The 121,896-nt window shown below is 42.3% G+C and overlaps 4 protein-coding genes and 1 long non-coding RNA gene across 9 annotated transcripts; all 5 read left to right on the forward strand.

The window, feature by feature from the left end:
* The first annotated feature begins 54,192 nt into the window (after positions 1-54,192).
* Positions 54,193-55,668, forward strand: LOC309712374. The gene is made up of 2 exons (XR_014278279.1): positions 54,193-54,261; positions 54,670-55,668. It is a non-coding gene; the product is annotated as an uncharacterized lncRNA (long non-coding RNA).
* Positions 55,669-57,134: 1,466 nt separating this feature from the next.
* On the forward strand, positions 57,135-63,403 carry ghdc (GH3 domain containing). Its single transcript, XM_082543158.1, has 11 exons — positions 57,135-57,358; positions 57,539-57,814; positions 59,097-59,293; positions 59,387-59,581; positions 59,656-59,775; positions 60,165-60,462; positions 60,583-60,772; positions 62,265-62,336; positions 62,444-62,577; positions 62,689-62,777; positions 62,886-63,403. The coding sequence occupies exons 1-11, from the start codon at positions 57,265-57,267 to the stop codon at positions 63,105-63,107; spliced, it is 1,887 nt and encodes a 628-aa protein (XP_082399284.1). The 5' UTR covers positions 57,135-57,264; the 3' UTR covers positions 63,108-63,403.
* A 56-nt stretch (positions 63,404-63,459) lies between these two features.
* kcnh4b (potassium voltage-gated channel, subfamily H (eag-related), member 4b) lies at positions 63,460-105,928 on the forward strand. 3 transcript variants are annotated; one of them, XM_082543152.1, is made up of 17 exons: positions 63,460-63,843; positions 66,953-67,696; positions 77,704-77,937; positions 80,205-80,336; positions 80,817-80,950; positions 90,060-90,300; positions 91,841-91,998; positions 92,257-92,458; positions 93,117-93,311; positions 94,167-94,366; positions 94,656-94,905; positions 95,014-95,228; positions 98,506-98,544; positions 99,869-100,251; positions 100,893-100,987; positions 102,586-102,662; positions 103,544-105,928. In XM_082543152.1, exons 2-17 carry the CDS (start codon positions 67,621-67,623, stop codon positions 104,579-104,581), a joined length of 3,669 nt encoding a protein of 1,222 aa, XP_082399278.1. In that variant the 5' UTR covers positions 63,460-63,843; positions 66,953-67,620; the 3' UTR covers positions 104,582-105,928. The 3 variants fall into 3 exon arrangements, with proteins under 3 accessions (XP_082399278.1, XP_082399279.1, XP_082399280.1); XM_082543153.1 differs by lacking the exon at positions 103,544-105,928 and adding an exon at positions 103,259-103,300; XM_082543154.1 differs by lacking the exon at positions 102,586-102,662 and having other exon boundaries at positions 103,544-103,666.
* Positions 105,929-110,839: 4,911 nt separating this feature from the next.
* Positions 110,840-111,529, forward strand: LOC309713200 (uncharacterized protein). Its single transcript, XM_082544606.1, has 4 exons — positions 110,840-110,855; positions 110,943-111,025; positions 111,186-111,296; positions 111,404-111,529. The coding sequence occupies exons 2-4, from the start codon at positions 110,977-110,979 to the stop codon at positions 111,508-111,510; spliced, it is 267 nt and encodes an 88-aa protein (XP_082400732.1). The 5' UTR covers positions 110,840-110,855; positions 110,943-110,976; the 3' UTR covers positions 111,511-111,529.
* Positions 111,530-112,566: 1,037 nt separating this feature from the next.
* On the forward strand, positions 112,567-121,438 carry LOC309712947 (ras-related protein Rab-5C-like). 3 transcript variants are annotated; one of them, XM_082544169.1, is made up of 6 exons: positions 112,567-112,723; positions 113,536-113,836; positions 114,650-114,801; positions 119,387-119,509; positions 119,614-119,707; positions 119,880-121,438. In XM_082544169.1, exons 2-6 carry the CDS (start codon positions 113,665-113,667, stop codon positions 120,005-120,007), a joined length of 669 nt encoding a protein of 222 aa, XP_082400295.1. In that variant the 5' UTR covers positions 112,567-112,723; positions 113,536-113,664; the 3' UTR covers positions 120,008-121,438. The 3 variants fall into 3 exon arrangements, with proteins under 3 accessions (XP_082400295.1, XP_082400297.1, XP_082400296.1); XM_082544171.1 differs by having other exon boundaries at positions 113,641-113,836; XM_082544170.1 differs by having other exon boundaries at positions 112,572-112,694.
* The last annotated feature ends 458 nt before the right edge of the window (positions 121,439-121,896 follow it).

Here is a 121,896-nt window from a genome sequence, read left to right on the forward strand (position 1 = left end):
CTTCTGATTGTAGGAATCAGGCCTGAATTAGCTCCATGGGGAAACCTACGCTGAATAATTGCTGAAAAATGATTGAACAATGAGGTAAATGGTGCTCCACAAATATTAAGGATGTGCCTGGTGACAAAAATGACTCCTTGGTAGAGCAGGGCGATATGGCCAAAAATATTTATCACGATATATATTTGAAAATTTGCGATAACGATATAACCGACGATATAATTGATGTGAGACAAAATACAACTCCACAACATTACTAGCGCAAAAAGACAACCTTCCATTTATTTTCACTTAAACAAGAAGCTGGTTTTTATGTACATTAAAGCTTTATAAAAATGTAACAGTGCAAATGCAAATTCCTTGCTGAAAGTTTAACCAAAAGGCATTTCCAGTAGAAATGGGCTGACATATCCTGAGCATAACCATGTATAATATCCACTGAAGTTAAAAAGAGGTGCTTTGCAACATTAAACTGCAGTGTGCAGTACGCATTTTTCGGACCATAAGGTGCACCGGATTATAAGGCACATTAAGCGAAACAAAGCAGTCAGATAAATCAAACTTTATTAAACTCATTCTTCTTGCTTCCTCCACTTCTGTACCATTGATTCATTAATGTTGAATTCTCTGGCAGCTGCTCTATTCCCATGTTGTTGCAGTATACTAATGACTAACCTTGTATTGTGGATGGATTATCTCAGTTGTTCTCCTGACTGAAGTTTGGTCCGTTTACAGCATCCTGCCATGCGATTGCATTTGTCTCTAACCATGAAGAACCTTCACGTTAACTTTTATAAGTGGAAAAGTGTTAGTGTTCGTCCTCCAGCTTCACTGTTTATGTTATGCTAACATAGCTGTGTCGCTAGCGATCACGTAGCACATCATTATATACCAGCTAGCCAAACTTCAGTAACCCTACAAACGTCACTGCTGTTTAGTTTCCTGTCTTCATTTATGTTGGAAGTGATAGCAGAGCTGTACGTTTGAATTTTTTCAGAAATCTCTTAGTCAGAACATGCAATATCATGCTTAGGTAACTAGCGAAACTAGCGAGCTAACTTCCGCTAGCTTCCTGCTAACTTCTAACTCCGTTAAATGTAATACATTTTGTTTTCATGGATGCCTGGAAGTTAAACTTCATAGTTACACCTGGTAAAGCAGCAATGCTGATCGTTTTATTAAAGATGAAAGAATTTAGACAGTTTTTAACTCTTAGTGATGCTGCAGTGTTGTTTGACCTGAAGCGTACGGAGTTTAGGACCCAGATTACTCCCAGATTTAAGAGCATCTTAGAACGGCCGCTTGCATGTTCTGCAAAAAAATGTGCTTTGTTGTGTATCTGACGGACAAACACCAAACCAGTTCCACATCACGGAAGTTGCACCATTTTTACAAACCAATTCTGGTTCATCTGTTTCACTCAACAATCGGCCATGTGCGTATGAAAACAAAGGCACTGCGCATGCGCGTTTTACTCATATTCTATCGCGATATTTCATTTTCCTATCGTTGCCTAACATTATACCGGTATTACCGTGAACGGTATAATATGGCCCAGCCCTACTCCTTGGCCCGCAAGCACAACTGGAGCTGTAATAAGGGAATTAAAACCTGGAAGATTTCTGTGAAGTCTAGAAACAGCAGAGTCTCTGCCCTCTCTTTGAAGAGTTCCTTGGACAATATTTGGTTCATTCTCTTCAGATCTGTTATCTGAAGCCGCAGGGAGACCAACATTGAATAAATCAATGCTGTAACTCTCACTGGTGGGAGAATCTTCATGTCCAAAGTTGTTTATAGAAACAGTGGTTTTAGGAACCTTAGCTGTTTCAGAGGTCTCACTAGTGGGTGTGGTAACTGAGGTAAATGGTGCTCGACCAATATTAAGCAGGTGCCTAGAGATAAAAGCTTCTCTAAGGCCCACAGGCACATCTGGAACTCTACAAGAGGAATAGAGATTTGGAATATTTGAGGTAAATGGTGCTCGACCAATATTAAGGAGGTGCCTAGAGATAAAAGCTTCTCTAAGGCCCACAGGCACATCTGGAACTCTACAAGAGGAATAGAGATTTGGAATAATTGAGGTAAATGGTGCTCGACCAATATTAAGGAGGTGCCTGGTGATGAAATCTTCTCTAAGGCCCACAGGCACATCTGGAACTCTACAAGAGGAATAGAGATTTGGAGCATTTGTTTGAAGTCTGGAAGAAATGGTTTCTTCTTCCTTTGTTTGAAGACTGCCTGGGACAACATTTTGTTCATTATCTTCGGGTCCGTTATCTGAAGGTTCAGGAAGAATGGCATTTAATAAATCAGTGTTGTAACTCTCGCTGGCTGAAGACTTTTCATCTTCAGCGTTGTTCATATTAACACTGGTTGTAGGAATCTTAGTTGTTTCACTGGAGGGTGACTGTTAGGGTTGCAAAATTCCCGGAATTTTCAAAGATGGAATCTTTCCATGGGAATTAACGGGAATTTATGGGAATTAATGGGAATTAACGGGAATTTATGGGAATAAAGTGGGAATTTTCAAAATTGAAGGTTGGCTCTTCTTAGGGAACTTAAATATAGTTGAGGAAAGTATATTTTAGCATAATATTGACAAAAACAAACAAATGCAATTCAAATACACTTGAATATCCATGCCATTCCTTAATCACATGTACAGAGCACAAGCTTGCTGCATGGCTATTGAGACCACCTACTGGCACTGTGCATGCCTCCATCACATGTACACATGGACCACACTTTTGAGCCTGAAGGACAAAGAGTATTAAAGGCACACATTTGAGCCTGTGGACTTAACAAGTGAGGTAAGTTTTGATGATATTATGGGAAAATATATTCATTAAATGTTTAAATTGTGAATATCACATAAAATGTATTAATCTGGTAGATAGCAATCTGATAAGATGCTAAATAAAATGCTAGCATCTGATAAGATGCTAAATAAAATGCTAGCATCTAATAAGATGCTAAATAAAATGCTAGCATCTGTTAGATGCTAAATAAAATGCTAGCATCTGTTAGATGCTAAATAAAATGCTAGCATCTGTTAGATGCTAAATAAGCCATAGCTAGTATAACATAAAGAAGATGCTAGCTTCCTCATTTGGTTGTTTTGTTTTGAAGATCATTCCAGTTGTTTAGCTAGCCTTACTATTTATATCTGTTTATTATCATATTGCAATTGTATTATTATGATCTCTTGCATTGCATTAGCATTTTTACAAGCTCTTGTTTTATTTTACAGAAAAATGCCACGTGCGCTATCTGATGTGTGGAGACATTTTACACCAGCTAATGTACAAGGGAAATCTGTATATATGTGTAAGTATTGTGATAAGACGTACGTGAAGAATGCCACAAAAATGCAGCAGCACATTGCAAAGTGCAAAAAAATTCCTCAAGGCCCAACACATGCAGCAGCCAGGAGTTCCACTCAAGGGGAAAATGAATCTGTTTCAGCTGTATCAGAGTCAGATACCCACTCATCAGCTCCTGGTCCCTCTGGCATCAGAGGATTCTTTGATTTTATGGATGACACTAGCCAGAAAAACGCAGATGAGTGTTTCGCTCGTGCAATCTATGCAGCTGGCTCACCCCTGATGCTGACATCCAATGTGTACTGGAAGAGATTTTTGAATGTTCTCCGACCAGCATACATTCCCCCAACCAGACATGCATTGTCTACTCATCTACTGGATGAAGAGTTCAGTCGAGTTCAAGCAAAGGTGAAACAGACCATTGACCAAGGTGACTGTATTTCAGTCATCACTGATGGATGGTCCAATATCAGGGGACAAGGAATTATTAACTACATAATCACCACTCCTCAGCCTGTGTTCTACTAGAGTGTAGACACAAAGGAAAACAGACACACAGGCCAATACATTGCAGATGAGCTAAAAGTGATCATCAATGACCTTGGACCAGATAAGGTTTTTGCACTGGTCACTGACAATGCAGCCAACATGAAGGTTGCCTGGGCACATGTGGAGGAGACCTACCCTCATATAACTACTATTGGCTGTGCAGCCCATACACTAAACCTTCTCCTAAAAGACATAATGGCACTAAAAACAATGGACACTCTGAATAAGAGAGTGAAGCAAGTTCTGAAATATGTTAAAGGCAAACAAGTAACTTCCGCTACATTTCTGTCAAAGCAAAAGTTAAAGAACAAGAGTACTACACTGAAGCTTCCCAGCATAACGCGATGGGGTGGTGGTGTTATCATGTTTGACAGCCTTCTGAAGGGAAAGGAGTCTCTGCAAGAGATGGCCATATCCCAGTCTGTAGGCATCGACAGTGACATCAAGAAGGTCATCTTGGATGATGTGTTCTGGGTATCTAGAGTATCTAGCAGTCAGAAAATCCTCAAACCTATTGCAGCAGCAATAGCGAAGATAGAGGGGGATGGTGCCATCTTGTCAGATGTCCAGTGCCTTTTTGCAGAACTCAAAGAAGAAATCCAGACAATTCTGCCCACTTCCCTACTACTGAAAGCAGAGGAAACGGCTGTGGTCAAGTCATTGGAACAGCGGAGGGAGTTCTGCATGAAGCCAGTGCATGCAGCAGCATACATGCTGGACCCCAAATATGACAAGGGCATACTTTCTGGGGAAGAGATCAACGGTGCCTATGCGGTCATTACAGCCATGTCTGACCACCTGGGTCTCGAGAAAGGCAAAGTTCTAGGCAGTTTGGCAAAGTATCGAACAAAGCAAGGCCTTTGGAAAGGGGATGGAATATGGCAGTCATGCCAGCACATATCTGCAGCCACCTGGTGGAAGGGACTATGTGAATCTGAGGCCCTTGCACCTGTAGCCTCCATTCTCCTCCAAATCCCACCATCATCAGCTGCCTCCGAGCACAACTGGTCACTGTTTGGGAACACCCACACAAAGGTTCGCAACAGGCTCACAAATGTGAGAGTGGAAAAGCTGGTCGGCATTCGGGCAAACCTACGGCTCTTTGAGCCTGACACAGAGCCATCCTCAACAAGGCTGGAAAGTGACACTGAAGAGGAAGACTCAGAGTTGGATGCTGAGGAAGTGGACATGTTGTTGGATGATGATGAGGTCCAGGAAGAGTCTATTGACTGAGCAAAAATGAGAAAAGAGGATTGCTTGAAGGAAGATTTGCATGTTTAATGGGACGTTTTGGAGGATAAGTGGCATTTTTCATTTAACCTTTTGAATGGGACTTTGTGGAGATTTTTGGACAGTGGGCATTTTTGAATGAGCGGGGTTAGGGGATGGTAATATTGAACTCAACATTTCTGTTTTTATTCATCCATGAAACAAGTTATTGAAACGTGTTCTATTCTACTGTACTTACAAATAAATCTGTTTAAATATCTGTTGAAAACATTTTGCATGGAGGTTTTCTTATGATTTCTGTTTATATTTATGCTTGGAAATAATATATTCCCAGTTAGTTCTCCTAAATTCCCATTAATTTCCATAATTCCCATTATTTCCATGGACAGTTTCCAATATGGAATATTTCCAAAATTCCCAAGCTTAACTTACCATGGAAATTTACCGGAAACTTTTCGGAAATTTTCCGCCCCTTTGCAACCCTAGTGACTGTTCGTATTCAAAGTTGTTTACAGAAACACTCGGTGAAGGAACCTCAGTTGTTTCAGAGGTGGGTGACTTTTCCGTTTCACTAGTGGGTGAGGTAAATGGAGCTCGACCAATATTAAAAATGTGCCTGGTGACAAAAATGACTCCTCGCCCAACCGACTCAACTGGAGCTGTAATAATGGAAGACAGAGCTGAAATATTTGTTTGAACTCTGGAAAAAAAAGTTTCTTTCTCCTCTCTTTGAAAACTTCCTTGGTCAGCGTTTTGTTCATTCTCTTCAGATTTGTTCATATCTGAAGGTTTGGGGAGGACGCCATTGAATAAATCAGTGCTGTAATTCTCACTGGTGGGAGACTCTTCATGTTCAAAGTTGTTTATACTGGTTTTAGGAGCCTCATCTATTTCAGAGGTGGTTGCCTGTTCATTTTCATAGGCGTTTACAGAAACACTGGTTTTAGGAACCTCAGACTGTTCATCTCTAGAAATAGATATCGGTAAGAAGAACCCATCAGACTCTAAATAATATCTGTCAAGCTCCTCAAAGCCATCTCTGTCTGAAGAATTTTTATGACTGAACACTGAGCGCCACATATTTGCAGACGACTATCGATTCAGCGTTAAAACACTAGGTGCAGTAAAGTAGAGTGCCTTACCTTGGGGGTATTTATGAGCTCGCGTTCTAAGATGAGTATTTATGAGCTCGCGTTGTAATGTGATGTCAAGGCACACGTGCCGTGACGTCACAGTACACTTACTCTTTGAAATTCATTCGGTCACAAAACGTTTTGAACCTCCACCTCCCTGAACGTTAGTATCAACCATTAAGCTAACCTTAATATTAACCTGCTGTTATCGAGGAATTGCGACCCAGACAGGAAAAAACCCGGGGTGCATCCGCCCTTCGGATACGGCCCTGCTGTCTCACCGGCGGGCACCAGTGGGCCTGCGACGATTAACAAACAACACACTCTCCTTTTGTTATTATTTACTTTTTGTTTTCAAGTTTTACGGCTTGCTCTCACATAGAAAGCTCCTGACTGAACAGCAGTGCTTCTCTAAAGAACAATGCTGTTAACGTGGAGTGAAATTATACTGGTCGAAGGTATTAAAGGTAACTTCTTGGTGTTTTTATTTACAAATGTTAGATTGTGGGAAGCCGAGTTAGCTTAAAGCACATTGACTATTAGGATATTAGCTAAATAAATAACGGTGGCTTGTATTTTTTGTATATATTTATATGGTGCTGTAACCAGTGAGTGTGCCAAAGCACTCACAGGCGGCGGTCCTAACGCAGCAGTTGCCCCCAGCTGCTGTCAGAGCAGGAGATGTTTACACCTACGCGTCCAAACTGCAAATTAATTGCGCATGAGCGAAGCCGCTGCTCCTGCACTGACTATAACGCAGGTCGGGAGAAGCGGTAGTTGTACATTGCTTTGTTTAAAATAAATCAATGCACTAAAATACACCATTCCAATCATCTGTTCAACCTGAGCCTGTCGCTGGGGAAAGTTCCACAGCTCTGGAAGACCTCCTGTGTGGTACTGGTACCAAAGACCTCCCATCCCAAGGACCTCAGCAGCTTCAGGTAGGTAGCCCTGACATCACATCTGATGAAGACCCTCCAGAGGCTGCTTCTAAGCCATCTGCACCCCCTGGTGAGGTCTTCATTGGATCCGCTGCAGTTTGCTTACCAGCCTGGCATTGGGGTGGAGGACGCCATCATCTACCTCCTGCACCGAGCTCTGACTTACCTGGAGAAGTCAGTCCTCTACTCCCTTGACTGCAGACGGTTCCAACACCATCATTAAGTTTGCAGATGACACCACGGTGATTGGCCTCATCAGTGACAACGATGAGGCCGCCTACAGGGAGGAGGTGGATCGTCTGGCTGAGTGGTGCGACAGAAACAACCTGCTGCTTAACACCGAGAAGACCAAGGAGCTCATCGTGGACTACAGGAGGAATGCTGACCCACATCCACATTAAGGGGACAGCTTGGAGCGTGTGAGCAGCTTCAAGTTCCTGGGAGTCCACATCTCCGAGGATCTCACCTGGACGACCAACTGCTCCAAGCTGGTCAAGAAGGCTCACCAGTGCCTCTTCTTCTTGAGGACTCTGAGGAAGAACCACCTGTCATCAGACATCCTGGTGAACTTCTATCGAGCATCCTGACCAACTGTATAACAGTCTGGTACGGGAACTGCTCTGCCTCAGACAGGAAGGCGTTGCAGACATCGCCGGAGCACCACTTCCTGCACTACAGCACCCCCGACACTAACTAAACCAGATTTCAAGTTCATAACTTATCAAAGCAGTTGCCATTTGGTGGCAACTCCTTTATTGACAGAAGACATCACATGTCAGTCTTACGGTTAATGAGCAAGGAATGTCAGGAGTGGGATTTGAACCCACGCCTCCAGGAGAGACTGCGACCTGAACGCAGCGCCTTAGACCGCTCGGCCATCCTGACACATTTGCACTTGTTGATACAGAATCCACATGACAGGCTAGCAGATCAAGACACCTTTACAACTGATCAGATTGGCAGACTATTACACCTCTTCTTTACCAACACATATTCAGCTGAGATTCAAGAAGTCACTTTGATGAGTGGTGAGACTTTTCTTCAACTATCTGATAAATGAACGTGACCAAGTTGCAGTACAGAAAGGAACTGACTTCTACTTCACATCTAAAGCACATTTGTGAGATTTGAGGTTTAGAGCTATGTATTTTTGCAGGCTGAGATCCAGTTGGTGAAGGAACTTGTAATGGATGTCTGTGAAGGTTCTGTCATCCAGGTCATTGTAGTCTAAGGAGCTTGGAAACTTCTTTAAACTTCTTTAAGTTGCTTGAAGACGTTTCACCTCTCATCCGAGAAATTTCTTCAGTTCTAGGGTCAAATGGTGGAGTGTCTCAGATTTAAGGCCTGTGGGAGTGTCTGCCCAAGAGGGACTATGGACCCTCTAATGATCCTCTCCCTAATGACACGAGCCAAAGTGTGAAAACGGGTGTAGGTCACAAGCAACCAAGGATTCGGGTGAGCTCATTGTGAAACCTAGCCCCAACCTATCATGTGATTTCCTGAGGTCAAATGGCCCAGGATGTGAGTGGGCGTTAAGGCTTCTGGGAAGGTATCTCAACACTGGATTATAGATGTCAGACAGTTGGTGCCCTATGCCACCACCTCTGTTCAAAGATGGTCATTCACAGTGGACATAGATGTAACGGAGCAGTCTGTATCTGCAGTGAATTTGGCTGTGTGGAACAATTGATTTTGCAAAACATTCGAACTCCGGTAGACGCATGAGAGAGGAACTTGAGGTCAGTATCTTGCACAAGGATATTTGGCATGTAGATTAAAGCATCCCATCACCAACCTGGTAGGTGACCTGCACTACAGAAACCCTGACACTAACTAAATCAGATTTCAAGTTCATAACTTATCAAAGCAGTTGCCATTTGGTGGCAACTCCTTTATTGACAGAAGACATGACAGTCTTACAGTTAATGAGCAAGGAATGTCAGGAGTGGGATTTGAACCCACGCCTCCAGGAGAGACTGCGACCTGAACGCAGCGCCTTAGACCGCTCGGCCATCCTGACACATTTGCACTTGTTGATACAGAATCCACATGACAGGCTAGCAGATCAAGACACCTTTACAACTGATCAGATTGGCAGACTATTACACCTCTTCTTTACCAACACATATTCAGCTGAGATTCAAGAAGTCACTTTGATGAGTGGTGAGACTTTTCTTCAAATATCTGATAAATGAACGTGACCAAGTTGCAGTACAGAAAGGAACTGACTTCTACTTCACATCTAAAGCACATTTGTGAGATTTGAGGTTTAGAGCTATGTATTTTTGCAGGCTGAGATCCAGTTGGTGAAGGAACTTGTAATGGATGTCTGTGAAGGTTCTGTCATCCAGGTCATTGTAGTCTAAGGAGCTTGGAAACTTCTTTAAACTTCTTTAAGTTGCTTGAAGACGTTTCACCTCTCATCCGAGAAATTTCTTCAGTTCTAGGGTCAAATGGTGAAGTGTCTCAGATTTAAGGCCTGTGGGAGTGTCTGCCCAAGAGGGACTATGGACCCTCTAATGATCCTCTCCCTAATGACACGAGCCAAAGTGTGAAAACGGGTGTAGGTCACAAGCAACCAAGGATTCGGGTGAGCTCATTGTGAAACCTAGCCCCAACCTATCATGTGATTTCCTGAGGTCAAATGGCCCAGGATGTGAGTGGGCGTTAAGGCTTCTGGGAAGGTATCTCAACACTGGATTATAGATGTCAGACAGTTGGTGCCCTATGCCACCACCTCTGTTCAAAGATGGTCATTCACAGTGGACATAGATGTAACGGAGCAGTCTGTATCTGCAGTGAATTTGGCTGTGTGGAACAATTGATTTTGCAAAACATTCGAACTCCGGTAGACGCATGAGAGAGGAACTTGAGGTCAGTATCTTGCACAAGGATATTTGGCATGTAGATTAAAGCATCCCCATCACCAACCTGGTAGGTGACCTGCACTACAGAAACCCTGACACTAACTAAACCAGATTTCAAGTTCATAACTTATCAAAGCAGTTGCCATTTGGTGGCAACTCCTTTATTGACAGAAGACATGACATATCATGTCAGTCTTACGGTTAATGAGCAAAGAATGTCAGGAGGGGGATTTGAACCCACGCCTCCAGGAGAGACTGCGACCTGAACGCAGCGCCTTAGACCGCTCGGCCATCCTGACACATTTGCACTTGTTGATACAGAATCCACATGACAGGCTAGCAGATCAAGACACCTTTACAACTGATCAGATTGGCAGACTATTACACCTCTTCTTTACCAACACATATTCAGCTGAGATTCAAGAAGTCACTTTGATGAGTGGTGAGACTTTTCTTCAACTATCTGATAAATGAACGTGACCAAGTTGCAGTACAGAAAGGAACTGACTTCTACTTCACATCTAAAGCACATTTGTGAGATTTGAGGTTTAGAGCTATGTATTTTTGCAGGCTGAGATCCAGTTGGTGAAGGAACTTGTAATGGATGTCTGTGAAGGTTCTGTCATCCAGGTCATTGTAGTCTAAGGAGCTTGGAAACTTCTTTAAACTTCTTTAAGTTGCTTGAAGACGTTTCACCTCTCATCCGAGAAATTTCTTCAGTTCTAGGGTCAAATGGTGGAGTGTCTCAGATTTAAGGCCTGTGGGAGTGTCTGCCCAAGAGGGACTATGGACCCTCTAATGATCCTCTCCCTAATGACACGAGCCAAAGTGTGAAAACGGGTGTAGGTCACAAGCAACCAAGGATTCGGGTGAGCTCATTGTGAAACCTAGCCCCAACCTATCATGTGATTTCCTGAGGTCAAATGGCCCAGGATGTGAGTGGGCGTTAAGGCTTCTGGGAAGGTATCTCAACACTGGATTATAGATGTCAGACAGTTGGTGCCCTATGCCACCACCTCTGTTCAAAGATGGTCATTCACAGTGGACATAGATGTAACGGAGCAGTCTGTATCTGCAGTGAATTTGGCTGTGTGGAACAATTGATTTTGCAAAACATTCGAACTCCGGTAGACGCATGAGAGAGGAACTTGAGGTCAGTATCTTGCACAAGGATATTTGGCATGTAGATTAAAGCATCCCATCACCAACCTGGTAGGTGACCTGCACTACAGAAACCCTGACACTAACTAAATCAGATTTCAAGTTCATAACTTATCAAAGCAGTTGCCATTTGGTGGCAACTCCTTTATTGACAGAAGACATGACAGTCTTACAGTTAATGAGCAAGGAATGTCAGGAGTGGGATTTGAACCCACGCCTCCAGGAGAGACTGCGACCTGAACGCAGCGCCTTAGACCGCTCGGCCATCCTGACACATTTGCACTTGTTGATACAGAATCCACATGACAGGCTAGCAGATCAAGACACCTTTACAACTGATCAGATTGGCAGACTATTACACCTCTTCTTTACCAACACATATTCAGCTGAGATTCAAGAAGTCACTTTGATGAGTGGTGAGACTTTTCTTCAAATATCTGATAAATGAACGTGACCAAGTTGCAGTACAGAAAGGAACTGACTTCTACTTCACATCTAAAGCACATTTGTGAGATTTGAGGTTTAGAGCTATGTATTTTTGCAGGCTGAGATCCAGTTGGTGAAGGAACTTGTAATGGATGTCTGTGAAGGTTCTGTCATCCAGGTCATTGTAGTCTAAGGAGCTTGGAAACTTCTTTAAACTTCTTTAAGTTGCTTGAAGACGTTTCACCTCTCATCCGAGAAATTTCTTCAGTTCTAGGGTCAAATGGTGGAGTGTCCCAGATTTAAGGCCTGTGGGAGTGTCTGCCCAAGAGGGACTATGGACCCTCTAATGATCCTCTCCCTAATGACACGAGCCAAAGTGTGAAAACGGGTGTAGGTCACAAGCAACCAAGGATTCGGGTGAGCTCATTGTGAAACCTAGCCCCAACCTATCATGTGATTTCCTGAGGTCAAATGGCCCAGGATGTGAGTGGGCGTTAAGGCTTCTGGGAAGGTATCTCAACACTGGATTATAGACGTCACACAGTTGGTGCCCTATGTCACCACCTCTGTTCAAAGATGGTCATTCACAGTGGACATAGATGTAACGGAGCAGTCTGTATCTGCAGTGAATTTGGCTGTGTGGAACAATTGATTTTGCAAAACATTCGGACTCCGGTAGACGCATGAGAGAGGTACTTGAGGTCAGTATCTTGCACAAGGATATTTGGCATGTAGATTAAAGCATCCCCATCACCAACCTGGTAGGTGACCTGCACTACAGAAACCCTGACACTAACTAAATCAGATAACTTATCAAAGCAGTTGCCATTTGGTGGCAACTCCTTTATTGACAGAAGACATGACATATCATGTCAGTCTTACGGTTAATGAGCAAGGAATGTCAGGAGTGGGATTTGAACCCACGCCTCCAGGAGAGACTGCGACCTGAACGCAGCGCCTTAGACCGCTCGGCCATCCTGACACATTTGCACTTGTTGATACAGAATCCACATGACAGGCTAGCAGATCAAGACACCTTTACAACTGATCAGATTGGCAGACTATTACACCTCTTCTTTACCAACACATATTCAGCTGAGATTCAAGAAGTCACTTTGATGAGTGGTGAGACTTTTCTTCAAATATCTGATAAATGAACGTGACCAAGTTGCAGTACAGAAAGGAACTGACTTCTACTTCACATCTAAAGCACATTTGTGAGATTTGAGGTTTAGAGCTATGTATTTTTGCAGGCTGAGATCCAGTTGGTGAAGGAACTTGTAATGGATGTCTGTGAAGGTTCTGTCATCCAGGTCATTGTAGTCTAAGGAGCTTGGAAACTTCTTTAAACTTCTTTAAGTTGCTTGAAGACGTTTCACCTCTCATCCGAGAAATTTCTTCAGTTCTAGGGTCAAATGGTGGAGTGTCTCAGATTTAAGGCCTGTGGGAGTGTCTGCCCAAGAGGGACTATGGACCCTCTAATGATCCTCTCCCTAATGACACGAGCCAAAGTGTGAAAACGGGTGTAGGTCACAAGCAACCAAGGATTCGGGTGAGCTCATTGTGAAACCTAGCCCCAACCTATCATGTGATTTCCTGAGGTCAAATGGCCCAGGATGTGAGTGGGCGTTAAGGCTTCTGGGAAGGTATCTCAACACTGGATTATAGACGTCACACAGTTGGTGCCCTATGTCACCACCTCTGTTCAAAGATGGTCATTCACAGTGGACATAGATGTAACGGAGCAGTCTGTATCTGCAGTGAATTTGGCTGTGTGGAACAATTGATTTTGCAAAACATTCGGACTCCGGTAGACGCATGAGAGAGGTACTTGAGGTCAGTATCTTGCACAAGGATATTTGGCATGTAGATTAAAGCATCCCCATCACCAACCTGGTAGGTGACCTGCACTACAGAAACCCTGACACTAACTAAATCAGATAACTTATCAAAGCAGTTGCCATTTGGTGGCAACTCCTTTATTGACAGAAGACATGACATATCATGTCAGTCTTACGGTTAATGAGCAAGGAATGTCAGGAGTGGGATTTGAACCCACGCCTCCAGGAGAGACTGCGACCTGAACGCAGCGCCTTAGACCGCTCGGCCATCCTGACACATTTGCACTTGTTGATACAGAATCCACATGACAGGCTAGCAGATCAAGACACCTTTACAACTGATCAGATTGGCAGACTATTACACCTCTTCTTTACCAACACATATTCAGCTGAGATTCAAGAAGTCACTTTGATGAGTGGTGAGACTTTTCTTCAAATATCTGATAAATGAACGTGACCAAGTTGCAGTACAGAAAGGAACTGACTTCTACTTCACATCTAAAGCACATTTGTGAGATTTGAGGTTTAGAGCTATGTATTTTTGCAGGCTGAGATCCAGTTGGTGAAGGAACTTGTAATGGATGTCTGTGAAGGTTCTGTCATCCAGGTCATTGTAGTCTAAGGAGCTTGGAAACTTCTTTAAACTTCTTTAAGTTGCTTGAAGACGTTTCACCTCTCATCCGAGAAATTTCTTCAGTTCTAGGGTCAAATGGTGGAGTGTCTCAGATTTAAGGCCTGTGGGAGTGTCTGCCCAAGAGGGACTATGGACCCTCTAATGATCCTCTCCCTAATGACACGAGCCAAAGTGTGAAAACGGGTGTAGGTCACAAGCAACCAAGGATTCGGGTGAGCTCATTGTGAAACCTAGCCCCAACCTATCATGTGATTTCCTGAGGTCAAATGGCCCAGGATGTGAGTGGGCGTTAAGGCTTCTGGGAAGGTATCTCAACACTGGATTATAGATGTCAGACAGTTGGTGCCCTATGCCACCACCTCTGTTCAAAGATGGTCATTCACAGTGGACATAGATGTAACGGAGCAGTCTGTATCTGCAGTGAATTTGGCTGTGTGGAACAATTGATTTTGCAAAACATTCGAACTCCGGTAGACGCATGAGAGAGGAACTTGAGGTCAGTATCTTGCACAAGGATATTTGGCATGTAGATTAAAGCATCCCATCACCAACCTGGTAGGTGACCTGCACTACAGAAACCCTGACACTAACTAAATCAGATTTCAAGTTCATAACTTATCAAAGCAGTTGCCATTTGGTGGCAACTCCTTTATTGACAGAAGACATGACATGTCAGTCTTACAGTTAATGAGCAAGGAATGTCAGGAGTGGGATTTGAACCCACGCCTCCAGGAGAGACTGCGACCTGAACGCAGCGCCTTAGACCGCTCGGCCATCCTGACACATTTGCACTTGTTGATACAGAATCCACATGACAGGCTAGCAGATCAAGACACCTTTACAACTGATCAGATTGGCAGACTATTACACCTCTTCTTTACCAACACATATTCAGCTGAGATTCAAGAAGTCACTTTGATGAGTGGTGAGACTTTTCTTCAACTATCTGATAAATGAACGTGACCAAGTTGCAGTACAGAAAGGAACTGACTTCTACTTCACATCTAAAGCACATTTGTGAGATTTGAGGTTTAGAGCTATGTATTTTTGCAGGCTGAGATCCAGTTGGTGAAGGAACTTGTAATGGATGTCTGTGAAGGTTCTGTCATCCAGGTCATTGTAGTCTAAGGAGCTTGGAAACTTCTTTAAACTTCTTTAAGTTGCTTGAAGACGTTTCACCTCTCATCCGAGAAATTTCTTCAGTTCTAGGGTCAAATGGTGGAGTGTCTCAGATTTAAGGCCTGTGGGAGTGTCTGCCCAAGAGGGACTATGGACCCTCTAATGATCCTCTCCCTAATGACACGAGCCAAAGTGTGAAAACGGGTGTAGGTCACAAGCAACCAAGGATTCGGGTGAGCTCATTGTGAAACCTAGCCCCAACCTATCATGTGATTTCCTGAGGTCAAATGGCCCAGGATGTGAGTGGGCGTTAAGGCTTCTGGGAAGGTATCTCAACACTGGATTATAGATGTCAGACAGTTGGTGCCCTATGCCACCACCTCTGTTCAAAGATGGTCATTCACAGTGGACATAGATGTAACGGAGCAGTCTGTATCTGCAGTGAATTTGGCTGTGTGGAACAATTGATTTTGCAAAACATTCGAACTCCGGTAGACGCATGAGAGAGGAACTTGAGGTCAGTATCTTGCACAAGGATATTTGGCATGTAGATTAAAGCATCCCATCACCAACCTGGTAGGTGACCTGCACTACAGAAACCCTGACACTAACTAAATCAGATTTCAAGTTCATAACTTATCAAAGCAGTTGCCATTTGGTGGCAACTCCTTTATTGACAGAAGACATGACAGTCTTACAGTTAATGAGCAAGGAATGTCAGGAGTGGGATTTGAACCCACGCCTCCAGGAGAGACTGCGACCTGAACGCAGCGCCTTAGACCGCTCGGCCATCCTGACACATTTGCACTTGTTGATACAGAATCCACATGACAGGCTAGCAGATCAAGACACCTTTACAACTGATCAGATTGGCAGACTATTACACCTCTTCTTTACCAACACATATTCAGCTGAGATTCAAGAAGTCACTTTGATGAGTGGTGAGACTTTTCTTCAAATATCTGATAAATGAACGTGACCAAGTTGCAGTACAGAAAGGAACTGACTTCTACTTCACATCTAAAGCACATTTGTGAGATTTGAGGTTTAGAGCTATGTATTTTTGCAGGCTGAGATCCAGTTGGTGAAGGAACTTGTAATGGATGTCTGTGAAGGTTCTGTCATCCAGGTCATTGTAGTCTAAGGAGCTTGGAAACTTCTTTAAACTTCTTTAAGTTGCTTGAAGACGTTTCACCTCTCATCCGAGAAATTTCTTCAGTTCTAGGGTCAAATGGTGGAGTGTCCCAGATTTAAGGCCTGTGGGAGTGTCTGCCCAAGAGGGACTATGGACCCTCTAATGATCCTCTCCCTAATGACACGAGCCAAAGTGTGAAAACGGGTGTAGGTCACAAGCAACCAAGGATTCGGGTGAGCTCATTGTGAAACCTAGCCCCAACCTATCATGTGATTTCCTGAGGTCAAATGGCCCAGGATGTGAGTGGGCGTTAAGGCTTCTGGGAAGGTATCTCAACACTGGATTATAGACGTCACACAGTTGGTGCCCTATGTCACCACCTCTGTTCAAAGATGGTCATTCACAGTGGACATAGATGTAACGGAGCAGTCTGTATCTGCAGTGAATTTGGCTGTGTGGAACAATTGATTTTGCAAAACATTCGGACTCCGGTAGACGCATGAGAGAGGTACTTGAGGTCAGTATCTTGCACAAGGATATTTGGCATGTAGATTAAAGCATCCCCATCACCAACCTGGTAGGTGACCTGCACTACAGAAACCCTGACACTAACTAAATCAGATAACTTATCAAAGCAGTTGCCATTTGGTGGCAACTCCTTTATTGACAGAAGACATGACATATCATGTCAGTCTTACGGTTAATGAGCAAGGAATGTCAGGAGTGGGATTTGAACCCACGCCTCCAGGAGAGACTGCGACCTGAACGCAGCGCCTTAGACCGCTCGGCCATCCTGACACATTTGCACTTGTTGATACAGAATCCACATGACAGGCTAGCAGATCAAGACACCTTTACAACTGATCAGATTGGCAGACTATTACACCTCTTCTTTACCAACACATATTCAGCTGAGATTCAAGAAGTCACTTTGATGAGTGGTGAGACTTTTCTTCAAATATCTGATAAATGAACGTGACCAAGTTGCAGTACAGAAAGGAACTGACTTCTACTTCACATCTAAAGCACATTTGTGAGATTTGAGGTTTAGAGCTATGTATTTTTGCAGGCTGAGATCCAGTTGGTGAAGGAACTTGTAATGGATGTCTGTGAAGGTTCTGTCATCCAGGTCATTGTAGTCTAAGGAGCTTGGAAACTTCTTTAAACTTCTTTAAGTTGCTTGAAGACGTTTCACCTCTCATCCGAGAAATTTCTTCAGTTCTAGGGTCAAATGGTGGAGTGTCTCAGATTTAAGGCCTGTGGGAGTGTCTGCCCAAGAGGGACTATGGACCCTCTAATGATCCTCTCCCTAATGACACGAGCCAAAGTGTGAAAACGGGTGTAGGTCACAAGCAACCAAGGATTCGGGTGAGCTCATTGTGAAACCTAGCCCCAACCTATCATGTGATTTCCTGAGGTCAAATGGCCCAGGATGTGAGTGGGCGTTAAGGCTTCTGGGAAGGTATCTCAACACTGGATTATAGATGTCAGACAGTTGGTGCCCTATGCCACCACCTCTGTTCAAAGATGGTCATTCACAGTGGACATAGATGTAACGGAGCAGTCTGTATCTGCAGTGAATTTGGCTGTGTGGAACAATTGATTTTGCAAAACATTCGAACTCCGGTAGACGCATGAGAGAGGAACTTGAGGTCAGTATCTTGCACAAGGATATTTGGCATGTAGATTAAAGCATCCCATCACCAACCTGGTAGGTGACCTGCACTACAGAAACCCTGACACTAACTAAATCAGATTTCAAGTTCATAACTTATCAAAGCAGTTGCCATTTGGTGGCAACTCCTTTATTGACAGAAGACATGACATGTCAGTCTTACAGTTAATGAGCAAGGAATGTCAGGAGTGGGATTTGAACCCACGCCTCCAGGAGAGACTGCGACCTGAACGCAGCGCCTTAGACCGCTCGGCCATCCTGACACATTTGCACTTGTTGATACAGAATCCACATGACAGGCTAGCAGATCAAGACACCTTTACAACTGATCAGATTGGCAGACTATTACACCTCTTCTTTACCAACACATATTCAGCTGAGATTCAAGAAGTCACTTTGATGAGTGGTGAGACTTTTCTTCAAATATCTGATAAATGAACGTGACCAAGTTGCAGTACAGAAAGGAACTGACTTCTACTTCACATCTAAAGCACATTTGTGAGATTTGAGGTTTAGAGCTATGTATTTTTGCAGGCTGAGATCCAGTTGGTGAAGGAACTTGTAATGGATGTCTGTGAAGGTTCTGTCATCCAGGTCATTGTAGTCTAAGGAGCTTGGAAACTTCTTTAAACTTCTTTAAGTTGCTTGAAGACGTTTCACCTCTCATCCGAGAAATTTCTTCAGTTCTAGGGTCAAATGGTGGAGTGTCCCAGATTTAAGGCCTGTGGGAGTGTCTGCCCAAGAGGGACTATGGACCCTCTAATGATCCTCTCCCTAATGACACGAGCCAAAGTGTGAAAACGGGTGTAGGTCACAAGCAACCAAGGATTCGGGTGAGCTCATTGTGAAACCTAGCCCCAACCTATCATGTGATTTCCTGAGGTCAAATGGCCCAGGATGTGAGTGGGCGTTAAGGCTTCTGGGAAGGTATCTCAACACTGGATTATAGACGTCACACAGTTGGTGCCCTATGTCACCACCTCTGTTCAAAGATGGTCATTCACAGTGGACATAGATGTAACGGAGCAGTCTGTATCTGCAGTGAATTTGGCTGTGTGGAACAATTGATTTTGCAAAACATTCGAACTCCGGTAGACGCATGAGAGAGGAACTTGAGGTCAGTATCTTGCACAAGGATATTTGGCATGTAGATTAAAGCATCCCATCACCAACCTGGTAGGTGACCTGCACTACAGAAACCCTGACACTAACTAAATCAGATTTCAAGTTCATAACTTATCAAAGCAGTTGCCATTTGGTGGCAACTCCTTTATTGACAGAAGACATGACATGTCAGTCTTACAGTTAATGAGCAAGGAATGTCAGGAGTGGGATTTGAACCCACGCCTCCAGGAGAGACTGCGACCTGAACGCAGCGCCTTAGACCGCTCGGCCATCCTGACACATTTGCACTTGTTGATACAGAATCCACATGACAGGCTAGCAGATCAAGACACCTTTACAACTGATCAGATTGGCAGACTATTACACCTCTTCTTTACCAACACATATTCAGCTGAGATTCAAGAAGTCACTTTGATGAGTGGTGAGACTTTTCTTCAAATATCTGATAAATGAACGTGACCAAGTTGCAGTACAGAAAGGAACTGACTTCTACTTCACATCTAAAGCACATTTGTGAGATTTGAGGTTTAGAGCTATGTATTTTTGCAGGCTGAGATCCAGTTGGTGAAGGAACTTGTAATGGATGTCTGTGAAGGTTCTGTCATCCAGGTCATTGTAGTCTAAGGAGCTTGGAAACTTCTTTAAACTTCTTTAAGTTGCTTGAAGACGTTTCACCTCTCATCCGAGAAATTTCTTCAGTTCTAGGGTCAAATGGTGGAGTGTCCCAGATTTAAGGCCTGTGGGAGTGTCTGCCCAAGAGGGACTATGGACCCTCTAATGATCCTCTCCCTAATGACACGAGCCAAAGTGTGAAAACGGGTGTAGGTCACAAGCAACCAAGGATTCGGGTGAGCTCATTGTGAAACCTAGCCCCAACCTATCATGTGATTTCCTGAGGTCAAATGGCCCAGGATGTGAGTGGGCGTTAAGGCTTCTGGGAAGGTATCTCAACACTGGATTATAGACGTCACACAGTTGGTGCCCTATGTCACCACCTCTGTTCAAAGATGGTCATTCACAGTGGACATAGATGTAACGGAGCAGTCTGTATCTGCAGTGAATTTGGCTGTGTGGAACAATTGATTTTGCAAAACATTCGGACTCCGGTAGACGCATGAGAGAGGTACTTGAGGTCAGTATCTTGCACAAGGATATTTGGCATGTAGATTAAAGCATCCCCATCACCAACCTGGTAGGTGACCTGCACTACAGAAACCCTGACACTAACTAAATCAGATAACTTATCAAAGCAGTTGCCATTTGGTGGCAACTCCTTTATTGACAGAAGACATGACATATCATGTCAGTCTTACGGTTAATGAGCAAGGAATGTCAGGAGTGGGATTTGAACCCACGCCTCCAGGAGAGACTGCGACCTGAACGCAGCGCCTTAGACCGCTCGGCCATCCTGACACATTTGCACTTGTTGATACAGAATCCACATGACAGGCTAGCAGATCAAGACACCTTTACAACTGATCAGATTGGCAGACTATTACACCTCTTCTTTACCAACACATATTCAGCTGAGATTCAAGAAGTCACTTTGATGAGTGGTGAGACTTTTCTTCAAATATCTGATAAATGAACGTGACCAAGTTGCAGTACAGAAAGGAACTGACTTCTACTTCACATCTAAAGCACATTTGTGAGATTTGAGGTTTAGAGCTATGTATTTTTGCAGGCTGAGATCCAGTTGGTGAAGGAACTTGTAATGGATGTCTGTGAAGGTTCTGTCATCCAGGTCATTGTAGTCTAAGGAGCTTGGAAACTTCTTTAAACTTCTTTAAGTTGCTTGAAGACGTTTCACCTCTCATCCGAGAAATTTCTTCAGTTCTAGGGTCAAATGGTGGAGTGTCTCAGATTTAAGGCCTGTGGGAGTGTCTGCCCAAGAGGGACTATGGACCCTCTAATGATCCTCTCCCTAATGACACGAGCCAAAGTGTGAAAACGGGTGTAGGTCACAAGCAACCAAGGATTCGGGTGAGCTCATTGTGAAACCTAGCCCCAACCTATCATGTGATTTCCTGAGGTCAAATGGCCCAGGATGTGAGTGGGCGTTAAGGCTTCTGGGAAGGTATCTCAACACTGGATTATAGATGTCAGACAGTTGGTGCCCTATGCCACCACCTCTGTTCAAAGATGGTCATTCACAGTGGACATAGATGTAACGGAGCAGTCTGTATCTGCAGTGAATTTGGCTGTGTGGAACAATTGATTTTGCAAAACATTCGAACTCCGGTAGACGCATGAGAGAGGAACTTGAGGTCAGTATCTTGCACAAGGATATTTGGCATGTAGATTAAAGCATCCCATCACCAACCTGGTAGGTGACCTGCACTACAGAAACCCTGACACTAACTAAATCAGATTTCAAGTTCATAACTTATCAAAGCAGTTGCCATTTGGTGGCAACTCCTTTATTGACAGAAGACATGACATGTCAGTCTTACAGTTAATGAGCAAGGAATGTCAGGAGTGGGATTTGAACCCACGCCTCCAGGAGAGACTGCGACCTGAACGCAGCGCCTTAGACCGCTCGGCCATCCTGACACATTTGCACTTGTTGATACAGAATCCACATGACAGGCTAGCAGATCAAGACACCTTTACAACTGATCAGATTGGCAGACTATTACACCTCTTCTTTACCAACACATATTCAGCTGAGATTCAAGAAGTCACTTTGATGAGTGGTGAGACTTTTCTTCAAATATCTGATAAATGAACGTGACCAAGTTGCAGTACAGAAAGGAACTGACTTCTACTTCACATCTAAAGCACATTTGTGAGATTTGAGGTTTAGAGCTATGTATTTTTGCAGGCTGAGATCCAGTTGGTGAAGGAACTTGTAATGGATGTCTGTGAAGGTTCTGTCATCCAGGTCATTGTAGTCTAAGGAGCTTGGAAACTTCTTTAAACTTCTTTAAGTTGCTTGAAGACGTTTCACCTCTCATCCGAGAAATTTCTTCAGTTCTAGGGTCAAATGGTGGAGTGTCCCAGATTTAAGGCCTGTGGGAGTGTCTGCCCAAGAGGGACTATGGACCCTCTAATGATCCTCTCCCTAATGACACGAGCCAAAGTGTGAAAACGGGTGTAGGTCACAAGCAACCAAGGATTCGGGTGAGCTCATTGTGAAACCTAGCCCCAACCTATCATGTGATTTCCTGAGGTCAAATGGCCCAGGATGTGAGTGGGCGTTAAGGCTTCTGGGAAGGTATCTCAACACTGGATTATAGACGTCACACAGTTGGTGCCCTATGTCACCACCTCTGTTCAAAGATGGTCATTCACAGTGGACATAGATGTAACGGAGCAGTCTGTATCTGCAGTGAATTTGGCTGTGTGGAACAATTGATTTTGCAAAACATTCGAACTCCGGTAGACGCATGAGAGAGGAACTTGAGGTCAGTATCTTGCACAAGGATATTTGGCATGTAGATTAAAGCATCCCATCACCAACCTGGTAGGTGACCTGCACTACAGAAACCCTGACACTAACTAAATCAGATTTCAAGTTCATAACTTATCAAAGCAGTTGCCATTTGGTGGCAACTCCTTTATTGACAGAAGACATGACATGTCAGTCTTACAGTTAATGAGCAAGGAATGTCAGGAGTGGGATTTGAACCCACGCCTCCAGGAGAGACTGCGACCTGAACGCAGCGCCTTAGACCGCTCGGCCATCCTGACACATTTACACTTGTTGATACAGAATCCACATGACAGGCTAGCAGATCAAGACACCTTTACAACTGATCAGATTGGCAGACTATTACACCTCTTCTTTACCAACACATATTCAGCTGAGATTCAAGAAGTCACTTTGATGAGTGGTGAGACTTTTCTTCAAATATCTGATAAATGAACGTGACCAAGTTGCAGTACAGAAAGGAACTGACTTCTACTTCACATCTAAAGCACATTTGTGAGATTTGAGGTTTAGAGCTATGTATTTTTGCAGGCTGAGATCCAGTTGGTGAAGGAACTTGTAATGGATGTCTGTGAAGGTTCTGTCATCCAGGTCATTGTAGTCTAAGGAGCTTGGAAACTTCTTTAAACTTCTTTAAGTTGCTTGAAGACGTTTCACCTCTCATCCGAGAAATTTCTTCAGTTCTAGGGTCAAATGGTGGAGTGTCCCAGATTTAAGGCCTGTGGGAGTGTCTGCCCAAGAGGGACTATGGACCCTCTAATGATCCTCTCCCTAATGACACGAGCCAAAGTGTGAAAACGGGTGTAGGTCACAAGCAACCAAGGATTCGGGTGAGCTCATTGTGAAACCTAGCCCCAACCTATCATGTGATTTCCTGAGGTCAAATGGCCCAGGATGTGAGTGGGCGTTAAGGCTTCTGGGAAGGTATCTCAACACTGGATTATAGACGTCACACAGTTGGTGCCCTATGTCACCACCTCTGTTCAAAGATGGTCATTCACAGTGGACATAGATGTAACGGAGCAGTCTGTATCTGCAGTGAATTTGGCTGTGTGGAACAATTGATTTTGCAAAACATTCGAACTCCGGTAGACGCATGAGAGAGGAACTTGAGGTCAGTATCTTGCACAAGGATATTTGGCATGTAGATTAAAGCATCCCCATCACCAACCTGGTAGGTGACCTGCACTACAGAAACCCTGACACTAACTAAATCAGATAACTTATCAAAGCAGTTGCCATTTGGTGGCAACTCCTTTATTGACAGAAGACATGACATATCATGTCAGTCTTACGGTTAATGAGCAAGGAATGTCAGGAGTGGGATTTGAACCCACGCCTCCAGGAGAGACTGCGACCTGAACGCAGCGCCTTAGACCGCTCGGCCATCCTGACACATTTGCACTTGTTGATACAGAATCCACATGACAGGCTAGCAGATCAAGACACCTTTACAACTGATCAGATTGGCAGACTATTACACCTCTTCTTTACCAACACATATTCAGCTGAGATTCAAGAAGTCACTTTGATGAGTGGTGAGACTTTTCTTCAAATATCTGATAAATGAACGTGACCAAGTTGCAGTACAGAAAGGAACTGACTTCTACTTCACATCTAAAGCACATTTGTGAGATTTGAGGTTTAGAGCTATGTATTTTTGCAGGCTGAGATCCAGTTGGTGAAGGAACTTGTAATGGATGTCTGTGAAGGTTCTGTCATCCAGGTCATTGTAGTCTAAGGAGCTTGGAAACTTCTTTAAACTTCTTTAAGTTGCTTGAAGACGTTTCACCTCTCATCCGAGAAATTTCTTCAGTTCTAGGGTCAAATGGTGGAGTGTCTCAGATTTAAGGCCTGTGGGAGTGTCTGCCCAAGAGGGACTATGGACCCTCTAATGATCCTCTCCCTAATGACACGAGCCAAAGTGTGAAAACGGGTGTAGGTCACAAGCAACCAAGGATTCGGGTGAGCTCATTGTGAAACCTAGCCCCAACCTATCATGTGATTTCCTGAGGTCAAATGGCCCAGGATGTGAGTGGGCGTTAAGGCTTCTGGGAAGGTATCTCAACACTGGATTATAGATGTCAGACAGTTGGTGCCCTATGCCACCACCTCTGTTCAAAGATGGTCATTCACAGTGGACATAGATGTAACGGAGCAGTCTGTATCTGCAGTGAATTTGGCTGTGTGGAACAATTGATTTTGCAAAACATTCGAACTCCGGTAGACGCATGAGAGAGGAACTTGAGGTCAGTATCTTGCACAAGGATATTTGGCATGTAGATTAAAGCATCCCATCACCAACCTGGTAGGTGACCTGCACTACAGAAACCCTGACACTAACTAAATCAGATTTCAAGTTCATAACTTATCAAAGCAGTTGCCATTTGGTGGCAACTCCTTTATTGACAGAAGACATGACATGTCAGTCTTACAGTTAATGAGCAAGGAATGTCAGGAGTGGGATTTGAACCCACGCCTCCAGGAGAGACTGCGACCTGAACGCAGCGCCTTAGACCGCTCGGCCATCCTGACACATTTGCACTTGTTGATACAGAATCCACATGACAGGCTAGCAGATCAAGACACCTTTACAACTGATCAGATTGGCAGACTATTACACCTCTTCTTTACCAACACATATTCAGCTGAGATTCAAGAAGTCACTTTGATGAGTGGTGAGACTTTTCTTCAAATATCTGATAAATGAACGTGACCAAGTTGCAGTACAGAAAGGAACTGACTTCTACTTCACATCTAAAGCACATTTGTGAGATTTGAGGTTTAGAGCTATGTATTTTTGCAGGCTGAGATCCAGTTGGTGAAGGAACTTGTAATGGATGTCTGTGAAGGTTCTGTCATCCAGGTCATTGTAGTCTAAGGAGCTTGGAAACTTCTTTAAACTTCTTTAAGTTGCTTGAAGACGTTTCACCTCTCATCCGAGAAATTTCTTCAGTTCTAGGGTCAAATGGTGGAGTGTCCCAGATTTAAGGCCTGTGGGAGTGTCTGCCCAAGAGGGACTATGGACCCTCTAATGATCCTCTCCCTAATGACACGAGCCAAAGTGTGAAAACGGGTGTAGGTCACAAGCAACCAAGGATTCGGGTGAGCTCATTGTGAAACCTAGCCCCAACCTATCATGTGATTTCCTGAGGTCAAATGGCCCAGGATGTGAGTGGGCGTTAAGGCTTCTGGGAAGGTATCTCAACACTGGATTATAGACGTCACACAGTTGGTGCCCTATGTCACCACCTCTGTTCAAAGATGGTCATTCACAGTGGACATAGATGTAACGGAGCAGTCTGTATCTGCAGTGAATTTGGCTGTGTGGAACAATTGATTTTGCAAAACATTCGAACTCCGGTAGACGCATGAGAGAGGAACTTGAGGTCAGTATCTTGCACAAGGATATTTGGCATGTAGATTAAAGCATCCCATCACCAACCTGGTAGGTGACCTGCACTACAGAAACCCTGACACTAACTAAATCAGATTTCAAGTTCATAACTTATCAAAGCAGTTGCCATTTGGTGGCAACTCCTTTATTGACAGAAGACATGACATGTCAGTCTTACAGTTAATGAGCAAGGAATGTCAGGAGTGGGATTTGAACCCACGCCTCCAGGAGAGACTGCGACCTGAACGCAGCGCCTTAGACCGCTCGGCCATCCTGACACATTTACACTTGTTGATACAGAATCCACATGACAGGCTAGCAGATCAAGACACCTTTACAACTGATCAGATTGGCAGACTATTACACCTCTTCTTTACCAACACATATTCAGCTGAGATTCAAGAAGTCACTTTGATGAGTGGTGAGACTTTTCTTCAAATATCTGATAAATGAACGTGACCAAGTTGCAGTACAGAAAGGAACTGACTTCTACTTCACATCTAAAGCACATTTGTGAGATTTGAGGTTTAGAGCTATGTATTTTTGCAGGCTGAGATCCAGTTGGTGAAGGAACTTGTAATGGATGTCTGTGAAGGTTCTGTCATCCAGGTCATTGTAGTCTAAGGAGCTTGGAAACTTCTTTAAACTTCTTTAAGTTGCTTGAAGACGTTTCACCTCTCATCCGAGAAATTTCTTCAGTTCTAGGGTCAAATGGTGGAGTGTCTCAGATTTAAGGCCTGTGGGAGTGTCTGCCCAAGAGGGACTATGGACCCTCTAATGATCCTCTCCCTAATGACACGAGCCAAAGTGTGAAAACGGGTGTAGGTCACAAGCAACCAAGGATTCGGGTGAGCTCATTGTGAAACCTAGCCCCAACCTATCATGTGATTTCCTGAGGTCAAATGGCCCAGGATGTGAGTGGGCGTTAAGGCTTCTGGGAAGGTATCTCAACACTGGATTATAGATGTCAGACAGTTGGTGCCCTATGCCACCACCTCTGTTCAAAGATGGTCATTCACAGTGGACATAGATGTAACGGAGCAGTCTGTATCTGCAGTGAATTTGGCTGTGTGGAACAATTGATTTTGCAAAACATTCGAACTCCGGTAGACGCATGAGAGAGGAACTTGAGGTCAGTATCTTGCACAAGGATATTTGGCATGTAGATTAAAGCTCCCCATCACCAACCTGGTAGGTGACCTGCACTACAGAAACCCTGACACTAACTAAATCAGATTTCAAGTTCATAACTTATCAAAGCAGTTGCCATTTGGTGGCAACTCCTTTATTGACAGAAGACATGACATGTCAGTCTTACAGTTAATGAGCAAGGAATGTCAGGAGTGGGATTTGAACCCACGCCTCCAGGAGAGACTGCGACCTGAACGCAGCGCCTTAGACCGCTCGGCCATCCTGACACATTTGCACTTATTGATACAGAATCCACATGACAGGCTAGCAGATCAAGACACCTTTACAACTGATCAGATTGGCAGACTATTACACCTCTTCTTTACCAACACATATTCAGCTGAGATTCAAGAAGTCACTTTGATGAGTGGTGAGACTTTTCTTCAAATATCTGATAAATGAACGTGACCAAGTTGCAGTACAGAAAGGAACTGACTTCTACTTCACATCTAAAGCACATTTGTGAGATTTGAGGTTTAGAGCTATGTATTTTTGCAGGCTGAGATCCAGTTGGTGAAGGAACTTGTAATGGATGTCTGTGAAGGTTCTGTCATCCAGGTCATTGTAGTCTAAGGAGCTTGGAAACTTCTTTAAACTTCTTTAAGTTGCTTGAAGACGTTTCACCTCTCATCCGAGAAATTTCTTCAGTTCTAGGGTCAAATGGTGGAGTGTCCCAGATTTAAGGCCTGTGGGAGTGTCTGCCCAAGAGGGACTATGGACCCTCTAATGATCCTCTCCCTAATGACACGAGCCAAAGTGTGAAAACGGGTGTAGGTCACAAGCAACCAAGGATTCGGGTGAGCTCATTGTGAAACCTAGCCCCAACCTATCATGTGATTTCCTGAGGTCAAATGGCCCAGGATGTGAGTGGGCGTTAAGGCTTCTGGGAAGGTATCTCAACACTGGATTATAGACGTCACACAGTTGGTGCCCTATGTCACCACCTCTGTTCAAAGATGGTCATTCACAGTGGACATAGATGTAACGGAGCAGTCTGTATCTGCAGTGAATTTGGCTGTGTGGAACAATTGATTTTGCAAAACATTCGAACTCCGGTAGACGCATGAGAGAGGAACTTGAGGTCAGTATCTTGCACAAGGATATTTGGCATGTAGATTAAAGCATCCCCATCACCAACCTGGTAGGTGACCTGCACTACAGAAACCCTGACACTAACTAAATCAGATTTCAAGTTCATAACTTATCAAAGCAGTTGCCATTTGGTGGCAACTCCTTTATTGACAGAAGACATGACATATCATGTCAGTCTTACGGTTAATGAGCAAGGAATGTCAGGAGTGGGATTTGAACCCACGCCTCCAGGAGAGACTGCGACCTGAACGCAGCGCCTTAGACCGCTCGGCCATCCTGACACATTTACACTTATTGATACAGAATCCACATGACAGGCTAGCAGATCAAGACACCTTTACAACTGATCAGATTGGCAGACTATTACACCTCTTCTTTACCAACACATATTCAGCTGAGATTCAAGAAGTCACTTTGATGAGTGGTGAGACTTTTCTTCAAATATCTGATAAATGAACGTGACCAAGTTGCAGTACAGAAAGGAACTGACTTCTACTTCACATCTAAAGCACATTTGTGAGATTTGAGGTTTAGAGCTATGTATTTTTGCAGGCTGAGATCCAGTTGGTGAAGGAACTTGTAATGGATGTCTGTGAAGGTTCTGTCATCCAGGTCATTGTAGTCTAAGGAGCTTGGAAACTTCTTTAAACTTCTTTAAGTTGCTTGAAGACGTTTCACCTCTCATCCGAGAAATTTCTTCAGTTCTAGGGTCAAATGGTGGAGTGTCTCAGATTTAAGGCCTGTGGGAGTGTCTGCCCAAGAGGGACTATGGACCCTCTAATGATCCTCTCCCTAATGACACGAGCCAAAGTGTGAAAACGGGTGTAGGTCACAAGCAACCAAGGATTCGGGTGAGCTCATTGTGAAACCTAGCCCCAACCTATCATGTGATTTCCTGAGGTCAAATGGCCCAGGATGTGAGTGGGCGTTAAGGCTTCTGGGAAGGTATCTCAACACTGGATTATAGATGTCAGACAGTTGGTGCCCTATGCCACCACCTCTGTTCAAAGATGGTCATTCACAGTGGACATAGATGTAACGGAGCAGTCTGTATCTGCAGTGAATTTGGCTGTGTGGAACAATTGATTTTGCAAAACATTCGAACTCCGGTAGACGCATGAGAGAGGAACTTGAGGTCAGTATCTTGCACAAGGATATTTGGCATGTAGATTAAAGCTCCCCATCACCAACCTGGTAGGTGACCTGCACTACAGAAACCCTGACACTAACTAAATCAGATTTCAAGTTCATAACTTATCAAAGCAGTTGCCATTTGGTGGCAACTCCTTTATTGACAGAAGACATGACATGTCAGTCTTACAGTTAATGAGCAAGGAATGTCAGGAGTGGGATTTGAACCCACGCCTCCAGGAGAGACTGCGACCTGAACGCAGCGCCTTAGACCGCTCGGCCATCCTGACACATTTGCACTTATTGATACAGAATCCACATGACAGGCTAGCAGATCAAGACACCTTTACAACTGATCAGATTGGCAGACTATTACACCTCTTCTTTACCAACACATATTCAGCTGAGATTCAAGAAGTCACTTTGATGAGTGGTGAGACTTTTCTTCAAATATCTGATAAATGAACGTGACCAAGTTGCAGTACAGAAAGGAACTGACTTCTACTTCACATCTAAAGCACATTTGTGAGATTTGAGGTTTAGAGCTATGTATTTTTGCAGGCTGAGATCCAGTTGGTGAAGGAACTTGTAATGGATGTCTGTGAAGGTTCTGTCATCCAGGTCATTGTAGTCTAAGGAGCTTGGAAACTTCTTTAAACTTCTTTAAGTTGCTTGAAGACGTTTCACCTCTCATCCGAGAAATTTCTTCAGTTCTAGGGTCAAATGGTGGAGTGTCCCAGATTTAAGGCCTGTGGGAGTGTCTGCCCAAGAGGGACTATGGACCCTCTAATGATCCTCTCCCTAATGACACGAGCCAAAGTGTGAAAACGGGTGTAGGTCACAAGCAACCAAGGATTCGGGTGAGCTCATTGTGAAACCTAGCCCCAACCTATCATGTGATTTCCTGAGGTCAAATGGCCCAGGATGTGAGTGGGCGTTAAGGCTTCTGGGAAGGTATCTCAACACTGGATTATAGACGTCACACAGTTGGTGCCCTATGTCACCACCTCTGTTCAAAGATGGTCATTCACAGTGGACATAGATGTAACGGAGCAGTCTGTATCTGCAGTGAATTTGGCTGTGTGGAACAATTGATTTTGCAAAACATTCGAACTCCGGTAGACGCATGAGAGAGGAACTTGAGGTCAGTATCTTGCACAAGGATATTTGGCATGTAGATTAAAGCATCCCCATCACCAACCTGGTAGGTGACCTGCACTACAGAAACCCTGACACTAACTAAATCAGATTTCAAGTTCATAACTTATCAAAGCAGTTGCCATTTGGTGGCAACTCCTTTATTGACAGAAGACATGACATATCATGTCAGTCTTACGGTTAATGAGCAAGGAATGTCAGGAGTGGGATTTGAACCCACGCCTCCAGGAGAGACTGCGACCTGAACGCAGCGCCTTAGACCGCTCGGCCATCCTGACACATTTACACTTATTGATACAGAATCCACATGACAGGCTAGCAGATCAAGACACCTTTACAACTGATCAGATTGGCAGACTATTACACCTCTTCTTTACCAACACATATTCAGCTGAGATTCAAGAAGTCACTTTGATGAGTGGTGAGACTTTTCTTCAAATATCTGATAAATGAACGTGACCAAGTTGCAGTACAGAAAGGAACTGACTTCTACTTCACATCTAAAGCACATTTGTGAGATTTGAGGTTTAGAGCTATGTATTTTTGCAGGCTGAGATCCAGTTGGTGAAGGAACTTGTAATGGATGTCTGTGAAGGTTCTGTCATCCAGGTCATTGTAGTCTAAGGAGCTTGGAAACTTCTTTAAACTTCTTTAAGTTGCTTGAAGACGTTTCACCTCTCATCCGAGAAATTTCTTCAGTTCTAGGGTCAAATGGTGGAGTGTCTCAGATTTAAGGCCTGTGGGAGTGTCTGCCCAAGAGGGACTATGGACCCTCTAATGATCCTCTCCCTAATGACACGAGCCAAAGTGTGAAAACGGGTGTAGGTCACAAGCAACCAAGGATTCGGGTGAGCTCATTGTGAAACCTAGCCCCAACCTATCATGTGATTTCCTGAGGTCAAATGGCCCAGGATGTGAGTGGGCGTTAAGGCTTCTGGGAAGGTATCTCAACACTGGATTATAGATGTCAGACAGTTGGTGCCCTATGCCACCACCTCTGTTCAAAGATGGTCATTCACAGTGGACATAGATGTAACGGAGCAGTCTGTATCTGCAGTGAATTTGGCTGTGTGGAACAATTGATTTTGCAAAACATTCGAACTCCGGTAGACGCATGAGAGAGGAACTTGAGGTCAGTATCTTGCACAAGGATATTTGGCATGTAGATTAAAGCTCCCCATCACCAACCTGGTAGGTGACCTGCACTACAGAAACCCTGACACTAACTAAATCAGATTTCAAGTTCATAACTTATCAAAGCAGTTGCCATTTGGTGGCAACTCCTTTATTGACAGAAGACATGACATGTCAGTCTTACAGTTAATGAGCAAGGAATGTCAGGAGTGGGATTTGAACCCACGCCTCCAGGAGAGACTGCGACCTGAACGCAGCGCCTTAGACCGCTCGGCCATCCTGACACATTTGCACTTATTGATACAGAATCCACATGACAGGCTAGCAGATCAAGACACCTTTACAACTGATCAGATTGGCAGACTATTACACCTCTTCTTTACCAACACATATTCAGCTGAGATTCAAGAAGTCACTTTGATGAGTGGTGAGACTTTTCTTCAAATATCTGATAAATGAACGTGACCAAGTTGCAGTACAGAAAGGAACTGACTTCTACTTCACATCTAAAGCACATTTGTGAGATTTGAGGTTTAGAGCTATGTATTTTTGCAGGCTGAGATCCAGTTGGTGAAGGAACTTGTAATGGATGTCTGTGAAGGTTCTGTCATCCAGGTCATTGTAGTCTAAGGAGCTTGGAAACTTCTTTAAACTTCTTTAAGTTGCTTGAAGACGTTTCACCTCTCATCCGAGAAATTTCTTCAGTTCTAGGGTCAAATGGTGGAGTGTCCCAGATTTAAGGCCTGTGGGAGTGTCTGCCCAAGAGGGACTATGGACCCTCTAATGATCCTCTCCCTAATGACACGAGCCAAAGTGTGAAAACGGGTGTAGGTCACAAGCAACCAAGGATTCGGGTGAGCTCATTGTGAAACCTAGCCCCAACCTATCATGTGATTTCCTGAGGTCAAATGGCCCAGGATGTGAGTGGGCGTTAAGGCTTCTGGGAAGGTATCTCAACACTGGATTATAGACGTCACACAGTTGGTGCCCTATGTCACCACCTCTGTTCAAAGATGGTCATTCACAGTGGACATAGATGTAACGGAGCAGTCTGTATCTGCAGTGAATTTGGCTGTGTGGAACAATTGATTTTGCAAAACATTCGAACTCCGGTAGACGCATGAGAGAGGAACTTGAGGTCAGTATCTTGCACAAGGATATTTGGCATGTAGATTAAAGCATCCCCATCACCAACCTGGTAGGTGACCTGCACTACAGAAACCCTGACACTAACTAAATCAGATTTCAAGTTCATAACTTATCAAAGCAGTTGCCATTTGGTGGCAACTCCTTTATTGACAGAAGACATGACATATCATGTCAGTCTTACGGTTAATGAGCAAGGAATGTCAGGAGTGGGATTTGAACCCACGCCTCCAGGAGAGACTGCGACCTGAACGCAGCGCCTTAGACCGCTCGGCCATCCTGACACATTTACACTTATTGATACAGAATCCACATGACAGGCTAGCAGATCAAGACACCTTTACAACTGATCAGATTGGCAGACTATTACACCTCTTCTTTACCAACACATATTCAGCTGAGATTCAAGAAGTCACTTTGATGAGTGGTGAGACTTTTCTTCAAATATCTGATAAATGAACGTGACCAAGTTGCAGTACAGAAAGGAACTGACTTCTACTTCACATCTAAAGCACATTTGTGAGATTTGAGGTTTAGAGCTATGTATTTTTGCAGGCTGAGATCCAGTTGGTGAAGGAACTTGTAATGGATGTCTGTGAAGGTTCTGTCATCCAGGTCATTGTAGTCTAAGGAGCTTGGAAACTTCTTTAAACTTCTTTAAGTTGCTTGAAGACGTTTCACCTCTCATCCGAGAAATTTCTTCAGTTCTAGGGTCAAATGGTGGAGTGTCTCAGATTTAAGGCCTGTGGGAGTGTCTGCCCAAGAGGGACTATGGACCCTCTAATGATCCTCTCCCTAATGACACGAGCCAAAGTGTGAAAACGGGTGTAGGTCACAAGCAACCAAGGATTCGGGTGAGCTCATTGTGAAACCTAGCCCCAACCTATCATGTGATTTCCTGAGGTCAAATGGCCCAGGATGTGAGTGGGCGTTAAGGCTTCTGGGAAGGTATCTCAACACTGGATTATAGATGTCAGACAGTTGGTGCCCTATGCCACCACCTCTGTTCAAAGATGGTCATTCACAGTGGACATAGATGTAACGGAGCAGTCTGTATCTGCAGTGAATTTGGCTGTGTGGAACAATTGATTTTGCAAAACATTCGAACTCCGGTAGACGCATGAGAGAGGAACTTGAGGTCAGTATCTTGCACAAGGATATTTGGCATGTAGATTAAAGCTCCCCATCACCAACCTGGTAGGTGACCTGCACTACAGAAACCCTGACACTAACTAAATCAGATTTCAAGTTCATAACTTATCAAAGCAGTTGCCATTTGGTGGCAACTCCTTTATTGACAGAAGACATGACATGTCAGTCTTACAGTTAATGAGCAAGGAATGTCAGGAGTGGGATTTGAACCCACGCCTCCAGGAGAGACTGCGACCTGAACGCAGCGCCTTAGACCGCTCGGCCATCCTGACACATTTGCACTTATTGATACAGAATCCACATGACAGGCTAGCAGATCAAGACACCTTTACAACTGATCAGATTGGCAGACTATTACACCTCTTCTTTACCAACACATATTCAGCTGAGATTCAAGAAGTCACTTTGATGAGTGGTGAGACTTTTCTTCAAATATCTGATAAATGAACGTGACCAAGTTGCAGTACAGAAAGGAACTGACTTCTACTTCACATCTAAAGCACATTTGTGAGATTTGAGGTTTAGAGCTATGTATTTTTGCAGGCTGAGATCCAGTTGGTGAAGGAACTTGTAATGGATGTCTGTGAAGGTTCTGTCATCCAGGTCATTGTAGTCTAAGGAGCTTGGAAACTTCTTTAAACTTCTTTAAGTTGCTTGAAGACGTTTCACCTCTCATCCGAGAAATTTCTTCAGTTCTAGGGTCAAATGGTGGAGTGTCCCAGATTTAAGGCCTGTGGGAGTGTCTGCCCAAGAGGGACTATGGACCCTCTAATGATCCTCTCCCTAATGACACGAGCCAAAGTGTGAAAACGGGTGTAGGTCACAAGCAACCAAGGATTCGGGTGAGCTCATTGTGAAACCTAGCCCCAACCTATCATGTGATTTCCTGAGGTCAAATGGCCCAGGATGTGAGTGGGCGTTAAGGCTTCTGGGAAGGTATCTCAACACTGGATTATAGACGTCACACAGTTGGTGCCCTATGTCACCACCTCTGTTCAAAGATGGTCATTCACAGTGGACATAGATGTAACGGAGCAGTCTGTATCTGCAGTGAATTTGGCTGTGTGGAACAATTGATTTTGCAAAACATTCGAACTCCGGTAGACGCATGAGAGAGGAACTTGAGGTCAGTATCTTGCACAAGGATATTTGGCATGTAGATTAAAGCATCCCCATCACCAACCTGGTAGGTGACCTGCACTACAGAAACCCTGACACTAACTAAATCAGATTTCAAGTTCATAACTTATCAAAGCAGTTGCCATTTGGTGGCAACTCCTTTATTGACAGAAGACATGACATATCATGTCAGTCTTACGGTTAATGAGCAAGGAATGTCAGGAGTGGGATTTGAACCCACGCCTCCAGGAGAGACTGCGACCTGAACGCAGCGCCTTAGACCGCTCGGCCATCCTGACACATTTACACTTATTGATACAGAATCCACATGACAGGCTAGCAGATCAAGACACCTTTACAACTGATCAGATTGGCAGACTATTACACCTCTTCTTTACCAACACATATTCAGCTGAGATTCAAGAAGTCACTTTGATGAGTGGTGAGACTTTTCTTCAAATATCTGATAAATGAACGTGACCAAGTTGCAGTACAGAAAGGAACTGACTTCTACTTCACATCTAAAGCACATTTGTGAGATTTGAGGTTTAGAGCTATGTATTTTTGCAGGCTGAGATCCAGTTGGTGAAGGAACTTGTAATGGATGTCTGTGAAGGTTCTGTCATCCAGGTCATTGTAGTCTAAGGAGCTTGGAAACTTCTTTAAACTTCTTTAAGTTGCTTGAAGACGTTTCACCTCTCATCCGAGAAATTTCTTCAGTTCTAGGGTCAAATGGTGGAGTGTCTCAGATTTAAGGCCTGTGGGAGTGTCTGCCCAAGAGGGACTATGGACCCTCTAATGATCCTCTCCCTAATGACACGAGCCAAAGTGTGAAAACGGGTGTAGGTCACAAGCAACCAAGGATTCGGGTGAGCTCATTGTGAAACCTAGCCCCAACCTATCATGTGATTTCCTGAGGTCAAATGGCCCAGGATGTGAGTGGGCGTTAAGGCTTCTGGGAAGGTATCTCAACACTGGATTATAGATGTCAGACAGTTGGTGCCCTATGCCACCACCTCTGTTCAAAGATGGTCATTCACAGTGGACATAGATGTAACGGAGCAGTCTGTATCTGCAGTGAATTTGGCTGTGTGGAACAATTGATTTTGCAAAACATTCGAACTCCGGTAGACGCATGAGAGAGGAACTTGAGGTCAGTATCTTGCACAAGGATATTTGGCATGTAGATTAAAGCATCCCATCACCAACCTGGTAGGTGACCTGCACTACAGAAACCCTGACACTAACGAAATCAGATTTCAAGTTCATAACTTATCAAAGAAGTTGCCATTTGGTGGCAACTCCTTTATTGACAGAAGACATGACATATCATGTCAGTCTTACGGTTAATGAGCAAGGAATGTCAGGAGTGGGATTTGAACCCACGCCTCCAGGAGAGACTGCGACCTGAACGCAGCGCCTTAGACCGCTCGGCCATCCTGACACATTTACACTTGTTGATACAGAATCCACATGACAGGCTAGCAGATCAAGACACCTTTACAACTGATCAGATTGGCAGACTATTACACCTCTTCTTTACCAACACATATTCAGCTGAGATTCAAGAAGTCACTTTGATGAGTGGTGAGACTTTTCTTCAAATATCTGATAAATGAACGTGACCAAGTTGCAGTACAGAAAGGAACTGACTTCTACTTCACATCTAAAGCACATTTGTGAGATTTGAGGTTTAGAGCTATGTATTTTTGCAGGCTGAGATCCAGTTGGTGAAGGAACTTGTAATGGATGTCTGTGAAGGTTCTGTCATCCAGGTCATTGTAGTCTAAGGAGCTTGGAAACTTCTTTAAACTTCTTTAAGTTGCTTGAAGACGTTTCACCTCTCATCCGAGAAATTTCTTCAGTTCTAGGGTCAAATGGTGGAGTGTCTCAGATTTAAGGCCTGTGGGAGTGTCTGCCCAAGAGGGACTATGGACCCTCTAATGATCCTCTCCCTAATGACACGAGCCAAAGTGTGAAAACGGGTGTAGGTCACAAGCAACCAAGGATTCGGGTGAGCTCATTGTGAAACCTAGCCCCAACCTATCATGTGATTTCCTGAGGTCAAATGGCCCAGGATGTGAGTGGGCGTTAAGGCTTCTGGGAAGGTATCTCAACACTGGATTATAGATGTCAGACAGTTGGTGCCCTATGCCACCACCTCTGTTCAAAGATGGTCATTCACAGTGGACATAGATGTAACGGAGCAGTCTGTATCTGCAGTGAATTTGGCTGTGTGGAACAATTGATTTTGCAAAACATTCGAACTCCGGTAGACGCATGAGAGAGGAACTTGAGGTCAGTATCTTGCACAAGGATATTTGGCATGTAGATTAAAGCTCCCCATCACCAACCTGGTAGGTGACCTGCACTACAGAAACCCTGACACTAACTAAATCAGATTTCAAGTTCATAACTTATCAAAGCAGTTGCCATTTGGTGGCAACTCCTTTATTGACAGAAGACATGACATGTCAGTCTTACAGTTAATGAGCAAGGAATGTCAGGAGTGGGATTTGAACCCACGCCTCTAGGAGAGACTGCGACCTGAACGCAGCGCCTTAGACCGCTCGGCCATCCTGACACATTTGCACTTGTTGATACAGAATCCACATGACAGGCTAGCAGATCAAGACACCTTTACAACTGATCAGATTGGCAGACTATTACACCTCTTCTTTACCAACACATATTCAGCTGAGATTCAAGAAGTCACTTTGATGAGTGGTGAGACTTTTCTTCAACTATCTGATAAATGAACGTGACCAAGTTGCAGTACAGAAAGGAACTGACTTCTACTTCACATCTAAAGCACTGTTGTGAGATTTGAGGTTTAGAGCTATGTATTTTTGCAGGCTGAGATCCAGTTGGTGAAGGAACTTGTAATGGATGTCTGTGAAGGTTCTGTCATCCAGGTCATTGTAGTCTAAGGAGCTTGGAAACTTCTTTAAACTTCTTTAAGTTGCTTGAAGACGTTTCACCTCTCATCCGAGAAATTTTTTCAGTTCTAGGGTCAAATGGTGGAGTGTCCCAGATTTAAGGCCTGTGGGAGTGTCTGCCCAAGAGGGACTATGGACCCTCTAATGATCCTCTCCCTAATGACACGAGCCAAAGTGTGAAAACGGGTGTAGGTCACAAGCAACCAAGGATTCGGGTGAGCTCATTGTGAAACCTAGCCCCAACCTATCATGTGATTTCCTGAGGTCAAATGGCCCAGGATGTGAGTGGGCGTTAAGGCTTCTGGGAAGGTATCTCAACACTGGATTATAGATGTCAGACAGTTGGTGCCCTATGCCACCACCTCTGTTCAAAGATGGTCATTCACAGTGGACATAGATGTAACGGAGCAGTCTGTATCTGCAGTGAATTTGGCTGTGTGGAACAATTGATTTTGCAAAACATTCGGACTGCGGTAGACGCATGAGAGAGGTACTTGAGGTCAGTATCTTGCACAAGGATATTTGGCATGTAGATTAAAGCATCCCCATCACCAACCTGGTAGGTGACCTGCACTACAGAAACCCTGACACTAACTAAATCAGATTTCAAGTTCATAACTTATCAAAGAAGTTGCCATTTGGTGGCAACTCCTTTATTGACAGAAGACATGACATGTCAGTCTTACAGTTAATGAGCAAGGAATGTCAGGAGTGGGATTTGAACCCACGCCTCCAGGAGAGACTGCGACCTGAACGCAGCGCCTTAGACCGCTCGGCCATCCTGACACATTTGCACTTGTTGATACAGAATCCACATGACAGGCTAGCAGATCAAGACACCATTACAACTGATCAGATTGGCAGACTATTACACCTCTTCTTTACCAACACATATTCAGCTGAGATTCAAGAAGTCACTTTGATGAGTGGTGAGACTTTTCTTCAACTATCTGATAAATGAACGTGACCAAGTTGCAGTACAGAAAGGAACTGACTTCTACTTCACATCTAAAGCACATTTGTGAGATTTGAGGTTTAGAGCTATGTATTTTTGCAGGCTGAGATCCAGTTGGTGAAGGAACTTGTAATGGATGTCTGTGAAGGTTCTGTCATCCAGGTCATTGTAGTCTAAGGAGCTTGGAAACTTCTTTAAACTTCTTTAAGTTGCTTGAAGACGTTTCACCTCTCATCCGAGAAATTTCTTCAGTTCTAGGGTCAAATGGTGGAGTGTCCCAGATTTAAGGCCTGTGGGAGTGTCTGCCCAAGAGGGACTATGGACCCTCTAATGATCCTCTCCCTAATGACACGAGCCAAAGTGTGAAAACGGGTGTAGGTCACAAGCAACCAAGGATTCGGGTGAGCTCATTGTGAAACCTAGCCCCAACCTATCATGTGATTTCCTGAGGTCAAATGGCCCAGGATGTGAGTGGGCGTTAAGGCTTCTGGGAAGGTATCTCAACACTGGATTATAGACGTCACACAGTTGGTGCCCTATGTCACCACCTCTGTTCAAAGATGGTCATTCACAGTGGACATAGATGTAACGGAGCAGTCTGTATCTGCAGTGAATTTGGCTGTGTGGAACAATTGATTTTGCAAAACATTCGGACTCCGGTAGACGCATGAGAGAGAGGTACTTGAGGTCAGTATCTTGCACAAGGATATTTGGCATGTAGATTAAAGCATCCCCATCACCAACCTGGTAGGTGACCTGCACTACAGAAACCCTGACACTAACTAAACCAGATTTCAAGTTCATAACTTATCAAAGCAGTTGCCATTTGGTGGCAACTCCTTTATTGACAGAAGACATGACATATCATGTCAGTCTTACGGTTAATGAGCAAAGAATGTCAGGAGTGGGATTTGAACCCACGCCTCCAGGAGAGACTGCGACCTGAACGCAGCGCCTTAGACCGCTCGGCCATCCTGACACATTTGCACTTGTTGATACAGAATCCACATGACAGGCTAGCAGATCAAGACACCTTTACAACTGATCAGATTGGCAGACTATTACACCTCTTCTTTACCAACACATATTCAGCTGAGATTCAAGAAGTCACTTTGATGAGTGGTGAGACTTTTCTTCAACTATCTGATAAATGAACGTGACCAAGTTGCAGTACAGAAAGGAACTGACTTCTACTTCACATCTAAAGCACTGTTGTGAGATTTGAGGTTTAGAGCTATGTATTTTTGCAGGCTGAGATCCAGTTGGTGAAGGAACTTGTAATGGATGTCTGTGAAGGTTCTGTCATCCAGGTCATTGTAGTCTAAGGAGCTTGGAAACTTCTTTAAACTTCTTTAAGTTGCTTGAAGATGTTTCACCTCTCATCCGAGAAATTTCTTCAGTTCTAGGGTCAAATGGTGGAGTGTCCCAGATTTAAGGCCTGTGGGAGTGTCTGCCCAAGAGGGACTATGGACCCTCTAATGATCCTCTCCCTAATGACACGAGCCAAAGTGTGAAAACGGGTGTAGGTCACAAGCAACCAAGGATTCGGGTGAGCTCATTGTGAAACCTAGCCCCAACCTATCATGTGATTTCCTGAGGTCAAATGGCCCAAGATGTGAGTGGGCGTTAAGGCTTCTGGGAAGGTATCTCAACACTGGATTATAGATGTCACACAGTTGGTGCCCTATGCCACCACCTCTGTTCAAAGATGGTCATTCACAGTGGACATAGATGTAACGGAGCAGTCTGTATCTGCAGTGAATTTGGCTGTGTGGAACAATTGATTTTGCAAAACATTCGGACTGCGGTAGACGCATGAGAGAGGTACTTGAGGTCAGTATCTTGCACAAGGATATTTGGCATGTAGATTAAAGCATCCCATCACCAACCTGGTAGGTGACCTGCACTACAGAAACCCTGACACTAACTAAACCAGATTTCAAGTTCATAACTTATCAAAGCAGTTGCCATTTGGGGTAATTGAGGTAAATGGTGCTCGACCAATATTAAGGAGGTGCCTGGTGATGAAATCTTCTCTAAGGCCCACAGGCACATCTGGAACTCTACAAGAGGAATAGAGATTTGGAATAATTGAGGTAAATGGTCGTCGACCAATATTAAGGAGGTGCCTGGAGATAAAAGCTTCTCTAAGGCCCACTGGCACATCTGGAACTCTACAAGAGGAATAGAGATTTGAAACATTTGTTTGAACTCTGGAAGAAATAGTTTCTTCTTCCTTTGTTTGAAGACTGCCTGGGACAACATTTTGTTCATTATCTTCGGGTCCGTTATCTGAAGGTTCAGGAAGAATGGCATTTAATAAATCAGTGTTGTAACTCTCGCTGGCTGAAGACTTTTCATCTTCAGCGTTGTTCATATTAACACTGGTTGTAGGAATCTTAGTTGTTTCACTGGAGGGTGACTGTTCGTATTCAAAGTTGTTTACAGAAACACTCGGTGAAGGAACCTCAGTTGTTTCAGAGGTGGGTGACTTTTCCGTTTCACTAGTGGGTGAGGTAAATGGTGCTCGACCAATATTAAAAATGTGCCTGGTGACAAAAATGACTCCTCGCCCAACCGACTCAACTGGAGCTGTAATAATGGAAGACAGAGCTGAAAGATTTGTTTGAACTCTGGAAAAAAAAGTTTCTTTGTCTTCTCTTTGAAAACTTCCTTGGTCAGCGTTTTGTTCATTCTCTTCAGATTTGTTCATATCTGAAGGTTTGGGGAGGACGCCATTGAATAAATCAGTGCTGTAATTCTCACTGGTGGGAGACTCTTCATGTTCAAAGTTGTTTATACTGGTTTTAGGAGCCTCATCTATTTCAGAGGTGGTTGCCTGTTCATTTTCATAGGCATTTACAGAAACACTGGTTTTAGGAACCTCAGACTGTTCATCTCTGGAAATAGATATCGGTAAGAAGAACCCATCAGGCTCTAAATAATATCTGTCAAGCTCCTCAAAGCCATCAGTGTCTGAAGAATTTGTATGACTGAAGACTGAGCGCCATATATTTGCAGACGACTATCGATTCAACGTTAAAACACTAGGTGCAGTAAAGTAGAGTGCCTTACCTTGGGGGTATTTATGAGCTCACGTTCTAAGACTTCAAAGGCACACCGGCCGTGACATCACAAAACGTCTTGAACCTTCACCTCCCTGAACGTTAGTATTAACCATTAAGCTAACCTTAATATTAACCTGCTGTTATCGAGGAATGGCAACCCAGACAGGAAAAAACTCGGGGTGCAACCGCACTTGGGATACAGCCCCGCTGTCTCACCGTCGGGCACCGGCGGGCCCGCGACAATTAACAAACAACACACTCTCCTTTTTTTTATTATTTACTTTTTGTTTTCAAGTTTTACGGCTTGCTCTTACATAGAAAGCTCCGGACTGAACAACAGCGCTTGTCTAAAGAGCCATCCTGTTAACGTGGAGTGAAATTATACTAGTCGAAGGTATTAAAGGTAACTTCTTTGTATTTTTATTTACAAATGTAAGATGGTGGGAAGCCGAGTTAGCTTAAAGCACATTGGCTACTAGCATATTAGCTAAATAAATAACGGAGGCTTGTATTTTTTGTATATACTTCTATGGTGCTGTAACCAATGACTGTATACAGTCATTGGCTGTAACCCAGTGTTAAGTTACTTGTTTAGCTAAACAAATAACGGAGGACTTAACGGCAGCGACTTTGTCGCTACATCTAGCGAGTTTTCAGACCCCCTTATTGACTTTTTTCTCTAAAAAGCAACAAATCTGGTGACTTTTTCTGGTGTTATTGGAGTCTTATTACGACTTTTTTGACGTGAAAGCACGTATCGCTCTTACAAGCAGCGGGAGCTGCCGTGGGCACCTCGCCCGTGCCAAAGCACTCACAGGCGGCGGTCCTAACGCAGCACTTGCCCCCAGCTGCTGTCAGAGCAGGTGTTTACACCTACGCGTCCAAACTGCAAATTAATTGCGCATGAGCGAAGCCGCTGCTCCCGCACTGACTATAACGCAGGTCGGGAGAAGCGGTAGTTGTACATTGCTTTGTTTAAAATAAATCAATGCACTAAAATACACCATTCCAATCATCTGTTCAACCTGAGCCTGTCGCTGGGGAAAAATCCACAGCTGTGGAAGACCTCCTGTGTGGTACTGGTACCAAAGACCTCCCATCCTAAGGACCTCAGCAGCTTCAGGTAGGTAGCCCTGACATCACATCTGATGAAGACCCTCCAGAGGCTGCTTCTAAGCCATCTGCACCCCCTGGTGAGGTCTTCATTGGATCCGCTGCAGTTTTCTTACCAGCTTGGCATTGGGGTGGAGGACGCCATCATCTACCTCCTGCACCGAGCTCTGACTTACCTGGAGAAGCCTGGAAGCACTGTAAGGATCATGTTCTTTGATTTCTCCAGTGCTTTCAACACCAGCCAGCCACGACTTCTGAGGGACAAGCTGGAGCTATCGGGAGTGGACCACCACATGTCCCAGTGGATACTGGACTACCTCACAGAACACCCACAGTATGTGAGGACACAGGGCTGTGTCTCTGATACGCTGGTCTGCAGTATGAAGGCCCCACAGGGAACTGTGCTAGCCACTTACAGAAGTTCTCTGACGACTGCCATAGCTGGCCTCATCACAGGTGAGGACGACTCAGAGTACAGACAGTACACTCTGGACTTTGCGGACTGGTGCCAGCAGAACCACCTGCTGATCAATGCCGGGAAAACCAAGGAGTTGGTGGTGGACTTCCGGAGACGCAGACCCACCACACTGACACCGGTGAACATCCAGGGAGTGGACATTGAGATAGTGGACTCTTATAGTGTTAAAAGTCTGCTTGTTTACTGTAGCTGTTTTATACTACGTTACCCATGATGCACCTCGGTATCTGTACTTCCGGTTGGGAACGTGTTCAGCGCAGTTCTGCACAGATGAGAGGGGTGTCGGAGGAGTAACGTATTTACTTGCATTCCCGTGTGAGTTAATACTGTGTGCGTGCTTACCATGTGAGTATTGTAAGATGAGAGTGATGCTTGTTTGACTTTATTTGTGTAATTTGCTACGTAAGAAGCTAGTCCCGTTGCTATCGCTAAGATGTGTTTTTTTGGCCTACTACAGGCAGCCTTGTGTTCAGCCCATATTTCATTCCATATACGACTTACTGTCAAGCATTGTGGTTGTAGGTGGATGTAACTATTTACTATGTTTATTCTCTGAATCGTTGTAATCTGCAGAGGTCTGGTTTGCCAATGTATATACGAGCCAGAAATTCATTTATGGTCTTAGGGTGCCATCTAGTGGCCATGAGGTTATGGCAGATTGTATAACATTACACTGGAAACCCACAGTACTGTATAAGGGGTACACTGCTATCCATAGTGGTTAATACAAATGTTTGTTCTTTCTGTTTACAGATGACCACACACACCCATATACATACTCACACCCCCTTTACCTGCATGTGAATACTGTGATGCAATTGCCTCCCTACCAACGCTGTACATCCTGTTGATGTCATCTGCCACCTCCTTATTAAAGTTATTTGAACTACATCACTGTGGAGTACCATTCCTTCTGACCGAGGAGGACTCAGTTGAAGCGTGATCGGCAATCAGTGCAAACATACATTACAATTGGTCCTTCGAGCCGGATTCGCCTTGGCTGAGTTAATGAGATGGCAAACCCTCAGGATAGAGGTGCATCGAGTAGCCCCCGTCCAACGCGGGAGAAGAAACTTCCAGGACATCTGGTGGACTATGAGCACAACCTAACTGAGCCACCCGAGCCATCTAGAGCTCCAAGTAGTTCAAGCAGCTCCGACTATGAAGAGGATGAGAGATTGCAGAAGATGGAATCAGTTTGGAGCAGTGTCCTCCAACACATGACTCAACTGCAAGTGTCTGTGGAGGAAACTCGTGGGTCATTACTAAAGCGGGTGGAGCGTTTGGAGCAAGCTTCTAAACCTGGCAGTCCTCTTCCCCCAGAAACAGGAGCGTTAGAACAACCCCAACATATTTCCTCCATAACAGAAGTTGCACCACTACAACCTAGCAGTGAGGTGTTACATGATACCACAGAGCCACTAACTGTGCCAGTAATACCCTCAGAGCAGGGCACCACAACACCTGCGAACATGCCAACGCCAGTGGAAACATCTGCTCCATCACCTCCCCGTAAAGTGAGCCTTCACATTCAGCCAGTGCTGCACCCTGCCACTTATGTAGCCGCATCGACGCCACTCAGGAGACCTGGACGATGCACTGCTGAACCCTTCTCATATCAGCGATCGGAACATCAGCTCCTGATAAACAGGCCAGGCCAGGTGCAGCTATTACATCCTGCATCCCTAGCTGATCAGCCACTACAACATGCTCATCTTTCAGTGCACCAGCTATCACAGGCTGTGGACCCAATGAGTCTGCAGCAGATGTCACCTCCCGCTGCTCCTGTCTTCCAAGTCAGACATCCAGCTAATCCTGTGTACTTGCAGCAACCTTCACGTCCACCAGCGCCTGTGACCCAGCCATCACAGTGGGCAGAAGCTCATCGCCCTGTGCCCACCATACTGCATCCAGAAGCTTTGCCTGATCCAGCTGGCAAGTACTATGTTCCTTATCCCTCAGGAAGTAACTATTCATCATCTTCTTCTGCTGAACACCATAATCCACAGGTTGCCACAACTTACCCAGCAGGAACGCCTCTACCAAACCTGATAGAGATGATGGTGGCGTCTTCATATGGCATCCGAAAGCCTAAGCTGGTGATCTTATGGTCGGGGAGAGAGAGTGACTTCGCCTTATTAAAGAAAGGGCTGGACAGCACCTTAGGGCCACATTCTCATCTGGGAGAAGATTACAAGTATCAGGTCCTACTAGATCATCTAGAGCATCCCAGCGCCTTACAGGTAGCCAAGCGCTACATTCACGACCACACTCCCTACACTAGTGCGATGAGGGCGCTAGAGCAGAGGTATGGACAGCCAAGGCAGTTAGTCCAAAGTGAGCTTAGCACTATATTAAACTGCCCCCCTATTAGAGCCGGAGACTCTCAAGCTATTGAAGACCTCTCCCTGTCGGTGTCCAGCCTGGTCGGGGTTCTCAGTACCATGGATGAAGTAGCAGCCAGTGAGCTTCATTGTGGTTCATATGTGGACAGACTGATTACCAAGCTCCCTCTGAACTACAGGGACAACTTCATCGAGTACTGTATCACCCGGGGAATCATCCGCAGTGGCAGCAGCCGAACATGCAATATGTACGACTTCTCAGAATCGCTCGAACGGAAATCCCAAGTCTTTCAGCTATCCAGACAAGCCTCTCAAATTCCCCCGGACAAGCCACGTCCAGAGAAGAACCTACTCAAAGCCTCAGCAGGGCTCAAGCCACACAACAGATCTGCTTCCATCTACTACCGCCCAAATCCAGCTAAAGCCAAGCTAAAACAGGAGGGAGAATCTACAGCTCCAGATCCGACAGTCCAACCTAAGAAGAAACAGAAGTTCAAACCTTATTGTCCATACTGCGAAGGGACAGAGCATTAACTGAATGGCTGTGATGGATTCAAAAGGCTAGACCTCAAAGCTATGGCTACCTGGATTACCGAGAAGGCCAAATGCTGGCGCTGTGGCCGTAAACATTCTCCAGAGCAGTGTACTCTGAAGAAGCCGTGCAGCACCTGTGGTGACCAGCATTTGTCGGTGCTCCATGACCTGGTTGAGGCCAAGAAGCGGGACCCTAACATACTAACTGTGAGTACTAGTATGGTCTACCTAGACTATTCAAGTCACTCAGGTCGTGTTATGCTTAAGGTAGTACCAATCCAACTACATCATGGAGGCAAATCACTGGATACATTTGCTGTGCTCGATGACGGCTCAGAGAAGACTGTTGTGCTTCCAGCGGCAGTTAAATCTCTAGGTTTGGAACAGGAGGAAGCAACACTCTCACTGAGAACTATCCGTCGAGATGTAATCCAGATGAAGGGAGGCTTTGTCTCATTTCAGGTGTCACCAAGGGCTAAGCCCAAAGTGAGGTACAAAGTAACACATGCCTTCACAGCCCAACAACTGAGCCTAGCTACACAATCATGTCCAGCTGAACAGCTAAAGAAGAAGTATCTTCACTTACAGAAAGTCCAGATTGAGGGATTTAATCAGATCCAACCTTTGGTGCTGATTGGCTCACATAACGCTCATCTCATCACCCCTGTCCGCCCTGTCCTTCGGGGGTCGTCCAAAGGGCCAGTAGCTATCTGCACCAAGCTCGGATGGGCCATCCAGGGGCCGGCCAGTAGTATGCCTACATCTGAGGGGGACCTGCAGTGCCTGAACATGTGCCTTTCTCCTGCAGAGGCCCTGCATCAAGATGTGAAGCGTTTGTGGCAACTAGATGCTCCCCCCTACAGGACAGAGAAGGAGGTCACACGGTCAAAGGAGGACAGAGAGGCGGTAGCTATGTTGGAAACAAAGACCATCAGAGTCCCAGTAGACGGTGTCGAGAGATACGCCTCTCCGCTGCTGAGAAGGGACTTTCCGCGGATGTGTCTCTCCTGAAGCAGTAAAAGGCCTCCTCAGATCTACCGAACGTAAGCTGGCCAAGAATCCTGATCTGACCCTCACGTACAGCCAGGAGATCCACAGGTTAGTAGATTCTGGTTATGTTGTTAAGCTGAGCCCAGATGAGATACATAGCTCTTCCGAGTCATGGTATGTACCCCACCACATGGTACATCACAATAATAAGGCTAGGGTGGTCTTCAACTGTTCGTTTGAGTTTCAGGGGGCCGTCCTGAACCACTACCTCTTACCAGGACCTCCCTTGGGGCCCACTCTGCTGGGGCTATTACTCCGCTTCCGCCAACACCCTGTAGCAGTGAGTGGAGATATCAAAGCCATGTTTCACCACATTCGGCTGCTCCCAGAGGATTGTCCTCTGCTACGGTTTCTGTGGAGGGATTGTGAAACTGACCGGCCACCAGACGTATATGAGTGGAGAGTTTTGCCCTTCGGAACAACATATAGCCCCTGTTGTGCTATTTTCGCCCTACAGAGACATGCAAGGGAGCACGAAGACACCCACAAGGACATCTGTGACTCTGTCCACACAGCCTTCTATGTGGATAACTGTTTACAGTCCCTGTCCAACCCAGAAGAGGCAAAGCAGCTCATTGACCGAATAAGAGATTTACTCATTCAAGGAGGATTCGAGATACGTCAGTGGGCGAGCAACGTGCCCGAAGTAGTTGCTCACCTGCCCGCTTCAGCTAGATCAGAGAGCTGCGAGCTTTGGCTGAACTTCAAATGTCTCGACCCACAAGAGTCAATATTAGGACTCAGCTGGCAGTGCCCGACAGATGTCCTGGGATATAAGCACCGCCCTATAACCTACTCCACGGTCATGCTGCGCAACGTGTACAAGGTACTAGCTACCCAGTATGACCCCCTAGGTTATATTTGTCCCTACACTACAAGGGCCAAGCTGATTGTACAGGCCCTGTGGAGCACAGAGAGAGGATGGGATGAACCCATCGAAGGGAATCTACTTCAGTCCTGGCTTGAGTGGGAAGGTGAACTGTCACACCTTCAGCATGTCACCATTCCCCGCTGCTACGCTCCTCCTCACAACTCCAGCAATGTGACATATGAGGCTCACATATTCTGTGACGCATCAGAAAAGGCGTATGGGGCTGTGGCTTATGTCCGAGTAATCGAGCAGCAACTGCCCATCGCCACATCATTCCTGATGGCTTGCTCCAGAGTGGCCCCACGCAAACAGGTGTCAATGCCCCGGCTGGAGCTTTGCGCAGCACTCACAGGAGCCCAATTGGCCAAATTACTCCAGACAGCGCTCACCATTCTCCTGCAATCGATCTACCTGTGGACAGACTCTACAACGGTGCTGCAGTGGATCCAGTCTAGTTCCTGTCGCTATAAGGTATTTGTGGGGACTAGAATCTGTGAAATACAGGACCTGACATCTCCTGAACAGTGGCGGTATGTGACCTCTGACCTCAATCCCGCTGATGACATCACCAGAGGGAAACATCTCGCTGACCTAACTGTCCGCAATCGTTGGTCACATGGTCCACCCTTTCTGTCACAAACTGCTGACACTTGGCCTAAGTTGCCAACAGAGTTCTCGGCATGCAGTGAGGCAGAGCTCAGGAAGACTGCATTCTGTGGGTACGCTTCTGCATCCCCGACCTTACTGGATCCAACACAGTATGCCACGCTAGATGAGCTGATTGCTGCTACATACCAGACCCAACACGGGCCGGCTGACGCTCCTATTACAGCAGCGGAGCAACTAGAAACCAAGACCATGCTGCTTCGCTCGGCTCAGACTGACAGCTTCCCAGAGGAGGCCCGAGCCCTCCAGATTGGTCACCCAGTCCGCTCAGACAGCCGTCTTAGCGTGCTGTCCCCTGAATATGACAGTCTTACCGGTCTCATCAGAGTCGGAGGCCGCCTCCGTCGAGCCGCCGACTTAGATCCAGACAGTATTCATCCCATCGTATTAGCAGCTGAACATCCCCTGACCAAGCTCATCATAAAAACTTATGATGACCAGCTCCTTCATCCAGGTGCAGAGAGGCTGTTTGCGGAAATACGGCGCACCTATTGGATTCTCAGAGGACGTCAAGCCATTAAGAAGCATCAGCACCAGTGTGTGGACTGTAGGAGATGGCGCGCCTCACCTTCTACACCCAAAATGGCTCACTTACCTTCATCACGGCTGAGACTCTATAAGCCGCTGTTCTGGTCAACGGGCGTAGACTGTTTTGGGCCATACACGATAAAGATAGGTCGTAGAAGAGAGAAACACTGGGGAATTATCTACAAGTGTCTTACAACCAGATGCGTGCACCTTGATCTCCTCCCTAGTCTTGACACCGATTCCTTCCTTATGTCATTACGCAGATTTATTGCACGCCGAGGAAAGCCATACGAGATGTGGTCTGATCGAGGGACCAATTTCAGAGGTGGGCACAGAGAACTCCAAACAGCGTTTGAAAACATGGAGCCGGACCTCAAGCAGCAACTGGCCAAGCAGACTATCAATTTCTGCTTCAATCCCCCACACTCTCCTCATTTCGGAGGAGCCTGGGAAAGGGAAATCAGAGCAGTGAAGTCAGCTCTGCAAGTAGTCCTGAAGGACCAAGTTGTGGCGGAAGAAGTCCTACTCACTGCCCTCATAGAGGTTGAGGGCATTTTGAACTCAAAGCCGCTCGGCTATGCATCGGCTGACATAGCTGACCCAGATCCCATCACACCAAATCTTCTCTTGATGGGGCGGCATGATTCGGCACTACCCCAGGCAGTTTACGGCCCCTCAGGCACTCTTTCAAACAGAAGATGGAGGCACAGTCAGGTCATCAGCGACCACTTCTGGAAGTGGTTCATATAGAACTACCTCCCAGGACTGCAACTCCGACAGAAATGGAGGAAGTCCACTGACAACATGGCTGTGGGACGGGCTGTTATGATTGTGGACTGTAACTTGCCTAGAGGCCTTTGGCCTGTGGGTACCATTGCCAAAGTTTTCCCAGGGATTGATGGCATTGTTCGAGCTGCCGAGGTCAAAGTTAAAGACAGTACCTATGTTCGCCCGGTAACTAAGCTAGTGGAACTTCCCAAAGTTCCTGAGGACTCAAATGACACTGTTTCAAAATAGACGGACTTTAGCGGGAGTGTATTTGCCTACAAATGCAGGGGTGGCTGTTAAAAGTCCGCTTGTTCACTGTAGCTGTTTTATACTACGTTACCCATGATGCACCTCGGTATATGTACTTCCGGTTGGGAACGTGTTCAGCGCAGTTCTGCACAGATGAGAGGTGTCAAATCAAATCAAATCAAATCACTTTTATTGTCACATCACATGTGCAGGTACATTGGTACAGCACATGTGAGTGAAATTCTTGTGTGCGAGCTTCACAAGCAACAGAGTTGTGCAAAATACAATAATGTAAACAAAAAATACAAGAATGGCTACATCTGAAACTAATAAATATATGTACAATATATAATAGTATATGCATTTCTGGATGTGTATACTAAATATTTTTCTACGTGTGTGTGTGTGTGTGTGTGTGTGTGTGTGTGTGTGTGTGTACACATATTTTACAAATTAAATAGAGTAAACAATAAATAAAATATATAAAATAAAATATACAGAGTGAGACATGTGCAAAACAGTGGCATTACTGTACAGTATGGAGTGCATAATGTTAAAGTTCCAGTAGTGAAGCTGAGGTGTCTATGACGTGTTCAGCAGTCTGATGGCCTGATGGAAGAAGCTGTCTCTCAGTCTGCTGGTACGGGACCGGATGCTGCAGAACCTCCTTCCTGATGGAAGTAGTCTGAACAGTTTATGGCTGGGGTGACTGGAGTCCTTGATGATCCTCCCCGCTTTCCTCAGGCACCGCTTCCTGTAGATGTCTTGGAGGGAGGGAAGCTCACCTCCAATTATCCGTTCAGAGCACCGCACTACTCGCTGGAGAGCTTTGCAGTTGTAGGCGGTGCTGTTGCCATACCAGGTGGTGATGCATCCAGTGAGGATGCTCTCAATGGCACAGTGATAGAAGGTCCTGAGGATGCGGGGGCTCATGCCGAATCTTTTCAGTCTCCTGAGAAAGAAGAGGCGCTGCTGCGCCTTCTTCACTGTTTTGTTTGTGTGTACTGACCACGTAAGATCCTCAGCCAGATGTACACCAAGGAACCGGAAGCTGCTCACTCTCTCCACAGCAGCGCCGTTGATGGTGATGGGGGTGTGTACTTCTCTGCACCTCCGGAAGTCCACTATCAACTCCTTTGTCTTTGCAACGTTGAGGGTGAGATGGTTGTCTTGACACCAGTGGGTCAGGGTGCTGACCTCCTCCCTGTAAGCTGTCTCATCACTGTTGGTGATAAGACCCACCACTGTAGTGTCGTCCGCAAACTTCACAATGATGTTGGAGTTGTTAGTGGCCGTGCAGTCGTAGGTGTAGAGTGAGTACAGGAGAGGGCTCAGTACACACCCCTGTGGAGCGCCAGTGTTCAGTGTGACGGGGGATGAGGTGATGCTGCCCAGTCTGACCACTTGGCGTCTGTCAGACAGGAAGCTAAGGATCCAGCTGCAGAGGGAGCTGCTCAGTCCTAGATCCTGCAGTTTCCTGTCCAGCTTCGAGGGAACGATGGTATTGAATGCTGAGCTGTAATCTACAAACAGCATTTTCACATACGTGTCTCTCTTCTCCAGGTGTGACAGGGCAGTGTGTAGTGTCAGGGCTATGGCATCATCAGTGGACCTGTTGTGGCGGTATGCGAACTGTAGAGGGTCCAGTGAGTCGGGTAGTGCAGAGTAGATGAAGTCCCTGACCAGCTTCTCGAAGCATTTGCTTACGATGGTGGTCAGGGCTACAGGTCGCCAGTCGTTCAATGAGGAGATGGTGGAGGATTTGGGTACAGGGACGATGGTGGCCATTTTGAAGCAGGCTGGGACTACAGACAGAGAGAGGGAAAGGTTGAAGATGTGCGTGAACACTCCAGCCAGCTGAGCCGCGCATGACTTGAGGACGCGGCCGGGAATCCCGTCCGGACCAGTAGCTTTGCGTGCGTTCACCTTCCTGAAGCACTTCCGCACATCCTCCTCAGACACAGTGTGCGCACTGACGTCATCCGCGGTGCGCACACTGTCCGGTCTCATGGTGTTCGCTGTGTCGAATCTAGCGTAGAATACGTTTAGATCCTCACACAGAGAGGCCGTGGTCTGCGGTGTGCTGGTTTTCCCTCTAAAGTCTGTGATCGTGTTTAGTCCCTGCCACATACTCCGAGGGTTGTCAAACTGTTGCTCCACCCTGTCCCTGTACTCACGTTTGGCTGCTTTGATCGGCTTCCGGAGTTGGTAATGTGCGTGTTTGTAGTCCGATGTGTTCGCGGAGGCAAAGGCGGTGCTCCGTGCCGCCAGTGCCGCGCGAACATCTCCGTTAATCCAGGGTTTTTGATTTGGGAAGGATTTAACTGTTCTGGATGGGACGACATCTTCCACGCATTTCCTGATAAATCCGCAGACTGAGTCTGTGTATTCATCAATGTCCCTAGCAGCCACGTGAAACATTTCCCAGTCCGCGTGATCAAAACAGTTCCGCAGCGCAGACTCCGAATGGTCCGTCCAACAGTGCACCGCCCTCCGGGTTGGAGCTTCCTGTTTCAGCTTCTGCCGGTAGGCGGGCAGGAGCAGGATGGAGCGGTGATCTGATTGGCCGAATGGGGTGCAGGGGAGGGCTTTGTAAAGAGGTGTAGCAGTGGTCGAGTAGCCGATCTCCACGAGTGTTAAAATGGATGTGTTGGTGGAGTTTGGGTGAGACTTTCTTCAGGTTTCCCTTATTAAAGTCTCCGGCTGTGATAAACGCCGCCTCTGGGTGTGCGGTTTCCTCGCTGCTGATCGCGCTGTACAGTTCCCTGAGTGCTCGGTCAGTGTCGGCTTGTGGGGGAATGTAAACAGCCGTAATAATCACTGCTGTAAATTCCCTCGGTAGCCAGAATGGCCGGCACTTAATCATCAGGTACTCCAGGTCCGGTGAGCAGAAGGATTTGACCGGGTGCACGTTCGCATAATCACACCAGCTGTTGTTGATCATGAAACACACACCACCGCCTCTGCTTTTCCCAGTAAGATCCTGTGACCTGTCTGCGCGATGCATGGAGAACCCCGGTAGTTGTATTGCGGAGTCCGGTACCTTGTCCGATAGCCAGGTTTCTGTGAGGCAGATCACGCAGCAGTCCTGCATCTCTCGCTGGAATGAGATCCGTGCCCGAAGCTCGCACAGCTTGTTCTCCAGAGACTGCACATTAGCCAGTAATAAACTGGGTAACGGTGGTCTGTTAGTGCGCCGTCTCAGTCGAACCAGAACGCCAGATCTTCTCCCTCTGCGTCGGCGTTTGCGGCCTCCAGGGCCAGAGAACAAAGGCGTCTCAGGTGAGATGAATGGGGGGTCTGCAAACGGAGCGTCCGTGTTGCAAAACTTGAACTCCGGAAAGTTATAAGAAAGACCGTCTTTTATGTCCAGTAAGGTTTGTCGGTCGTACACAAGGAGACATGTGCTACTCGCGAAAAAATGAAGGAAAAGTAAAATTAAACACAGAAAAAAGCTGTTGCTTGGGGGAGCTCGCGACAAGGCTGCCATACTCGGCGCCATCTTGTTCCTCTTTTGGTGTGTCGGAGGAGTAACGTATTTACTTGCATTCCTGTGTGAGTTAATACTGTGTGCGTGCTTACCATGTGAGTATTGTAAGATGAGAGTGATGCTTGTTTGACTTTATCTGTGTAATTTGCTACGTGAGAAGCTAGTCCTGTTGCTATCGCTAAGATGCGTTTTTTTGGCCTACTACAGGCAGCCTTGTGTTCAGCCCATATTTCATTCCATATACGACTTACTGTCAAGCATTGTGGTTGTAGGTGGATGTAACTATTTACTATGTTTATTCTCTGAATCGTTGTAATCTGCAGAGGTCTGGTTTGCCAATGTATATACGAGCCAGAAATTCATTTATGGTCTTAGGGTGCCATCTAGTGGCCATGAGGTTATGGCAGATTGTATAACATTACGCTGGAAACCCACAGTACTGTATAAGGGGTACACTGCTATCCATAGTGGTTAATACAAATGTTTGTTCTTTCTGTTTACAGATGACCACACACACCCATATACATACTCACACCCCCTTTACCTGCATGTGAATACTGTGATGCAATTGCCTCCCTACCGTAATGAGGTGGCAGATGACATCAACAGGATGTACAGCGTTGTACATCCTGTTGATGTCATCTGCCACCTCCTTATTAAAGTTATTTGAACTACATCACTGTGGAGTACCATTCCTTCTGACCGAGGAGGACTCAGTTGAAGCGTGATCGGCAATCAGTGCAAACATACATTACATATAGGTACCTGGGTGTTCACCTGAATAATAAACTAGACTGGAGCCACAACACTGATGCTCTCTACAGGAAGGGACAGACCAGACTCTACCTGCTGAGGCGGCTGAGGTCATTTGGAGTCCAGCTAGCGCTTTTAAAGACCTTCTATGACTCTGTGGTGGCATCTGTCATTTTTTACAGTGTTATATGTTGGAGCAGCAGTTTATCGGCAGCTGAGAGGAAGAGGTTGGATAAACTCATTTGGAAGACCAGCTCTGTTCTGGGACCCAGTGCAGTTGGTGGGAGACAGAAGGACTCTGGCCAAAATAACATCTCTGATGGACAGAGTCTCCCACCCCATGCATGTAAATGTTGTTGAACTGCAGAGCTCCTTCAGTGACAGACTGCTACATCCTAGATGCATGAAGGAGCGTTTCCGCAGGTCCTTCCTCCCTGCAGCTGTCAGACTGTACAATCAAAACTGCTCCCAACAAACATAGAGTTTTACATCAGCGCTGTAACTTGCTCTATTTTATCAACCCATTCACACTATAAGCAGGGTTTGCCTCTTATCTGTATTTAATTTTATTTAATTTAATAACGGTACAGTACTCTGTTTTTGGTAACCCTTGTCCTTGATGTAAATATGTAAAAATTGTGTATGTTTCTGTTCTGTGTCTTGTGTACTGTTTGTTTGTATGTGTCTTTCTTGCTGCTGTTACACCCAAATTTCCCCTTGTGGGACAATTAAAGGATTATTCTATTCTATTCTATTCTATTCTATTCTATTCTATTGCTAACTTAGAAATCGGATGTCCTTGCAGAGCCTTACCTCCATCTTCTACATCCAAAATCGACTGAAGCTGTCTGGTGATGCTTGCTATGTCCATTTTTGATTAATGTAGTTTGTTAACAACGTTAAGTCCGGATAAAGAAATTTAATGTGTGGTTTTAAATATATACTAAATGGTTTTAGGGTGTTTTTACTGACTTTATGTCTCTTCCATTATGTTATTTCTCTCTCCTACAGGGTCCTTTATAATTACATGACCAATTATGCAAATTAGGCGATGACGTCATCTAGCGACTGAGTCCTCCAGCTTCACTGTTTATATTATGCTAACATAGCTGTGTCGCTAGCGATCACATAGCACAGGGGTGTCAAACTCAAATACACAGTGGGCCAAAATTCAAAAATGGAACAAAGTCGCGGGCTAACGTTAATATTTATTTAAAAAAAATACTTCCTCCAGATATAAGAATGAATCTTTTCTTATGAACTCAAACACGTTTTGCTGAAAAACTGAATATGGAACAAGCAAAGCTTAATACTAAACAATATATATATTAGCTGTGTAATACCAGTAGGCCAGCTCTGATAGTAATTTGGCATGGCTTCGCGGGCCAAATGTAATTAAGCTGCGGGCCAAATTTGGCCCACGGGCCAGAGTTTGACACCTATGACATAGCACATCATTATATACCAGCTAACCAAACTTCAGTAACCCCACAAACCTCACTGCTGTTTACGTTCCTGTACGACGTTGGGCACTGGAACCAGCAGGAGGCAGACACCTGACATTGGGGTGTCATCCCAGGGTCCTTTTTTTGTATATTTTTTGTGTAACATATCTGACATACATAAGCACGTTAGACTGAAAGATGCAAAATCCTGACAGTCAGAAAATGCTGTTTTATGCTGAAGCACAGATAAGACATTTTTGAAAATCATGGACTTCTTCACAGTTTTCTGAAACTATTTTACAGTGTGTAGGTGTGCCCCCCTTCCCCCATGTGACTGTTTCAGGGACTGAAACAGTGGTGGCTGTTTGGAAGAATCTAAAATATAAAACAGTTTTTTGTTTACTACATAGTTCTATATGTGTTCATTCATAGTTTGATGCCTTAAGTGAGAATCTACAATGTAAATAGCCATGAAAATAAAGAAAAACATTAAATGAGGTGTGGTCAAACTTTTGACTGGTAGTATATATGTCCACAAACCCTCACACTTCCGTGTTTTATGTAAGAAATATTTAATAAGAATCGAACTTGCAGATTGATTGTCTTTGTTGTGCAATCACAACCACGGACGCTATAGCATTATCCAGGCAGTGGTGCTACATTTAAAGCAAAAACAGATAAATAAAATATAAGTTGTTGTTTTTTTTAGTTGGTATTTCCAGGTTTATTACGTCATGATTTAGTCAAACCAATCAGTGTCTAGTTCTGACCCAAATACGGAAGCAGCACAGACAGCGGCGAAAGTAAAAGTTGACATGCTTTCTTGGGCGTGGAAATGCAGTCCAAAGGCTTTTTATAGACATTAATTATTATAACCACGGGGACGTCACATCTTATTTAATGCTCAAGATGTCTTCCTCTTGGTTTCGCGTTGCACTTCCGCTTTGTTTTGCGGTTTCATCGGTCGCCCTGGCCATCAGCGGACAGATTCCCGGTAAGCGGTGAATGAGTGCGCGAAATAGCGAAATAAAAACCATCTTGTCTCGACAGGATTGCGCACTTTCACGGTAGACTGCGTACTCTTGTTTGTAAATGAGAAGAAAAGTAACGGTCTAATGCTGACTAACAGCGCCCCACCTGGCTCCTCTGTGTTTTTGTGTGTCTTGTGTAACAGCCATGCCGACCCCTCTCCCCGCTGTCATCGGTTTGTGCTCTGTGGCCGGGATGGCATTAATCTTGAAGATAAAGGTTGAAAACCGGACGTTAAGCAGCCTTCTGAGCCAGCATGTAGCGGTGAAGGTTGTAGGCTGGCTGGGCAGGCGGCAGAGAAGGAAACTTGAAGCAGACACACTCAAAGTCAAAGAAGTCCAACAGGAGACTCTGCTGAAGCGCTTGCGTAAAAGCGCAGATACGTATTATGGAAGACAGTACGACTTCAGCTCAATAAAAGGTAAGCAGCGAAGTAGACGGCGTTAGTTTAGCAAGCAGGTAGTGTGAAGACATTTGTGCTTATTCAGTGTTAACGCTTGGGAAGACCGGGGTGACACATTAAAGGAAAAAACTCGTGCCACCAGCTGCCACCAGACCCCAGAGTCCTTAAATAACGGCAACAAATCACAATTTCATATTGATTTGATTCCTATTTTAAACGTGTTGCTTTCCAAATATAATCAAAGCTGCATTTATCTGTTCACAATTTTTATTGTTTTGTGAGCAAGTCAAGCTTTTTTAAAATTTCTTTTTATTTTGTTTTAAACCTGTGTCATCAAATTTATTGTTTTCAATGAACAAATGTCCCCGAGACATTTTCAGCGTACAGGTGACTGAAACAGCATTTCATGCATTGAGTGGAATTTGGCTCGTTTTGTAGACTTAACTCCATGTGCTGATTTGTTATTTAGTTGTGCCAAAGGGTTTCCAAATGAATTCATTTTATGTTATTACAGTAATATTTGTAGGAAATATTGGAGGGAAGAATAATAATGCTGTAAGTCAAAATCTGTTTATTTTTCTCATGTTTTTTTCATTTTTTTGTCAGATAATTGACACTGAAAACACATGTAGCCTGTACACCTGTAGCCAGATGCAATCAAATACAACTACCATCATTTATGTTTATATGTGTATTATTAACGTTACATTCATATTTTTTTTAGTATCACTCCTTTCATTCCTGTACTACAACACCTTTAGTATAGATGTAAAAAGTACTACACTATTTCTATGATCATCTGAGATGAAAATTATCCTGACTACCACAGAGTTAAGATGCTTCCTTGTGACTTTCTCTTTCTCTTCCCCTCCACAATTTCATTGCTTCACTTAAATAGTTTTGATATAGAAGCTGCTGCGTGCTGTGTGTCTTGCTGGAGTGTGCATTTACTTGTGTCCATGGTTCACCTGCCTATGCCCTGTGCACATATAGCAGCAGTATCATATAGTCTGTGGATGAGAATGTGGTTTCTGAGCGTACCACCAACTCATTTCTGCTTGTTGTAATGTTGCTGTTTAAACTATTCACAGCAGGCCAGGGTATTAAATGACCCTGAGTATACTGGGAAATGTCCCAGTGTTCCTGATGGGCACGGACAATGCAGCAGGTCCTGAGAATTGCGATGCTGAAATTGGGGACTGTTTGATACTTGTGCTTAAAATAAGCTCAAATGATGAAAGATAAATTAGAGGTGTCAATACAGTTTTGATTTAAATCATGAAATCTGTTTATTTTCTAGATATTAAAGAATTTCAGGCATACCATCCTATTACTACATACACGCACTATCAAGACCTAATCAACCGCATCGCAGCTGGAGAAGAGAAGCTCATCATTGCAGAGAAGCCATTAATTCTGGCCATGACCTCCGGGACATCAGGATCCAGTGCCATGCTGCTCAGCACTAAGGACACCAACACTGAGTTCTTCCTGCAGGTGAAGTCACTGCTTGATGATGATGATGACGGTGTAGCCCATGCGCTGCGCAAGGAAATTTTACTAATAATACTCGCTGTGTGTTTCCATCAGGGAGTGACTGTGTGCTTAGATGCCATGCAGCAGGCATTCCCTGAGACCAAGAGCCTTCAACGCACCACCAAGTTCTTTTACACTCCTACTTTTCGGCAGTCTGAGGCTGGAATTCCCATCGGACCAAACTCCTCGACACCAGCCTCCTCACGCCACATCCTAAACCTGTACACGACTCCAGCACCTGCCTTCAAGGTACAATCAGCAAGCCTAACAAGTGGTCAGCCTTTGTGTGACCGATTCGGTAATAAAATCTTATGTTTCTTCAGGTTCCCGGTGAGAAGGACACACTCTATTTGCATCTTCTTTTTGCGCTGAAAGATCCTAATGTGGGAACTCTGGAGTCCAACTTCGCCTCCACAGTTTTCTATGCCTTCAGTGCCCTACAGGTACCCAGTTGTTTGTCAGGAATGAGTTACTTTTGTTGTTTTTGTGTTTTTCTTTCTTTTTTATGTGAGTAGAGGCATAAAAACAGGACTTAATGGGAAACCGTAAAGTATGTAAAGTAATTCATCCATTCCATCCTTCAAAGAAAAGCATTAGCAATGTTATTTCTTGTCTATTTTAAGAGACAACGTTTCATTGAGCAGTAGCAGGCTGTTGTTGTCCTTCACATGTGCCTCATTTCGTTCTCACTGGGACATCATTTAGTAAAACAAGATGAAATCTTGAGTCAGGTGTTTAGCTCCCACTGACTGATTAAAACATTTGTGTTAATTGCTTTATGAATAAAGGCTTGGGCAAGTCATTTCTCCCTAATATGCTCTCGATCTCATAGGAGCGTTGGCAGGAACTTGTGGAGGACATTGAACGGGGGAAAATCAGCACTGCTCTGTCTCTGGAGCCCAAAGTGAGGGCCAAGCTTGAAGCGCTAATGAAGCCAGACCCACAGAGAGCTGCCCAGCTCCGGGCCCACTTCCAGGACGGCTTCAGGGGGATTGCCAAGCGCCTGTGGCCTCATCTGAACCTGGTCCTGGCAGTGGACTCAGGCTCCAATCAGATCTACGGTGAAATGTTGAGGGAGAGTTACTGCAAAGGAGTGCCTTTCTACTCGCCCTTCTATGCTGCTACTGAAGGTAAGAGCCTTCATTTACATTTTTAAGCTGTTTAATTAAAAACCGTTGCAGTTGGGCATTTGTAGGGTTTCTATATGTGGATGAGGTCAGCATTTGCTCTCATTATCTGTGCCCCTGCAGGTTTAATTGGGGTGAACCTGTGGCCTCAGGAGTCAGAAAGACGTTACTTGCTGTGCCCTCGCTCAATGTTCTGCGAGTTCCTCCCAGAGAGCAGCCTGGATGAGGAGGCCCCTCACACTCTGCTGATGGAGGAGGTGAAGGAGGGAGAAAACTATGAGCTGCTTGTCACAAATGCTTCAGGACTTTACAGGTTCGATTTCATCTACAAACAAATATAAATAACTGCAGCTGTATGTTTACGTCCTCATGATTGTGATGGGTCACACTGCATTTTAACATGTTCTAAATCTGTTTAAGAATCAAATGGAAGAGTTCATGTTTGATATGTAATACTTTATTAGGTACACTTCACTACTTTTAGGTTGGACATCCTTTTTTCTTAATTCTTCACAGCAAAGATTCAACACGGTACTGGAAACATTCCAGAGAGAATTTGGTCAGTGTTGACATGATGGGAATCTCCCGTTCCACAAATGCTCTATTGGACTGAGACTTCTGTGACTGTGGAGGTCATCTGAGTACAATGAACTCATTGGTCAAGAAACCATTTTGAGACTTGATTGAGCTTTGTGACATGGTGTGGTATCCTACCGGAAGCAACCATCAGAAGATGGGTACACTGTGGTCATAAAGGGATGGACATGGTCAGCATCACTATTCAGTTGGAGGCTGTGGAGTTTAAAAGGATCTTGGTACCAAGGAAACAAAGAAAATATCCCTGACACCATTATGCTACCACCACCATCTGCCTGAACGATTGTTACAACAAGGCTTTCATGTTGTTTATGCCAAATTCTGATCCTCTCTCCAAATGGTGGAGCAAAAAATGAAACTCTAGGCAACTTTTTCCAATCTTGTCCAAATTTGGTGACCCTATGTGAATAATAGCCTCAGTTTCCTGTTCTTCAGAATCAGATTACTTGTGGGAATAAATGTGGATTACAGTTGCTCCAAGTCGGTAACAGTAACAGACTAAACAATACAGTATGTTACAGATTTTACAAATTTAAGAAACAGCACTAATATATACAAATCACTCAATTATAAATATCAAGAATTAACAGAGGTGATTCTAAATAAATATCAAGAATATTGCAGAGTATGAGTGGCAGCTGATGTGGTCTTCTGCTGCTGTACCCATCTGCTTCATAGTTCAATGCACTGTGATTATAGAAATGCTCTTCTTGATAATTTGGTTGCAACAAGTCATTATCTGAGTTTCTGTTGCCTTCCTATAGGCTCAACTCAGTCTGGCCACCCTCCTTTGAGCTCTGACATCAGCAAAGCATTTCTACCAGAGATCTGCCGCTCACTGGATATTTTCTCTTTTCCGTGCCATTCTCTGGAAACCCTAGACATGATTGTGTGGTGAAATCCCAGCAGACACCAACAACCATGCCACATTTAGTCACTTAGATCAACTTTCTGACCCATTTTAACACCTGGTATGAACTTCAGTGGGTTATCTTGACCATGGCTACATCTCTGTGTGCACCAAGTTTCTGAGTGGCTCATTAGATATTTGTGTTAATGAGCAGTTGAACAGGTGTACTTAACAAAGTTGCTAATGAGTGTAAAATCAGATTTGTCCGATGGCTCTTTATGACCATCACTGCAATTAAAATGTGATATTACAACTATAACAAACTCTCATATTTACCTGTATATTTCCCTTGTTACAGATATCGCATCGGAGACATTGTAAAAGTTGTTGGATTTCACAACCAGTGTCCCATCGTGGAGTTTCAGTACAGGTACAGCACTGGACAGCAGTACAGTTTTTCTTATGCTGTGTGTGTGTGTGTGTGTGTGTATATAAAGCATGACACGATACTTTCTCCTTGCTTCCATGCTCCATTAGACGAGGTCAGATGCTGAATGTTCGAGGAGAGAAAGTGTCAGAAGCGTTGTTCCTCAGTGCTTTGAAGAAGGCCGTCGCTCAGTGGCCAGGAGCTCAGCTGGTTGACTACTGCTGTGCTGAGAGCGGCATCCTGGGTAATATTTGTTCTTGTTTATACCCTTAAATCATAGAAGAAAGTTGAATATGATGCGAAAACTATTGAACCCTTTGCAGCATATTTTATTTTATTTATTGTGGCATTGCAGGAGATACAATTGGTGGCTCGGACCCTCACTACCAGGTGTTCTTAGAGCTGAAAGGTGTGAGGAGGCTTACAGAGGAACAACGACATAAGGTAAGAGAAATCCTAATGAAGGTTCACCAACAGGCAGCATGTTTACAGTCTGTCATTAAATCACTCTACCTTGTCTTTTTGTTTGGTGTTTCCTCTCTTGCTTCCCAGCTGGACATTTCTCTCCAGCAGGATTCGGCCGTCTACAAATCCTTCCGTATCAAAGGCAGCATCGGGCCAATGAGAGTGCAGCTGGTGGCAGAGGGAGCGTTTAACAAACTTCGTAAGCAGATGATGGCGTACTCGAGCACCTCACCCAATACGTTCAAAATGCAGCGAGTGCTGCGCAGGAAAGAATATGCTGAATTCCTTCTGGGCAAAACGATTTCCTGAGATCACTTACAGACTGATGATATTGGATGTTTTTTATTTATGACTGACTTAATGAAGTGTGCCTGTGGGAGATGTTAACCACAATGCATTAACTCTGATTTTTAAACAATAAAAATGCACTTTTGACTTTTGACAAAATATCCCCGAAGTCTCATCTGTACAAAACCCCCAATTTAGAAGTTTCCCGAGTATTTCCAGTGGAAATTTTCTGGTGACACCAGCACGAGAAAATCTTTGAGCTGTATTTAAATGTAAGCTTCAGTTGCCATTCCTCAATAAATTTCACTTTACTTTTCTCCAATGTTTTTTTTTTTCTGGGCAGTTAAAGGAAAAGCAAAAGAACATGCTGTTAATATCTTGCATTTTTTAATGGAGTTGCTTAAGCTTTCATTTTATACCATCTGTTACTAAATGTTGCACCATCTAATGATCCCATTTTGTGAAATTACCTGTGATGACTAAAGCAGCATTTGGCAAGATTTAAATCTAGTACGCTACTGTTATGTGGCTGAATTTTGTGTTTTTGGTCCCTTTAGTATTGTTAGACAGCAGTCACAGCATGTCCTGGTGAAGGTAATTATGCTATTTTTAGCTTAGTTAATTATCTGACATCATATGGTTGTTGGTGGAAGTCGTGTTTTTTAGCTGGTTCTCTTTCAGATTGTGCAGATTTGGCCAGCTTCTAGTTTCATCTTAGAGTCAAGTGGATCCATCAGACCAGAAGAGCTGATTACTGGTAAGCATCCTTGGCCTTTAGACTGTAACTGATGATGCTTATGAAATCAAGATAGCCTTCAGTATCTGCCTGCTCGCATTGTTCACCACCTGTACAGCTTATTTCTTCAGTTACATCATAAACAATAGTGCAATAGGAGTGTCAGGACTTTGTTGTTACCACCAGAGGGAGCTAGTCTAATATTTAAGACATGCAGCATAATGCTATCTCCCACAGGTCCAGCATTTAACTGCTTGTCAGCCTTGACTGAAGCAGTGAATTCTTGTTGATAGCTCTGACTGTGAGGGCTCTCGTCTGAATTAATATCATCTTCTTATAAATAATCAAGGTTTTGGAAAAAAGGGGAGCAGACAAAGAAGACGGAGAAAGCGCATATTTATATGTATGTTGACTAGACTAATCCTCACATCCTTATTTGATTCTGTGAGATTTTCCTGTTGCCATCTTTAGCCTCAAAGAAAGTCTGAGTCTGAATAAGCCCCGGTCTGAGCCGACTGCTTCTCTCCTGCAGGTCGATTCGTTCACAAAGTGGGCTAATATTTTTAGAAACGCCCCATTTCAGCAGAGATTTGACATCGTTCTCGCTTTATTTTGGCTTCATAATGCCTCAACTGTATATACAAGTGTTACATTTTGGCTTAAGAAAGCTGGCAAACAGCACTGCATGGAAGAACTTAAAACAATATGGCACTAGTTTGATTTCAGGCCTTTTTCTTAAGTATCCACCTAAAAAAAAAAAAAGGTTAGTTTGTTTGTATTTCACAGTTGTGTATATGAACAGCATTATTGGGGTGGTTTCACATTAAAATGTATTTCTTGGCAGGTACTTTCATTCTTCCCTTTGCTGTTTATTCATTCCAGATTGCCTTCTATCTCTTCTTGGTTGTTTAGTTAGATGGCTTGTGTCTTCCTCTGCCTGCCGTCCTCATACGCCCAGAGGATTTACAGACACACAAACGCTCAGAGCCCGCGATCACACATCTGTTCTCTCACAAGTTAATTCATTGTAAACAGACAGATTTGAGAAAGGCAGGCTTGACTTCTCAATGGGATGCAGGGGGGAACCCCTGCATCCCATTGTGTGTTGAAGTGAGAGAAGGGATGCTGCGGGATGTGTGAATCGGCCTGGCTGCTGAGTTTATCTGGCATACAATTTAAATCAGGATTAGGGTTGTGGATTTTCATTCAAGTTTAGTAAATTACAGTCAGTTCAATCAGCAGAATATTCAAGGAATTGATTTTCAGATGTTATTATGTGCATAATTAAGGGGCCAAAGTGAATTTTACAAGCACGCCAGCAGTTCCCTTAAAACTGAGAACTATGGGAAATGTAGTTGGGGATAATATTTCACCTGACCCTGTGTGCGTCACTCTGTCACATTAGACCGAGGAGATGATCGTGAGCATGTTTAATGTATTAGCCTCTTTATTAGTGACAAGCAGCGACGGATGAACTACAAGAAGAAGGGACAATGAGATGTCATTAAAAATAGAAAACAGTGAATGGCTGCCAAGGCTTGAATAGGATCCGAGAGAGGAAACAATCCTCTCTTAAAAGCCTCCAAGCTTCTCTTTTACTTTCACTGTCTTTTTTTTTCTCCACCTTTTTTGTTTCTCCTCCAAATCCAGCTCACCTCTGCTCCCAGCAATTAACATTTAATGTGTTTGTGGTTTTGTTTAATTATCCCCTAAAATACCCACCTTCGGTGGACGTAACAGCTTTCATCTCTTCTCTGAGGTGGCTATTCTCAGAAGTCTGCAGCTGCTTTCAGAAATGTTAGTCAAGATAAAAACAAATGTACTTTTTTTTTTTCACTGAGAAGATTAAAAATGCAATTTCTGGTGAGAGGAAACACCCACACTGCTGCTGAATCTGCTAAATCTTTCCAAGATTACCAACCCCCACAAGAAATTTCTATTATATTTCTTTCCTCATCATTTTTGTTTACTTGACTCCCAATCTGCATAGAGACACATTTGATGGATGGAACAGAAAATATGTAGGGAAGATCTCATTCTTTTTATCTTATTTTGCTATATTAGTGGGTATTATCGTGTGTGTTGTACGTCTTTTGAGTCACAAAACAGCCATAATAAAACATTCTTGAGGCCTATTGACTTCTAATTGGAATATGGAGGATTGTAGGATTTATTCTAGGTCTTTCTCTTACTTCTTGACAAAACAAAGCAACTGTAGGTTTTCATTCAGCACCTCATACATATACCAGTGATTTAAAATGTACTGATGAATGTGCTAGTTAAGTAAAAATGCTGAAAACCTCCTTCTAAATTAATAACATACCGATCAAAATACAATAATACAGGCTTATAATATTAGCTGCATGACCCCCCAAATAACCCCTAATATTAGGTTTCACGTTCAACATTTAATATTGATCACATTAATTAATAGCAATGGATCGTCTTTCCCCGATTACTACAATTTTAATGAGATTGATTTTGACAGGATTCTTCGAACACGGAGGGGAGATGATTTATCTTCCCGATGAGAACGTTCACTGTCTAGAGGTATTTCCCCTCGTTGGCTAAGCCGTATTGCTTTCTTGGGTCAAAGTGAGTTAGGTTTGGGGGTTTTGGCATCGCGTTGTCACGAAAAACATCTCCAGGCTTATCCTTTTAATCCGCTCTTAGCGGCTTTTATCCCAGAGTCTTAACTCGCTCATGGATACTCCACAGGGGGTGACAGGGCAAAGGCAACCAGCCTCATTTTTAATAGTCAAGATGGAAATTAACAAAAAAAAAAAACCCTCTAAGAACGGTGTTTTGAAGCTGTGCCTCCTTTACTCTGCAACTTGGATAAAATAAATAAATTAGAGGACTTTGACAGTCTCCCTTTAGCCAGGCTCCTTTGACAATACAGCACACAGTCCAACAGAATACAAAAGGCTTCGTTAACCGATGTGCAGGTAATCCATCTTTCCTTGCTTTGCAGACATGCCCACAAAAGCCATGTGCTGATAGTACCACTGCTGGGTGTGATGGTGCTGTCAGATGCTCCCAAAGCCTCACCCCTCCCTCTTTCCTCTACCTCTCCCTTTCTTCCCTTACTCTCTTTCTCCCCCTCTCTCTCTCTATACCCCCACCACAGATGAAAACAGGTCCCTACAGAGGATGCCTGTATCTCATTGGCTGATATATCACCGGCGCGGATGGGAGCAGGAGTGAGGGAGAGGGAGAGTAGCGAGGAGGGGAGAACGCTCAAGAAGATGCAACTACTCCCCCACAGCATCCTGACACATCACTGAGCATCACTGAAAAGAGGTGTAGACACATGCTGTTATTTTTCGTCGCACAGATTTGCGGTCCTCTTTTAAATGGAAAGCGCAGCGCACTTGGAGGATAACTTCCTCCACACTGCTGCCGGGATCGGCGCTCCGACTGAAAGGTGCAGACAAGCAACAGCTGGGCTCACTGTTTTGAAGCTCTTTGGATCTCAGAGTCAGTTGCACTTGATCCCTTCTTCAGCTGCTCGTGACCGTGACTCTTAATTTCTCCTTTTCGAGACTGCACCCAAACCTCTGCATTGTTGGAGTGAGCTATTTTAGTCCTCCCAAAGCCACGCTGTTGATTTACTGAGAAGGCATCGCTCGGGGAAGGGTGGCAGCATTTACTGTAAATGTGCATCCCTGCGGCTGGTGCCAGAGAGTCACCCTCAAAGTCTCACGCACCTGCTGAGACTCCCTGGAAGCTACCTGCTGTGCCTTTGGGATGGTGTGACCTCAAGCTAGCAGGTGACCTTCCTAAATCGGGGTCAAGATGCCGGTGATGAAGGGCCTCCTGGCCCCACAGAACACCTTTCTAGACACCATCGCCACACGCTTCGATGGCACACGTAAGTGTCCTGTGAGGCTGAGCTTCTCTGATAAATCCTCACTCAGTGAAAAAAAAAAAACCTGGTAGTTTAGGTTGCTGACTTGGACTTTGCCTCATTTAAATCTATTGTGTGGTCATTTGTCTCCTCTTTTCTTGTCAGTTTTTAAAATACAGCTAATAAACTAAAGTAATGGAAGTTTTGTGGCTGGCATCAAATCAAATACAGACTCCTGTGCTGTGTTTTCACTGTGAGAGAGCCCACTGCCTGAATTAAAATTTGTTTCTCTTCATCCTCTGCTTTAAACTTGGGCAGAACTTGGATTCAGCTCTTCTCAGGTCATCACAATCAGTACAAATGTCCTGACTAAAATAGCATCTGCTGCTGGTTCCACTTGAATAAAAAAAAAGAAAAGAAAAAGTTTTCTTGCACTCAACATCTCACATTTGTTTCACACATTTAGCCTCACAGTAGCCGAGCAGCCATTAGGCAGCACTGCCATTTTTGCTTAGCTCGTGCCTCTTGTTTTGCACCTTGTGCCCCTCTCAGGGGAGGTTGCGGCTCGTTGTAAATAAATGCCACGGGGACGTCTGTGTTTTGTTTGTTTGTCGATTCAGCCTGTCCTCCCTCGCCTGGTTTCAGCAGCCAGATTGAACGGATGGCTCGCTGTGATTCTTAGAGCTCGGTCTCCGTTCCACTTGGGGAAATATAAACACAGTGAAATGGGAGACATTACCGTGTAAGTGATGTGCAGGGTATGCAATTATAGCTTCAATTTGCGAGCCGGGTATTCTAATGAGATATCTCTCAATTTCTTAAAGCACACTTGCACTCACCTCGTCGCGAATTGTTCTTGTATCTGGGCACTAAAGGAGCTGAAAATACAAAAGTGGAGTTTTGTGAGCCGAGAGGATTCGCACTCAGTCTAGAGATGATGTGACTACTGCACAGTTCAGCTGGAGGGCCAGGAGGTCAGACAGGTCCCTGTGTGCCCTTGAGCTAAACATTTCAATGTTGACAGTAATGTTGAGAAACATTCAGTGCTCTTTAGGGTGTTTCAGGGTGTCATAGGACTCTTCCACATTTACTTGTTGTATTTTGGTCGTACAGCCATTAGATCTGGAGCTGAGCCCACTTCTAAAACTTCAGAATAAAATACAAATGACAGTAAACAGGTGACAAATTAAAGGAAAAATATTGTCTTAGTAGGATGGTGGACCACTGAGTGCCCTCAGATCAACCTCATTGTTCATTAGCTTTAATTCTACAAGTCTTACAGTCGCCCTATAGATTTTTCTCATTTAATAGATATTTCCTTACTTGCTGAGAGTACAACAACTTTGTATTGATTTGACACTTCTTTCTAAGTCAGCAGCCACATACAGCTCATTTTGATCTTAAGTGGGCTGGATCAGTGAAACTTCCCTTTCTGTGAGCGTGAAGAAGTTTAGCTACAACTTTAATCCCTGAGATGTATAAAAATAAGAAAAAGAAGTGCAATTTCCACAGCACGTCTCTAATTTACTTTAAAATAGTATGAATAGCCATAGGAAAGGACTTTATCAGTAGCCAGAGCTGTGAAACGTATGAAAATATGGTTAAAAGCCCAAACTTTATGCACTTCACATTTTCCAAAGCCGTTCAGTGAACCAGAATGAAGTCTGTGTTGGGCTGAATCTAATCCCCAGGCCTTATTTATGATCACCCTTCCTCTAAGTGAACCCAAACCACTCAAGAGGATACCTCCCATGGGTTAACTAACCCACCAGATGCCCTTGCTGTTAGTTAAGTGTTCAGGTTTTCCTTTAATTTGTCATTTGTTTATATATACTGTAGTGCCGGTTTTGAGTGTGTAACGTTCATTCAGAATAAAAGATAAATCAATAAAAACATGTAGCCATTAGCGAGACGTGCATCTAAAAAAAATTTTCCCCAACTCATTGTCATCCCTGCCATAAGGCTGTGGCTCCTACAGGAGTGGCAGAGTGCCCACTGCTCAAAATAGCTTCCTTCCTGTTGCCCGGGTGACAGGGTCCTGCCACTTGACATGGATGATGCTCGAACACTTTGGACTCGGAGAAAAAGATGGTCGACTAAAGAGAAAACACTTGAACTTGCTTTCTAATTAAGGACTTGTAAGCAGCTGGTCTCTTGTTCCAGGAAAGAGCATCTTAAAACAAGTGGCATTGTGGGTCGTGCACCTGCAGTCTCTCTTCTGTGTCGCCCCCAACTGCCGTCGGTCTGGTGCATGCAGCATTCATTAGAGTGTTTGTTTTTGTGGGTTTCACTTGGATGTTTGAGCTTCACTGGATAGAATTTAGACACAGGGAACCTGCATTCATATTTTCAGGATGGAAGAAAAAAATTGTCTGATTTGTGATACTCCAGTTCGCTTTGCTGGAAAATCAGTATTAGGAGTCCTAAAATATGCCTGGAGAAGATTCTTAATTATTTTTACAAGACTTATTTTAATGTTAAATTACTGCAAATTAATTGTATTAATTAAAAAAATTAAGTCAAGTCAAACTCAAGATTCAGTTAAATTTGAAAATGAATCTTCATGTGCAGGAAACATGTAAAAAGTAGCAGGTCTCAGTTTAAATCAGCCAACACATCATCACTAAATGTGCAGTTACACAAAGACAACAGACCATCAATTAAACCTGCTACATCATTTACTAACTGTTCAATATTGAAAATAAAGTCAAAGAAGTTCAATTAGATCACAAAAAAAAACTCTTCATGAAAACATAACCCTTGGCTTGACTCACCAATTACAGTTTATATTAGCTCATCAGCCACTTCAATAGGTACACGTTGCTAGTTCCAGGTTGGACTCCCTGCTGCTGGAAACCTTGTTTGAATATTTTGGTCCATATTGATGTGGCAGCTGCGCATCCATGATGAGAATCTGACGTTCTACGGCATCCCAAAGGTGCTCATTTGACTGTGATCTGATGACTGTGGAGACCCTCTGAGTACAGTGAACTCATCGTCATGTTCAAGAAGCCAATTAGAGAGTTGTGAGATGGTGCGTTATCCTCTGGAAGAAGAAAGTCAGAAAATGGGTACGCTGTGGTCATAAAGAAATAGACATGGTCAGCATCAATAATCAGGTAGATTGTGGAGTTCAAATTATGCTCAGGTAGTATTAAGGGACCAAACTATGCCAAGAAAATATTCCCCACACCATTACATCACCACTGCCAGCCTGAAACTTTGATACAAGGCAGGATGAATCCATATTTTCATGTCGTTTACGTCAAAGTCTGACCCTACCATCTGAATGCTCCAGCAGAATCAGCACTCATCAGACCAGGCAGTGTTTTTCTAGTCTTATGATCCCGTTTTTGTGACCCTGTGTGAAGTGCAGCCTTAGTTTCCTGTTTTTAGCTGACAGAGGTGGCTACAGGTGTGGTCTTCTGCTGCTACAGCTCATCTGCTTCGAGGTTCATTTAGAGATGCTCTTCTGCATACCCTGGTTACAGCGAGTGGTATTTAAGTTTCTGTTGCCTTCCTATCAGCTCAAACCACTCTGGCCATTCTTCTCATTTCCTTTAGAGAACTACTGCACAATGGATACTTTCTCTTTTTCACACCATTATCTGTAAAACTGTAGAGATGAATTTCTGAACAATTCAAATCAGCCCGTCTTTCACCAGCACCATGTCACATTCAAAGTCCCCTTTAATCCCTATTCTGATGCTCAGTTTAACCTTCAGCAGGTTGTCTTGAACATGTCTGCACAAAATGCTTTGAGTTGCTGCTAATGAATTGGCTGGCTAGATATTTGCCCTAACAAGCAGTTGAACAGTTGTGCTTAATGATGTGACTGATTGTATTATGTGTTATTTATGCATTATTTACACAAGGAAAATTATTTGTAGATTTCTATATGAAACCTGTGCAGTCTTTTACTTTTACAATTTCTATTATGTTAAATAAGTTAATAGTATCACATCATTGTACACTGAACACCAGTTTCTTCTCAAATCTAATATTTTTACAAGCAATATGCAATGCAGTTTAAAACATAAACTGATGACGAGGTAAAAGTTTCTTACAGCAAAAATGGCTAAGTCCATCAGTCTGAGTAAAGAATGTATTTAGATCAGCGGAACCAAAAGAAGCTCCCCTGCTGAGTGAGCAGCCTCGCAGTCAAACATTGTCCAAAAATTTTATTTAATGTGCCACTCCAACTAAGCCCCTGCCTTGACTGCCATATATAATAAGAGCAGCATCTGAGACAGTTATTTCATCATTACATTCCTGCATGTCCATGTAATTATTTCCACTATGCAAAACAAGGCTACGTTGTGCTTTTGTGCATCTGTTTGCTCTGACGGACCAAATAATACATTATCTTAAAAGCCCCAAATCTTACAGTCATTATCTATCGTGCAGCTTCACGTTGAGCATTTTCCGGGTGTTTCAGGGTAATTTCTCCACCAAGAGTTTTTTTTGCGTGTTTATCCTCATAAATATTGATGTGGCTGTGCTTGACCTTAAGAATAACAGTTATTAAAGCGAAAGCAATTTTAAGTTGCTTATAATTTAACGGTTCCTGGTCTGAGACAATTACCCAGCTGAACAGCCCTGCGGTAAGCAAAATGTCAGGGCAGGTTAGGTCGGATAACCTTTGACACACACAGCACAGTATTTGGCTCACAGCAATGTCAGCGTCCATGTTTCCCAAAAGGAGATGTCTCCCTGTGTGTATCTGAGTGCCTGTGCTCAAGGCAACAAAACCACATCACGCTCTTTCAAAAAAAAAAAAAATCTCTTTGTTGGTTTGAATAGTCTTTCTTTTTTTATTATTATTATTTCTGAAGGGCAATTATAAAGGATCAAAGGTCAGGGTGAAGTTACAATTGCAGTTCTGGCTGTAGATTTGTTTTGCACGTCAGCAGTCTGGATGCTCATCCTCAACACTGCCTAAAAACCAGAGTTTCCATTATACTGGTGGCACTGTGCTCTGCCTGTGTGTGTTACAGTATAGATGCCCATCCTTTATACCCAACTCCACCTCCCTGAGCTCTTGTACACGACCTCCCCAGCAGCATTTTTACACTGACAGCAGTGCTCACCCTGCAGGGCAGCGTAACCACGGGGCAGCTGCCGGCAAAGATAAGAAGTGGGTTTATTTTCCCCCTAAACACTTTTCTAATAAAAGGCAGCTAAAGAACCAAAGAGGAGCCAGGAAAGAATGTCAGGCTGACGCTCACGGAGCTCATTGTTACCCAGCTGATGAGCGGGTCTTAATAGGCAGCTGCAGAAACCAACACCAAATAGAAGCCAGATAATAGCTGAGACTCTTTTGTGGCTGTATCCTTTGCTGCTCTTTTTGTTTTGTTTTTTTAAAAGTCAGTGGTAACAGGTGGCAAAGTTTGATCTGTACATTTGGAATAGGCTCTGCTGTAATTGTTCAGGTTGGTGGTTGAGTCCCCAGGTGGCTTACTCCATGCATGTCGGTGTTTTCAAGCAAGACACCGAAATAAATCTGCTTCTAATGTGCAGGTCTGCACCTTACATTGCAGCTCCGCCTCCATCGGTGTGTGAATTTAGGTGTGAGTGGGTGTGAGGCTTTGTAAAGCACTTTGCACTGTTCTTGATATAAAGGTGCTATGGAGCTGCAGTCTTTTTACCTTTAACGGGAGTTAGATCACGACTGCACAGATACTTTTTTTCTGTCTTTGCGTTTAATTCAAACATCTTTATTAATCGTTGACATCAAAGTGACTGATTTTCCCACGTGCCTCTTTGTCAAACCAGTGACCCTTTCCCCCTGCAAGCCCACTCCTTCTTGTGCTCTCACCCATCTGCCCCAATAAGTAATTACATGCTACTGAGTGGTAATTAGCTTCTGAGGAAGTGGCCAGGCCTCTTGGGTTTCATCAGTCTTTTATGCACAGAAGAACTCTTATATGGACACGAGGCCGGCTGCTTGATGTTAGCAGTAGCATGTAGTGTCATCATGTCAGATTACAGTTGTAGCGAGTCAGCTGAGCGGCTACTGGAAGCAATATCCCTCAGAGGATTACAGACTAAGAATTGAGGCATTGTCACAGCCACACAAATGCATGCACAGACAAAACTGTTTACAGTGCGGTTCATGTGGTTGCTGTATAGCTTAACTTATTAATGAAGAAATAAACATGCGACTGTAGAACTGAAATAAATAAGGTGAAAGGTCTTTATTCAGGAAATAAAATGGTTATCGTTGACCAAAAGCCAGTAGGATTTTGGATTAATTTGCATAAAATAATATCTGTGGGAAATAAAAGTTTATGAGACTTGCACATGTTATTCAGCAAGTTAGTCTTTTTCACCTGCAGTAACAAAATAATTTCCCAAATTTAGGATAAATAAAGCATATATTTTCTTAATGAAGGTGACAGCACCTCATTTAAAAATCATTTAAAACATCTTTGACAGCTGTAAATATTTAAAACCTTTTACCACATGACTACTCTGCAGTGGGTTATTTATGATTATTTGACATTTTAAATGACAAGAACGTCATATTTTTATTTTGTTTGGTTTGGTTTTTTTGCATTTGTGAAATAGCTATTTTTTTAAATTACAAACAAAACTGGACAATAATGAAGTGGAGGAAAAACTATCCAATAGCATGTATAGTATACAACTACTTAGTAAAGCAGCTTTGAAGGTCTGCACCTCTCAGAGCCTACTTTGATAATAAAATAAAATAATTAGCAGCCTATTAGCTTTATACAGTAAAAGTAAACAAAAAATAGGAAAGTTTCAATTTGATTTTGACAAAAGTCCAGCAGCAGATCAAACATACCAGGAAGCCAGCAGCGTTGGTGGTGAAAGCAAACAAATCTGTCCACACGCTGTTAAATTCTCCATTTTCTTCTGTGTTTTTAATTTTTAAAAATTTTGAAATCCATAACTAGATACTGTATTTTTTTTTGTTCTATATCACTGCATACCACCTTAACTGAGGTTCACAGGGAGTCAGTAGAGATGGGCAAAAGCCACAGGTTCAACACCCCTTATCTCACACCACCAGCAACAACAATTGCTTGACTTAATCATCAATTAGTGAATGAATACAAAAACCTACATGATGACTGAAAGAGTGGAACTTGAAATAAAATGCTAACTCATTTAAAAGTTTTAGTGCACTTTAAGAAAACCTTTCCATTTGCCCATCCATGAAACTTTGCACACCTCCAAACACAGCATAAAAGTTTTTCCCTTCATGGCCCGTTGGTTCTAATGTTTCCTTATAAAGTGATTAATGACTACCCCTGCCCTTGACCTATTTAGAGGACCGATTTAGGGATGCTGAGTAGAGATGTACCTATTCTTAGGTAAACATTACATAAACCAGAGATGAATGCGGTTGCTCTCTGACACTTGCTGGCTCACTGAGTTAGAGTGTTAGGAATTTATAGAACATGAAAAACAGGCCATGTTTCTTTTTTTTCCCAGCTGGATAGGCAATCACATCTTGTTCCGCCATTGTTTCTCAGGTGAAGGGTTTTTTTAAGATGTGAAACCGGGTGTGTGTGTGTGTGTGGGGGGGGGGACGACTGAGTTTTTTAGGATGCTTTCTATTCAGAGTTGTGACTTTACCTGCAGAAAAAAAACCTGAATATACAGTATCATAAAAAAATAACAGGTGTGAATCTTTGTTCACAAAGATCTGCAGCAGAATATGGAACAGAAATAGTACAATTTCTCCTTGCTGAGCACCATCAAGCCATAGCATAGACTGGCATAAAACTTCCTCTGCCTGCTGATGGATCAGACTAATGCCTGTCTCCTTCTATAATTCCACAGTGACAGTTTAGTTGCTGCTCGCTGCACACCCAAGAAAGGTTGTCACCGCTCAGAAAAGACATCCCCTGTCGACTGCTTTCTCTTCAGCCCGGCCAATTAAAGTGCTAGATTATGGAAAGTGCAGCAGCAGCTGTTTAATACTCCTTCTTAGACTTTCTCTCTGTGGAATCGTGAGCATACAGAGCAGTCTATCGGTCTGTCTGTCTGTCTGTGTGCTGCCTCTTACTCTCTGGGCACAAATTCTGCAGTCTGATGTTTTCAATTTGACAGCAGAGACAAGTCAGTTACTTTGCTGAGGCCTCAATAGTAACTTGTTCAAAGAAATAATGAGCAAATATGCATAAATACTTCCTGGATTATTACAGCAAATTCAGTATAAAGATGAATGACCTTTTCAGTAAAGCAGATTTCAAACCACAAATATTTTTACATACCCTTAAAGTCAAAGTAGTGTGTTTTCTAACATCTGAAGCATCTATTCTATGAGATCCACGCTGTATCTACTGCTTATGAACAACATAATGCAATCTAAAGTAGTAAAGCCATACTTTTTGTGCTGACAGGTTCAGCTACAGTATCTGTTAATGTTTCTAGCTTCAGGCTGTTTATTTTGTCTGCAGAAGTCATTTTCTACCAGACTATGTTTCACTCACCACATTCTGCCTGGAAGCCTGTAGGTGAGGAGTCACAAATCTAGTGTAAGCTGGTGGTTGTTTGACACTCGCTGAGCATTTGTAAGGATACAAAAACTGGAGACTGATGATTGTTTTCTCTTCTTTGTTGCAAAGTTGTGAAAAGAGACTGAAATATGGGTTTGACTGTGTGTCCTAAAGAGGAAATGAATCAGGAAAACAAAGTGGTAATATCAGCTCAGTGACTGAAAATACCCAGCATTATCCAGATTAAATAAACATTATATAATATGGTTACTTTTTTATCATCGCAACAATGTGTATGCTTCTATGTATTGCATTTAGAAAATGTGGGATGTAATGCAACACACTAAAAAAAAACCCAAGTCATTCTGGTATACACATAACCAAAATGTTTGCCATACAAAGGAACCTCACTGCAGCAAGGTCACATGCTTGTAGCAAGCGAGGGAACATGTGACATCAAACTCTATCCTGTCATCAAGATTAACACATGTAGATATGCAGAAGAAATGTAGAGCCTTTGAATACTACAGCCTTGAGTTACTGGGATAAGATCTCAGACCGACGAACGTGCTTTGTGGCTTTATGTCCTGCAGAAATAACTAAACAAGAGCTGTCCGTGGTGCTGAAATGGAACCAAAGCAAAGCTGTTTTGTTGCAGAATTAAACAAGTGCAGAGGCAATAACCACATCATACGATCCACATGTAAACTAAAGCAAATATTCCACCACGTCAATGTCACATTTGCATGCTTAGATGTTCTGCAGCTTTCACTGAAGTACACTGTATTTTCTAATCTGCAGCTCCATAAATGTGGCATCACATCAGTCAAACATAGAACAAACAGGTAAATGAACCTGTTCAGTCAAATTAAACTGAGTCACTCACTCTGGCACCTTATGAGATGAAATTGAAAAGGTGAAATTGAGTGTGGCTTTATACTGGTCATTCTTAAAGCATTTGCTTTCTTTCTCCAGTCATACTTCATATTTATGTTTATATTCCACTGGCACATTTCCATTTTCCTCCATCTCTCTATTATCCACTCGATTTTTAAATTGAAGAGTCAAGACTCTTCTCGGTTCATATCCTCAAATTAGCAGTAAGCCTAAAGCCCAGTGGGAAAATCGGTCACTAACCTTTGTGGTGCTCATAAACCCCAGTCGACTGTTTTATGTCATACTGTCTGCAGTGCATGATGCCAATTTCTTTCAGTATCATTCAACATTCCTAATAACCACCATCAAAGATCCAAAATGACCTGATGAAGGCTTGGGGAAATTAATTTCGGCTGAAAATGAATCCACACTAAACTCTGATTCATGTTTTCTTTGAAAAGCTTTGACGTAAATTCAAAGAACTAACTGGACTTTGATTCCCTGTGTGAAGAAGAGATAATGTATTAAACACCAGGCTAAACATGATGCATGAAGCTCGGCCTTGCTTGTTACTGACATTCATATCAAAAACCTCTCTGTTTCACAAACGCATGTAAAAAAAATCTACCTCTGCTTCTATACTTCTAACACATCTTTACCTTCTCATGTTCCACATCACAGACAGTAATTTCCTGCTGGGTAATGCCCAGGGTCACCGTGGGTACCCCATTGTGTACTGCTCAGATGGCTTCTGCGAATTGACGGGCTTTACAAGAACTGAGGTGATGCAGAAGAACTGCAGCTGCCGCTTCCTGTACGGGGCCGACACCAGCGAGCAAGTGGCCCAACAGATGGAGAAGGCTCTGGAGAGCCGAGAAGAGTACCAGGCTGAGGTCCACTTTTACAAGAAGAACGGTGGGTGCATACTGCAGAAGCTGTAGAAATAAAGTAGATCCCAGCTGCTCCAATATTATTAACTACATTATTTTGTTTTGATCAACCAGCAGCCTGATCAAAATGAAAAAAACATTTTTTTCAACATTTTGAAGAGTGCATTTATTTTTAGATGAGAGCTCAATGTTCTGGTTGAATTATGAATGCAGAATTTAAAAGAGCGGTTAAGCAGTGCCCTACGTGCTTTTTAGAGAGTTGGTGTTCCTCAATTTTCATTATAATTAATACAAAACAATAAGATTAAGGCAGAGTAAGAGGTTCTGAGAGGAGTTGTGTACCCTATTTCCACAGCTAATGCAGGATAAGGTACTGTACGTAGTGTCTTGAATTACCTCCTTCCTTCTAACTTCTGGCTAATCCTTCTGACTCAGAATATGATGTCATGCATTAGGAGAGAACATACAACACTGTTTAAGCCTCATTGATTGGCACGCAGGATTATACTCATTCGACAGAGGCTCAAACCTGCTTCCTCAGGGTGTGTGAACTGCTTATTATACAATTGGATTGTCAAATCTGGACTTTAACAAAAACACGACTGCTTTTAATCTTTTTATTTCTTATTTTTTTAGAGTAAAGCAAGTAAAAGTCAGGAACTGCTGCTAAAACTGATTTTTAATTCACCACAGTTAATAAAAAGTAGACACCAAAAAAGCAGAAGGCTAGAACAAAGACTGTGAAAGTCAAAAAGGAAAATGCAGTTTGAAAGCTAGAATCTCACTTGGCAAATGTTCACGACTGGTAGAGTATATAAAGAAGTCTGTCACCGAAGGAATTCACTACACGTAAACTCCTCTAGTGTGTACAATTTGCAAGCACAAACACTCACAAATGGCTTGCTGCCTGTTGTATTTACACTGACAGGCTTGCACTAAAACACCACCATCTACAATGTTTTCTTCCCCCTTCTTTCCTCCCTGTCTGTGTTTGACACACGAACAAGCACACTATAGAGACACTAAAGAAGATGTGAAACATCTGTTTGGTGGCAGAGCACAATTTCTACAGAGTCTCCTAATGAGCATACTGGTTTCTGGTGGGGTCTTGGATCTGTGCTGTTCCTTCCCTCTCTTACTTGTTATATCCAACCCTCTAACTTTCTCTTTCACTTTGTGTTCTATCCTGCAGATCACTGTCTACAGCTAATTTGGGGCATATTTATAGAAAGGCTATGCCATATGCCAAGGATATGACAAGTAGCCACAGTTCAGCGATGGTGACATGATGTGAAATTGCACAACCTTGGCTTGAGAAACTGATGCCATTAAGGCAATGGGGTGCACAAGACCCCACGTGAATTTGATTGCCAATCAGGACCTCTAGACCACAAAGGTTTGGCGTAATTAAATTCAAATCAACCAGAGAATCACCACAAAACAACCAACAGGATACAAAGGGATCACAAATATAGAAAAAACCAGTGTGATGAGCCATAAAGAGATTTTAAAGAAAGACAGGAAGAATGCACACTTTCCAAAATAAATAAATAAATACCAAGGACACAGTGACTAAATAAGGCCCCAAATACACAGAAAACAATCAGTTGTGAGCCTCACTGAGACTGAAAACAAGTACAAAGAGAAAGTCCACAGAGAGTCTAACCACACAAATGCCACAAAGTAAAGACAACCAGCAAAAACAACTCAACTAATCTCAGGGAATACAACATATAAAGAGTATGCCAACATCTTTCAGTTTACCAATGGGACTCAAACTGATATCTGGTCTGGATTAAAGTCATCAAAAGGTGGAAGGAGTCTGGGTCAGCTACACAATAGGCTGTACGACATTAAATCAATAAAGAGAACGAAAACTAAACAAGCAAAGCTTCAATAAACAGGACAACTATCCCCCCAAATGAAATAAATAAAAGGGAAGCAGGGACCCGAGGATGCTGGAGAGTAAAGGAAGGAGAGAGGGTGGAGCAGAACAAAGAAGGAAGCAGGAAAGAGGAATTAAAGACAAACAGCCAAACAAACTCTCCAACTAAATGTTGTACCTCTTCCATCTCTTTTCTCCAGTGGGCACATTGTTTCATAAAGTTTATTTGGAGGTACAAACAGGTTTTTTCTTTAATTAATATGCCATCATATTATTCAAATCCCTTTTTATGCTACACCAGCTTTTCTTTAAAGCTCTACACGGCACAGGATGAGCATTTGTCTCCATTCTCCAAATGAGGTGAAAGGAAAACTATTACTAAATGATCATTTCTGCTTCTGTTGCAGGTGTGGCCTTCTGGTGTCTGTTGGACATTGTGCCCATAAAAAACGAGAAGGGCGAAATGGTTCTCTTTCTCTTCTCATTCAAAGACATCACTGACACCTACGAAAAGGGCCGCCTCAACAGCAAGAAGGAATGTAAGTTGAAAGGTTTGTTTTTAGGGGGGGGGGGGGAAACTGCTTTTATTTGCTTACTAAGAGCATGATTTACGAGCGGGTCATGCTCGAGCCCCTAGCTTTCATTTTCTCTGTGTGTTCTTGTTCATCACTGTCACATCCTACACAGCAGTTTTGTTTGGGCTGGCAGTTGTTCATTGAACTCAGACAGTTGTTTCTAATTGGGAGTTTGATTCAAGCCGCAATGTGTCTTCAAGTGGAACCTGAACACAGTCTGCCACAAATACCAATGCCAGGGGAAATACGCCCTTGTTTTGGCAACATGAATTTGGATAAGAGTCTTAGGATAGTGGAGCTTGTGTTTTTGTGTCTTAGTTGTGTAACTACACCAGAGAAAAACTTCAGATATTGAGTTGGATGGCACTGTTTTTTTTTTTCTCATATATCGCCATCTCACAACAAAGTTTACAGCCTTGCGACTTAACTGAATCTGTGTGACAGTTTCAGAGGACAAGATGCACAGGGGGAAGAGTACTTCTCACTTCAGTGAGGCCAGGAAGCGTGGACACACCATGCTGTACCAGCTGACCAGCCAATTCTCCAGTGGAGGCAAAGGAGAGGTCAACCTGGGTGGAGTGAGTATACCTCTATCACTCATATTTGACTGGATGTGATGGGTTTTTTTTTCTATTTTTCCCTGCATGTCATCTAAAAAGATAAGCAGAAGTTGCTTAGACATGCAGCACCTTCACACCTGAGCTTAAATTATTAATTCTGACATCTAAAACATGAGATTTTAAGAGGACATTATCAGGGAAGTCTTGGTCCAGATTCCAAGAGTGTGGCCTAGCTCTGTTAAAAATTAAACTTATGACTTTGCTATTTTTGGTGCTGTTTTAATCCTACTTTTTTGTATGCAAGCTGTTGTTTGGTGGATTTAAATGGACAAAGAGCAAGGTCAGTGCAACAACTGTGGTTGATTGCAAGATGGCTCTCACTGCTGGTGAGGGGCTATTGGTCATAGATTAAGCTGAATGCATCGTTCTAATAATTTTTTTAAAAACATGCCGACACCTCCCAAACCTTTGGGTTATAGGTTATTATGGCAAAGGTCTGTTCTCATAAATAACCTCTACTCTCAGCTTCAAATAAGGCTGCTCTGTGTAACACTAAAGTATCATACAGAGTCCTGGGAAAGTTATTTTCACATTTATTTAACTACCTAAAGTTGGGTAGCTGACCCTCTAATTCATTTATTAGCAGGTTCTAGCAATGCACAGTCAATTGTATTCTCACCTGTAGTCTTTTTAGTCGCTCACCTGAAAGTTTGTTGTGCGCCCCATCCTCTTCATATCACCAGCAGTTACTTCCACTCATTTTTGCTTCACGTCACCAGATATAATTCACTTTCAAAGGTTTCATGTTGCCACAAATCACTTTCAGTGTCATGATTTTTTTCCCCTTCCTTTTATTTCTCATAATATCAAGTGGACAAAATTATACAATTCTATGTGAATTTATGTTTTGTTTTTTTGTTTTGTTTTTTTAACTTTGGTTTCTTTATTCGAAGTAATCTGTCAGTTGAAAGCAGCATCAGGAAAGGCACTCTATACCTTCTCTGTTCTCCAAAGCATTAAATAAATGAAAAATAGCTACATAACAATTACATAAAGGTTAAGTAATCAACAGAGAATAAGCTTCATACATATATACAATACTGGAAATAAATAATTAGTTAAAAATAGTCAAAAAATGTCTGCAGGTGGAAAATCTTTAACAGTTTAGTGGTTAGACAGCAAGCTAGCTATTATGTCTAAGATGCTAATAAGCTTAGCAAAAGCCACAACTTTTAATTTTCCTGGTTCCAGTTTGTGTCATACTTTTCACACTTACAGTCCATCTACAGTAGCTGCCAGTAGTTTGTAGATTAGTCCATCACTTCCAGGAAAATACAGTTAGCAATATTATCTGCCAACATTAGCCATTAGAAATATGGCGATCACTGACTGGTCACTAGAGCTGTGTGACTAAGGCCTTATTCACTTGATTCTTTCATTGTCACCATGATTGTGACGTACAAAATGTCACTTGACTGAAAAACCTTAATGTGGGTGAGTGCTCACCAAGCTGACCAGCTAAGCTAGGTTAGAAAGCTGCATTCACAAACTATACAGGTGCACTGCACATAGCCACAAATGAAGGCTACGTATTGCACAAATTTGTTGGACAACAAGCCATAATATTATCAGGTAATCCATTAAAAATGCTTCAGTATGCTCCAACAGGATCCAGAGTAAGGCCCAGCAGATCGCTGTGGGCTTCAGCTGCCTGTTCACAACACCTGTCAATCAATGTGGCACAGCCTAATTCAGCTGGATAAAAAAATCCCCCCAGTCAGAGTTTGGTTGGCCAGATCCCAGTAAACTAAATGTGGGCCAAACACTGTCTTTCTGTATGACAAAACAGGCCATGTCAACAACAGTGAGAGGCTGAATTCAAATTTTTATATGTAACTTAAAGATAAAAATACAACAAATAATTAATGTTCTCTGATTTTCTTTTAGCATGTACATCCCAAATATATTACTTGTCCAATTCTCAGTCTAAACAAATAAGGATTAAAGGATGCTTAAGTTTGCTTCGTTAGCTTAATTTTTGGTGATTTCACAGTGCCTACATCCATTTTTAATTTAAAGTCTATGGAGGCTGCTATACACCAGCATGCATTCACTTAAATTGCAACTAGGCCATTAATGTAATCTATAAATTTAAATAGAATGTAAATGGATTAGAAGAGCAACCTGGCTGATATGTTAATGTAACTAAATAAATTCCCTGTTTTCTGTTTTAGGATAATTTTGGATCATTTGGATATCATATCTTTTGCCAGCCCTTTGTAGATAGGAATACCACTATTTTGTCTATTTTTTTTTCCGTGTATGTGTGTGTTTCAAGGGCCTTTAGAGACCTTTAGCTGTGGTTATTATTTCTACATAAAAAAGGCTTTTATAGGCTTGAATAAAAAGTCATGCCTCGCGCCATGCTGTGATATTCATGAGAACAAGCTTCTGTTTTGCCCTCAGATCCAAACGGGAGCAGTTTTTCTGACAGAGCACCATTTTGAGATAATCCCACTCATTCCCCACAGAGGTTCGGTTACTGACCGAGTCTGCACTCAAACCTGTCCTTCAAATATGTGTTTGATCACAAGGGACTAAAAGCAATTCAAAACTTTTCAGGGATAAAGGTTTTGGTTTTTTTCGAGTGAACCTGTGAGACATCTGCGTCTGGTTCAGGCAGAAAACATTCAAAATACATTTTTTGAATAAAAAGTGGTGCGTGTTTTTAGAGGATCATTTAGCTGTTAAGTGCCTGAAACCAAAACACTTGTTAATTTTAGTCCAGAAATTGAGTGGCCCAGTAAAACTTTACAGCTGAATATCATTATTTTTAAAGTGTTTCTGCCATTTTTACACTATGTCGCTCACCTGACACTGAATTTTAAGCTCCCACAGCAGTGACACACGGCCAACCTTTAAAAGAAACGAGAATCTCACACAGGATTGCCCTTTTTTAATTTCACCGCACATAATTTTGCAGGTATATACTGCTCAAATATAAGAAGTTACAGTAAAAGTCAGAATAACTGACTACTGAAAGCTCATTTATATTAGAAAATAAAATAAACTGTTACTAAGAACCCAAGAGACAAGACATTTACTTCACATTGCAGGTAGTAGTGTCGACTTTTAAATAATTATGACCAATCAGAGCGTGGATAAGACAATGCCAGCACTTTGAAAGGGTCACATTGGTATTTAATTGAGAAATCAAGCATGTTTACACTCAGTTGAAACAGCACCAAAACTGCGGGCTTTAAGAAAAATAGGAAAAAACGAAGTGATAATACTCTGCTGCATGCAGCTGACCCGCATCTTGTTAATACTTCCAAAATCAAAATCTCGACTGCTGCTTTCAAACCTGACCTGCGGGTGCCTTCATTGGAATCGGTGTGCTACACCTCCCTCCATCTGCCAAGCCTCCTGCTGCACTCCTTTTCCACCTACTTACAGATGCCAGTGCTGATACCATACGCGCACCGATCACACACACATTTGAAAGTGCACACACATTTCACAAAAACATCCAAACAAAGGAAGAGAGCAACATATGACCATAAAATCAACATTCAGATTCTATGCCAGCTCTCGAGGATGTATTTTTAAGTCATTTCTCAGGGATATTAATACAAATTCAACACATTTCTGTCTCTCATGTCCTCCCCTTCTCACACATGCACACACTTTTTACAAACCTCCGTTATTCCCCTACTCCACCTCTACTACCAGAATAATCGTTTTAAAGTGTTGAGCAAATTCCCAAAGAGATTAGATTATTCTTTTCCTATGAACACCGAGCCAAGGGCAACTTCGCTAGGGACAAAATAGTTGCAGAGAAACAATCGATAGCTCACGATCTGATATGTAACTCCTATTGCAGCGAAGGGAAGACAGGTGTGTATGAAAAGTAGCACATCAGCAGACCAGTGAATGCAACACGTTTAAAATCCACAGCAAAGCCAAAGACGGAGGCTGAATTTTAGTTTATTTTTTTTAAACTTTTGAGTTAAAATGTGACTTCAGTGCACAATAAAAGCCCACACAAGCCAGTGCTCTTGCCTAATTTATTCGTGACCTCAGGGACTGATAGTTGCATAAAAAGGCAATTTCTAGCAGCATCATATCTTTCTGAGCCAACATGTGATGATGCAGTCTTATAAACGCGGACGCAACGAGCATGTGTTGATGCAAAGCAGAAACATCTGCTGTTTAGAATAAAAGCGACATTTTATTTGTTTTGTGTTTCTTTGACAGCTCATTGGATGGTGTCTGCGCGAGTCTTTCAGTCACTTTTATCTTTCAGACATCACCAGTGTCAAAAACAAAGCAAAAAAGCAGTTTGTAAAGGGATTATTTTCAAAGCAGTAATAATAAAATGCAACAGACCAGATGAAATGTGTCTGCTTGTTTATTTGCATGAGCAGACTTTTTTCATCTCAGCATTGAGTGCATGTTCGGTTAATTTTATTTGGGTTTTGCACAGTTTGGCACATATTGTATTTGTATGTAAGTTTTATTAATTGACTGGCTTCACAAACAGACTTTATAACTACAATTTTGTAGGCACTGGGGTTCATTTTAGAGACCTGTTAATGCACCCGCCTGTACATTTACATAACACTGCTGCACATTAACTATCATTTTAATAAGTGAATGTGCTTCTCTGAATGACAAAATAAACAAATAATACATTAAGAAGTGATTGGATGGAATATTCTAGATGCTGCTTTCTGTTTTGTTCATGCAGTTATTTTAGTGTTTGGCAATGCTTAATTTTAAAATCCAAGTGCTGTCAAATTTTTTGTTTGTTTCTTTTTTCTTTTTGTACTTTCGTACTTATTTTTTTTACGTACATTTGCCTGATGGTAAATGTTAGAAAAATAAATTTAAAAATGGGAGAAAAATATATGAAAAAAACAATACAGAAGATTATTTAATACACTGTACTGTATTTTCTTACAGTCCTGTTTCCTAAATAGCTAAATGTTCTATCTATCTATCTATCTATCTATCTATCTATCTATCTATCTATCTATCTATCTATCTATCTATCTATCTATCTTAAATATATATTTTATATATATGTTTTGGAGGCAGTGTTTTTGGCCTCAGCTACATTTGAATATGTGCTAAAAGGAAAAAATGGAAAAGGTGGGAAACAAAATCCAAAACATAACCACTGATGAGTACAGCGAACTCTACATTTGTGCAGATGTTATGTGAAAATTCAGGCACCATAGCAAAAGTACTTAAGGGCAGTGAATTCACTATAAAAGAAAAAAGTTTAAAAAAAAATGAAGACACTGAAACCAGTTTTGCTTGACTTGAAAAAGTCAACATAACATAGCCGTGTGAACTACATCGGTTCATTTATATTGAATAAGTGGATCAAATGCACGTCTTACCCCAAACCATCACCCATCCTACTCCCCCTTCTTTTTTAGCTTTAACCACCGTTCTCTGCATTTCTTCTTCCTCTCCATCTGTCACTCTAACCCATGCTCTAACCTCATCTCGTTTTGGCTTCATCCTGCTGTCTTTCTGCATATACTCCCATTTTCTTCTACTTAAATTGTCTCGCCCTTCTTTGCTAGTGCAGCTTACATACTGAACTTTGCTTTTAAAACTTTTTTTTATGTAATGCTTACATTTTGAGTATGTACACTTAACTCAAACACTTCCATTTTCTGTGAGGTTAGCAGCAGTTTAAAGGGCAATATTCCAGAATGATACAACAGCTGAAATAACAGAAAAATGTGATTTATAATACTAATGAAGTCTAATAATAATAAGATATATTTTTTTGATATTGGCTCCTTTTTCACTAATTTTCAGCCCAGCTCTTGTACTGGACCATTTTCAGAGTAATGTTAACATTTACCTTTAGCTCATTCAAGCATCAAAAAGGCACCGAAACCAAGGGATACACCAGTGTTGTGAGTACAGCTAACAAACAACTTAGCAAACAAACAATTTTAAATTGAATTCTTAGGCACTTTATTAGAAAACACATTTAAAAATTTTCATTTTAATTTGTTTAGTCAAATCTATGAAAAGGACCAAATGTAGCACAGGCATAAAACAGTTTTTCTGCTCTATCAAGATTAGCTATTAGCCAAAAGAGTTGGCGTTTTTCAGAATACATGAGGAAACCGGACAAGTGCCAGGACTTCAGTTGATCCATCTACTATTCACTAAGGCTTAATCAAAAAAGCCATTCTTAAGGAAGAGAAATGAGGAGAAAAGACTGAGGTGTGCTAAATTACACTAGAAGTAAACAACAGCTCTTATAGAGTAATGGATCCAAATGTGAAATTCTGGGTTCAAAGGACTTCAGAAAAGTAAAGGAACCATCTTTAATACACAGTGGAGACTCTGTCATGTTTTGGGTCTGCATTTCAGCCAGTGGTGTTAGGGATCTGATGATATGATGAATGCAAAAAACCCACATCCCAAACACACTGCCAATGCAGTAAAAGCATAGCTGGATTGAAAAACACACACAGTGGAACACAATCAGTCATGGACTGGCCTCCCCAGAGTTCAGACCTCAATAGCAGTGTGAGATCATCTTGACAGAGAACAGAACAAAAGGTCGCCAGCATCCACAGAAGAGCTTTGAATGTCCTTCAAGAAGCCTGGAGAACTAATCCTGAAGACTACTTAAAGAAATTACAAGAAAGCTTGACTAAGAGAGTTGAGTATGTGTAGAAGAATAACTAATAATAATTCCATGTGTGTTTGCACATTTCACCAAACAAAGTTTAAAGAAATGAGGAGTGGGTCAAGACTTTTGCACAGTCCTGTATTTCTGCGTATGGTACTGTTGATCCTTAAGGCATGTTGATACTTTTCATATTTTGAATGCAGGGCTTACTTATTGTGATATTGATGTTTCTCCTTAAGTAAAGAATCAATATCCTTCCTCCACTGCTTTACTCTGACTATTAATACATTTTCTTTTTTTTCCTCCTTCCCTGTCTGTATCTTAGTAGCTGTTAGCTAACAATGGTGTGCTCTGCCTCCACATCAAGCCAGCCATATCTATTTTGACTAGATCTCTATTTGTAGCTCATCGACCTGTCAGGCAAGGATCCGTAGCTTTGCTCAAACACATGTAGACACACTCCAGATCTTTAAATGGGACCACAGCCAGAAAGCCGAAGCAGAGGTGGCAACTTGCTGCTTAAAGAATTGTGATTTTGAAACAGAAAGTTTACAAATCTGTTATATTTGTAGTGTGTAATAAAACTGAAGCACACTGACAAGCAAATCAGACTTGATTTCAGGCAGCTCCACGTCCCAGGGGAGAGATGTTGCCACTTTTCACATAATTGGAAAAATAGTGCCGTCTGGAGCCTCATGAAGTTGTGAAGCAAACACAAAAACTGACCTGAGCTTTCACATCTTACTTTCTCTCTTTCTTTTTTTACTTATTATTTCTTTACTCACCGTGAATGTTTATCTCCAGTCTCTTGTTGTTACACAGTTAAGTAGACGACACCTTGATTGCTGATTTTGCCAAGCTGAACATAATATTGCAAAGTCCATTACGCGCAGTTATCCAGGATTTGCACAATAAGTTCAGACTCAATCAGAATGCATAATCTAGACAGTATAATGCCCTGTTGTGACATTTAAATTATGTTTGTGGCCATTTCAACACTAAGTTTGCTATGTAGTAGTTTGTGGTTGAGGGTGAAGGGGGTTGCATATTAAGCCATGTGTATCTCCTAAGCCCAAAGACCTCTGGGAGATGTAGTTGGAACAGTAGCCCCAACGGCTACAGTTTGAGTTAATGATGTGTGAAGACCAGCTGTAGCTGTGTGACATGCACTCCCATGCGTGCCTGCAAATGCTAGGCTTTTCTTTCCTAATCACTGCGATGTGGCTCGACTCCCTGCATCGAGAACCAAAAGTCTGGTGGGCTTTGCGACCTCTGTGATGTAAGGCAAATGAAAAAAAAGAAAAAAGGAAACAGTCAGGGTTTCGCTGACATTGCTTGAACTGTCATCAGAGTGGACACAGCTGTTGATGATAGAAAAGGATTTAGACAGAGACCAGAAAACCCACTGATAGTGTGATAATAAAATCTTTTGCACAATCTTTTAATACGTGGTTTCTGAGGGAACACTTGGATCATCCTTTTTTTCCTTGGAAACACTGGAGTATGTCATCTCTCTGATGTTTCTCCTTTTTTTTTTAAGTAAACGTTGCCTGTTGTCTTCCAATTACTCAAATAGAATCTGTCATTTTCCTCTGAGGTGCCCAGGCAGCATCAGGGCCCAAACACGAAATCTCCCATTAAGCCTTAATTAACCAGCTTCTTCTTTTGGGTTCACCTGTTCCCAAAGTGCTCACACTGTTTTTAGATGGGATTACTGCTCATTTATCTCGCCTTTTCTTTCCCCTCTCACCGCTGTCATAGGTAACAGCTTCTCCTCATGTCTCCCAAACACGGTTAAGGCTATTATGTGGCAAGTGCATGGCCCCATTTGGAGAGTTGCAGTCTCATTATGCTTTGAATGGCTTCCCATTTCATCTGCAATACTTTTCACCACTGGATTTTCAAAATGTGAGAAAAGATAACTGCAATGCACGGTCAATCTAGTGGTATGCCGCGTTTTTCTCATAACAACATAACTACCACGACACTTGGATACCTGAGATTTGAAGCATGAATGACATTTGGAAGTGTGAAGCCGAGCCACGTGTGAAATTATAGACACTCACTGTGTTGTTACTGCCCAGACATTGTAGAGGTCTTATCACTGGGTACAGGAGAAGAGATAACCAGCAGCATTACCATATCTGTTTCACTTGAGTTGCCTACCACGGTGAATCATCAGCGGTCAGCGCACAAGAGAGGGTGTTGACATTTACATTGTCTGTTTCTGCTAAATCTTGGCACCGTGGTGTCCATCACAATACTCCACCTCGTGACCATCTGGTTATCCAGTTATTCATTTATGCAGCTCCTCAAGTGCACTTTGTGTGTTTTGGTTATTTATCAAGTAAAGCTTCAAATTCATGAGGCTGTGGTTTCCCTTTATCGTACATGTTTGAAGGAATATTAGAGGTTGTGCTTGAAAGTTTGAAACTTTATTCACCTGTTTGTTTACAGAGAATGATGGACAAACCTGCAATACCGGAGTACAAGGTGGCAGCGGTGCAGAAGTCACGCTTCATCCTGCTCCACTACAGTGTTTCGAAAGCGCTGTGGGACTGGCTCATTCTGCTGGCTACCTTCTACGTGGCTGTCACCGTGCCCTACAATGTCAGCTTCACGCCACACGATGATGCCATCACAGCTGCACGCTCCACTATTGTCAGTGACATTGCAGTGGAAATGCTTTTTATTATAGGTAAGTTTTTAAAGACGTAATTGGGAAAGATGATTAGATTAAAAACATATCAATTATGAAACTCTAGAGAGATTCCAGTGTAACAATTTGGTCAATATCTAATGACAGTATTGATGTTTTTTTTGTCCTTTTTGGTGTTTTGTTATTATTTACTCTCCTTTTCTTCCAGGAAAACAAATAAATATTCTTTATTAAACATAACTAACATGTTTTAAAGGCTTTTAGGTATTCTTAACACTGTTTTTCAACATTTACCCAATGCAAAATTGATGTGACACAACAAATATTGGTCCATAACACTGGTTTGTCAAAATTAGACTTTATCAGTATTCCAAAGATGTCCCCGTATCCCTGCTCAAGATAAAACATGATCACATTTCGGTGTTTTCGAAGCATTTTTCAACATGCTGATGTAAGGTTTTACTCCAACATCTATCCATTTGTGCCATCTATGGCACCATGGAAACCAAAACAATCCAAGCAGCCTTTTCTTAGAAATGTCCCCTCTTATTCAGGTTACCTGGGTTTAGGAGTCCCTTCAGGATGTACTTGGTCTCTTTGAGGGACTCTTCTTAGTTCAATAAAGCACCCAAGGGATAAATTAAGGTGGCTGGCTTGCAACACGCTCCTCTGAGCATGGGTTTGGAGTTTATGTCAGATTCCTGATGCCATCAACTTGGCACAAACGGGCATGAGATTGCTTGTTTCTGAAAGCTCATTTACTTAGAGTCTACCCATTTCTAGTTAAATGAATAATTAATGAATTCCATATTAAAGCTGAAAGGGGCATGAAAGGGGCTCAATTCGCTCCAGGAACACGGTGTAATGAAACATCTTTTTAATGCTGATGTATTTGTTTGTGTTTTTTTTTTTAATTATTTAATTATTTATTGTGTTCCCATAAATGCTAAATATTCAATGAAAAATAAAATGTGCATCCAACGATGAGCTTTCATCTCAACTGAGGTGTTGCTAATTCAAATAGTTTGCATGTTACATGCTTGCCATGTGGTGACGTCAAGGTTATATGTTTCTTGCATACAGACCCTGAAATTGTAAAGTAACTATGAAGCATCCCAGATGTTTAATAATTTTCCCACCGTTTCGTTTAGACCTGCCTTAATTCTTTGTGGCATAGATTAAACAAGGAACTTTAGACATTCCTGAAAGATTTCGCTCAACATTGACACGATAGGATCACACAGTTACTGCAGATTTGTTCCACCAGGTAGGTTCTCTGTTGGATTGAGATCTTAGGACTGTGGAGGCCATTTGAGCACATGTTCAAGAAATCAGTTTGTGATGATTCCAGTTTTGAGACATGGTGTGTTATTGTATCAGAAGATGGGTACATTGTGGTCATACGGGGACCGACATGGTCAGCAGCAGTGTTCACGTAGGCTGTGGTGCTTGACTTTTTACCCCTTGAAAGGCTTCTAGTGGCAATCCTTGAAGCTCTTTATGAACTGAGTGTTTTCTGTCATATTTCAGGCCTGCTTATTTGTTTTATTTTATTTTTTTTATAATTACATATTTTCAGACATCATCATGAACTTTCGCACAACCTATGTGAGCCAGTCAGGCCAGGTGGTGTATGAGCCACGCTCTATTTGCATCCACTACGCCACCACCTGGTTCTTTGTGGATCTGGTGGCTGCCCTGCCCTTTGACCTGCTGTACGCATTCAATATCACAGTGGTGAGTACTACTGGACAATCATATGTCCAGCCTTCTTTTTTGTCCCCGCATCCATCTGTGGCTGTCAGCATTACCATTAAACTGATAACTTGCTGCCCTGTTGTTGCAGTTTGGCTGCCTATGTGACAAGTAAACCATATGTACTACATTTCACAAACAATACAAAGTGTTTGAGTGTTGATATTTTGATATTTAGCTTTCTACTCTCTTTCCTTTCTCTCCTTTTCTCTGTCACCTCTCCTCCCATATTTGCCTCAGACCTCCTTAGTCCACCTGCTTAAGACAGTACGCCTCCTGCGCCTCCTTCGTCTGCTCCAGAAGCTTGACCGCTACTCCCAGTACAGCGCCATGGTGCTAACCTTGCTGATGTCTGTGTTTGCCCTGCTGGCTCACTGGATGGCCTGCATCTGGTACATGATTGGGCGCAAAGAACTAGAGACCAATGATAATTGGGACATAGGTGAGTCTAGTTGTGGCCTTGCTGAAGTCCGATCTGTTGAATTTTTGGTGTTTCATCTAGCAAGGGCGAAACATTAAGACATTTCAACATTTTCTCAGAACATAAGCGAAGCCTGTTCTGATTTGATTCAGTTTTAATAGGTGTGTAAGTCGGCTGTTTCCTGCAAAAACTGAGTAGGCATTTGTTTTGTCCCTACTATGCTATAAATAGTAATTGCTTACTTATTGGGTGTCTAGCTCTGCTCTGTGGTGAGACAGTACTCTGCTGCTCTAATAAGAACAGCCTGAAACCAGATCAAAAGCTTTTACAAAAAAGTGGCTGGTAGCAAGCAGCACGCTGATGTGTCAATGAATGATGCATGCTTTTGTATGTACATTTTGGCTGAAGGGAGGTGAAGTCACAGCTGCTAATTAAGGCTTAGCACTATTTATCCCTGGAGGAGTAGGTCTAATTATAGCCAACATACCTGGCTCCTGACGCTGTTGATCATCTCTTTCTAATACACAGAAAGACACCCACATGCAGGCACAAACATACATTTCTGTATTTCTCTCACATTGCACTCCGATCTTGCCACTACCATCCACATAAAAATAACAAGAGGTTAAACTTCTGGACGTTGCTCTGTCAACGCTACTCTCTAACCTTCTCTTTCAAGGGTGGCTCCATGAGCTGGGCAAACGTCTGGAGACGCCCTACGTTAACAGCACAGTGGGCGGCCCAACAGTGCACAGCTCCTACATCGCTGCCCTCTATTTTACCCTCAGCAGCCTGACCAGTGTGGGCTTTGGCAACGTCTGTGCCAACACCGATGCTGAGAAGATCTTCTCCATCTGCATCATGCTCATCGGCGGTACGTCTGACACCGGGGTACATTCTCCCTCTGGCATCCTGGCATAACGCTGCTTCTGTTTGGCATGCAAGTACAACAAATTCAGCAGGAATCGAGTTGAATGGCTTGGCTGGCCTTTAAGACACAGCTTGCCGTCGTCTTCATAACCCAGAAACAGCTGAAATGGCAATTATTGGTGCAGCATATCAGAAGATACATAATAAGTGTTTGTTTTACTGCTTTTCTGATCGGTGATGAAAGCAGAATTGTAACTTGTGGCTTCTTTGTGGATCAAAAGTAGATCATGACTGGGCAATGAGCCATATAATATACACTTTATGAGAAAAAAACAAAGTATTAAACCACATGTTTCTATCCTTGAATTCAGTTTTTTCAGTCTCATTGCCACATGTGTATAAACTCAAGCATGTAGTAATGCAGTCTGCCTTTACAAATGTGTGAAAGAATGGGGATCATGGAATATTAGATGTGTAAAAGTCACCAATGCTCTGCAAACCTCTTCGTCTGGCATTAACATCAACACAAAACTGTGCAGTGGGAGCTTCATTGCATGGGTATCCATGACCAAGAAACTCATGTAGGTATAATCTGTAGGTAACCCTGTGCTTTTATCCACTTAATGTATTTCAATATGTTAAAAAACAAACATTTTATAAAGGATCAATAGACTTAAATCTTTTATTTCTTTCGTTTTTATTTAATATTGTTAACCTTTTTTGTAATCAGGAGGTAAAACTTAAGAATTTAAGAATATCTTTGGGCCCACACTTCAAAATAGGATTTGAAATTGTAATATGTTACATCTTTACACATCCCACCTTTATATTTACACCTTTGTTTCTGTCCTTATTACAGCACTGATGCATGCGCTGGTCTTTGGTAATGTTACCGCCATCATCCAGCGTATGTACTCGCGCCGCTCTCTCTACCACACACGTATGAAGGACCTGAAGGACTTTATTCGTGTCCACCGTCTGTCCCAGCAGCTTAAACAGCGCATGCTGGAGTACTTCCAGACCACATGGTCTGTCAACAATGGTATAGATGCCAACGAGGTAGGAGTCCCTTTCTTGTTGCTGTCATGTAATATCTTTGTACATGCTGTTATCTGCCTTCAAGGAACTTCACAGCACTGTTTTCGATGGCAATTGAACAATGAACTCTGCTCTAAAATTCATTGCCAGCCCTTTGAAGCTGTAATTGTTTGTGCACAGCACATGGTTCCCTATACTCCATCAATTGATATCCTATTGAAATTCAAAAGAGGGTGACTGGTGGCAACACAGTCCATTCACTAATTACTTATCAGTGTCACACCTCGTTACATCTGTCACAAATCCCCAGCTCCTGCATGACTTCCCTGATGAGCTGCGGGCCGATATCGCCATGCATCTGAATAAGGACATCCTCCAGCTGCCGGTCTTTAAGGGGGCCAGCCGCGGCTGCCTGCGCTCACTCTCTCTTCATATAAAAACCTCATTCTGTGTCCCGGGAGAGTATCTCATCCGTCAGGGTGATGCGCTGCATGCCAACTACTTCGTCTGCTCTGGCTCTCTAGAGGTGCTGAAGGATGGCATGGTGCTGGCTATATTAGGTCTGTATTGTTGTCAGATTGCATTTTTTGCATCATGTTTTTTCTATTTATTTGATATTTTTTGTACTTTAAAGTGTAACAGGGAATTTATCATCTTTTGGATTTTAGGGAAAGGAGATTTGATTGGCTCCGACCTGCCTGGAACAGACCAGGTAATCAAAACCAATGCTGATGTGAAGGCGCTTACCTACTGCGATCTCCAGTACATCAGTGTGCGTGGCCTGAAGGAGGTGCTGGAACTATACCCCGAGTATGGCAGCGTGTTTACCTCCGACATCCACAACAACCTCACCTATAACCTTCGTGAAGGCAGCCAGGACGAGGTACCAAATACACACAACATACTGGTGTTGATTCGGTGCCTTCAAACCTGAAAAACCAGCATGCCTAAATTGGGATGTCATTCTATGCCATGAAGAATTAAGACATTAATGAAGATAAAAGCAGCTACAAGTTGGAACTAGCAAGTAGCAAATGCTGCCATTGCCAATCCACATGGGTCCATATCTTCAGCTACTATTCTGTAATCGTTTTAACAATCCAAACTTAAGCATTGAACGATTTTAACCTTGGAGAAAAAAGTAATTGGCTTCATTGGATATTTAATTGAACTCTACAAACAAAACTGATTTAGTTTTTCATGTGTGACTGACAAAACTGACAAAGATCTCCAAGGACATCCGCAACCTCCCCCTCTCAAACATTATGTTTTTTGCTTCAAGCATTTCTCTTTTTCGAATCTGACTTTTCTCGTTGGCCTTAATCATTTCTTTTTCTCTTTTTTCTTAGGTTGATTTGTTTAGTTTGGGACGCGATAGGCATCTGTGCTGGTTGTGTTAATTAGCAGATGTCTTTTTGTCAGTCAGGCTCAGGGAAAACAACTTTAATTGTATTAATCAGCACTTCAAAGCAGACTGATTGTGTTTGGTAGACTTGTTCCATGAGGCAACATCAAAGAGCAAAATCCCACCTTTAAGTAACCATTGCATATATTGGTATATATATATATATATATATATATATATATATATATATATATATAGCAGAAGTACCTGTGACCTAAGAATGAATGTTTAGTTATGCAGAAACTGTGTATGTGTTTAAACATAAGTTATGTTTTCTAAATTAGATAGGCTTCTCTGAAGCATGGCTGATCGTGAGTACTAGCACTTCTCTCATGCCATCTGTTCAGGGTTTTTGCTCAAACACAAAGCCAGGGGACAGCCACCCCCCTGCAAGGATGAAGGAATTATTTTGCTACATGATTTCCAGACCCCACACACACACACACACACACTCACAGTTGTACTGGTCTCATCGGCATCCTCACAGTGGGTCTTTTTAAGATGGGAATTCCTCTAGGAAGGGAAGTCCTTTAACTCCTGAGACTAACTTGAGTATTATATACTGACAGCACAGTAATCAGTCAGTCGCAGTGAAACAGTGCCAAAGAAACAGATTGTAGGAATACTTATTACAATATAAGGTATCCACAAGGGACTACTTTATCTTCTGTAAATGGAGAAAAAGCAGAATGCCAGATGGAAAAAGACTTTTCTTTTTCTGTCAATTCTATAATTTAATTTCAGCTTTTGTTGCTTTGCTGTCAGTGAAATTATTTTTAGCAGTTTGGGGAGAAAATGTAACATTTTTTTACTCAGCAAACCAAGCTGAGTGTCTCAGCTGGAGAAACTAAAAACATCAACTGCAAGTCAGATACACTGAAATTGTAATCATCAGCCAATTATGTAAAAAACACTCTATACTGGTATTATTATAAGTTTGCTATTACATAAATCACTCCAAAGCACTCGCTGTGAACCCGCAGCTCTCTCTGGCTTTATGGAGGATTACACTGCGTAGTTACTTTAGTTACTTAAAGCTCATCAGTTATTTGTCCAGCCTGGATCTTGCTTCACTTCATAGCAAATGCTGTGCACTCTACCAACTCAACACCCAATGGCAGACTTACTTTCAAAACATTAACAGTAAAAGTAATGATGTGTCAGAGTTGTCAGGTTTAAGGTCAGGTTGAATGGTTTGTTGTAATTGGGGTCTAGGACCCAGGAGTGTTGCTTATTTCTTAAGGGAGGTGAGCTTTGAAAGATCAGGGATGACTGCGCTGTACTGGGCAGAGTGGGAAGGTCACTCCACCACCAGGGATCCAGCAGAGTGTCAAAATTTGTTGGGCTATAATGACCGTGTCGCCACAGGGAGGGTTAAGTAGTCTGTAGTCATGGCGTGTGAAGAACAAGCCGGTCGGTCTGAGTTATGGGGATGTGGCTCCCTTTGGAGCCTCAAATTGACAAAAACAGTTTAACAAAGTTGACAAAGATACCCGCTGCTAAGCAGTGATGACAGTATACAAAAATGATATTAGTTATATATAGCTACCACAGCTTTATTTGCCACCCGAACTTTGAGTTTTTAGCATGACGATTCTAACCTGGAGAGTGCAGCTCGCAGAGACGACTACTATCTCAGATGACCCGCCCACAGACCACATTAATGTCTCTGGAAGTGCATCTTCCACTGTGAGAGCTCATAGACAGCTCTATTTGGGATAACTCTGTTTCAACTTGTTGGACCCAGTAGATCCAGTTTGAGATTTTCTAGACTCTAGAAGTAAAAAGAAAAGCTCTCTACTATGCAAAACCCTCTCTACTTACTTGATAATCAGATACGGTGTGTAATTTTATAAGTCAGTCAGGCATAATTTGCTGCTTCCGTCCCTTTTTGTGCAAGATAGCATACTTGTGACTGAAATTCCCAGAATCCCCTGTCCCTGCAAACCTACTTTGCTATGTGGGACACTTGTTGCATTAGTGCTCCTTTAATTGACTTGACATTTAATGTAAGTTGAAACCAATGTTTCTCACTGGCTGGTTAATCATCCCATTTTGCTCCAGGGTTAGTTTCCTTATGAGGAGTGTTTGCCCCTGTTTTCAACAGATTCATGCACGTTTTCCCTTCGCCTCCCACATAGCACCACTTTTTTTTTTTAACCTCAGCATTGTGCTTTAACAAAAGATTAAATTTAATTCACGTCCTCGCTGGTTTCCCTCGTCAAAGTGCATCGCTGGCATGATGTTGCTAGAATGGCAGGCTGTGGCTTGTGCTGTCACATTAGCCATGTTGTCAGAAGCACATTTTTGACACACAAGGGAAGGACTCACGCTACCACAGCTTTATTTGCCACCCAGCTGGTGATTGCTAAGTTGCTAAAACTTTCTAGCCATAGACACACACACATACACACATACATACACACACACACACCAGGGAAAGACAAACTTCCCCTGGAATTCCGGCGCAATCGAGCGTAGAAAGAAGATTGAGCATGTAATTCAGCTCATGTGGCTGCATCGCTGGCCAAGTTCATTTAATTAGTGGCACCAGTGGATGAAAGAGAGACTAACAAATTTGAATTTAGACACTTTTGCTACAGAAAAGGAACCAGTGAAATGTATTCATTTTTTGGGATTTCACTGCAACAGTTAATCTAAAATGTTCAGGGTTTGATACACAGGAGGCTGAATGAATAAATTAAGGTATTATGCCTTACTTTCTTTCTTGTGTCTTTCTTTTTTGTCAACGCAGGGCCTCCGAAGATTTTCAAAGTCACCGAGGCTTCCACACGTGAGTTCAGTGCAAATTCAGTATCCTTCTAGTCAGGTTTCACATTTTCAGATTTCCTTAACATACTGCTGGTATTGAATTTTAATCTACAGCTGGCAGTGCCTTGGAACAGCTGTTGTCATTACGTGTGCTGTGTATTTTTGAGATTTCATCCACCATTTTTTTCTGGAACTTACTGCAATGCTAGTGAGTACTTTGGGGGGACTTGTGTAAGGACTTCCCCTACATGAAAGCAGCTCAGTCTCTCAAGCTGGCACACTAACTGGGTCAATAGCTCCTTTAATGGGAACTCTTATGAGCTACTTTGCTTACTGTGTACTGAACTTATCAGTCTGCTTTATTGCTGTATCATTAAAACACTATTTACAGTGCTCACTTTGTCTGTTTTAAACGGCTGTGTAATACAGTTCTGTTGGCAGAAGCACAGCACATTTCTAACATTAGTAAATTAATGATGGACATACTGTCAGCTGTAAATACATAATTGTCCTCATCGGCAGCTTTAAACCATATTAGATGTTTTAAACTTGACAGATAGTTTGAACAGAACAGTTTTTAAGATATGTTTTAGTTCTTTTTTGTTTTTTCATTAAAAAAGATAAAACAAAAAAGTCTTCTTTGGTGTTTGTTATGCATAAATATATAAAGAGATAAAATAAGAGCTGAATCTTAAGTCTGGATCTGAATTTATTCTTGCTTTAATTTAAGATGAATTTTCCAAGATATGCACATTTTATCTATATTACATACAGTAGAAGCTTTTTTTCCTCTCACTGAGAAAAAAATAAATTCTTATGGGTCTGAAAAAAGTTTTTTTTTCCCCCATTCTCAAGTTAAAATTTTTAATTATTATCTCAAAATCTGGTAATGTGAAATTTCAAGATTTTTGTCAATTTTTAGTTATTTTCTAACACCATCTGTAGCCCAGACCCTGACCCTTACCCTAAACCTACCCCTAAGGTCAAATTATTGACTTGACTTAAAAATAAACTGAGATTTTGACTCACAGTAGCAGATTTTTTTTCCAGTTGCAAAAATAAGCTCCTATAATCTTTCAATAGTTAAGAAGCCTTCGAAAAAGTTCATGGATCCAGATCCAGATGTGACTCAAAGAGTTAACCATTTAACTAAATCAAGACAAAGTCCCATTTCAGTTAAAATTATAATGCAAGTCCAAATACACCATCCAAAAGCAAATAGGTCTTCTTACTGATCTTGCTAACAAGCAGAGCTAACTATCATCACTTTACTGTTTTTATCTTACTATTTTGAGAGTGTACAGTTTAGTTGCTAACTCTCCATACTGTACTTTCTTTTTGTGCAGCAATCCAGGCTTCCTTCTATTGTGGAAACCAAGACTGATGACCCTGACGACTCCTTCCACCTGTCGCCAGCCACGCGCTCCCGCCGCAACCTCCTGCTGCCCAACTTCACCAGCCCCGTTCGCCGCACCTCCCTGGGAAACCTCCTGGGGGACGAGTTACGGCAGTTCAACGCCCTGCGACGCTGCCGTTCGCCGAACCTTAGCCGTGGCTTCCTAGGACAGAGCTCCCCTCAGCCACCTTCGAAAAAAGAGCACACGACTCCTGTCTCAGCCCCGAGCACGGCATCAACTGCGGCTGAGGGAGAGTCAGGAGCTGAGCAAAAGCCTACAAAGCTGCTCATTCCAACTGTCACTTGTTTTGGGCCACCGGATCTTAGTCCCAGGTAGTCATATTTAATTTCAGGCCTCAGCCAGAACATAAGTAAAAACGCAAAGGCTAAATTAATGTCATACAATTCCATGCGGTTTAATAATAATATGTACTCAGGAACTATAATACTAACTAAAGTACTTTACGGCTGTTCTATGTGTGTTTTGATGATACATAAGGAGCATAATTTTTTCTTTCTACTTCAAAACAATTTCACACGTATTTCTTGAATGTTTATATAGTCACCTTGATTTTAATACAGTCATAGTATCTCCAAGAGCATCTGAATGAGGCTTTGCAGTAATGGACTGAGCAGAAAGCTGCAGATGGAGTGTATTTGCATTGCATATTTCAACAGATGTTACTGCATTTCATAACCATCATACCTTATACTCCCGATCCCGCTATCTGTATTCATAATGCATCCCTAAGTCACCCAGTAAGTTCTAGGTATGGGTAAGTGCTGGTTCACAGAGCTCAGGTGTCTGCCCCTCCAGACTTGTGCTGCTGTCTTCATGTTCAAACCCACATGGGCGTCTGCCAGCAGCAGCTCTCATGGCACATCGCTCGGTCGTCTCTTGGCTCCAGTGATAATTGAAAAAGCTCTACTGTTACATTAACTCCGGTCTCCCTCCTCTTCACCCCTCTCGCCAGGGTTGTAGATGGCATCGAAGACAACGGGAGTACGTTCCATTTCAACGTTGAGCACAGCAGGCCTAATGCCAGCTCAGAGAGCAGCAGCACCCAAGGTAAGTCAAACCACCCACGAGCTGCTAGGGTCACCTGGGTGCCAGATGGCTGGAGGTAAACTCAGGAGTTCAAATAGTGGATACCACAAGGCAGGTCTGCCTGCTTTAGGGGGAATATGAGAGCGCAGCAGAATGAAATGACAGCCAGGTGTCCACAGAGTCAGAGAACATGTTAAAGGACAACTGAGGTCAAAGCAGGGCTCTGGCCATCTGACCTCAATCTCCACGCATGGTTGCTTTCCTCCTAGGATTACTATCAGTTTCAGTTCAGTAGAGATTCAGCTAATTTGCTTATTAAGGGGAGTGCTTTGGTAGCATAGTCTTGCAACTTGCATCTCTTTAGCTCCTCTCTGGCGATCTCCAGTTTCTGTTTTGATTGCAGACAGTTATTCCTGTCTGCCTATCATCATCTGCTTGCTTGTGGACACTATGATACTAGACCAAGGTTATATAGAAAGCCAAAGCACTTTCTACAAAGACTGCAAAACCAGTCTTTGTAAAGTTAAACACTATGTAACACAGTGCAATGTGCAGCTGTATTAGATTGCATAATATAAAGAAATTTTCAAATATGTGTTGCATTATGCACTCCAGCAGAAAAGCAAATTAAACTCTCTATACAGCTCACAAAACTGCTGTTACAACTAACACATCCCACCCACCTCAGACAGATAAATTAATGCATGTACAGTTTGTGAATTTTCTGTATTTGTGTAAAACTATAGCCTAAAATATCATCCTTTTTTCTTGCAAGTCATAAAAGAAGAAAAGAAGGACTAAATTAAATGAAAAATAAATCACGTGGTCTCTTTTTTTAGGAAGAATAAGGAAACGTTAGATACCTGTTGACGGGAAAATGTGAACCTCTAAGAATAGTTGGAAATTTGCATGTGAAATTAGAGTGAGGTTCTTTCAGTCAGTAGAATGACAATCATGACTCGGCTCCCCTTTAGTATTTTTTAAAAAGAGATTTAGAGCTCTGTCCTCCCCGGTGTTTCAGTCTCAACATGGGAACAACGAGGAGCCACTGGTCAGTCGAGTCGAGATCTTTGTCCGGTGTACAGATAGAGGATGCTCACAAAGAAACCATGGGTAACATCTAAGTAGCTGAAGTCCCTTCTAATAATGATGTTCATGTTTATGAGCCCACCATCAAGAGAACAGTGAACAACAACGGTGTGCATGCAGGACTGTAAGGAAAGAGAACTGTCTGTGTGCACCACAAAGCTGTTTAAAACTATGTTTTGTGGATGAAAGAAAAGCTTAAATTTCCTCCAGGCAGATTCCTCATCAAAAGTTACCAAAAGCATTGAATGGCAATGACTCCTGGGAGTCAGAGGGTCACACCAGACACTCAAAGCGAAGGATCACTTATTTTTGTCCATCATAAAAAAATATGTTTCTATTTTGGGGATTTAAGTGAAATTTGGATGACGTTTCATTTATAGAGAAATTTAAACATACATAGTTACACATGCATGTATAACTTCTATCGGCACATACTGGGGTCATGCAACATAATTTTTCTTTATATTAAAATTGATCAATCCTCCTGGGAGCTAAAACTCCTCCTATTTTTCTTCCCCTCGTTTCCCAAGACACCACACAAAATAATCCTGCTCTGCTCCTGGAGACGGAGGAGGTCAGGCAGAGCATCAGTCAACTCAACCTTCAGGTGAGCTACAGCCCCTTAGCCCAAATTAAAATTGATAGCACAGAGGATAATGTAGCCCTGAGTGTGAATTCTCACAGATCCAGAGCAGTTTGCTCAGTGCTCTCCTTCTTATTATCATACATTCTGTCTTTGGTAGTGACTGAATATGAAACACAGGAATAATTAAGAAACAAAAATCCATCTTATTCTATGTTGTATGTAAAAAGCAAAAATATAGAATCACAAGCTTCACTTTTTTTGTCACACAGATAAATTTGTAGCATCTCATCTACTATCGGCCTGCTTGGTGTATGTAAAGGGAAAATATAAAGTGAGATGAAGCAGACTTGATGCCGGCCTATACCTCAGTCTCCCCCTGCTCTCTTAATCTGAATGTAAATAGAGAGAAAGCAGGTGCAGCAGGAGTATCCAGATGGGTGCTGTCTGAAGTCAATATTAATTAATCAGCAGGGCACTTCTGCAATGCAGAGGATGGCTGGTAGTGCTGACTCTGCAATTTAAAAAATAGTTGACAACCTCTCTCTACTTGTGGCCCTTTTGGCCCCCATCTGCATTTTGTATATCCTTAGCTTTCTGTCTGCTTTATTCTCTGCTAGGGTCACTTACCTGCTCTTCTTCCTTGATTTCACAAGTGCTTTAGAAGACATCTCTTCAAGAGGGGATTTCAACTTTTTTACAGTCCTCGGAAGGTCATCAGAAAGTTATAGCTGGACATCAGCCCGAGAGTAAACTTTAAAGAGAGAAGCTGATTAATTCATTAATTAAGCAGCGATAGAACCTTATCATTTGTTACCTTAATGTTTCCCTTGAAAATTTACCTACATTGAATATGTTGGAAGTCTTTAAATGTCACATGTAAACTGTAAGTGCTCTCTCCACAGATGGGCACGTTAAACCAGGAAGTCTCTGAGCTCACCAAGAGCCTTCACCACATGATGCACATCCTCCAGGCTCACGTATCTTTTCATCACTACAATGCCTCTTTCCCCTCCCATCCGTGTGGTGTCCAAATGGCGTCCAACTCTCCCAGAGCCTCCAACAGCGGCATGCCTTTTAGTCATAGTTCAGCTTTCCACCTCCATAATGTTCCCGGGAGCCACTATTCCCACCAAAGTGCCCCAGCCGCTGGCCACTGGAGCTGCAGTGGAACTACTGAAACCCCAACAGAGAGCCACCAGCGGCCTCAGTCCTGTAGTCCGCCTGCTAACCACTGTCCAACACTCTCTCCAAAATCTTCTCCTAAATCTGTCCCGTGTCATAGCTCTGAGAGCATGACTGCACATCTGTGGACCAGCCCATCACTTCTTAGCATCAGCCCAGGCTTCCATGGAGGAAGTCCAGGCCTTCCACCTCATGCTGGACATGAAGACAACAGACCCCTCGGTGCTAGCTCAATTACCATCAGTCAGTCCCAGCCCACTTTGTGCCTGCAGCCTCCTAGTGATAATGATGAATACTCTTGCCTTTTGTCCAGTGTCCCTACAGGAATGTCCACACACAGCCTGCTGGACACATCACCCAGTCATTATGCCAACCTTAATCCTTTAAAAGCCTCAAATGAGGCCATGTGTGTCCTGATGTCCACCCCGCCATCTCACCCTCTGATCCAGGATACCTCAATCTTCCAAATTAAGGATTCAAACTCCTCTCTCCACCCTGTCTCTTCCTCTCCACCCACATTACCATGCCAGCCTTTTGGGAGTTCTGTGGATTCAGGATCATTACAATCTGATGTTATTGAGCCCCATCTCCCACTAGGTGACCCATCTGCGGTGGAGCACACCAGTCTGGAATGCCTACTGGGAAACACAGGCTCTTTGGAAAGCAGGGACAGTGGAAGTGCATCTTCACGACGGTCCAGCATCGGCGTTCAGACTCAGAGCACAGAGCAGTCGTGGTGCCTGGACCTCACGGATTAATATTTCCACATCTCAGCAGCAGACTGGAACAAAGCAGAACCCAACATGAAATTTCTAACATGCAACTTCTTCATGCAACAGTGTTTTCTGAGACTCTGGCAGAGACTGTCGATGTGTGCTCTGTTTCCCCACCTTTTACTTCCCATGCTCCCTTATTACTCAAACTCCACGCAATTTACACTATTTCTATGCAAAAGCATGTATTTTGTGCTTCATTTTGGCTTTACTGAAGTGTGTCTAAAAAAGAAAAAAGCTCACGACAGTGGGTTCCAGTATATATATTGTATATTTTTTCCAACATCTTCAGAACAACTTGCAGTTGATAATACCTGTTACCTCCTTGCATGGTAAAGTAATTTATTCTTTTTCCTACGGAAAAGGTTTCCAAATTAATGTGTAAGCATTCTACATGACAACCAGTTGATTGTGTACACAGGCGCTGTATTTATGTGCAGACAGGTGAGGATGATTTGCTGTTTTAAGAATACAGAGGAACAAAAATGAAACATGCCTCACTTTGCATGTAGAAAGTAGAGTATGTGCATCACACGGCATAGATTGTTTATTGTTTTTAATTGAATGTCTTTCTCAGTTCAGCCTTCTGGGTTGTTTTGTGAATATTTGGACAATAAGTATCTAATATTTAAACTCCACCAACCAGTACACAGTACTTACTTATGATTTCAGTTATAATTATGTTAGTATCTCCTTTTAAAGCAGTCTTAAAACATCAAAATTTCCTATTTTTCCTCACTAAAGCGTTAAATAGAGCAAAACAATGCAAAAGAAAACCTTCCTCAAGCATTTATAATAAACACACCATAGCTGCTCATAATTTAAACATAAATAAAAAGATTTAGCTTCAAAGAAAAAAAATAAAGTGGGTCCCATTAAATATTTAAACTGGTCTTAATTTATGAAATAAAAATGCCTCCGAGGGACAAAAAGATGAACTTATGACACTTATAGAATTTTCAGAGTATTCAGGAACTTTTGAATGATTTCTCTCTGGCTGACAAAATAAATATGCAGAAAATGTGCAACTGTGTCCTTTGCTGTTGTGTCACACTTACCACTGTTTATGCAAATGATATTTCAGAGACAGAAAACATGTCAGAATAACCAGCATACTGTGTGCTATATATGACTGCTTAGTTGCAATAAGCCATCAGCAGTCAGGAGACCGGCATAAGCTTTGGAAAATTGCTTTGGAATTATTTAAGGAGAAAATGCAGTTACCGGTTATTTGTGTCAAAGCTTGAGAAAAAAGAAAAAGACAGAAACTGGATTATTTTTCACTGAGGCAAAGCTCTGAATTTTCTTGGATTTGGATTACGATGCTTTGCTGTTATTTGACAGGTTATTTGTGGTTTTCAAATCTCATGGTATTGCTTACATATATCAGTATAAAGACTTTTATATGCCAAGAAAAGTCGTGTTTTTGCGTTTTTTCCTAAAACGTTTTCTGTTTAGTTATTAGGTGATTAGTACTGATGCCTGAAAAAGACCAAAACTCACAATTATTAGACATCACTGTATTTGTTTAGTTTACTTTATTATTACTCTGGAAATTTGATGATTGTCTTGTCTGATTATTTCTTAATAATTAAGTTAAATTTGCAACCCCGAGTTTAACAAAATGAGAAACGAGAGGGCTGCAGCAGTTCAGCTTTGAAATAAATGGCTTCATTTTTGATATCTTTGAAGAAAGGATTAAAGAGGAAAAAAGATGTTTTTTAGAAACATGAATGTGTCCACAAGTTGAATAAAATTTCAGACGACCACAGAAGAACACAAAGTCAGCACCGTGCTTTCTTAAAAGAAGAGGATTTGCAGCTGCTCTGCGTCTCATTAGGGCCTTTGAATGCAACGGGTTTTTGGTGAGCGCTGGTTTATCCTCGTCCTTACTCACCACTCAATCTGATTATATAAGTCAATGTACAATAATTGTGTTTTTTTAAAAGAAGCTGTTGATGAAACTTCCCAGACAAGAAAATAAGCAAACAAATGATCTTCTTTGCTGATTGGAACAGAGTAATTCTTCATATCTACATTTTTATGTAAATTTGGTTCATTATTAACTCATTATTTACACTTTCTAACAGAAGCAAAGGTTGTTTAACTGGAAAATCTGTTGGAAAACATCGGAATATGACGCTATTCCTTCAACAGCATATTGTGCATTCCCTGTAAGTTGTGTCAGTGTGTGTTTTCCAAGACCCACCATGTGGGTGTTTCAGGTGTTCAAGGTAATATTACACTGAGCATGCAAAAGCAATGCAAATATTACACAACAGGTCAGAAGAATTGGTTGATTGCGCTTTATACGTGTCCTCACATCATGTTGTTACTTTGCGCTGCATATGTTGCTTATACAAACAGAACAACTGGTGTGCAAATATATTTGCACGTTCTCTTGATGAGTCAAGTGGTGTCACGGTGTGTTTTTGCAGCATCACAGTCTGATCTTGATATTTCACTCTGTGTTTGTGCAAAAACCCACATGAAGTTTTGAGTTAATGATACACTAGATTCGCATCAATTGCACAAGACCAAATAAAAAAGGAGGATGGAAACCAAGCTGACACACATTTGAGGAATCACTCTCCAGAAGAATCATTCATCAGGTGGGATGTGTTTGTCCTTCAATATGTGGATTATGGTGGAGCTTAAAGAGTTTGATCTTCTCACATTTATTCCCTTTTTTCATACAGAGATTGGTGCAGTGAGGCGAGGCATCCTGAAGACATGAAGACTGTGATTGTTGCTGTTTTGGTTTTGCTGGTCATCAGCCAGAGTGAGTTAAGCTTCAGCCTGTTTCTATATGCATCATTTTCCATATCTGTCAATGAGGCACATTTGGGAGACTCTGCTACTGTTCTATTTACTGTATTTAAATTATTGGCTGTGAAAATGCTTTGCTACAGTGATTAAACCTGATTTATTTTTTTTCCCAGGTGATGCTCTGAAGTGTTACTGTGGAGGTCTGCGACACTGCCCAAACTCTGTGGAGACCTGCCATGGCTTTAACAATGTCTGCACCAGTGCCATCATTTATGCAGGATCTAGTAAGTCAAAACCCTCATTTGGTTTAGTGTGCAGGGAAAAAAAAGAACAAAATTAAATCAGTTACAACAGATGATTTCATACCACCTTGTTTTCCTTGTTTCCACAGCTCCCAGATATTTCAAAGGTTGCATGAAGTCAAATGACTGCAGGATAATGAATCAGCCCGGTGTATCATCTGCCACTTGCTGCTCAGCTGATCTGTGCAACAGATACTAATGCCTGTAAACATGTTTACTGTCATGTAGTGTGCATTCTGGTGTTCTCATAATAAAGAGCAGTTTATTTTATCTTTGGCTTTTATATCAGTTCTTATTTGTATTATTTTCTATTCTCTAGAGAATTAATTGGGGGTTTTTCTTAAATGACAACATCACTTCATTACATTAATGTTTTTGAACTATTAGTTATTTATTGAACACTAACTAGGTTTGTTATGGCCAATTTAGAAAGGTGCTCATCATGAAATATGGTTTGTCAGTGGTTTGTTAAAGTAATAATTTCTGATTTTACATACAAAAAGCTGTTATAGGAAACTAACCAAAAAACTGAAACACTGAGGACATTAAAATGTGACTTAAAATTGTCAGTCAGTCAAAAGGTTATGCTTTAGCCAGAAACGGAAGCTATATTTAGATTATTATTAATATCCTTTTGTTATTCATTTATTGGGAAAATGCATCAAAGCGTTGTTACATGGGTGTTAGAAAATTAAATAATCCGCAGCCCTCTGAAAGGCTGGAACGACTAAACAAAGAAAATGATCAAAACAGACACAAACACAAAGAGACTGTTTACAGATGTTTGTATATATGTTTTTAAATAAATACATACAAAAAAAAACACTGATATAAAAGATCTGATATTTACAGTGCAACATAATGAGTTGGTATGATGTACTGACCCCAATACTATACCTCATGCACAGTATGTTATATTCCTGAATTAGTCTTATGTGTAAGAGGTATGGTAAAAGTAAGGACACAGGTTATATGTTTGTATTTAATTAGCCAACACTAGAGGATTTCATTTGGTTTCATTACTTGACAGAAATTACATTATGAGTTAAGTGGGATAGAAATTGCAAAGAACAGACAAGACCAGATGTAAGCTTGTACTTAATGCTGACTATGAATCATAAAAAGGCAGTATACCTAACAGACAACTTACCAAAAAATCCATTTCACACAAACATAGAATTTGTTCCCATTTCTTTAGTAGAATCTATGAAAAATGTCAAAGTTAATGCAAACTAACTAGAATTTTCCCATCAACAAAGCAAATCCCAAAGAGCTATTAGCTGAAAACGTGACATATCTCAGCACGGTGTCCAGTGTGTCCTTAAAATAGAGGGAAATTGGACAAATAGAGAAGACCGAACAAGTTCCAGGCCTAAAAAATATCTACAGCAGGTGAACAGTATCTGAAGGACATTAAGAAGTAAGAAAAAATCCAGCAGACCTGACACATACACCAGGCCCTTCAGTTGATCCATCTACTGTTTGCTGAGACCTTGTCAGAAATGGTCCCAGTGGATGGTTGGCTGTCAAAAAGCCTTTCTTAACCAAGGCAAACAGGAAGAACAGGTTGAGGTGTGCCACGTTACATAAGAACTGGACTGAAAATCAACAAATCCAGATGAATCCAAATTACAAATTTTTTTGTTCAAATCATCATCACTATGCCCAGAGGAGGTCAGGGGAGATGTGTTGTAGTGAGAGTGTCTACAGCAATCTTTAAACCTTTGAAACTCAGTCGAGACTCTGTCATGGTTTGTGGCTGCAATTCAGCCAGTGGTGTTGGGAAGTGTAACACTGTCAGTCATTGATTGAGCTCCCCAGAGTCTGCACCTCAATATTTTTGAAGCAGTTTTGGATCATTTTAACAGAGAAAAGAACAAAAGGCAACCAACATCCAAAGAAAAGCTTTGAATGTCCTTCAAGAAGCCTGGAGAGCTAGACTATTTAAAGAAATTACAAGAACGCTTGCCTAAAAGAGTTCAGAATGTGTTAAAGAATAAAGGTGATCATACCAAATATTGATTTTCAAGCTCGTTAGAATTGTACAAACTCTGTTTTTTCCTTAAATGCTGCATTTTAATTTATCTTTTCAGATGTTTCAATAAATCGCTGCACCAAATTCCAATTTTCCAAGAAAACATAAAGTAATGAGGGGTGACGTGACACTGCTTCTATTTTTCATTTTATATTATGCCAATACTCAGTAAATAAAAGCTCTGTTTTTTTTAGTGACACCAGCCTTTGAGAAGTGGTTCCATGGTGTAATGGTTAGCACTCTGGACTTTGAATCCAGTGATCTGAGTTCGAATCTCAGTGGAACCTGATGGAAAATTAAACTCTTTGTAAATGGATACTGGATTTCCATATATGTCTGCATTTTCACATTTTCCTGACAAAACATAAACAAAGGGAAGTGACTTGAGACTTTTGCACAGCTCTGTATGTATGCTAAGACCTTTTGGGTTTATGCTGATTGTCTTGTTACAAAGACTCCATGGGCTTACTTGGCAGTTTTCAACTTTGACAAAATCAAAATCGTGTTTTAAAAGGTTTTTTGTTTTTTTTTAAAATCTCTTCTCAGTTCTACATTAACACTTTATGATTATTTTTAAAACCCTTTTTTGTTATTTTTCAGGGTTTTTTTTATTAGTATTCAAAAGATGTGTTTTTCAGACATTTTTCATCTGTTTGTTTATGTTGTAAAACAGCTTCTCTAGTTGATTTCTTACTGGAACTCTTCAGGGACACACTGATCTGAAAATGTCCCTTATGATTGCACTCTGGTATTTCCAAGATCAATAACAAATCGTCAAACTAAACAATTCTCTGTATTTGACAAGGTTTTATCATGTTCTTTATACCCTATTACAATTTGCTCACCTATTTATTTATTTATTTATTTGCAGTGTTGGTCCAAATTGGCTGATTGCGCTTTATACGTGTCCTCACATCATGTTGTTACTTTGTGCTGCATATGTTGCTTATACAAACAGAACAATTGGTGTGCAAATATATTTGCACATTCTCTTGATGAGTCAAGTGGTGTCACGGTGTGTTTTTGCAGCATCACAGTCTGATCTTGATATTTCACTCTGCACGCTTGCACAACAAGACCAAATAAAAAAGGAGGATGGAAACCCAGCTGTCACACATTTGAGGAATCACTCTCCAGAAGAATCATTCATCAGGTGGGATGTGTTTGTCCTTCAATATGTGGATTATGGTGGAGCTTAAAGAGTTTGATCTTCTCACATTTATTCCCTTTTTTCATACAGAGATTGGTGCAGTGAGGCGAGGCATCCTGAAGACATGAAGACTGTGATTGTTGCTGTTTTGGTTTTGCTGGTCATCAGCCAGAGTGAGTTAAGCTTCAGCCTGTTTCTATATGCATCATTTTCCATATCTGTCAATGAGGCACATTTGGGAGACTCTGCTACTGTTCTATTTACTGTATTTAAATTATTGGCTGTGAAAATGCTTTGCTACAGTGATTAAACCTGATTTATTTTTTTTCCCAGGTGATGCTCTGAAGTGTTACTGTGGAGGTCTGCGACACTGCCCAAACTCTGTAGAGACCTGCCATGGCTTTAACAATGTCTGCACCAGTGCCATCATTTATGCAGGATCTAGTAAGTCAAAACCCTCATTTGGTTTAGTGTGCAGGGAAAAAAAAGAACAAAATTAAATCAGTTACAACAGATGATTTCATACCACCTTGTTTTCCTTGTTTCCACAGCTCCCAGATATTTCAAAGGTTGCATGAAGTCAAATGACTGCAGGATAATGAATCAGCCCGGTGTATCATCTGCCACTTGCTGCTCAGCTGATCTGTGCAACAGATAAATGGCTATCATACACAATATTTTCCAGCGAATAAATAATCCAATCCCACACATTGTGTAATACAATTTTCACAATAAAATCAACTAATTATACACTTACACTGTTTTATGGCCATCAATAACTGCAAATCCTTTGTTAGTCTGGTGTTCCTTAGAATAGATTACTTCACTTTATTGTAATACAACTATAATTCAGGGGAGAAAAGAAAGCAAAATCAGACAATAACTTACATTTTCTGCAAAACAAAATACGGTTGTATCTTTGAGTGTGTTCCAAATCCCTCCGAATGTTATTTGCTTTCCAATTGCACCACCATGTGGCATTTAACCATGTGTTGTTTCTGCATAGAGATGACCTTTGTTACTAAAGAGTCACAGGAAAAATGTTTTTGTTTTTCAAAATGTGAGAAAGGTTTTGGAGTGACTGAGTCAAAGTCTGGACATAAATCCGACTGAAATGATTTGGCATGACTTTAAAGGCCATTCATGCTCAAGAAACCGCCAGTGTAGCTGAATTAAAACAATTCTGCAAAGCAGAGTTGGCCAAAATTTCTCTACGGAGTTGTGAAAGAATCATTACCAGTTATTGCAAAAGCTTGACTGCAATTTGTGCTGCCAAGGGTGGCACAACCAGTTATTAGGAAAGAAGAAAATACTTCGTTAATTGTGTAAGTATCTCTGAAAATATAAATAGAATTAATGAATCCCTTGGCTACACAAATGTGTCTTTTAAATCGCATAACATCTAATTGTATTTCTAGCTTACTAAACATCCAGAAGGATATAATAATAATAATAATAATAATAAATAATGTCAATTATGTCATGAAAAGTTGGATCAAGTCTTTTTTTTTTTTTTTTTTTTGGAGTATGAGTTTTTGAATTTAAACCTTTGTTGCAAATTACCCAAGCACTGCGAAATAATCTTCCTCTAAAAGTCATTGCAAGTGTTTCTGTCATTGATCATTTTAAAAATAGTACAGGACTGAGCTAGCTCCTGCTGACGTTCTGCAATCTCCGTATTTGATTGGCTGTGACATCACATCACATGACAAGCGAATCCAGGAAGTATTTTTGTTACTGAAGGCGGAAGCATATATTCCACAGAAGCTGGAAGTCTTTTAGTGGAACGGGAGAAAACGCTGTTAACGAGAAATAACATCGTTATAAGTCACTCTACACACGGTACAGCGAATCTTGTTTTTTCGTTTTCGGTAAGAAACCCAAAACTTCCTGTTAGCTGATTAGCATTATGAACTGATTTGATCGTCGTTAATACAGACGAGCTTTAGCTTCCGAGCTAACTGTCTGACTGATGGTGTTTTTGTCCGTATAGACGGTCAAAGTTAAAGGACTAGCGGGTTCACCCGGTGCTTTTGGACTTATAACTACAAATACGCACACTTAAATTGTTTGTTAGTGTCCTGTTGACTACAGAAGCATTTCAGCTTGTGAGACAGCATTAAAAACAGAATGGAGCCATTTCTAGGTTGTTTTAGCTTAACTCGTCAGCTGTTACTAACATGCCAGACTAGGTCTTTCAGGCCGATATCGATATCAGTGTTTGAGAGTTCAAGGCTGTATGTGGTGCCCTTTTCCATTTTATCATTTAAGTGTTTATTTTTTTTAACCAAACAACATTTGCTGCTGCTAACAAATAATTTCAGATAACTGTGGCGGAGACCTGCTCAGCTGTACTTTTAGCAGTTAAAAAAGTGAACAGACTGCATGTAGATCTATGGTTATGAACTTCACATGACAGCGACTGATCTGAATCTTTTGTGTCAGTTCGGTATTGTCTGATAGAAGAGCTGACAGGCTTTATAACGTAATTAATAATAACTTATATGATGGATACTGCGTTGTTTCTACGCTATAATCGGGGATAAACAAACGTTAGTCTAGCAGAGGTATGAAAAAACAAGTGTTATCTACAAGCTAACGTAAAAATCAGTCACTTATAGATATGTATTCCTAAAATGTACCCACAAAAAAGGTTCAGTTTATTTTTCTAAAAATGTTTCAGGCTTGCCTGGATCGCCGCTGTTTTTGTCGCCCCGGAGTGTGATTTCTGACCTTGCTCACAATCGGTGCGTGGACTTCCAACCCTTCTCAAACTCCGAGTATTTAGTTTGTTTCCTAACAGTCTCTGTCAATGGCTGGACGTGGTGGTGGAGGAGCAAACAGGCCTAATGGTGCTGCAGCAGCAAATAAAATCTGCCAGTTCAAGCTGGTCCTGCTGGGGGAGTCAGCGGTGGGGAAGTCGAGCTTAGTGCTGCGCTTTGTCAAAGGGCAGTTCCACGAATTCCAGGAGAGCACCATTGGAGGTGAGAAACACGTTTCTAAATGAAGGAAACTGATTTTGTTTGGAAGCTGTAGGTGTTTCTCTAGGTAGATTATGTTGCTGTCTGCATGTTAAGTGAATATTGTTTGAAATTTAGGAATCTTAGTGCTGTATCAGGTTTGATAACTCACATGGGTAAATGTGCCTTTCATATTCCTCTCAAGTATTCCCAAATGTTAAATGTCATTTAAAAACAAGCATCTGTAGAAGAGCTTTCCTTAAATAACATTGCTGACATTTGGCAAATGTTTCATCAAAATAAAAGCTGTTCACATAAAGAACATGCATTCACTGGTCAGTATGTTAGGCGCATCTTGCTAGTACCAAGTTGGGCCTCGTTTTACCTTCAGAACTGTCTTAGTTCTTCATGGCATAGATTCTACTAGTGCCGAAAACATTACTCTGAGATTTTGGTCCATATTGACATGATAGTATCACACAGGTGATGCATATTTCTCAGCTGCATATGTATGATGCAAACCCCTGTTCAGCCACATCCAGAAGGTGCCCTGTTGAATTCAGATTTGTGACTGTGATGACCATTTAAGTACAGTGAACTGATCGTTGAAGAAACCAGTTTGAGATGATACGAGTCTTGTGATGTGGCGTGTTATCCTACACAGAGGTCATGCACCTATAGATGTGGCATTTAGAATTATATAAATTTGTGCCCAAGCTAATCTGAAGTGATGCAATGCCTCCTAACTTATCTTCAGATCAGATGTGAACAGGATAGTCTTCTAGGAAGATTGAGTGTTTCATTTATTTATTGTTTACGTTTTCATTCTCTCTGCAGCTGCTTTCCTCACTCAGACTGTCTGCCTTGACGACACCACTGTGAAGTTTGAGATCTGGGACACAGCGGGTCAGGAGCGCTACCACAGCCTGGCTCCAATGTACTACAGAGGGGCTCAAGCAGCGATTGTGGTCTATGACATTACCAACACAGTAGGTTTCACCCACAGGGTAACAGTTACAGTATCTCAGAAAACTGAGTACACCCCTCCAATTTTTGTAAATATTTAGTTATATCTTTTCATGGGACAACACTGAAGATATGACACTTTGATACAATGTACAGCTTATACAACAGTGAAAATTTGCTGTCCCCTCTAAATGACTCAACACACAGCCATTATTGCTTAAACCGCTGGCAACAAAAGTGAGTACGCCCCTAAGTGAAAATGTCCAAATTGTGCCCAATTAGCCATTTTCCCTCCCTGGTGTCATGTGACTCATTAGTTTCACAAGGTCTCAGGTGTAAATGGGAAACAGGTTGTTGAATTTGGTGTTATTGTTCTCACACTCTCTCATACTGGTCACTGGAAGTTTATTAGGCACCTCATGGTAAAGAACTGTCTGGGGATCTGAAAAAAAGAATTGTTACTCTACATAAAGATGGCTCAGGCTATAAGAATATTGCCAATAGGGCTGGGCCATATTATACCGTTCACGGTAATACCGGTATAATGTTAGGCAACGATAGGAAAATGAAATATCGCGATAGAATGGGAGTAAAACGCGCATGCGCAGTGCCTTTGTTTTCATACGCACATGGCCGATTGTTGAGTGAAACAGATGAACCAGAATTGGTTTGTAAAAATGGTGCAACTTCCGTGATGTGGAACTGGTTTGGTGTTTGTCCGTCAGATACACAACAAAGCACATTTTTTTGCAGAACATGCAAGCGGGCCGTCGTTATTGTCGTATTTGTCGGACTAAGATGCTCTTAAATCTGGGAGTAATCTGGGTCCTAAACTCCGTATCCTTCAGGTCAAACAACACTGCAGCATCACTTAGAGTTAAAAACTGTCTAAATTCTTTCATCTTTAATAAAACGATCAGCATTGCTGCTTTACCAGGTGTAACTATAAAGTTTAACTTCCAGGCATCCATGAAAACAAAAGTTATTACATTTAACGGAGTTAGAAGTTAGCAGGAAGCTAGCGGAAGTTAGCTCGCTAGTTTCGCTAGTTACCTAAGCATGATATTGCATGTTCTGACTGAGAGATTTCTGAAAAAAATCACTCTGCTCTGCTATCACTTCCAACATAAATGAAGACAGGAAACTAAACAGCAGTGACGTTTGTAGGGTTACTGAAGTTGGGCTAGCTGGTATATAATGATGTGCTACGTGATCACTAGCGACACAGCTATGTTAGCATAACATAAACAGTGAAGCTGGAGGACGAACACTAACACTTTTCCACTTATAAAAGTTAACGTGAAGGTTCTTCATGGTTAGAGACAAATGCAATCGCATGGCAGGATGCTGTAAACGGACCAAACTTCAGTCAGGAGAACAACTGAGATAATCCATCCACAATACGAGGTTAGTCATTAATATACTGCAACAACATGGGAATAGAGCAGCTGCCAGAGAATTCAACATTAATGAATCAATGGTACAGAAGTGGAGGAAGCAAGAAGAATGAGTTTAATAAAGTTTGATTTATCTGACTGCTTTGTTTCGCTTAATGTGCCTTATAATCCTGTGCACCTTATGGTCCGAAAAATACGTACTGCACACTGCAGTTTAATGTTGCAAAGCACCTCTTTTTAACTTCAGTGGATATTATACATGGTTATGCTCAGGATGTGTCAGCCCATTTCTACTGGAAATGCCTTTTGGTTAAACTTTCAGCAAGGAATTTGCATTTGCACTGTTACATTTTTATAAAGCTTTAATGTACATAAAAACCAGCTTCTTGTTTAAGTGAAAATAAATGGAAGGTTGTCTTTTTGCGCTAGTAATGTTGTGGAGTTGTATTTTGTCTCACATCAATTATATCGTCGGTTATATCGTTATCGCAAATTTTCAAATATATATCGTGATAAATATTTTTGGCCATATCGCCCTGCTCTAATTGCCAACACCCTGAAATTGAGCTGCAGCACGGTGGCCAAGACCATACATCAGTTTAACAGGACAGGTTCCACTCATAACAAACCTCGCCATGGTTGATCAAAGAAGTTGAGTGCACATGCTCAACGTCATACCCAGTGGTCTTTTGAAAATAGATGTACGAGTGCTGCCAGAATTGCTGGAGAAGTTGAAGGCATTAAGGCCTGTCAGTGCTTAGACCATACGCCTCACACTGCATCAAATGGATGTCCTCACAGAAGGAAGCTTCTTCTTCTTCTAAAGATAATGCATAAGAAAGTCGGCAAACAGTTTGCTGAAGACAAGCAGACTAAGGACAAGGATAAGACCAAGATTAAGTTATTTGGTTCAGATTGTGTCAAGGGTGTGTGGCAGCAACCAGGTGAGGAGTACAAAGACAAGTTTGTCTTGCCTACAGTCAAGCATGGTGGATGGTGGTGGGAGTGTCATTGTTTGGGGCTGTATCAGTGCTGCTGGCACTGAGGAACGCATAATTGAGGGAACCCTGAATGCCAACATGTACTGTGACATACTGAAGCAGAGCATGATCCCCTCCCTTCAGAAACTATCCCACAGGGCAGGATTCCAACATGATAACAAACCCAAACACACCTCCAAAAACTGAGGGTAAAGCTGCTTGACAGACCTAGCATGTCTCCAGACTTAAACCCTATTGAGCATCTGTGGGGCATCCTCTAATGGAAAGTGGAGGAGCGCAAGGTCTCTAACATCCACCTGCTCCATGATGTCATTATGAAGGAGTGGAAGAGGATTTCCATGGCAACCTGTGAAGCTCTAGTGAACTCCACGCTCAATAGAGTTAAGGCAGTGTTAGTGCCACACAAAATCTTGACACTTTGGGCACAGTTTGGACATTTTCACTTAGGGGTTTACTCATTTTTGTTGCCAGTGGTTTAGGTAATAATGGCAAAAATGTGAGGGGTGTACTCAGTTTCATGACATACTGTATGATGCTTGCAGATACTGCTTTGTTTAATTCATTTGTTTCATTGTTTTGTTGCTCCCAAAAGTGGAAGAATGCAAAATATGCTGATAATCAGTGATCATTTTTAAAAAATCACTGAAAAAACAGTTACAATTGTTAAGGTGTGTTTTGGCTTTTACTGAAGGATTCAAGATCCTCACTTATTTTTGTTTGGTTTTTTGCAATTAACCTGTAACTATGATTTAGATACAACCTCAGATAAATAGCAAAACATGATACATTCATTTAACTAAAACTAAGCCAAAATGAAAAAGCAATGTGTGAAAAACTAAGTACATCCTCACTGTTTCCATAGGAATTAAGAGTGTAAATAGCGGCACTTTAGTTGATCATTAGTAAGTGTGAGCACGTCTGTAAAAGCAGGTGCTTTTCAATTTTCTGGTCTGGAGCATTCGGGTGTGTGTTTACAATGCCAAGGAGGAAAGACATCAGCGATGATTTTAAAGGGTCATAATGTCATTTCCAAACAAATTACATTTATTATTCTCAGTAAAACTAATATTCACATGTGGAAAACATTAAACACAGTTTCTAATCTTCCAGCAAATGCACTGAACAAACCACAAGATGTGTGGAACAATGTCCTTTGAATAGATAAAACCAAAGTGGAGATGCTTGTCCATAATGCACAGCACCACTTTTGTGAAAACCAAACACAGCATATCAGCAGAAACGTCTCATACCAAGTGAGAGCACAGGGGTGATTTGGGCTTTTGGCGGCTACAGGAGCTGGACACCTTGCGGTTCTTTATTCAACTATGATCTCATCAGTATACCAAATTATTCTAGAGCAGGGGTCCCCAATCCCAGTCCACGAGGGCCGGCGTTCCTGCAGGTTTTAGGTGTGTCCTTGATCCACCACAGCTGATTTAAATGGATAAATTACCTTCTCAACATGTCTTGAAGTTCTCTAGAGGCCTGATAATGAACTAATCATGTGATTCAGGTGTGTTGACCCAGGGTGAGATCTAAAACCTGCAGGGACACCGTCCCTCGTGGACTGGGATTGGGGACCCCTGTTCTAGAGTCCTATGTGAGGCCATCTTTCTGACAGTTAAAAAAATAGCTAAAATTGGGTCATGGAACAGGACAATGATTCCCAGCACAACAGCAGATCTATAATAATGATGTCTGGAAAAAGAAAAGAACTCAGATGCCTCGATGGCCCAGTCAAAGTCAGGACCTCAACCTCATTGTATGTTGTGGTAGGGGCTTAAAAAGCATTGCATATGCAAAGCAATATAGACTGGGCCAGAATTCCTCCACAGTGATGTGAGAGACTGATAACATCATAGAGAAGATGAGGTGTGCTTAATTTTTTTACACACTGCTTCTGCATTTTAGTTAAATAAATAATAACACGGTGTAACATGTTGTGTGTTGTTTCTCACCTGCAGTTGTATTTACCTAATATTTAAGATTATTTTTACATACATGACAGAGGGTGTGCTTTGACTCAGTGTAAGTTAATTTTAAACATATGCGTGTGTGTGTGTGTGTTCATGGGCTTGTGGGCTTTTTGAGGTCACATCAGCTATGCTAGTATGAAATTTAAAAAAAGAAAACATGTTTGACCAACATTAAAGATAGCTGTAGTGCTAAATACTTTGGGGAAATGCAAATTAAGTTTGTTGGTTTTTCAGGACACTTTTGATCGTGCGAAAAATTGGGTGAAGGAGCTTCAAAGGCAGGCCAGTCCCAACATAGTGATCGCTCTGGCTGGCAACAAAGCGGACATCGCAAACAAAAGAGCTGTCGAGTTTCAGGTATAAAGATGCATATAGAGGACTTAATATAAGCAAAAAATCTGATATTTAGAGGTTTCATTTGAATTTGTTGATTAACTTTTATATCTAAATCGTGTTCTCAGGAGGCACAAGCCTATGCCGATGACAACAGTCTGCTTTTTATGGAGACCTCAGCCAAGACCGCTATGAATGTCAATGAAATTTTCATGGCTATAGGTAAGTAATGCATTTAGTCACATATTCCAGTTGACCAGTTTGGAATCACAAATTAACCTAACATATGTGATAGATTAAAAAAACAAACCTGTATTGTTTTATTGTCACCTTTTGGTGCTGTTTTGGTGTTTCGTAGCTTTATTTTGAAATATCTGTTCTCCTGTCCCTGTAGCGAAGAAGCTACCGAAGAGCGAGCCCCAGGGTACAGCTGGACAAGGTGGGCGGACAAGGACAGGAGTAGATCTAGAACAAACTAACCCTCAGGGCAGCAGCAGCAGCCGGTGCTGCGGCGGCAACTAAGAAGCAAGAAAAAACGAACTTGGTGAACGAGCCCTGAACATCATTTTAAGGACAGCATGTAGCAAAAAGCCAGAGAGGCAGGAGAGGGCAGAACCACTCGCCACTTCCACACTGAGATTACAGATGAGATTATCTGCATCCCGTTTGATTAAAGGAACTTTTGTAAAGCAAATCATAAGCTAGAGGGAATTCCCAAGATCCCTCACTACTTCTTCTCTGTCTTTCCCTTCTGTGTCTGTCCGCCTCCCTGTTGATCTTTAGCATCTCTCTGATGATCGAATGCTGTTATAAATGATTTTGAAGCATGATGCTGAGGTTGTTGGAATTGTTGGAGTGTGTGTGTGCGCGCGTGTGTTTGTGTGTGTGTGTAGAATATGTATATTTATATATGCACACACGTTTTCTACTCCTGTCATTTGCCTATATTCAGTGGGGGAAAAAAAAGTACCCAAAAATATTAATCCTTAAATTACAAATGGTAGAGCGATTTAATCTTTTTGTCGTAATGCAGCATAAGCACCTGACATTAGCATGTGTAAGTTATCTTGATAGTGACAGGTGACATTTTGGAGTTAGCAGTTAGCCCTTGTATAAAATCATCTGACCCTGTCCTGACGTTGTCTCTATATGCAGGTTGGTTGGTTAGTTCCCAAGTTAAAGATGGATCTTTTATCTTTGCAAGTTGGCCATCTTTGTGTCCAGAAATTAATATTATCTATTTCTGGAAAGAGGAGATAGAAGACTTTGAAGGTTCTGCTTAACATTTCAGTTTAATGATGTGAGCAGGAAGAGGCAGAACTTGAAGGGTAGATGATTTTGTTTAACTTAATGTTGTTAGGCTGCTCTAACTGCATTTACACTAACAGATCTAATCAGAGTGCAAGCCAAGCACCTCTAAATGTGCCCTGGATTGTCTGATTACATACCAATCACAGTGCATAAAATTACACCTGCATTCCTTATACTTTCCCATCATTAAATTATCTAGTTGCAGATCACATTGTAATGCCAGGTGTAGAGGTGGCTTTGGTTATTCTTAATAGGGAGTTGGGTGAGACTGTTATAATAAAAGCTCAAGACTTTGCTTGCTGAGGGTGGTCGTGATTGGAGAGGCTACACTTCTGAAGAGGCTGTACCATAAATGCAGTTGTTTTCTTGCATTGTTTTATTGCTAACTGTAACACCGGAGAGTTGCTAGCCTTTTTTTTTTTTTTTTTTTAAAGAAATGTGAAATAACTTGTAAATCTGAAATGAAATAAATAACATACAAGATTCACTTTGTTTTGAGTTGTTTTGGAGTGTACTTCTCCCCCACCCCCAAAATACAGACCGGCCAGTAAGTTGTTGTTTTTTGTTTTTTTTCTCCCAATACTTTGTGCCGTGTGACCTGAATAGTACAAGTGGTTAATAAAATGGATCGATTGTGCTGGAGTTACAGTGAAAAGTATTCGCAGCGCTTCACTTGTTCCACATTTGCCTTAATTTTTGTTACATTTATTCCATTTTTGGAATAAGAATGTATTATTTTATCTCAAAACTCCTACACAAAATATATACCATAATAACAAAGTGAAAAAAAAGTTTGACTGAGATCCTTGCAAATGTATTAAAAAGAAAGTTGGTTTGACATAGTTTGGAAAGGCCTATACCTGTCTATATGACCTCCCATAGCAAACAGTGGATATCAGAGCACAACCCAAGACATGAAGTCCAAGGAATTGTCAGTAGACCTCCAAGACAGGATTGTATCAAGGAACAGATTCAGTGGGAAAGGGTACAGAAAAACCTGTGCAGCATTGAAGGTTCCAAAGACCACAAATGCCTCCATCATCTGTAAATCGAAGAAGTTTAAAACAAACAGGACTCTTCCTACATCTGAGTGACTGAGG

Source organism: Aulonocara stuartgranti (genome assembly GCF_965226115.1).
Source record: "Aulonocara stuartgranti genome assembly, chromosome: 8".
NCBI lineage: Eukaryota > Metazoa > Chordata > Actinopteri > Cichliformes > Cichlidae > Aulonocara > Aulonocara stuartgranti.

What these genes read in the sequence shown, in the direction of transcription:
- ghdc (XM_082543158.1), top strand. Translation starts at nt 57,265, where the DNA reads ATGCTCAAGATGTCTTCCTCTTGGTTTCGCGTTGCACTTCCGCTTTGT. An exon ending in CGACTTCAGCTCAATAAAAG is followed by an intron (nt 57,815 to 59,096) that starts GTAAGCAGCGAA and finishes TTTATTTTCTAG; the next exon opens with ATATTAAAGAATTTCAGGCA. An exon ending in ACACTGAGTTCTTCCTGCAG is followed by an intron (nt 59,294 to 59,386) that starts GTGAAGTCACTG and finishes TGTTTCCATCAG; the next exon opens with GGAGTGACTGTGTGCTTAGA.
- kcnh4b (XM_082543152.1), top strand. Translation starts at nt 67,621, where the DNA reads ATGCCGGTGATGAAGGGCCTCCTGGCCCCACAGAACACCTTTCTAGAC. An exon ending in GAGAGGTCAACCTGGGTGGA is followed by an intron (nt 80,951 to 90,059) that starts GTGAGTATACCT and finishes GTTTGTTTACAG; the next exon opens with AGAATGATGGACAAACCTGC. An exon ending in CAATGATAATTGGGACATAG is followed by an intron (nt 92,459 to 93,116) that starts GTGAGTCTAGTT and finishes TTCTCTTTCAAG; the next exon opens with GGTGGCTCCATGAGCTGGGC.
- LOC309713200 (XM_082544606.1), top strand. Translation starts at nt 110,977, where the DNA reads ATGAAGACTGTGATTGTTGCTGTTTTGGTTTTGCTGGTCATCAGCCAG. An exon ending in TTTGCTGGTCATCAGCCAGA is followed by an intron (nt 111,026 to 111,185) that starts GTGAGTTAAGCT and finishes TTTTTTTCCCAG; the next exon opens with GTGATGCTCTGAAGTGTTAC. An exon ending in CATCATTTATGCAGGATCTA is followed by an intron (nt 111,297 to 111,403) that starts GTAAGTCAAAAC and finishes TTGTTTCCACAG; the next exon opens with CTCCCAGATATTTCAAAGGT.
- LOC309712947 (XM_082544169.1), top strand. Translation starts at nt 113,665, where the DNA reads ATGGCTGGACGTGGTGGTGGAGGAGCAAACAGGCCTAATGGTGCTGCA. An exon ending in TCTATGACATTACCAACACA is followed by an intron (nt 114,802 to 119,386) that starts GTAGGTTTCACC and finishes TTGGTTTTTCAG; the next exon opens with GACACTTTTGATCGTGCGAA. An exon ending in TGAAATTTTCATGGCTATAG is followed by an intron (nt 119,708 to 119,879) that starts GTAAGTAATGCA and finishes CTGTCCCTGTAG; the next exon opens with CGAAGAAGCTACCGAAGAGC.